General features: G+C 44.9%; 2 protein-coding genes across 11 annotated transcripts in view; one reads left to right on the plus strand and one right to left on the minus strand.

Annotated features, from left to right (window-relative positions):
• Positions 1 to 440: 440 nt before the first annotated feature.
• FAM118B (family with sequence similarity 118 member B) lies at positions 441 to 80,734 on the minus strand. 7 transcript variants are annotated; one of them, XR_004536804.1, is made up of 8 exons: positions 80,415 to 80,536; positions 51,038 to 51,120; positions 42,432 to 42,684; positions 39,170 to 39,397; positions 37,037 to 37,165; positions 27,198 to 27,529; positions 20,146 to 20,205; positions 441 to 2,395 (listed from the first exon to the last, which is right to left on the minus strand). XR_004536804.1 is itself a non-coding variant. In XM_033918508.1 (8 exons), the coding sequence occupies exons 1-8, from the start codon at positions 80,451 to 80,453 to the stop codon at positions 2,382 to 2,384; spliced, it is 1,110 nt and encodes a 369-aa protein (XP_033774399.1). In that variant the 5' UTR covers positions 80,454 to 80,536; the 3' UTR covers positions 441 to 2,381. The 7 variants fall into 7 exon arrangements, 6 of the variants coding, with proteins under 6 accessions (XP_033774399.1, XP_033774395.1, XP_033774396.1 ...); XM_033918508.1 differs by having other exon boundaries at positions 27,226 to 27,529; XM_033918504.1 differs by having other exon boundaries at positions 27,202 to 27,529.
• A 15,068-nt stretch (positions 80,735 to 95,802) lies between these two features.
• Positions 95,803 to 144,179, plus strand: part of DDX25 (DEAD-box helicase 25) — a 158,103-nt gene continuing 109,726 nt past the window's right edge. Inside the window, exons 1-6 of one of the 4 annotated variants that reach the window (XM_033919190.1) lie at positions 95,803 to 96,328; positions 125,457 to 125,511; positions 125,703 to 125,744; positions 130,853 to 130,985; positions 137,879 to 137,971; positions 138,067 to 138,169. In XM_033919190.1, the coding sequence (XP_033775081.1) occupies positions 96,251 to 96,328; positions 125,457 to 125,511; positions 125,703 to 125,744; positions 130,853 to 130,985; positions 137,879 to 137,971; positions 138,067 to 138,169 (504 nt within the window). In that variant the 5' untranslated portion in view covers positions 95,803 to 96,250. The remainder of the gene's footprint in view (positions 96,329 to 125,456; positions 125,512 to 125,702; positions 125,745 to 130,852; positions 130,986 to 137,878; positions 137,972 to 138,066; positions 138,170 to 144,179) is intronic. The other 3 variants (XM_033919191.1, XM_033919192.1, XM_033919194.1) reach the window with 3 other exon arrangements.

Below are 144,179 nucleotides of genomic sequence, written 5' to 3' on the forward strand. Positions count from 1 at the left end.
TGGTGGATGGCTTTTCTAGTGGCTAGTGCCATGATGTACTAAGTATCATTTCAGCTGCTGACATAGCAAAAGTACTACAGTAGAGGCTATGGCCACCTAGTTGGCAGATGTATTGGCCAAGTGTGGCATTTTGACAAAACTAGCACAAAATGTCTGATTTAACATGATAAGAGGTTGCATCAAGATTCTGGCTGGTAGTATTATACAATGTAAGTGAGCCATAGTGCAATAAATGGAATGCCGATTGCTAAAATAAATATTTATATAAGAAAATTAAAAAATACATTTCTTAAATAGTTTTGAAGCTCACTGCAGTTTTGTTTTTTGTACATCTTCATACCTTCTATGTAAATAAATTCTACTTCTCAGCTGAGCTACTGTTTTGTACTTTAAAAATAGGTTATATTCAATTTAGCAATTTGAAAAAGAGACGACAACAGTTGAAACAATCATCTTTTTAATGCTGCAATCCCAGCACCATGTGCAAAATTATACAAAGTTGTCAGATCACTAGAAAACTAGATCTTCAGTTTATAAAGAAAACAGCTTCTTAAATTCAGTTGCAATACAGTAAGATACAAAACTTACAATATCAAGGAATTCCAAGAGAAAACTAAGCAGGATCTACTTTGGGGTTCTTTTCATATAGAAAAACAATTGATACTTGGCACAAAGTTGCAATTCAATTATTTCACACCAGCTTTGATCACTGGGTTAGCCAGTAAGCCATCATTCTGGCCCAAGTTTCCCAACATTCCACTGCTAGCTAGAATTTCACAGCAAGGCCCTCGGAGCTTAAATTACTTCTATCTCCATTTCTCCAATGCTGATGTTTAACAGATGCTGAAACCACCACCAGAAATCACAACCATATGATATCAGAGCATTGTTGAGACTGCAGAATTGCTTTAGGGATGAGTACAGAGAAAGCACCTTGATTATTAAACGTACAGAAGGGTACTTTGTACAAGACTCATGTATAAAATCAGAAAGTGAGACAAACTGCTCTATATTCCAGCACATTACATATTGATGATATTAGTCAGTAGGACAAAGGAAAATCCTCAAAAAATGTATTTTGTTAGTTGCCCTTACCTGGCCAATCTGAGTTGAGTATTTCGTTAGTTGCCCTTACAAGGCCAGCTGACTAGAACAGGAGCAAACATGTTCTGATTCTTTAGTAGTTTGGCCAGAAGCTACCAATAGGGCCATTAACCTTAATACTGTTCTCTCTTTAATCAGCCTTCAAATTGGAACTCGACATATCACCTTTCACTATGGTATTAAATCAATTTACAAATATAGTAAATTAGGTGGGTGCATGTCAGATTACAAACCCTCTTCACCTTGAGCCCTAAATTCTATTGATATTGTGCAGAAGAAATCTTTACCATCAGTCATTATTATCAGCTCTCAACTGAGTTATCAACACAACTCTAACACCAAGTAATTCAGCAGTTTCAAACATATGCGACACTTATTTCTAAGAATCTAGCATGCAAACTACCATTACAATCAACTGAGTAATAATATTTATCATTAAATATAGAAAAAAATCTATGTTTTAATTATGTTCTGTCAGCCTTTTATTACTACTATTAATTATTTATATAGCGCTACTAGACATACGCAGCACTTGTTAACTAAACTTACTGTAGTTGGAAAAAAAATCCATGTTTTAGTTATGTTCTGTCAGCTTTTTATTAACCAAAATTGTTGTTGCTGTCTTCGCAAATCAAAAACTATTTCACCTAGTGGTTCTCACCCACAAGCTAGCATAAGAGATCTACTCAATGCCCAAAACCACTAGTTGCACAGCTCCATCTTGTTCTCTGTATCTTATGAATCCACAAGAGTTCATTCCCACGAGATGGCTGGGAATCACTAACCAAGAAACAATTCCTTCTATAGCTAACACTTAGACCCTCTGTGTGTGTGCATGCACACAAGTATTTAACAGACCAACTCAAACAACTTAAATTCAGTATAGCAGTGTTCCAATATATCAATTGCTTCAAATAATTATAAAAAGACAAAAAATACTATTCATAAACAGAAATAAGGGGAAGGAACCCTAAAATCACATAATTATGAAAGTATAAGATGCCAGTTCTGCTCCATTCAGAATCAGACCAAGTGCAAACTTTTCATGTATTTTATGTCTTTCATGTGAGACTAGTAGGTGCTCACTCAGTTTCATTCATTCATTAACAAAACAAGAACACTGATTTCAACTCCTTTGTGGACTTTGCCCTGTTCATCTTTTGGTCTGCCGGTTAGCGGCCACGTTTTCTTGGAAGTGTCTTTGTGAATAGATGTCATCATGTCTTAGACTAGCTGAGACAGCAGTTGGAATCTTCAGAGATCTTTCCCTACAGATCTCAAGTGCTCGAACCTGTAGGAAGAGAGGAGCAGTCACCAACAAAGCAGGATTTAAATGTTTCCTAATATAAAGAACAATTTTCCATTATTAGTTTTGTAGTTTTCTTACATTTACAACAGAATGAAGAAAACCACAATTTGAAATGCTAACAGTTAAAACTTTGCAAATGTATACAATCAACACTTCTATACCACCTGCACCATTTAGCACTAAGCAGCTTACAATAAAACTTTAAATGAACAAATCCTTTTACACACGTTATAAAGAACAAAAGTTAATACAGGACCCTCCCAAATATTTAATAAAATAACCAAGGACCTGACTCTACAGTTTTCCATGGCAGTAAGTCGTTAAAGCAAGCATTCTTACTGGCAAAGAAAACTGTCCTCCTGTTCTCTGTGGCTGTTACCAATCGACATAGAAGCCACCAAGAACACTATGCTAATGCATTACAAGGAGCTCAGTAATATTCTAATGAGCTCTCTGTATGATGCATTAAAGGGAACACCACTCTCCCCCTCCCCCCCCCCACCAAATCGGAAATGAGTGTGTGTGTTTTTTGAGCAAGCAACACACACACAGCGGCTGTGCCAAATAAAAGAAAAAATTAAAAGAAAAGCAGGGAATGATCATGTCCCCACTCCTGGTGAGCCCTCCTCCCCCAGTGGGATCTCCTGCACCTGGGTTCACTGGGAGCAAAGAGGTTAAAACAAGTACAACAACTTGAGAGAGAAAAAACCCGAGGTTTAATCCTTGCTTTGGTAATGGCCATAAAAAAACAGTGTGGAGATCAGGTGGCAAAGGGGCAGGGTGTTAGTCCCCTCTCTCCATTAAACAGGAGAAGCAAGAAAGGACCATCCATTGCTCACAATAATCTTTATCAAAGAAACTAAGCAGCTTTCATGGAGGGGGAAATGGCAGCAAAATTGGAAGAGGGACCTCCCCCATGTTTTTTTTTACATTTTAGGTAGGGTTACCAGATGTCTGGGTTTCCTCAGACAAGTCCTCTTTGAGGGCTCTGTTGGGCATCTGGGTGGCTTTTTTTTATTCTACTACTATTGTCTGGGGGAAACCCAGACATTTGGTAACCCTACTCTTGGACCTGCCCCTTAGCAGTCCTGCATGACCTCTGCATCAGTGTGCCCGTTGGGACCCCCACCACAGCTGGACCCCAGCCATGGCACAACAGCCTCCATCCAGTCATGGTCCATTCACATTTCCACCGCTGTTAACAGTGCTCCAGGAGCCCTCTGCTCCTCCCGGCCCTCTCCTAATCTTCGGTGAGCCCCCGCACATGCTAGGCCTCCTTTCTGGCCATGCATCAAAATAAGTGCGCCACTCCTCCCTTTCCCCAGCAGCCAGCATGCAGAATCAACAAGTGCTGCAGCCGCCCGGAGAAAGATCAGCTGATCTGCCTGCTTCCTGCTACTGCGATTCCGCCAGCCCACAACAGCAACACCACGCCCTCCCATGAGCACAGCAGGACTGCAGGAAAGCCTCCAGCCCCCAACAGCCAGAACACAGTTGGATTTAATATTTATTTCTGTACCGCCTGATAGACCGGTACAGTTATTCAGAACTGATGTGTTATATCTCACTATGACCAGCAGGTGGAGACTTGAGACCAAATTCTTTGTTGTAGTATATAGGATGAGGCTCTCCCTCCCAACTCAGTCTTCAAGCAGATGTGAATACAAACTTCGGGCTTCCCCCTTGTTGGAAGTTGTTTTAGGACTCCTGGTTCTCCTTTTTGGTGCCTGACGGAGCTTGGACAGATCCTGTTTGGGGATCTGTCTGACCTCGGGGGTGTCAAACCCGGCAGGTCTCATGCTGGGTCCCTCCCCCTATTTCCTTCACCTTCCGCTTTTGTAGAGGTGCCTCAGCTGACAGCCTGGCCACCGATACCGGTCAGGCCTCCGGCTTCGAGTACCAGTGGAGTCTGTTCTGAAAAGAAAACCCCCCAAATCCTGAGGCTGTGCCAGTCTAAAGGGCTGTTCCCCTTTAAATTTGCTGTATTTTACTGGATTTTTCACTAACCGGCACTTCTGTTTTAGCTAGGAAGCGTTTAAAGCACAATGAGCATTTTGCAGGGGAAAAAGTGCTCCCAACACAAGGCACTCGTGGCCGGCCTGTGCAAGCATTGTACAACAGGCCAGAGCGGTGGGGGATCCTCATCGGCATCGTGTGCCGGCAGCCAGGGAACCTCGCTACAAGTGCCTCGCAAGTCAGCAGCTGATCGCGGGGAAGCCCAGGCTTCCTCCAATGCCCATGAGGGAGGTTTCCCAGCCACCAATGGTCTGGGTAAAAAGGATTCCCTTACTGCCGAAGCGGCTGGGGACTCCCTTACAGCTGCTGCCGGCTTGCCTGCTTTAGCAGCTGGAACGGTTCAGGTTTACCAGATGCTACAGGCCTCTGCAGGATTTTGGCAGTTTCAACTCCAGTTTTGGCGGGAACCACCTCCATTTTTTCTTTAGTCTCAGGTGACCTCTCCCTGTATTAGAGAGACAGGGGCAGGTTTCTGCTGGGTTCCCTGCTGTGGCAAAGAGTCCCTTTGGGCCATCAGGGGTTTTTTCTCCTGATAAGGGTAGAGGTAAGGTTAGAGGGATAGGATTAGAGGCAATTTGTAAAATTAGTCAGAGACCACTGTTCAGGCAGTGGGCCTGATGGGCCGCCGAGGGAGCGGACCGCTGGGCGAGATGGACCTCTGGTCTGCCTCAGCGGAGGCAACTTCTTATGTTCTTATTTCATTTGTACGGAATCTATCCCCTTTCAACTTTAGAGTGCCCTCTCGTTCTCCCTACCTTGGAGAGGGTGAACAGTCTGTCTTTATCTATTCCCTTCAGTATTTTGAATGTTTTGATCATGTCTCCTCTCAGTCTCCTCTTTTCAAGGGAGAAGAGGCCCAGTTTCTCCAATTTCTTATTGTACAGCAACTCCTCCAGCCCCTTAACCATTTTAGTCGCTCTTCTCTGGACCCTTTCGAGTAGTACCGTGTCCTTCTTCATGTACGGCGACCAGTGTTGTCCGCAGTACTCCAGGTGAGGGAGCACCTTGGCCCAGTACAGGAGCATGATAACCCGCTCCGATCTGTTTGTGATCCCTTTTATAATTATTCCTAGCATTCTGTTCGCCCTTTTCGCCACTGCGCATTACCTGATCTCAAAGCAGTGATTCCTGTGCCCCCTCAGGAGTGTTGCACCAGCAGGTACTTCATTTACTTTGTGGTGCCCAAGAAAGAGGGGACCTTTCGGCCATCTTAGATTTGAAAGGGGTCAAACAAGGCACTCAAGATTTCAATTTTTTTCGCATGGAGACACTGCGATCTGTTATTCTGGCAGTTCAGCCAGGGGAGTATCTGACTTCTCTAGATCTGACGGAGGCCTACTGGCATGTTCCAATCCAGGCCTCCCATCAGCGCTTCCTTCACTTTGCGATCTTGGGTCGGCACTGTCAGTTTTGTAAGAACATAAGAACATAAGAACTGCCATCTCCGGATCAGACCTTCGGTCCATCAAGTCCGGCGATCCGCACACGCGGAGGCCCTGCCAGGTGTACACCTGGCGTAATTTATAGTCCACCATATCTTTATATGCCTCTCTTAAGGAGATATGCATCTAGTTTGCTCTTGAAGCCTAGGACGGTCGATTCCTCAATAATCTCCTCTGGGAGGGCATTCCAGGCGTCAACCACCCTCTGAGTGAAGCAGAACTTCCTGATATTAGTCCTGAACTTGCCCCCCCTTAGCTTCATTACATGTCCTCTAGTCCGTGTCAAATTGGACAGTGTAAATAATCTTCTCTGCTCTATTTTGTCGATTCCTTTCAGTATTTTGAAGGTCTCGATCATATCCCCACGCAGTCTCCTTTTCTCAAGGGAGAACAATCCTAGTGTTATAAGTCTATCCTCATATTCCAGTCTCTCCATACCCTTCACCAGTTTTGTCGCTCGTCTCTGCACCCTCTCCAGCAGTTTTATATCCTTCTTTAGGTAGGGAGACCAATGTTGGACGCAGTATTCCAAGTGTGGTCTGACCATTGCCCTATAAAGCGGCATTATAACTTTCTCCGATCTACTCGAGATTCCTTTCTTTATCATGCCCAACATTCTATTTGCCTTCTTTGCCGCTGCCGCGCATTGTGCCGACGGCTTCAGGGTCCTATCTATCAGTACACCCAGGTCCTTTTCTTGTTCACTCTTCCCCAGAGTTGCACCTGACATTGTATACTCGTATTCCTTATTCTTATTTCCTAAATGCATTACCTTGCATTTCTCCACATTGAACTTCATCTGCCATTTCTCCGCCCATGTTTCTAACCGACACAAGTCGCTCTGGAGTTTCTCTCTATCCTCCTGCGATCTGATCGCCCGGCATAGTTTTGTATCGTCTGCAAACTTGATGATCTCACTGGATGTTCCTTCCTCCAGGTCATTGATATAAATATTAAAAAGGATCGGCCCAAGTACCGAGCCCTGGGGTACTCCACTAGTCACTTTCTCCCAGTCGGAGAACTTCCCATTTATGCCCACTCTCTGCTTTCGGTTTTCCAGCCATTTGCCTATCCATCTTTGTATATCTCCCTCTATGCCATGGCTTTGTAGTTTCCTGAGAAGTCTTTCGTGTGGAACTTTGTCGAACGCTTTCTGGAAGTCCAAGTATATTATGTCCACAGGCTTCCCACTATCAATTTGCTCGTTCACGGTCTCAAAAAATTGGAGTAAATTCGTCAAACACGATTTCCCTTTCCTGAATCCATGTTGACTGGGTTTCATCAAGTCGTGTGCGTCCAAGTGCCGGACTATGCTATCCTTGATCAGTGCTTCAACCATCTTGCCGGGGACCGACGTAAGACTCACAGGCCTATAGTTGCCCGGTTCCCCTCTCGATCCTTTTTTGAAAATTGGCGTGACGTTCGCTATCCTCCAGTCGTCCGGTATCTGTCCAGTTCTGATTGTCAGGTTTGCAAGTTTTTGCAATAACTCTCCGATTTCAACCTTCAATTCCTTTAAGACTCTCGGGTGAATTCCATCCGGTCCAGGGGATTTGTCACTTTTAAGTTTGTCGATCTGATAGTATATCTGGTCTAAGTCCACTTCAACTGTGGTGAGGCTGTCTTCTATTTCTCCTGGAAACACTTTCTCTGCTTCAGGTATTGTTGAAGTGTCTTCCTTCGTAAAGACAGACGCAAAGAAGGAATTTAATTTGTCTGCGATTTGTTTATCTTCCTTGATGTACCCTTTTCTTCCCTGGTCGTCCAGGGGTCCCACTGCCTCTTTTGCAGGTTTTTTCCCTTTCACGTATCTAAAGAAGGGCTTGAAGTTTTTGGCCTCCTGGGCTATTTTTTCCTCATAATCCTGTTTGGCATCCCTCACCGCCTTGTGACATTTCTTCTGATCATCTTTATGTTTGTTCCAGGCTTCGGTTGTCTTTATGCATTTCCATTTTTTGAAAGAGTCCTTCTTTTCTTTTATGGCTTCCTTCACCTGTATGGTAAGCCATGCCGGTTCTCTTTTGCTCTTTGTTCTCTGATCTTTGGAAATCCTCGGAATGTAGAGATCTTGTGCTTCTGTGATAGTATTTTTCAGTAGGGACCATGCCTGATCTACCGTTTCAAGTTTGTCCACCATCTTCTCTAGTCGTTTTTCTACCATGGCCCTCATGCGATCGTATTTACCCTTTTTAAAGTTTAAGGTGGTGGTTAAGGTTTTGGCATGTTTCCCTTTCCCGATGTCAAGTTTAAAGTTGATTACATTGTGATCACTCGTTCCCAGTGGAACCACGACTTCCACTTCTGTTATCGGTCCCGTGAGGCCATTAAGGACCAAGTCCAAGGTGGCGTTGCCTCTTGTCGGCTCTTTTACCATTTGTTCCAGGAAGCAATCCCCTAGCACCTCCAGGAACTTGGCCTCCTTGCCGCAGTTGGAGGTTGCTAGTTTCCAGTCTATCCCTGGGAAATTGAAGTCTCCCAATATAATTACATTGCCCGTCTTGCATTCTTGTTTGATTTCCTCCATCATTTCTGAGTCAGTTTCCTCCGCCTGTCCTGGAGGACGATAGTAAAGGCCAATTTTCGTATCTGCGCCATATTGACCAGGAATTTTGATCCAGAGTGACTCAAGCTTCTCTTTCATTTCTGTTGTAACCATTTCAACAGAATCTATTCCCTCCTTAACATATAGAGCAATACCTCCACCTTTCTGCCCTACTCGATCTCTTCTATACAGTTTGTATCCCTGAAGTACTGTGTCCCATTTGTTTTCTTCATTCCACCATGTTTCTGTTATGCAAATGATATCCAATATGTCATGTCTCGCTATTGTCTCTAGTTCCCCCATTTTGTTACCTAGGCTTCTAGCATTCGTATACATACATCTAAATTCCCTTCGTGTTACCTTTTTGGACCTTCTACTCTTGGCCGTCCCTATAGTTTCAATTACGGTATCCTTTACTGCTCCTGTGTTATTACCCTTGTTTGCTGTGTGTTCGTCCTCTCCTGTGTCTGAGTTGTCCATTCCTGCTTTTTCTCCCTTATTGGCTGTGAGGTCGTCTTCTCTTGTGTAGGAGTAGTAGTCCTTGGCTTCTTCGCCAGGGCATCCTGCTATCCGTGCCATCGACCGGTGGTCGACTGTCGGCTTTCCCCTATCTTTCAGTTTAAAGCCTTCTCGATTGCCTTCTTCATGTTGCCTGCCAAAACTCGTGCTCCTTCCTTGTTGAGGTGTAGTCCATCCCTTCTGTAGTACTTGCTTTTTCCCCAGAACGCCGTCCAGTTGCACACGAAGTCGAAGCCTTCTTGTGCTCTTCCTTTTGGCCTGGCCAAGGCTCCAAGGATATTCACCAAGGTTATTGTGGTCATGGCGGCGGCTTTGTACAAGAAAGGCATTCTGGTTCACCCCTATCTGGATGACTGGTTGATTTGAGCGAAGTCTGTCCAGGAGAGAGTCTGGGTCACGGCTCAGGAGGTGGAATTCCTGCAGTCACTGGACCTTTGCAAGAGTCGGTTGGCCCCCTCTCAGCGCCTGGAGTATCTTGGGGTTCTGTTCGACACCTCCTTGGGGAAAGTCTTCCTCCCAGAGGTCAGGGTCATCAAATTGCAGTCTTAGATTGCCTCCTTATGGCGTCCCCGGTGTCCTCGGGCGCAGGATTTCCTCTAAGTCTTGAGGTCGACGGTGGCTTCCCTAGACATGGTAAGATGAGCGTGGGCCCACATGCGTCCTCTTCAGCATTCTCTGCTTCGGAGGTGGTCACCCCAAAGACACAGTCTGGATCATCCTGTTCCTCTGAGGGGCTTGGCTCACTGCAGTCTTCATTGGTGGCTCCAGACCTCTCATCTAGTCCAAAGGGTGAGTCTGGATCAGCCACAGTGGACAGTGCTTCTTACGGATGCCAGTCTCCTCGGTTGGGGAGCTCAGTGTCTGGGTCACTCAGCTCAGGGCACATGGTCACGGAGGAGGCATCCAGGTTGATCAATGTTCTGGAGACAAGAGTCATCTATCTGGCACTGTTAGCATTCAGAGTTCTTTCGGACAATGCCTCAGCGGTGGCCTATGTCAATCATCAGGGAAAGCACCAAGAGCACTCTGGTGGTGCAAAAGGTGGTTCTGCTCATGGTCTGGGCAGTCTCATCTTCGGGACATCTCGCAGGAGTGGAGAATGTTCAGGCGGACTTCCTAAGTCATTACGTGCTAGATCCTGGAGAGTGGCTTTTCAATTGATAGTGCAGTCTTGGGGTCAACCCCTCATGGACCTGACTGCCAGTAGTGTCAACGCCAAAATGCTCTGCTTCTTCAGTCGTCACAGAGACAATCGGGCTGAGGGGCTGGATGCTCTGATTCAACCATGGCCCATGGAGGGTCTATTGTATGTGTTCTCTCCGTGGCCATTAGTGGGCAGAGTTCTCCACATTGTTCGATATACAGGCCTCATGATTCTGGTGGCTCTGAAATGGCCCTGGCGTCCGTGGTATGTGGACCTGGTGAGGCATCTTGTGGCAGATCCTCTCTTCCTCTGCCTCTCTCGACTGACCTTCTGACTCAAGGCCCCATTCCAATGTTCGATCCGGGTCCCTTTTATCTTACAGCTTGGCTCTTGAAAGGGAACGCCTAGGAAAGAAGGGGTATTCGAATAAAGTGATCTCAACCCTCTTAGGGGTCCCAGAGACTTTCCACATCTCGGGCTTATGTGCGGGTTTGGCGTATATTTGAGCAATGGTGTGGAGCATGAGGAGCAATGTTACCTCTAAGCTGTGCACTTGTGTGCGCGCGCGCACAACTTGCCGAACCCACGCACACAAATTAAAATAGCGCGCACAAAAAAATAAATTTTTGCCTAAAATGATTTTCACTGCTAAAATGAAATGTTGTAGAAGACCAGCTGTTCCGATTTCCCATTTATCACATTTATTGAAGCGCTATAATATAAATTTTAAGTCATTCACGCGATTCCGTTATCTTTGGCAGTTGAACTTGACAAGTCACGTGCCCCATAGGGCCATAGCCTATGGCCCATAGGATATGAAACACTTCCAATTCTTTGACTTCCTGAAGTTCCGCCATATTGTTTATTTCATGGAATCGTAGTGTGCAGCGTGGTACTGCGGTTGTATAACTGTATTCATTTATTAAATTGCAACCAGATATAACTCTTAAAATGTCTAAACCGCGAATGGTGAAAAGTGTAAAACGCAAGAGAGCTGCAACAGCTTTTAGGTCTGAATGGCTTGAAGAAATTGTTGAAACGGAGACACCGGAATCTCGAAATACAATGCGTGTTCGACTGTGTGAAATATTTACCTATGACGAAGACAATGGAGTTGTGTGTTGTTATTGTCAAGATGCCAAAGCAACTGGAAAATTCTCTACTGGAAAAATATGGGATGATGTTTGGAAACTGGACTTTCTGAAACGCCATTTATCAAGTAAATCTCATACCGACAGTATTAGGAAACTCAGAAGTAAAAATCCGAATTTAAGAGGGGGACTGGTTAATATGTTGCTTGAAAGCCCAACCAAAAAAGAAAACAGGCAAATTAGTAATGAACGGAAACGTTCCAGTCCTGATGAAATTAAGGTTCTTGTCGACAGTGTTGTGCTGGCCATTAAGATGAATATCTCAATGCTCTCTGTTCAAGATATCAATGAGCACATGGCGAAGTATGTTAGTATACCTGATAGCTGGAGAAACAAAAACTATGTGTTTGAATTTCTTGGAATTATCAATGGCATTGTGCAAGATGATTGTATGGCAAACATTAAATTAGCAACAAATCATACGTTAACTGTTGATGAAAGCACAGACATTTCTGTCAACAAATACTTAATACTTTACTTTAAGTATCGGCCAGTCAATTCAAATGAGTATAGGGCATCATTTGGTGGTATGCTACAGTTGGAAGCATGTGATGCTACATCAATAGTAACAGCAATTAGGGAATTCTATAGGAAACATGAACTTGACCTGAATAAAATGGTTATGTTCACCTCTGATGGTGCCTCTGTTATGTTGGGCAAAAAAGATGGTGTTGCAGCACAGCTGAGAAAAGACATTCCACATTTAGTGCAGCAACATTGTGTTGCACATCGGGAAGATTTGGGACTTTCTGATTCATGGAAAGAAGTAAAATTGATGAAAGAAGTAGAAATTGTAATGAGAACTGTGTACACAGTGTTCTGTCGGTCTTCTACTAAACGATGCAAATTTCAAGAAATAGCAGATGCATCTGAATGTAAATCAATTGCTTTCAAACCTCTGAATGAAGTGCGGTGGTTATCTAGACACTTTGCACTTAAAGCAATTATTCAAAATTATGATCCCCTGTTAAAATATTTTGAAGAAGACAACGATAATGATCCTATTGCAAAGTACTGCTATAAGAAGCTGAACAGTGAACAATTTCATATTACACTTGAAGTTTTGAATGATGTCTTCTCAGAACTGGCTTCCTTAACCATGGCATTTCAAAAACGTGGTTTGACACCATTGGAAGCTTATCATCTTGCACAGGGTAAATTGAACAAACTTCGAATGCAATACTTAGGTGACAAGGTTAAGTGGAGTGATAAAGTCAATAGTCTTCTTGACAACAGGATGAGGTCTGGAGAAAAAGTTTCAGTGGATACTAATTCCATATTAACCTTCATCAACATCCTATGTTTGAAAGATTTCCTGAAAATGAAGTTGAGGAATGGTCTGCTTTTGACTGTACAGCAATATCACAATGCGACTTTGACTTCGGAAATGGACATATCAGATCTCTTTGTTTAAAGTATAAACAATTTCTTCCGGAGGAAAGTGTTATTATTCAGCAATACAATGACTTTAAATTCCTTGTTGCAGAAAAAATCAAAAGCAATCTGATAAACAGCTTTCCAGATATGACGAAATTTGCATTTCAGAATGATCAATTTGCAGATTTAGCAAAATTGATGGACATTGGTGTCACATTCTTAGCATCTAGTTCAGATTGTGAGTGTGGTTTTAGTCTAATGAACAATTTGAAGACTAAACAAAGGAATCGTTTACATTTAGAGCATTTGGGAAATGCTGATGCGTGTTAAGAGTCACCTTCAAAATGAAGGCTCAACAAATCTTGACAGAATTTATTCGGACTGGATAAATATGAAAGATCACAGGGAAAAAAACTTTGAAAACTAAATTGCTGTTATTTTCTAAATTTTAAGTATAAAGTACAATGATACCTTATTTATAGGTAGCGCTCAATGAAAAATTTCAATGAAACATAATTTATGTTTATTGAAATGAGACTTTATGTTACATAAAGTGTAACTAACATAAAGTATAACTAAAATTATATTGTGTTTTCGTTAATTCAGACTAAACTCAAAGACCTGCCCATAAATGCCCATAACGGGCCCTCTGGCAATCATTTTTATAGCGCACATAAATTTAGTTTTTCTTTAAAATGCACACAGATGAAATTTTTTGCACACACAGCCTATGAAAAATTAGAGGTTACATTGACGGGGAGTGGTGTCTTTTCGCACTTCCTTACCTAACATCTTAGAGTTCTTGCAGGATGGTCTAGACAGGGGTCTGGCTTGGTCTTCTCTGAGAGTTCAGCTTGCAACCTTGCCAGCCTTTCGTGGGTTGTTACGAGGTCAGTGTCTGACTGCCACTCCCGATATTCACTTTTTGTGAGCGGCCAAATTGCTTCGATCTCCTTTGCGTCCGTCTGTTCCATCTTGGGATCTTAATCTGGTCTTGTCCGTGCTGGTGCGCCCACTGTTTGAACCATTGGGCGCCTGCTCGTTGAAGGACCTTACTCTTAAGACGGTCTTTTGGTGGCTATTACATCTGCTAGACATGTTTCTGAGCTGCAGGCTCTCTCTTGTAGGTCTCCCTTCCTGGAGTTTTCTAGGTGTGGTGTTGCGGCCTGTTCCTTCTTTTCTGCCAAAAGTAGTTTCTCCTTTTCAGTGGTCCTCCTGGTGTTCGGTAGTCAGGAGGGATCTTCCGAGCAGAAACAGTTGTGCAAGTTGGATGTCTGTCGGGTCCTTCACTCTTATGTTCAGAGGACCCAGGAGTTCAGGAAATCAGATGATCTCTTTGTCCTTCTAGCGGGTTCTAGTATTTTTCTAAGGCTGGGGAGCTATAAGAACCGCGGTTCTGGCTCAGCTGGTGAGCTGTGGGGACATTTTCATTACAGAGTTCTAGTTCTATACTTTTTCCAAGTGTTCCTATGTTTGTTGTTTTTATACTCCTGTTTGGAGAGTTTTTACTGTTACATGTTAAGATTTTTTCTTAGTTCTGCTTGGCTATTTGGCAGACTGTGTTGGGAGGGGGGAACCTCAGCCTATATACTACAACCAAGAGTTTGGTCTCAGTCTCCACCTGCTGGTCATAGTGAGATATAACCCATCAGTTCTAAATAACTATACCGGTGTACAGGCTACCAGAGAGAAAATTAGCAGGTAAGAACCTAATTTCTCCTTTCTTTTTACTGGTTACAGATGGATGCGTGGAGAGAAAGGGGGTCATGCTAAATGGAAGGGACTGATAAAACTCAAGCTTGCACCCATCTCGCAGAATGTCCAGCACCCCAGCAATCTGTGGTGATGTCTGCCCACTCCTCCAGGAATGCCAACAGCCTTCCTCCAATCTACGGAGGGTTGAGAGAGGGCCTAGCATCATAACTGCTTTTTTGGGGCGGAAGGAAAGTGGGCTCCTGGAAATTGTGGGCGTTTAGCTCCACCAAACTGTTTGGTGCTCTAAAATCTCTGACCCGAGGAACCTCTGGAGTACTGACGATATTGCCTGGAGGAATGAAAACTAGAATGCTCAGGTTCTCTAGAACAGTTTCTCAACTCAGTCCTGGAGTACCCTCTTGCCATTCAGGTTTTCAGGATATCCACGTTGAATTTGAATAAACTTGATTTACATACACAGCCTCCATTATATCCAAATGTCTTTCATGCATATTCATTGTGGATATCTTGAAAACCTGACTGGCAAGGGGGTACTCCAGGACTGAGTTGAGAAACACTGCTCTAGAAGACCGAGGCCTGCTGTCTGGCAAGGACTTAGGTTTGCAATCCTGCAAGCTAGCCATAAGATCATCCAGACCCTTACCGAATAATAACTGCCCCTTAAAGGACAGTTTACTGAGGGTCACCTTGGAAGAAAAATCATTGCACCACTGTCTGATCCACAACATTTGGTGCACGGAGCTAGAGTAAGCCGACAGCTTGCTCACTCCTCTGAATAAATCATACAGGGCATTGGCCACATATTCCACTCCAGAAATTAAAAATGGAAAATCCTTAACCATGATGGTGTCAGGATTATGACACAGCTTGGAGTGACATGCTCTAGCGACAAAGCATGCTGGTGTGGCCACTGTCAAACTCGAGGCCGTGGAATCAAAAAGTCTTTTCAGCACAAAATTGATCCTGCGGTCTTGTGTGTCCTTCAATATCACACCACCTTCAATGGGAAGAGAAGTGCGCTGGGTGGCCTGCACCAAGGAGTTCACCTTTGGAGAAACAAAACATTGATTAAAAAGTATAGATCTTGAACATGGCCTTGGCCACTCTTAGACCTTCCAGTACCTCCCAGTGATCCTTGAGCATCTTCGCAATGTCCAGATGGTCAGGAAAAGAGGAAGGCTGTGGATTCATGCTACTCATATGAGAGCACTGCTCGGTCGAGGACTGATTAGTTTCCAATTTCAATTCCTGAAGGGATTCTGAAATTATCCCTATCAACACTGAAGGTCTGAATATAGTTTCTACACTGAAGGATTCTCCCCCAAATCCAGAGTATCTCTCAGATTTGGGTCCTGGAGATCCGTGACTGCCACCAAATCCTCAACTGTGGAAGTGCCTGTCTGAGGAAGCAAAGGCATGACCACATCATCTGGAGGCAGACTGTCCCCCGAATGTGCATGGCCCTGCTCCTGGGAACCCACATCCCCAACACCAACAGACCACAATAGATGGATTTGGCGAATTTTTATTAGCTAGATAAACCTGAAACAGCATATTAAATAAATTCCAGGGGAAAACCTTGTACCTGAGGGGCATCCGCCTCCTCGGAACTCTTCATGGAGCTTTTGCCACTGAATTGTGGCTGGGTTTCACCAGGAATGCACTTGCACTGCCCCGGCCCTAATTTGCATGGTGCTCAGATGGACTGATTGTTAGAAGCCCCCCGAAGGGGCAGTGGAGGCTAAAGCTATCGTCATCTCTCTCCTCACACGCCACGTGGCATGTGGAACACGGATGCTCACCTGATAGCAATCTGCTGCAAACAGGGTATAAATTTGAGGTATCCTGCTCTGAGGAGTTCAGAATAGTAGCTTCTCCACTGCAAAGACCGAAAAGTCTTTAATTTGGTGTCTATTTGGGAAGCTATTTCTACTTTGCAACTCTCTCTTGGTAACTAGATAAAAATACTTTCTTTGGTGCTCTCAGAGAACTTAGATATCAAAAACAAATTATCAACTTTGGAAAATAAATCTTTGGACTGCGAGACCAGGTAGAAATACATTGAAGGCTCAAGCTTTGACATGGATTAAAGACAGTGGGAGTTTACACTTTAAACAAGAGATGTTGGAGAATGCTGTCAGGATATAATCTCAGGATTATAAACTTCCCTAAATTTTTTTGGTTACTGCTCAAGATAAGTTTAGGAGATATTTAACTTGAGATATTGAACGTTTCAGAGGCCTCATATCCTCCCTCTCTCAAAAAATTATTTGCCTGAGAAGAAAAAGAAAGAATCCCAACCAGCAGAATTTGTCTGCAGATAGTTTGGACTTAATTTCCTCAAGAGATCAGATACTGATGCACAAGTTCCCGCTACCCTGTTGGTTCAATTTGCTGACAGAGAATGGCTGCTTAAATTGTTTATGCATAGGGATTCTTATTTTATATGTCAAAAACAAAGTAGGTATCCAGATGTATCTAGGTTAACCCAGAAGAGAAAAAACAATTGTTATTAAGACCTCAGGTAGTACAATTAGGAGCTACTTTTATTCTGAGATATCCTTGCAAATGTGTAGTCATTTGGAGAATAGATATGATTTTTTGAGCCACAACAGTTATCTAAATTTGTTTCTGCTAAAGGACAAATAAGTACTCCATGAGAATTGACCTCACTCTAAGGGAATTGTCTAGAACTACTTCAAGCTTCATCTTTATTTACCTGAAACTATTTTCAATTTTATAGGATCTGCCCTTTATTTAGCTCCTTTTCAGTTAGTGGGCTAACAAATACAATGTAGGATTGGAATATTGTTGTCCTTTATTGCTTAATCTGAAAGAACACGGTTGTCCTAATATTACTCTCTCTCTCTGTTCACATTGTAAAATTTCTTTTGACATTTTTTTGTCGTTGTAAAATGTAAACCTGTATAAATAAAACAGCCTGAAAAACGCACTAAAAAAATGGTGATTTTAGGATTTTTGAGGTGGAGGAACCTAGGATTAATCTCCAAACCACCCAAAATGTGAAGCTGGAGACCCTCCCAAAATCAATCTCACAGGCTGTCAAGCCTGTTACTGACTGTGCACTGGGAGCTGCAAGATGGAAGCTGAAACAGCTTACAGGTATATCCTCTGCCTGAACAAGCCTTGGAACTGGGGAACTTGCATGTAGAACAATCTTTGTCCCACTTTAGGAATCAATTGAAAGCCTATTTTTTCAGTTTAGTATTTGGAGTCCCTTTTCTGGAGGGTCAGCATATGGGGCATGGTGCGTGATGTGGTGTACAATAGAGAATGACACAGGGAAAAAATTTGTCATCACTTTCCGGTCGAGCTCAGTCCCCGTCACCCGTCCCATCCAAACGAGCTCAGTCCCCGACCCAACCCCATAAACCATCTGATCCCAGCCACACAAGCCTTGAATAGTTTTATACTGAACTTATTTTATTAAAGTATAAAAAGAAACAATATTCTGTACAATTGTCATTTTATAAAGTTCTGGCTGCTGCACTAGAGAAATAGAAGTTAAGCTGGCAGGGCTTTGTTTATAAATGTTTATCAACACAACTAACATACTACTTTATCCTAAAGCAAAAAAAAAAAAAAAGAAATAGAATTTTTTTTTCTGCCTTTGTCTGGTTTCTGCTTTCCTCAATCTATTCTGTTTACTTGGAAGAAAGAAATAACACTCATTAAACCTTTTTATCTTAATAACATTCAAATTAATTTGGTGCCCTCTGTTAAAATCCTTGGAATACTGATTGACGCGAATCTATCATACCATGATCATATTTCCCTCGTAGTTAAAAATTGTTTCTATAAACTTCGCCAAATTAGGTCAATCTCTAAATTCCTTACCACATCATCTTTGAAAATATTAATCCATTCTTTTATAATATCAAAAATCGACTATTGTAACGCTTTATTTTTAAATATTACCAATAAGGAGAAAAGGAGACTACAAATCATCCAGAATACAGCCGTAAAATTAATTTATAATGCAAAAAAGTTTGACCATGTTTCCCCTCTCTTGAAGGACGCGCACTGGTTACCTATAGGTCATAGGATCATGTTTAAAATAATGTTTCTTATTTTTAAAACATTAGCATCTAATGAACCTCAATTCATATCCAAACTATTAATTCCTTATAAGCCAAAACGCTCACTGCGATCATCAGAACAAAATTTACTTTCCGTACCCTCATTAAAGATTATTGGGACTAGAAGACTGGATATTTTTACAGTAATGGGCCCTCAATGGTGGAATACTTTACCACAGTATATTCGATCTGAACTAGATATTGTTAAATTTAAAACACTTTTAAAGACTTATTTATTTAAAGATGCCTACGATTTTTCTTAATTATTTTGAAATTTTTCTCTTACATGGTGCTCTGGTTTTATAATACCCTTCCCATCGTTCTTTCCTTTTTTTAACTTTACCCAAAAATTGTAACTTTTATCCCCATTCCTTAACCTCATGTGTGTGTTCTTTTAATTTTGTAATTTGTAATTTGAATTATTTTGTAAGTTTCTTCTATTTAAATTGTAATATGTACATCGCCTAGAATCTGTAATAGGCGATTCATCAAAAACTAAATAAACTTGAAACTTGAAACTTTACATTCAATTCATACCATCCATTGTCTGCATTCTCTCTCCCTTCATCCCCCACTTGGTCTGATACCCATCTTCTTTCCTCCGCTCCCTCCATAGTCTGGCATCTCTCTCTTGCCCATTTCCCATCAGTGTCTTCGCCCCACTCTCTCTTGCCCATTTCCCGTCAGTGTCTTCTCCCCACTCTCTCTTGCCCATTTCCCTTCAGTGTCTTCTCCCCACTTTCTACTTCTCTTTCCAATTTCCCTTCAGCATCTGTTCCTCTCACCTCCCTCTCTCTCCACTTCCCTTCAGCACACGTGGTCCAGCAGCCCCCCTCCCCTCGAATCGCCAGAGATCCTCCCTCCCGATCGCCGGAGATCATCTCCAAGTCATCTGAGGGCATCTCCCTCCCTTCCTTCCCTCCCCTTACCGTAGCAATTTTGTGGGGGGTTTCCATCTCCCAGCTGCCCGAGACGGCTTTCATCAAGTCACGTGTGGCTGCCGAAACTTCCCGTTTCCGGTTGCGTCAGAGGAGAAGTTTCAGCAGCCACACACGACTTGATGAAAGCCGGCTTGGGCACCTGGGAGACGGGTAAACCCCACAAAATCGCCACGGTAAGGGGAGGGAGGGAGATGCCCGATCGGTGACCGCGTGCTTTCCTGACCTTAACTGTGGAGACAAGGCCATTCACTGCTCCACAGGGCAGTGAATGGCCTTGTTCCCGTACCCGCAGCAATGACTTTTTCTCCCACCTTTTTGGTAGGCTAGCTGCGGGTAAAAGCCACTGTGTCATTCTCTAGTGTACAAGCTTCAAGGCTTTTTAAAATTTTTTGTTGACTGTGGGGTAGGTCCTGTTTGGGCTAACCCATCATGGAATGGAGTTCTTTTCCAATTTTAATGTATTTTATGTATTTTTAGATATACACCACTGGGGTTGCCTTGGCAGTTAGATGGTATATAACAAGTAATAAAACTAAACTGTACACTTAAACAGCAACGAAAAAGAGGCATGAGCCAAATTCCTAATAAATTCATAAATACTATTTTCTTCCATAACACACAGCCCAAGCTGACAGGAATTTATTAAATGTCTCTATCCTGTGGCTACTAAATCTGTTCACTATGAGATACCATTTTATTTTAATATTTGATAAGGTTCTAAAAGATGCAGATGTCTCGGTTAACTGAAAACTCAAGCATTAAAAAAAGTCATCTATTCCATTACCTGTATTCTGACTGTTGGCTGCAGTAGGGCCATTTTTTATCTGTCCACCTCTAGGCTCACCTGCAATGGGAGGAAGGATGGAGAGAAACCGATATTCATTACAAGAAAGTCCACCATAATATACATTCATTGATATATTTAGTTTTATATCTGGTGTGTCTACTTTAATGGTATAAAAACAGCAAACCAAATACAATCCCACAAGATGCAAAAGAAGAAGGTAAACTGGGAATGACCATAAGAACATAAGAATTGCCGCTGCTGGGTCAGACCAGTGGTCCATCGTGCCCAGCAATCCACCCGTGCAGCGGCACTTAGGTCGAAGAGTCTAGCCTTACTTACATATGGTCTGTTCCAGTAGGAACTTATCCAACCTTGTCTTGAATCCCTAAAGGGTGCTTTCTCATATAAACAGCCTCCGGAAGAGCATTCCAGATTTCTACCACTCTCCGGGTGAAGAAAAACTTCCTTACGTTTGTACGGAATCTTTTCCCTTCTAACTTCAGCGAAAGCCCTCTCCTTCCCTTCACCTTGGAGAGGGTGAACAGTCTCTCTTTCTCTACTAAGTCAATTCCCTTCAATATCTTGAATGTTTCGATCATGTCCCCTCTCAGTCTTCTCAAGGGAGAAGAGGCCCAGTTTCTCTAGCCTCTCATTGTATGGCAACTCCCCCAGTCCCTTAACCATTTTTGTCGCTCTTCTCTGGACCCTTTCCAGCAGTACTATGTTCTTTTTCATGTACGGCAACCAGTGTTGGACGCAGTGTTCCAGGTGGGGGCATACAAGGCATAATAACCTTTTCAGATCTGTTTGTGATCTCCTTCTTAATCATTCCTAGCATTCTGTTAGCCCTTTTCGCCACCACCGCCACACATTGCGCAGACGGTTTCATTGACTCCCAAGTCTCTTTCTTGGGGGCTCTCTCCGAATATAGCTCCGGCCATCCTGTATTCGTGCATATGATTTTTGTTACTGACATGCATCACCTTGCACTTATCCATGTTGAACCTCGTTTGCCATTTTGTGACCCAAACTGACAAGACTAGGTGATCTAATGTCTTTTAACATGAAAAATCCAAGTCTTAAAGATAAACCATTGTTAGAAATGTGGCTATGTTTAATGTGAATTTGTTATGGTATCTGGACTCGACATGAGCCGTGTTTTAGCACTATTGCCTTCATCAGGAGTCCATTGAAGCTAAAAACAAACAGCAATATAACCAGCTTAAAACACTTATTGATACAACTTGTAAGATAAGTTACTAAAAGTAGATTAGAAATTTTTTAAAAATACAATCATACCACATACAATGGGGGAATGGCACCCAATAAAATACATACAATGTGGTATGTGCAGATATACAAGCTACAAGGCACATGTTTTTTTATGGTTCTATCATAACACTTTCTACAACAGATGAATTTGGTTGGATAGAGACCCTTCCAGACTCAGATATCCTAGGTAGGAGGGAGCTGTAGGCTTGGGCATTTCTGCTATTGGGTTCCCAAGTGCAGATCTCTAATGTATAAACTCCACTTTGGTCACAGTGTCCCCAACCAGAGACTTGATGTGGGCAAGCTCAGGAGTCAGTTTTCCAAATGCCTCTTCAAGGAGTTTAATGCGATTGGTTAACTTGACAGCTATGTCAGTTAATTTAGTTTGCCCAGCTAGGATCTGAGTTGCACAGCTAGGGCATCCATGGGATCATCCTCAGCCGGTGGATCCGTTAGACCCTCAAAAATCTCGTCATTCGACAAGCTTTCCAGCCCTGTCTTTATGCTGTGGTTCATTAGTGTTCATGTGTCCAGACTGCTTACTGCTTTGCCAAGTTGCTCTATGTTCCTGCTCAGGATGTTCTTTGGCCACTTCCGATGAGGCGCGTGATCCTTCGCATTTGCTCCCTTCTTTTTTAACTTGGTCTTTCCCCTTGTCGCTCAACAGATGTCCTTCAGAATCTCCTCCTCCTCCTCCAGGGAGCTGTGTTGTGCCTGGATTGACATTGAGTCTTCTCATCAATTAAATAATGTATAGAAGCTTGCTCAGGTTCATCGAGTATGGTTTTCTAAATGTAGAACAAGGCACATGTTCAATATAAAAATACAACGAACATCAACTGGGACCCTTCTATACAGAATATACAATATAATTTGCACAACAAATATGTGAGCTTTAAGACAGGCATTGATGAGTCATTGAAAGGATCTAAAATTAAAACAAAATATAACTCCTACTACAAAAAGTTCCTAGCTGATAGGCTTTGGTTAACGAGGTCTTTATTTCATACTCCATTTTAGATGTATTTATATTTGCCAAATATCCTATACCCCACATATTTTGTGCACATTATATTGCATGTAATTTTATAGAAAGATTCCAATTGATGTTTTTTTCTTATATTTTTATTTTAGATCCTCTTCAATGATTCATATGTAGGCTAAGTCTTTAAGTTGGTTATTTTGCTGTTTGTTTTTAGCCTCCCTTCCATGAACTCCTGATGAAGGCAACAGCACCGATACACAACCTGTGTCGCATCTAACAAATGGTATCAAGACTCATTTTTTGAGACTTGTGTTTTTCATAATAAAGACCTTTGGATCACCCAGCCTCATCCATTCAGTCATTCCTACTATTTCCTTCTACTTTTGTTACATGTTGACTGTTCTTTGTAGTTTGTTATATGTAAGAAATGCCATACTGGGTCAAACCAAAAAGGTCCATCAAGCCCAGTACCTTATTTCCAAGGGTGGCTATCTAGGTCAAAAGGTAACCAGCAGGATCCCAAAGAATCAATAATTTCCTTCTTTATTACACCCAGAGATAAGCAATGGTTTTACCAACCTACCTGGCAAATAATGAGTTACTCACCTTTCTTCTAGGATCTAAACCCTTTCTAAACTCTAGTAAAATTTTCACATCTTTTGGCAACCATAGTCTGCAAATGATATTTCCTCCAACTAGTTTTAAAAGCTCTTCCTGTTTCATGGCGTGTCCCCCTAGTAGCACTGTTTTACCCTTTCCAACAGCTCTACCCCATGCCTCGAACTTTAGAGGCCTCTAGTATATTTCCTTTCAGCTGTCTTCTTCAAAATGAAAAGCCCTAGTCTCTTTACCCCTCTCTACATTGGGATAGGTGGCAAAGTTCAGTTGTGGATTAGGAATTGGTTATCGGATAGAAAACAGAGGGTAGGGTTAAATGGTCATTTTTCTCAATGGAGGAGAGTAAACAGTGGCGTGCCGCAGGGGTCTGTACTAGGACAGGTGCTATTTAACTTATTTATAAATGATCTGGAAATTGGAGCGATGAGCGAGGTGATTAAATCTGCAGATGAACTAAACTGTTCAAAGTTCCTAAAATGCATGCAGATTGTGAAAAATTGCAGGCGGACCTAGGAAATTGGAAGACCGGGCGTCCAAGTGGCAGATGAAATTTAATGTGGACAAATGCAAAGTGATGCACATTGGGAAGAATAACCTGAATCACAGTTACCAGATGACTCCCAAGAAAAAGATCCGAGTGTCGTCGTAGACAATACGATGAAAACTTCCGCCCAATGTGCGGTGGTGGTCAAAAAAGGAAACAGGATGCTTGGAATTATTAAAAAATGGATGGTTAACAAGACTAAGAATGTTATAATGCCCCTGTATCGTTCCATGGTGCGACCTCATCTAGAGTATTGCGTTCAATTCTGGTCTCCTTATCTCAAGAAAGATATAGCAGCGCTAGAAAAGGTTCAAAGAAAAGCGACCAAGATGATAAAGGGGATGCAACTCCTCTCACATGAGGAAAGACTAAAAAGGTTAGGGCTCTTCAGCTTGTAAAAGAGACTGAGTGGAGTAGAACGGGTACAAGTAGATCGATTTCTCACTCCATCAAAAATTACAAAGACTAGGGGACACTCAAAGTTACAGGGAAATACTTTTAAAACCAATAGGAGGAAATTTTTTTCACTCAGAGAATAGTTAAGCTCTAGAACGTGTTGCCAAAGGTTGTGGTATGAGCGGAAAGCACAGCTGGTTTTAAGAAAGGTTTGCACAATTTCCTAGATGAAAAGTCCATAGTCTGTTATTGAGAAAGACATGGGAGAAGCCACTGCTCGCCCTGGATCAGTAGCATGGAATATTGCTACTCCTTGGGTTTTGACCTGGATTGGCCACCATGAGAACAGGCTACTGGGCTTGATGGACCATTGGTCTGACCCAGTAAGGCTATTCTTTTGTAACACATTGGTGTATCGGGACATTTTCTGCCCTGAAAATCAATGATCAGTATACAGAACCATTTGAACTCTTTAGGGGGACTAGACAGGGCTGTGCTCTGTCACCTCTGCTATTTGCACTGATGGTAGAGCCTCTGGCAGTCAGGGTTCGCTCTTCTTTGGAGATAACAGGGATTTCTCTAGGAGCCAGAGCCACAGATCACCATCTATTACTCTTTAAAGATGATATCTTGCTGACACTCAGTAACCCTACGAACTCCTTACCTGCTCTGCTAGATATTCTTGATGGTTATGGTTTGGTATCAAGCTTTAAAGGTAAACATGAATAAATCTGAGATTTTGAATATCGCTCTCCTGGGGGTGGAAGTGCAACATTTTAGTTCAGTTTTTGTTCTCCTGGGCTGATAAATTTATTCGTAATTTGGTAAATCTTCCTAACTCCCTTTCTGATTTATACAAATATAATTTTACCATTAAACTTCGAGAATTATTCTCTGATCTAGGCAGATGGAAGGGTTTAAGTACTTCATGGTTGGGTCATATCAATGCAGTGAAAACGGTCATTTGTCTGAAACTGCTTTATCTGTTCATGGTGTTACAGATTACAAGCGATTTTTCTCTCTATTAAACAAGAAGGTGTTTCTCTATATTTGGAAAAAGAAACCTCTCAGGGTGAGCCAGCAATGCTTTACCAGACTAAACAGCAGGGTGGTATGGGTGCCCCTCACTTTGCTTTATAATCAGCAGGCAGCCCAAATACCAGTACTTGCTGAATAGATGGGGGGATCCTCGAAGCCATGGCTACATATTGAGCAACATTTAATACCAAGTATCCCTTTATTGGCCCTTCCTTTGCTATCTCTGAATAGAAGTTGCTTGTAGAGCTTACACTTATGAGACCACCTTTAGCCACTTGGGTTAGGTAACGCCATAGATTATTCCCTGATCACAACTACTTTCTCTCAATTCCAATGTCTTTTCTTCTGGACTTTACACCCAATTAATATTAGAGGATATGCCTAGCTTGGGCTCAAAACTCCTTGAGAACTCTAGGTCAGTTCTGGGTGGATGGTTGGCCCCTTCCCTTTGAGGATTTGGTTGAAAAATATGGTATTCCTTTTAGTGACCTTTTCATTATTATCAGCTATGTGCCTTTCTGAGAAGCAAAGGGGGGGGAGAAGGGAGAGGAGCTGAGAGAAACCTTCCTTAAAAAGGCTCTACGGATGGGCGGGGGGATAGACTTGGATGGCTCTATCGGGCCTTATTGGTTCAGAGATTCCTCCTTGTTTCAAATCTCATGTTATTCACTTCCCAATAGGCTCTTATCTTTAAGCATTTGTTTAAAGTTTCTATTGCAACCTCTCTTAATGAAAAGGGATACAAAATGTTATACCATTGGTATCTTACCCCTGCCTGACTGACTCATTTGTTCCCTGGCTCCCCAGCCTCTTGTTGGAAGTATTGCAGAGAAAGTGAACACACTTTCATATCTGGTGGACATGAGCTTATTGGACTTTATTGATGCAGATTTTTGTCAACTTCCATCTCAGACAGCCAGGAGTCCCCAGATAGCTCACAAATTGGCAGTAGCTTTTTTTTTTTTTTATAGCGGCAAAACCTGCACTGGCACAACGTTGGAAATGTTCAAAGATGCCTCTGAAATACACGATTTTAACAAAAGTAGACTACATTTGCTTGATGTCTAAACCAATGTCTTTTAAATATGGCCATTTTGTTTCCTTTTATAAGACTTGGGATCCTTATTAGGAATGGCAAACACAGTCACATTAACGGGTTTTAGCTAGTCTTTGAGCCAAGGGAATAGGGGGAGGGAGGTTGCTATACTGGATATGCCACATTGTGTTCTGTATATCTGCTGTTCTAGACTGCTATTGTATTCTTGGCCTAACTGTGGCTTTTGCTGCGCTTCTGTAAATATTTTTTTTTTAAATTTCTAATTAAAACTTTGGAAAAAAAAAAAAAAGCTGTGATTGACATCTTTCTGCAGAATGTGTGCAAGAATGGAGCGAATACCTAAGGTTCAGCATACCATTCGTATTACACTAGAAGTCATGTTATGCATCATATATCTACATGCAAATGAACAGTAAAGGATTTCCCTGTTACTTTTATGGCATGAACAAGTGGAACATACAGAACACGGCAATGGCAATGCTTGAGGGAGTCCAGAGAAGAGCAACTAAACTGATTAAGGGTATGGAAAACCTTACATACACTGACAGACTGAAGAAGCTGGGGTTGTTCTCCCTGGAAAAGCGGAGACTCAGAGGAGATATGATAGAGACCTTCAAGATCCTGAGGGGCATCGAAAAGGTTGACAAAGACAGATTTTTCAATTTGAAAGAAACCACAAGAACAAGGGGTCACTCGATGAAATTGAAGGGGGACAGGTTTAAAACAAACGCAAGGAAGTACTTTTTCACACAGAGGGTGGTGGACACATGGAACACCCTTCCGGAGGCCGTGATAGGAAATAGCACAGTACAGGGTTTCAAGGAAGACCTGGATAGGTTCCTGGAAGACAAAGGGATTGAGGGGTACAGATAAGAGCAGTGGAAGGTTTAGAGATAACTGTAGAGGTAGGCAATAAAATTAGTCAGGGACCGCTGACCAGGCAATATGCCTGATGGGCCGGGGCTGGATGGACCTCTGGTCTGCCCCGGCGGAGGCGACTACTTATGTACTTATGTACTACTTCATCAACCTGGATATTTTACTTTTGCTGCCTGTACCTCTCCGGCCATATACAGCCATCTTACATGAAACCTTGTGTACCTTGTGCACTGCATGAACAATCTACTCATTGTGCATACCTACATATTTCATGTCTGCTGCACGTACTTGTTCCACTATATGTGCCTGTTCTGCCATATGCCGAGATCTCATTTGCCAGCCTCTCCAAGTACTCAGGGAGATCAGAGTATTCACTACCATAGGAAATGACCTTAATCCCCTTATCCAACATGTTCTCACGCAGCTTCTTAAACTCCACTATATCTTCTCGGCGCACCAGCATGAAGTGCTCTAGGTCCGACTTGTGCTTCACTGCCTCCAGGAAAAGGGCCTGGAAGGTTGTGTCATCCACTGTCCGCCCACAGCCCAGAAAAAGGAAGGACTTTGTTTCATACAGTTTCTGAATCTCTCTCTGCAAAAAAACCACACAAAATGCTTTCAACATACAGTATATAAACAGTACTTGCCTTCTTATATTCTGGGCATTTACCAGCAAAAAATATGTTGCTTTCTCCCTTTTTTTTTTCTAATGATTTAAATTTCTTATAAGCTAAGCTGTTATGGATAAAAGAGAAGGGTAACATCCTATCTGCCAAGTTGATGCAGCACTCAGGACAATTCTGTCAGCTTATTTTAGAACAATATGCACTGATCAACTGTACGGATTGTCAATTTAATCACCGGTCTTAAATTACCTCCTTCCTCCTTTTAATTTAACAAAAAAAAAAAAAATGGAACTTAGCTTTGATCTTTGGAATTCTGACCCCAATGGGACCCATTTTGCCCTGAGCTTCTTCAGGGGATCAGATTCATATCCATGTCCCATTCAATCTGAATCAAAACAGGGACACATGCTTCTCAATGGTGCGCAGTCTCCAACATAATCACAAGCTGACCCATGCCACTGCAATGTGAAAGTATTCCACTGTTTAAAATGGCGCCCTTTAAACGGCACCATTTTAAATGGAGTTGCAGATCACAGATGGAGCCATAGGTAGGACTCTCTCTGAATACTAATGACGGTTGTATAGTACAGAGAGTAGGACTTTCTCTGAATACTAATGACGGTTGTATAGTACAGAGGGTGGGGTAGATCGAGAAGCAATCGAGAGATTCTTGGATGTCTTGTCCATACCTGACTTGGTACTGGCAGATAGAGAGATCCTTCATGAAATGATTTCTCTGAATGAAGTATTAGGGGTCATTAAAATAGCAAAGAATGGCAATCACCAGGCCTGGATGGGTATACCAGTAAATTTTATAAACATTTTAGTGATTTGTTGGGTCCCCTGTTGGTTAAAGTAGCGAACGGAATACAAGAAGGTGGCTTACTGCCAGGAATTGCGCTCCTTTTGAAGCCTGGCAGGGACCCACTGAACTGTGGGTCCTTCCGATCTATTCACTTTTGAATGTTGATGCCAAACTTATCGCCAAGGTTCTGGCTCTCCGACTGGATAGAGTGCTCCCAAATTTGATACATAAAGATCAGTCAGGATTCATAGAGGAGGCAGGTTTGTGACAACATCAGGCGTACTTTACATTTGATGTGGGAAGTTGGTAGGGGGCATGAGAAAGCTGTCTTGATGGCGGTAGATGCCGAGAAAGCTTTTGACAAGGTTTCAGGGGAGTTTTTGTGGAAGGTTATGGATAGAATGGGACTGGGGGGTCCGTTTGGTGCTTGAGTGAGGGTGTTTTTACACATCAGCCAGGGCGTACCTCCGGATTAATCGGGAGTATACAGATTTTTCTCCCCATTGCACAAGGGACCCGGCAAGGGTGCCCGCTATCCAGGGCCGGATTAAAGGATAGGCCCAAGAGGCACGTGCCTAGGGCCCGAAATAGACAGGGGGGCCCCAGGGCTGGCATTAGGAGGTGGCAAACAGATCGGCTGCCCTAGGCCCCATAGCTCAAGGGGGCTCCACGATCCAGGCAGCTCACTTAGCTGCCATCAGCCCTGCCTTCGGCTACGGTACAGCTAAAACGAAGACAGAAGCTGCGGGACTTTTCCTCTTGCCTGCATCGCTATAGGCTCTGCTGATCTTGATCCTGCCCCTCTCTGAAGTGACTCCCTGTTTTTGAGGGGCAGGATTGAGACCGGCGGAGCTTATAGGAAGAGCGATGCAGGCAAGAGGAAAGGTACCGCAGCTTCTCTTTTTGTTTTATTTGGTTAACTACCTCGCGCTCCTCGTCTCTCCGCAGCCGCTGGCCAATGTTAGGCCACCGAGACCCAACCTCGCTCGTGGCTCAGAAGGCGAGACAAACTTCAGTGGCAGGCTCGAGCCAGTGCATGCAATTGCCCTGCCCACCCTTCGGTGTAACTTCACATTTCCGGCAGGCAAGTCGGTCAGAGGAAGCCACCAATAGGTAGCCTGGGGGAGGGAGTGAGAGAGAGCGAGAAAGGGAAGGATGGCCTCCCTCGGGACATATGAAGGACAGGACAGCAGTGCTGCTGCTGATGTCCCCAACCAAGGACAAAAAGAGAGATGCTGAAGGCACCAGGAACACAGCCAGATACTATTTCCATGAAGATGATTAAAGCAGAAACAATAAAAGGAAGTAAAAATATTTTTTTGATGCTTTAGAATATAAGGTAATCTTTTTATTGGACTAATATTTATATATTTTTTACTAACTTTTAGAGACCAAAACCCCCTTTCTCAGGTCAGGACAGTATAATGTAACAGCAGTATACTATATTGACCTGAAGGAGGCTATGGCCTCTGACAGTTAATTGAAAAAGGGATTAGTCCAATAAAATGGTATATTCTTATTTTCAATTTTTGTTTTATTTCTATTTGTTAATTTGTAAACTGGTGATTGTCAGTTTCTTCAAATGTACATCTGCTATATGTATATTTTGCAGAGTATTAGGGGGCTATGTGACATTGTTTCTGTGGTGTTTCAATGTATGCAGTTTGGCTTCTTGGTGATTCAGTTTAACCTTTATCTACATATTTCTATTTTTAGTTTGTGATTACTTATTCTATACTGGGTGAGGGTGTATCTGTGTTCTGTGTTTATGAAAGACATGGTTTTCTGTTAGCGTTGACTAGCTTTGTTTGGCTAAATGCATCGGGCATATGGTTCTTGGGAGCACCTGATTTGAATCTTCTTTTGTCTGCCGATCTTCTTTTGTTCCACGTTGGAATCTTTGGTGGACTGCTTGCTTTGTTGTTTCGTTACAAGTTAACATACATGGAGTGGAACATACTAGAGGAGTTAGATTTGGTTGTTTATGCATACATATGGATTACAGTTGGTCGATACAGAGGCAGTTGAGAGGCGTTGTAAACTTGGTTATTAATATAGACATATTTCAGATAGTATTACTGCTTTACAAATATTTGAACACATTTATATATGCATGGAAAGGGTTGAGAGTTAAAGCCCTGGGTAAATGGGTGGGAAGGGAAGGAAGGGGGATTTGTTCAGAGATGTTTGGGGGTTGCATAGAAGAAAAACTGTGCACTGGTATGCTAATCTTTGTTTGTTTTGAATTTTAAAAAAAGAAATACAAGTGGAAATAAAGTAAATAAGAAAACAGATAAATGGTGGTGGGACATGGGCGGGGCAGGGCCAGGGGGGCCCAGTGTACTTGGGTGCCTAGGGGTTAGGTTTTCAGGATATCCACAATGAATATGTATGATATGGATTTGCATGCACTGCCTCCTTGCGATGCAAATCTATCTCATGCATATTTATTGTGGATATCCTGAAAACCTCAAGGACCAGAATTGCTAACCCCTGGTCTAGAATATGCACTGAGGTGAGTAAAGCTGCTACCTGCGCGTTAATACAAGAAAACGCATATAAGGACCTTTCCCATTGATGCTATGCCCCAGAGAGATTACATTTTCCCACAGGCAATGGATTGTTGTTGGCGTTGCCATTACAGCCTGGGATCCTTTTTGCATATATGGTGGGATTGCCCTATCTGGACGCCGTTTTGGAGAGATGTGGTTGAAGCTTTGACCCAGTTACTGGGCCAACCTGAGGGTGCTACTCCCCAGAGTTGTCTGCTGGGATTACATAATATTTGCCCTGCTAAATGGCAAACTAGACTGTTACAGCTAGGCTTCGTGGCAGCTAAATGTCTGATTGCTGTTTACTGGAAAAACACTAAAGCACCTGACTTGGCAGAATGGTGCCTGAGATTGACTAAGCTAGGGAAAATGGAAATTTGGTTGCTAAGAGGAAAGCTTATTATGCCCAATCAATGGGAACTTGGTCTATAATATCTGATAAATTGGATACCCTATGAGGTTGGCTGCTCATAGGTGCTTTATGTTTCTAAAATATGGTTCTGGTTTGGGCTTTAAGATCATTCCAAACCAATCCTGTGCAACAGATAGAGGAGGGGGGAGGGAAATCTTGGGTAGATGATGTGTGGCCAGCTATGCTAGCAGGCCTACTGTATGATGGATGTTTTGGGTGGTTGGATACAGGTTGCTTAGAGACGATTCAGGGGGTTTTGATTGCTTATATATTGCATTTCTAGATTAATTATTAGCCTCTATTTTCTGCTATTTTATTTGTTTGGTAGATATTTTCTTGCCTGTTTTACGTGAACTGTATATTTTGCAAAAAATTAATAAAAATTTAAAATATAAAAACAAAAATAAATGACACGGGAATGGCCATCAAGCCGTGGAAAACAGGGAAGCATGGCGAGGACTGGCCTTAGAGCAGACATGTCAAACCTTGGCCCGCCAGACATTTATAGTAAATCTGGCCCACTGGCATGAACCGCTGCTGCTGCTGCTGCTCTTCACTTGTGTATGCCTTCACCTGGTCTCTTCAAAGCAGCCTGCTGAGGATCGCCGGCCAGCTGTAGTGAACCTCGCAGGCCACTATCCACTTCGATAGCACGTTCCCTCTGACGTGATCTCGTACGTCAGAGGAGGGGCAGGATCGCGTCAGAGGGACAGCGGCCTGCAAGGTTCACTACAGCCAGCCAGCGATCCTCAGCAGGCTGCTTTGAAGAGAAGGCCTGGTAAAGGCAGACGTGAGTGAAGAGCAGCAGCGGTTCGTGCCGGCAGGCCAGAGTAGACCAGGAAGCCAGGATGGAGGGAGGGTAGGAACGGCAGGCCAAATCTGAAGGTGAGACCGGGAAGAAGAGGGGAAAACATACAGACCTTCGGGACAGGGGCGGGCCCTGGTGTAGAAGTACCCGGCGGGAAAGAAGGGGTCCAGATGTGCATATGTCGGACTGAGTGGAGGGTGGGGTGGGGAAGAAATAAAACAGAGGAGAAGGAACAGAAAGAGAGAGAAGTTGGACACAAGGGATGGTGTGGAGGGGGGATAAAGATACTGGATAGGAGGGTAGTTGGGAAGAGAAACGGAGAGATGGTGGGAAAGGAGGGAGAGATGCTGGATGAAAGGGTAGTTGAGAAAAGGACAGATGGTGGATCTGGGGATGGTGGGGGTCCATCGCTGCAGATATGAACACGAAAAAAAAAGAAAGATGCCAGACCTCCGGGGGAGGGAAGGGAAATGGAAGGGGAGGACAGAGATGGAAGATGGATAGTTAGAACAGAGAAAGAAGAAAACAACAAATGGGCAGGAGATCCCGGCAAGTGAGTTATCAGAGAACAACCAGAGCCTGAGAGATGTGATTTGTGATTACAATATTTATTTTGTTTACAACACAGAGCTGGTGTGGGTTGGAGACGTTGTAACCCTATACTTCTAGTAAGATTAAGCCTTAGTCACCTAGAAGTCCTTTTATTAAGGTGTGCATTTAGCGCGCGCTAAATCGGTTAGCGTACCTTAAAGGACCCCTAATGATCTTAATTTGGCCCGCAGCTTAGCCTTTTTTTAAGATTTTGGCCCCTTATGTGATTGAGTTTGACACCTCTGCCTTAAAGTATCCAAGGGTCAAACATGACTGAATGGATAATAGTAGTAATACGTTCAGCAGAAAAGTTATTTGAGTCCACCTTTGAATTTCTGGGTCCCAAACTGCGGAATAGCCTATCTTTATATTTATGTCAGCTTCCCACTCACTACAGTTTCAGAAAAAATGTTAAAAACATCTCTCTTTTCTTTATAAGTCACATGCTGTATCCCCACTTATGATTCTAGAAACCCTACTGGAACCTCAATGGATTGTTTTTTCTAATCTTATTGTAAACTGCAATGAATCTTGTCAAAACTTTACGGGATATAAAAAATTGTATGGTAAATGGAAGTGGCATTTCACAGCTCTTTTTCTAGAACCAATGGTATGAAAAGCCACCAACAACAGACAATAATAATAATAATCAGTTTATATACCGCAAAGCCATAAAGTTCAATGTGGTTTACAATAGTTTACAAAAAATAAAATAATTATAATAAAAGAAGTTGAATAGAACTAAAAAAGTTAAAAGCCAATACAGTGGAACCTCGGTTTGCGAATAACACGGTTTACGAGTGTTTTGCAAGTCGAGCAAAACACTCCCGCAAACCGAGCATGTCCCGATAAACGAGCACCTTCCCCCGCTCAACCTGCATCGCACCCTCCCTCCCCCACAAATGCCCCCCCCCCCACGAGAACCACATCGCACCCCCGTGCTGGAAGCGGTATCCGCTCGCCCGCCCTCCCTCCCAAACAAGCTCTTCGGAGAGAACGAGAGCCAGAAGGCCTTGAGCATGCGCAGATGGTCAAGGCCCAGCCCAGGCAAGAGGCGGGATCTTTCTGTCACTCGCACCAGCAAGCAGCAGATGGGGTAAGGAGCTTGTTTGGTTGGGAGGGTGGGCAGATGCCTCTTCCAGCACAGGGGTGCAATGCAGTTCTCGTAGAGGAGGGGCGTTCGCGGGGGGGGGGGGGGAAGGAGGAGGTAGAACGAATCAAAGTGAGTTTCCCTTACTTCCTATGGGGAAACTCACTTTGATATACGAGCAATTTGGTTTACGAGCATGCTTCTGGAACTAATTATGCTCGTAAACCAAAGGTTCCACTATTAGAAACACAGATGTTTGGCTCCTTTATGACCTATGTTTTTGAAATTTAAAATTAAACAAGGATAGCCTGGAGACTCTTTTTATATTGGTTTATGCTTTCAATAGCTGCTAGGAGTATTCAAGAGAAACAATCTGTTTCGAGATGATGTTTTGTTGGAACTAATTTTATGTAAATCCTTTAGTCTAAGGATGGTTACTTTTTAATGTGAGAAGGTGTCTCCTCTGATTTACATTTTGTAATCAGGAATATAACAGTAATGTCTCTCTCATTCCTATACCTGGTCCTGTGGGTAACTTTGACATTTTACCTTTTGGGCAGCAGCTTTTAGTAATATAGTTACAAAGGTAGGTATCTGTGGAGCAGCTACTGACCATATTTGTAAGCTGTTTTATTAAGTCATTTCTGTTTTTGAAAAAGTTTGGATTGTGTCTTCAAATAGTTTTTAAAAGAATCTTTTTGGATACCATATGTCCAATTTGAGAATGCCTTTTCAACAGGACCTCTTATTTTTTTTCCCCTCTTATCTTTTAGATTATATGGAACATGTTATCAGATAAAATCAACTGATTAGTATAAAAAGTAAGGTGATGTATTTTGTAAACAAAAAGAAGATTTTCAGATGAGAACATTTTTTAAGACATGACAAAAAACTTATACCAAGAGCCATATTTAAATACTAATTTGATCTTGCTGGTTCTTTTCAACAGAAAACAGTTTTCAGACATTTTTGTATGTATTACACATGCCTAAGTCATGTTGATAATTTATTTACAAAAAAAAAAAAAGAGCAAATTACAAGATGGCTGCTGAAGTACGAGGATGTGCAGTATTTCTCTCTTGTGCACTACTTTCAAATTTTACCTTTAGCGATGCCCAAGGATCCCTCAATTTTACCTTTAGCGATGTTGCCCAATGATCCCCCAATCAGCAGGCTGAGATTACTGCACTCTGCATCCCAAAGGACGTACCTGCTATGTGGTCAAAAAGGATAATCCTAGCTTTGGAAACGCAGGCCCTGTGTTGCTCCCCATCCCCGGAACAGAGCTGTCAGAGTCCATGTCAGAAGGCGGAACAAAAACCATAACAGGTGTCTTAAGTGGTGCTCTGACTACAGAAGCTGAGGGTTGAATTCCAGCATTTCTGGGCACAGTATTGACTGGAGCTCAGTCGGGAACTGCTGTGGAAGACCATGCTGTTGGCCCAACTCTTCAATTACAATCTTTGGTCGAATCAAACAAAGGTGACACTAGACTCCCTTTGGCAAGTTCTGCAATCACTTTACAAAGTCTGAGAACTATGCAAGAATTTTGAATTTGAGGCTGTTGAGCTTTCCATGTGTAATGACTAAATACCAAAATATTGTTTTTATAAATAAAGTCTTTAAATATGAAGATTCTGCCCTACCACCTTTGAAAAAGATATATTCCTTTATCAATTAAAAAGCGATGTAGCTCCCTGGTAAAGCTGGAGCACGTTGAGATATCCAACAATGTAAATTTAAACCACGCAGGAAAAGCGGTAAACAAGTCCCATTCCACCTTACCCTAATATTTGAATATGGGGAAAAAACTGTAAATTAACGGTTTCTATTACAGTTTTCCAAGTTCTCAATTTTTTTCAACATTAAAGACTTATCTTATACCAGTTTTAATTGCACTGATTAAGTCACCAACAGTCTTTTCCAGGTCTTGAATCTTGGAAATTTGTTGCAAGATTTTGCTTTCAACCTCCTGCAACTAACATTAGTGAAAGTTTATATAACAAACTGAGATCAGATCTTATATAAATTCTCCATCGCTGTCTATAAGAGTCCATTGTACCAATCTCTAGTCTCTTTGAGTGGCTGGAGAGAAATCGTGGATTAGCAGAGTCGGCAACTTCCTCCTATATTCCAGCCACAATATTTACATCATCCTCCATAGATGAGCCTCAATATCATTCAGACTTCTGAGCAGGTGCATTGTCTTGCAAAAAGAGAACTCCTTTCCACAACTTCCTTCTTTTTTTCTTTTTTCTTTCAATGCCTCCTTTACCTCAAGTTACAGTAGTAGTCTGTATTTACTGTTTGGCCCCTTGGAAGATAGTTAGTCATTACAACACAACACCTTTCTTATCCCAACTACTGTATCCTGTTAACTTTTGTGATGGGCAGACTGGATGGTCCACACATGTCTTTATCTGCTGTCATTTACTTATGTTACTATGTTTTACAAACTGTGAATAGGGAGACCCTAGTGTGCTAACCAGCAGCATGGGACAAGTCATCCATTTGATCCCTGAGAGGACATTAATTAACAAAGGCTGGCAAAACGATGGATGTTTTGACACTGGTAGGGTTTCAGTGCATAGACCATCCACCCTACTCACCAGATCTTGCTCAACCTGACTGCTTTTATTTCCAAATCTTAAAAAGAGTTTGAAAGGTTGATCATTTTTGGAGTGATTCAGGAGGTGACTGCAAGAGTGGAGCAGCATTTCAGTGACCAGAGAGTATTTTGGAAGGGTTACAGAAACTTCAGACATGATGTGCCAAGTGTGTTGAACTTAGGGGATGACTATGTGGAATAAAAAAATTTCATGGTTCCAGGTCATTCCTTTCTTGGCTGGGCTGAGAACTTTTCAGCACCCCCTTATATTATTGGCGATCCTTTTTATTTCAATTTATTTTATTCCTGAGCATGGTGTGAATGACAGGTGAAGCAGTTATTCTCAAAATGAAACAAACACTGTGTGCTCACAGAGAGCTCACTGGTGCATTTTCAAAAGGGAGACTGTGGCGTTACCTTTTGAAAATGAAGTAGTACTGAGGACTTAAAATTTGTACCAGACGTACTCTGGGAAAGGTGATCACTGTATTATAACTAGGAGGTAAATTCTATGCATATTGACGGTTATGCACAGACTTTGCTTCAGTGGAGCCCCACCATATTTGCAACAAAATGTTATCTGGACTACCGTGCAAAGTTCACTCACCATAACCTCTGTGTTACGAAGCACATTTTGATAACCTGCTGGATGTAGGACAATTCCACTAGGATTTGTATAAACTCCATGAATATGCAATACGCTGAGATGCTTTTTCTCCTGTGCCCATTCCAGAACCTGCATGAGAAAACCATGAAGGGGATTTTTATTCAGGATGTGTCACAAAGTAGATTATGAGGCGAGATCCATACACCATAAATAATTGTGAAGAGGCGATATTTGTCTTACATCAGGGGTCCCCAAAGTCCCTCCTTGAGGGCCGAATCCAGTCAGGTTTTCAGGATTTCTCCAATGAATATGCATGAGATCTATGTGCATGCACTGCTTTCAATGCATATTCATTGGGGAAATCTTGAAAACCCGACAGGATTCGGCCCTCAAGGAGGGACTTTGGGGACCCCTGTCTTACATTGTGGATTCTTAACAACAGAATCATTACACAGCTTATCCTCCACTCCATATGGACATGGGATCAGAGACAGAGAGTAGAGATCACTGCTCAGCCTCTCCCCTCAATCCATGCTCTCCCCCACCTAAAGAACTGCCAATACTTCTGTATGATCTCTGCTACGCAGCTTTCTACAAAAATAAATTTAGTTGTTATTCATCCAGATTTATTTTTTCTAAACAATGATTGTCACTTGCTAAGTTAGATCTGGATACTCAATGCCAGGCCGTGACCAAGCACCAACATTGAATATCAGGGTCAGAGCAGTGCCTGAAATTATGCCAAGTACAGCAGATATTCACTCCCACCCCCACATAGTTAACTGGGCAAAGTTAGGACTGCTGGTCTGGTTAAACAAGCAGGCACTGGCATTGAATATCACCAATGCCTGCATAAAGTTCTAGATCTGCCCTTGCACTGCCCACTGAATATCCCCTCAGCATGATTTAACCAGCCAGGAGCCTCTCCTGCCAGGTTAAACCATTTTGAATATTAGGCCCTATGTTACTTTGTGTGGTAAACATATTTGAGAAACTTTTCATCCTTTCATAAAAACTTCCCCATTACATAGTGAGGCAACCCACACCAAGTATCAAGCTCACTTCACTGAAAGGCTGCTTTATTACAAAAATACACTTTAGGAAGACCAACAGGACAAAGTTGGGGAACATCCTCCAAATGATGTAGCAAATAGTGCAGAAGGGGGAAATTGTAAAATACAATTTTATTTTTGTCATTTTCTGACATTTCTTTGGTCTTTTTGGAAAGACCAAAAAAAATATGGATATACAAGAAATGCAAGAGGGCAGAGGTATGAGGGAGGGGGCAATCTACAAACCCGTAACCCTTCCAATTTTTTCTCACCTCTTAATTACCTCAGTTTCTTGCCCCTCCCCATCCCTTCACTCATGCTCCCATTGTACTTGCCAGGACAGCAGCAGTGGCAGTGAAGTACCCCTAAATCCAGCCTTCTCTATTGCTAGGGCTATTTCAAGCCTTGAATCAGGTGGAACACCAAGTCCTTTCTGCTGTTCAAAACAGGATGCTCTAGAGTCTAGATCTAGCAGCAAAGGAGGACAATGTAGCATGGGCTGTTTGCCAGTCTCAATAAAAAATATATTAAAAAAAAAAAAAGATGTTGCATTGCCACTATTGTCCATCTAACAAATAAGATTAGCATGGGGAAAAGGCAGGGGCATAGAGAGAGAAAAGAAGACTGCAATATTTCTGTCACTGCTGATAATTCAGGCCTAGAGGTGGTGCACATCTGAACAAAGGCACTATTGCCTTCTTTAACTAAGATTACAGTTTGGGGAGTTGGAGGATCCAAAAGCCACTGCCACTCCAGAAAAGAAGTCAAATGTCCTATATGCAGAGGCAACAGACTAAAAGGGTTCAGCTGAAAAGAAATGACCCACACACTGCATTTTACATCCTGGATCTATACATTCTCTTCTGCTCTGTGGTAATTTAAGTACAACAGTTAATAATTGGGCTTCAAGTGCCTAAAAAAACAAACCATTTGAGGTGATCAGAATGACAGGTATAAGGCTTCTGCTCCTCCTTACCAGCCACTGTACCAAAATAATTTTGCAAAATGTCCTAGTCAAGAAATTGCTTCTACCCAAGCACTACTCTGTCTCTGTTCTCCATATTTTGGGGGTTGATCTAACCTTTTTCTCATCAGTGAGGTCCAGTGATTCCATTTTCTTGCCTTGGTGAGCTGCATAGATCTCAAGCAGGTTGTCGAAGTTCGTGGTCAGTACCAAGGCACCATGCTCCATCAGCTGTAGCACAGACTGCAGTAACTGCTTTCCGCCATCCTCCATTTTTGATTCTAGGTCATTAAACACCTCATACAAACAGTCCTTGAAGAAAGTGGAACGAACGTTGCTAGTGCGCTGCAAAGCAATAAAATCAGGCTCCAGCTATAACTAACAAGTTAACAGGTACAGTGCTGTGAACCCCTTGGGATTTTCAGATTTCTTTTTGGTAGGATGACCACTCCTGGGTGGTGTCAGGTCAAAAGCGCACCGGGACAAAGGCGCGCGCAGACAATTGAGCGCAGTGCAGAGGCGCGCGCCGCAGAAAATTACTGTTTTTACGGCTCTGACGGGGGTGGGGTGGGGGAGAACCCCCCCACTTTACTTAATAGAGATCGCGCCGTGTTGTGGGGGGGGGTTGTAACCCCCCATTTTACTGAAAACTTCACTTTTTCCCTGTTTTTAGGGAAAAAGTTAAGTTTACAGTAAAATGTGGAGGGTTACAACCCCCCAAACCCCCCACAATGCCGGCGCGATCTCTATTAAGTAAACTGGGGGGGGCTCCCCAACAAAACCCCCCGTCGGAACCCCTAAAAACTGTAATTTTCTTCGGCGCGCACCTCCGTCTTGCACTCAGTTGTCGGCGCGCGCCTTTGTCTTTCGCCGGGTTGTCTATGAACCCTCCTGGGTAAGCTAACTTTTGCTCAGGCACTAAGTGGAAGAGGCCAAACACAAGGGGTCCTTTGGAGAATGGGAAATTCTATGGTTTATTAGAATTTTATAAACCGTCTTTCAGTGCACATTGCAAATAGCATTGCACTGTTTGGGACTCAACTCCGTTTACAATGTGGACACTGAATTTCATAAGAGGACGGAGGGCATTCAACAACATTAAACATGCTTCATTGAGAGGAGAGCGCCATTTTCAGATAGTCAATTGCATCACTTCTTATTGTTGCACATTTGTGGACTTTTTTTACAAGGTGTACATTAAGGACTCCTTTTACAAAGGTGCGTTAGGGCCTTAACGCGCGTAATAACACGCGCTAAATTGCCCCGTGCGCTAGATCTTAATGGCAGCATTGAGCTGGCATTATTCTAGAAGCGTACAGCGCACGCTAAAAATGCTAGCGCACCTTAGTAAAAGGAGCCCTAAGGATTTTAAAAAGGCCAGTGCAATTATGGAGAGTTATAGTCCTTGACACTGATATAATTTCTGAGCATACCATTTATAAAGTTACAAAACTATAAAAATATATTTAAGAAAATGTAAAATTATGTTTGGTAATTAGGCCATTATTGTATTGTGTAGGCTATTTGGATATGAGTGTTGAAAAAAAAATCAAAACAAGGTATAATATTAATAGGATAGCACAGACCAGGACCAACAGACAAGAAAGAACTATGAGTTAATTGATAACATTATGAGATTTATAATTGTTGCTATTCTAATGTTTACGTTACATGCTTCTATTACTCTCAAAATAAAAATCAAAGAGAACACACTATTTCCACTTTAAGAAGGCCGTGAAAATTTACCTAATTTAGGCAGGTTTTTGGAGAACTGGAGAAGTGAAGGTTGGTTAGGTAGTTCAGTTGAGACTTGTACAGAATCAAAAGAGAACAGTAGGGTTAACTGTCAGTATTCTCAATGGAAAAGTGTAGATATGGGGTTTTCCAGAGATCTGATCTAGAGACATGAAAAACCAGCGAGGTAATTACATTTGCTGATGACACAAAGTTATTCAAAGTTGTTAAGTCAGAAGAGGACTGTGGAAAATTGCAAGAGGACCTTACAAGACTGGAAATTAAATACCATCTGCATTTGGCTGCTCAATGTGAGCAAGTGCAAAGTGATGCATGTAGGAAAGAAGAACCCAAACTACAGCTACATGATGCAACATTCCACATTAGAAGTCACCACTCAGGAAAAGATCTAAGTGTCATCGTTGATGATACCTTGAAACCCTCTGTTTAGTGTGCGGCGGCAGCTAAGAAAGCAAATAGAATGCTAAGAATTATTAGGAAAGGAATGGAAAACTAAAAGAATATAATGCCTTTGTATCGATCCATGGTGCGACCACACCTCTCAAATAATGTGTGCAATTCTGGTCATCAGATCTCAAATCTGCAATGGAGCCAAGTAGTAAAATTAACAGAAAACACAAAAATTCAGAGAAAATATTTATTCATTTGACAAACTCTGCATTTCGTTGCCAGAGAATGTGGTTAAAGCAGCTTAGCAGGGTTTAAAAAAGGTTTCAGTAAATTCCTAAAAGAAAAAGTCTATAAATTATTATTTATTATTATTAATTTTTATTTATATTCCGCATATTCTACAATTCTATGCAGATTACAAATTATTCAGGTACTCAAGCATTTTCCCTATCTGTCCTGGCAGGCTCACGCTATCTAATGTACCTGGGGAAATGGGGATTAAGTGACTTGCCCAGGGTCACAAGGAGCAGTGCAGGATTTGAACCAACAACCCCAGGGTGCTGGGGCTATAGCTCTACCACTGCACCACACACTTCCCACCACTGCCATCACACACTTGAGAAAATCCACTGTTTATTCTAGGATAAGCAACATAAAATCTGCTTTACTCTTTTGAGATCTTGCCAGGTTATTTCTGTCCTGGATTGGTCACTGTTGGAAACAGGATACCGGGCTTCATGGACTTTCAGGGCTCCTTTTACTAAGCTGCGCTAGCGTTTTTAGCGCACGCAGAATATTAGCGCGTGCTAACCCCACGCTACGCGGCTAGAACTAACGCTAGCTCAATGGTGGCATTAGTGTCTAGCGTGCACTAAGCGCACACTAAAACCGCTAGCACAGCTTAGTAAAAGGAGCCCTAAGTCTGTCCCAGTATAACAATGTTTAAATTACTTTTACCCCCTTTTATCAAACTGCGATAGCAGTTTTTAACGCAGGGAGCTGTGCTGCTCCCAACACTCAAAGGAACTCTATAAGCATCAGGAGCAGCGTGGGCCATTCAGCGCAGCTCAACGTACCACACACTGCTATCGCAGTTTCGTATAGGGAGGCCTTTGTGTCTAGGTATTAAGAGGCAAACAAATGTCAATCAAAGAGTTAAAATCCATCTCTCCTGTCTTCAGTAATCTCCACCTACTGCTGCCTAAGTGCTATGTCCTGCTGGATTTTCACTCACCGGAGATAGTTTCTGAATGAGGTCATGTGCTACATGAATGAGGTTTTTATCTTCATGGAGACTTTTCTGAAACGATTTGCTTTCTTCTTGCTCAAGTAGGTCAAAGTCATTAGCAGCATCCAGCAGGGCCTGAATTAACCCTTTCCAGGACTTCAGAGCTGGAACCTGAGGGGCTACAGCTGCACTGATCCCTGTCCCAATCACCAGCACAAGCTCCTGAGGAAGCTTTGTTTTCAGGGTTGGTAATAACTTCCTAAGGAAAGAAAAACAAGCATTTATTGTTATATATGAAATACACTATTACAGGAAAAAAGGAAAAGCAAACTCTAGAAAAAGAAAAGGTGCAATCTGTTAGCATTAAAGGAAGATGAGACAATGAATGCTATAAGATGTCATGAGTTACATACAAATTCAACTTAAGATTGGTTCTAACGCGGATCATGTGAGAATCTGTGTGTATTTATGTTATTCTGTACAGTACACAGTCTATAATAACATTAAATAAAGTCCTCAAAATAAAATTTATGTAGTTTATGTTTAAGTATTTTTTTTTATTAAAGATTTCAATACAGTGCAAGAAAAGCAAACACAGACATAAACCAAATTCTTTCACATGTGCACAAATCAATCCCCCCCAACCCCACCTCCCCCCCCATGTGTCCAGGATTAAAGTCCAACAACTACTCAGGTAGTATGTGTTCGACTTCATAAGTTCAGTAGTCTGCCACGAGCTTGAGGAGTAAGGTCCATCCAGAAATGCTCCCTAATCTGACAAAAGCGACAACCTGGGCCTCGTTTCAAGATCCCCAACCTGTCTCCGCTCCAAAGATGCATGGACGATCATCAAGGATCTCCATTGACTGTAAGATGGTGGGTCCTGGGACAGCCAGTTGGCCAATATCGCTTTTTTGCCCATAAGCAACACTCTAGTCACAAAGGTTTCGGCGTTGCAATAGTATGATATCCAAAGAGTGCTCTTGGCGTGGGAGACCATCGTTTGCCCCAGAGCGATGTAATATAATGTCCAAGTCCATGCCAAAACTGTAGAATGCGGGGACATGTCCAAAGCATATGTCCCAAAGAAGCGTGGGCCTGAGCACACTTTGGGCAATTATAGTTAGGAGTAATACCCATCCGGGATGCTTGCTCAGGGGAGATGTAAAGTTAAAGTACTGTAGTTTAAATAGAAAGAAATTAAGAGGTTTACACTTACTTTTGTACTTTTTTCCCTCCCAAAGTGTAATTCTAGTATTCTTTCCACCTTCTCCACCTCCTTGAGGCCCCTCTTGCATCCCTTTCCATCCATCCCACCATAGCCAGAAGAACACTTTTTTTTTTTTTGGGTGGGGGGCAAAAGCTCTTCCCCAGACCCCACCCCATAATAATAATAGCGCTGTAATACCATTTTTCCATTCATTTTTCATATGCACACAAAATATAAAATTGTATTAACACCACTTAATGGTTAACCACAAAATTAAACTACACAAAACACACTGTATGCTTCTCAACATTCATTCCTACCAGAACACCTGGCCTTGGTCACACATGCAGAATACAGAAAACCCCTATGCAAACACAGGACCACAAACTGAAAGTACTAATATACACAAATTAAACCCTAAGAAGCCAGACTCTACATGCATTATAATACCAGAGAAATAGAAAGAAATTAATTTCTTCCTGAACAGTGCAAAATATAGGCAGAAGATATAAATTCTCAAAACTGACATTTTAATCACTACTAAATTGAAATAAAATCACATTCCCTACCTTTGTTGTCTGGTGATTTTATTTTTTTTACACTTCTCCCTCCATATTCATGGTTTCTACACTCGCGTTTTCGATTATACGCGGTTTTTGTTTGATGGTTTCTCCCCTGATTTTGTTTTGATGGCTTTCCCCCACCACGATCCCGCGCCCATAGCAATAAACTTACTTTTCCCTGGCCTGGCTGTTGGACGTCACATTGTTACTCTTGCCTTTGGCTTGCAGAAAGCTCCGATTGTCAAGTACCTCTTCTGATTGGCCAGCAGCCGTCCCTGGCATCACCCCCTTCGGCGTGGTAACCCCGCTTGATGGACAGGTTTCTCCTGGAACAGGGCTGAGGCACGTGCAACAAACAGCGAAGCTTCCTCCCTCCCTTTCCATGGCACAAGGGGAATTAGAAACAGTCCTTGAATTTTTAAACAGCTGCTGGCAGGCGCCGCCGAGATGAGACAAAGAGAAAGTGCGGCACAGATCAGTGGGGCGGGTGCAAAGAGTGCAAAGCTGAGCTGAGTCTGGGCAAGTACATAGAACTAGTTATTTGCGATTTCTCTGTATTCGTGGGCCGATTCTGCCCCTAACCCCCACAAATATGGAGGGAGAAGTGTAATCATTTTTCCCCAGTCTCTGGCTGCACTCCTTCTGTCTGTGCTCTTAACTGTGTTTACAGGGCTTTCTTATCCATTTGCTGTTTTTCTCTCCTTCATTTTCTGCCCTACACCCATCTTTATTTCAAAACAAACAAGGGCAGTGTTCTCCCTAGGGCCTTTTAGCTGGGCGGTCCGCCCAGCTAATTTAGACAAGCGCCCGGCTATCATCTGCTGCTGCCGCCGCTGCTGAACATTAAAAAAAAAACCAAAAAATCCCGGCTTGGAGATTTCAGCCCGTAGCAAACTTATGCTCCGGGGCTCTATTGGGGGAAATGCTGCCGGGTCCTGCCTTCGTGGAAACAGAAAGTAGGCAGGACCCGGCAGCAAGAAGAGCAAATGCTTCACTAACCTGTCTCCCGCCTTAGCCTGTAGCGAACGCTTGCTTCAGGGCTCTCAACATGTGCGTGCCGGCTTCCCTTCTCCCCCCCCCCCCGACATAACTTCCGGTTTCGGAGGGAAGAGAAGGGAAGCCGGCACGCACATGTTGAGAGCCCTAAAGCAAGCGTTCGCTATGGGCTAAGGCGGGAGACAGGTTAATGAAGCATTTGCTCTTCTTGCTGCCGGGTCCTGCCTACTTTCTGTTCCCGTGAAGGCAGGACCCGACAGCATTTCCCCCAACAGGTCGATCGCGATCTTGGGCCGTTCAGCCTTCCTCTCCCCGACAGCAGAATTGACGTCGGGGAGAGGAATGCTGGTCGGCCGAAGCAGGGAGAGCCTGGGGCAGCGTCGGCTTTCGGGCCTGTTATTGGTGGCGGTTTGGGTCCTGGTCCCCGATGGCAGTGGCAGTGGCTTGGGGGAGGGCAGGGAGAAAGAAAGAAAAAGGGCAGGCAGGAGACAGAAGGAAAGAAGAGAAACATTAAAAAAAAAGAAAGGGAGGCAGCGAGAAAGAAAGGGCAGGGAGAGAGGAAGGAAAAGTTGGGCGAGGGAATGAGGTCTAGAGAGGAAGCATACAGGCTAAAAGAAGGGAAGAAAGATTGGATGCACAGTCAGAAGAAGAAAGTGCAACCAGAGACTCATGAAATCACCAGACAAGGTAGGAAAAATGATTTTATTTTAAATTTAGTGATCAAAATGTGTCTGAATTTATATCTGTTATCTATATTTTACACTAAGGTCCCCTTTTACTAAACCGCAATAGAGGTTTTTAGCGCAGGGAGCCTATGAGCGTCGAGAGCAGCGCTGGGCATTCAGCGCAGCTCCCTGCGCTAAAAACTGCTATCATGGTTTAGTAAAAAGGGAGGGGGGGTATTTGTCTATTTTTGTATGGTTGTTACTGAGGTGACAGTGCATAGAGTCATCTGCTTTGACCTCTTTGAAAAAACCCCAGAATAGGAATGATTATTAACTTTTTCTCTGCATACAGTGTGCTTTGTGGGGTTTTTTTTTTTTTTTTTAATCTTATTGTTGGTAGATCATTTTGATTTGGTCATTTTAAAAGTAGCTCGCAAGCCCAAAAAGTGTGGGCACCCCTGCTCTAGAACATCGCTCCTTAGTTTTATCAAGTGGTGCAGTGAGGGGCCAGCACTTTACATCTTATCACCTCATTCTTTTTTTTTTCTCCTCATGTACAGAATGGTTCTTTATTCTAAGCAGCTCTGGCACTAACAGTACTACGGGTGCCTTATGCTACTTTCACTACCACTTACAGTCAGGTTCTGCATTTTATCATGGTTTTGGTTTTTTATTTAGTTTTTCACCAGTATTTTCATTTATTTATTAAAGCAGCCTTTTTTAACAGCCCGATGCCCCTCCCCTATCAGTGTGCATTCAATCCACTGCCGACACTGTTTTGGCGCCTCTTTCAACAGATCAAATATCATAGCCCCATTGTCACATGTTCACATTTATTCTGCGTACGAGTTTATCTCATCAGTGCAGAGACCTTTTCGTTAAGTCCATTTTACTCTCCCTTTTTTACTTTCCCGAGTGCTGTGGTTTTATTCTTTGGTTTTAATAGAAGCTCATTTGAAGAATAATTTAGATCTTTCCCAGGTTTCACTTTTCATCTACCCGGTCTTTTCTGGTTTCCTTTCTATAGTCTGCTTTTCATCTGGAGTCTTTTGAGTTTAGAATTACATTTTATGACATATTTTTATGGTTATAATTGTATGACATGTCTAAATCCCCCACTTACCTCGGGTTCAGAAAATCACTTAAAACTTACCTATTCCGCAAACAAGACCCGAATTGTTCCCCCCCCTGACAATATCTCCCCCCCTCCCCAATCTGGCCCCCTTATGAGGCCTTCCCCCTTTTTTCCCCTCTTTCCTCATCCTCTGTCTAGTTCAAATAAAGCTGATAAATAATTGAAACTCTGTTACTCTGTAATTCTAATAACAAATCTGTAATTCTGACAAATAATTGTAAATCTGCCTGTCTATGCAGACCCTAATGTAACTCAATGTAAACCGCCTTGAACTCGCATGGGTATGGCGGTATATAAAAATAAACTATTATTATTATTATTAAATCGGTCAAGTTATCCATTCTTTTTATTATTTTTTGTCCCCTCATACAGTGGCAGACCGCCCCGGGTGCCAGCTTTAGGGGGGTACATAGCCGGCTGGATCCAGAACCTTCCGAGCTGCTCTAAATGGCACCTGCCGTACTTATTCCGAAGCAGAGTCGGCAGCCACACTGAAGTGCAGGAAGGTCCTGCTATGACTGCATTTGCCGCCTCTGCCTCCAGAAGACGTAAGTGGCGTCGGAAGGGGTGGACTGGCAGCTGCAGTCATTGCGGAACCTTGCCACAACTCCCTGCGTCTGCCGGCCCACCCCCTCCAACATCACTTACATCTTCCAGAGGCAGAGGCAACAGAAGTCATCATGGGAACTTGCTGGTTTGGAGGGAGAGAGGAGCATAGAAGGGTGGTAGAGGGAGAAAAAGGGGGTCAAGGTGGTATGGAATGGTGGTGGAGGGAGAGAAAGGGGGCAGATGCTGATGGAATTGGTGTGCAGGGAAAGGAGAGAGAGACATAAGGGGGAAGGATACTGGATGGAATTGGGTTGGAGGGAAAGAAAGGGGGCAGATGCTGATGGAAGTGGGGGGAAGGGAGAGGAGAGAGTAAAATGCCAGACCATGGGCATGTGGGAGAAGGAAGGGAAGAACAGGAGAGAGATGCCAGACCATTGGAGGAGGGAAGGGAAGAAGATGGATGCAGAATAATAGGGTGAAGGGAGAAATGGAAGGGGAATACAAGGAGAGAAGATGCCATATAGAAGGGGCAGAGAGAGGGTAGACAGTGGATGAAAGGAAGAGAGTGACAAGACTATGAGGAAAGCAGAAACCAGAGAAGACAATGTAGAAAAAAATTCTATTTATTTTTTTGCTTTAGGAGAGATGCATCGCTGTTTCTGTGGTGTTGTATTGTATACAGAGTCCAGCTTCTTGGTGGTTCAATTTAACCTTTGTCTACGTTTTTATATTTTATCCCCCCTTTTACAAAACTGTAGAGGGTTTTTTATAGCACCGGCCATGGTGGTAATTGCTCAGAATTCTATGAGAGTCTGAGTTGTTACCACCATGGCTAAAAACCACATTATAGTTTTATAAAAGGGAGAGGGGTTAGTTTGTGATTACATATTCCATACTAGGCGAAGGTGTTTTCTGTGTTCTGTGTGTTTGAAAGACATGGTTTTCAGTTAGGATTGACTGTGTAGGATTGATCTGTACTAGTCTGGCTTGTTTAGTTTTACAATGGGTGTATTGATGTACTGCTCACTGCAATATGTAAGATGCTGCCTTTTCCTAGGTACACTCTTGTGTGATGTGTGGATTATTACTAAAAATCATGTTTTTCATACAGATGGGGGGGGGTGTAAAAAAATGATGGGTGTCACATATGCTAGGTACACCACTGCCTTCATAGTTTATATCTAATCCACAAGCCTGCTTTTAGGACCTACAGGGTATGTATCCCTCTGATTCATGACAATTTCACTTCTCATGTTATCTTATCCATTCTTTTTATTATACAACTGCCCAGATAAGCATCAGTCTTTGACGTGATTGGACCTTGAAAACTAACGGCAACAGTGTTCTCCCCAGAAATTTTTTCCAGCCATGAAAATTATTTGCTGCATTTAGTGTGCCACAAAAAACATTTGCTCTGTTTAGTGTGCCGGAGTTAAAAAAGTTTGAGAGACGCTGCTCTATACTATTTGAAAGAGGGCAAATATCTAATTGTTCATGTCTAGAATTGGATACTTCTTAAATTTAATAAAAAATTATGGAACAAGTGTCAAATCTTAAGAAAGGCTGCCATATTGAGCACTGGAAAATAACTAATAATAATTGTACACATTTAGGGCTCCTTTTACTAAGCTGCGCTAGCGGTTTTACCACACGCTTAGCTCGCGCAGAATTGCCGCACGTGCTAGACACAAATGCCAGCATTGAGCTGGCATTAGTTCTAGCCGTGTAGCGCGGCAATTCTGTACGCGCTAAAAATGCTATTGCAGCTTAGTAAAAGGAGCCCTTAATTTTCCCTACCACCAAATTTCCCCGTCCCACCCCACCCGGCCACTTTTTCATGCCACCCGGCTGGAAAAAATTTCTGGGGAGAACACTGAAGGGGTATAGTAGAGAATATATTTCTGGGGGTAATATGATATAGATTAACTCCAAAAACCAGCACCAATTGAGAATCACTTCAAATCACTTTATAAATCCCAACTATGAAGCTTGCGTGTGCTCATAAATCAATGATTCATAGGCGCCATGCGGTAAAAGAAAACTTTCACCAGTGGTGCAATTCATACAAACTTAAATATAAATGGCAACATTGTTACTTTTGAAAGGTTACTCTGTGATAAAGTTTCAAAAAAGGTACAGACAGTCCCCAGTTTAAGAATGCTCAACTTATGTCGAACTCGTACTTACGAACCAGGGTACTGCCTCTCCCTTCCTGTGCCAACACGCCCCTTCTTCCTCCCTGTCCAAACACAACCCTCCTCCTCCCTTCTGTGTCCCAAATTCGAGCCTCCCGCGGATGTTTTCCTCCTCTGGCCGGCTCTCTCCCCCCAGCCTCACTTCTCTTGGCAAAGCCATGAGCAGCAGCTCCTGCATGTGGTTCCCTGGTCTTCGCAAAGCCACGATATCCTGGTCATGATAAGAAAAAGACGGCATTTATATATATGTTTAAGTTCTTTCTATACTCTGGAATGTATACCTTCCAGTCCAGGAGATTTTTCATTCTTTAATTTAGCTCAATATGGCTTCCAAGTTCACCAAGATTTTTCAGTTCCTCCACATCACCACTCAACTACCTGAACTGGAAATGGTTTACATCTCTTATATCTTCTTCCATAAAAGACCTAAAAAAATAATTCATTCAGTCTCTCTACTATGGCCTTAAACTCCCCGAGTGCCTCTTTTGCCCCTTCGTGATCTAATGGTCCCTTGGATTCTCTCATATGTTTTCTGCTTCTGATGTACCTGAAAAAGTTGTTACTATGAGTTCTTGCCTCATATTCCTTCTTACCCTTCTTTATTAGTGTTTTGCATTTAACTTGGCTACCTATAGAAGAAAGCTTCAAATTTAAAATTCTACCATTTAGCCATCATGTATTATAGGGTTATTCTGCTCATTATTAATCTTTAAAAACTTTACAGATTTATAGAGTGCAGTGATCAGAGAGGGCACAAGTCCTTATGAATGGAAACAACTCCTATCTGAGATAAAACCAGCTGTTGCATCAGTAAATGCTTTTAAGAAAAGGTTTAAGAATCACTTGTTTTGTTTGGCACAATAAAATGCATGATTTATATTGACTGGGGCATACTGTATGATATCCGATTTGTTATCCATTTTATTTTCTGTGTTTGTAAATTAAGTTCAAACAATTTTTACTGAAATTTTCTTAAACTCATTTACATACAAAGTATGCAAATTCCAAAAGTAATCCTTACAATAGCCAATCTCGCCTCTTCCCCCTTTATCTCAACCCTCATCTCTCCCCCCAATGAACCAAATTCTAACAAGTAGCTCCAGATGGCCTCATCTCTTAGTCCTTAGATTTTAAAGACAAACAGTTGTGTTTGTAGATTTTAGAGTATATTATTTCTGTTATGTATTGTAATTTTAGATTATTAGTGTTCTTATCCATTTGCTGTTTGCGTGTTTTGTACTCTACTTTGAATTTAAGGTGAATATAAATGAATAAACCACATCCATTCCCTTGCCTTACCTAGGCTTTTTGGCAGGTTGTACACCATCATCCCATAACATCTGCTTCTCAGATTCTGGGTTTAGCGCAGAAGCCATTCGTTTCTAAAAAAATAATAATAAATATGAATATCCAAGGAAACCTTAAACAAAAGTTATGCCCCCTTCCTTCTGGTATCCGAAAGGAAAGTAAAAGTGGAAAAAAAAGGAGATGATCTTATTTGTGGACAAGGAAAGATTAGGTTCTAACCTTGATAATATTTTTGGTAACAAGGCATACGAGTCCTGACAAATGGGTTTACTTCCCCTAACCGTGAGCTGTGCAGAAAGAAATCTTACACTTTTCTTTCAGCTCTGCCTCCTTCCCCAGTGAGCTGCACTGCATCTCTTCAGTTTCTACCAAAACAACTGATACTAGTGCTGCCCAATTCAGAGAAAAAATTTTTCAATTCAATTTAGCCTACTGAATTGATTTTTCAATTCGATTCACTTTTCCCGCCCAATCAGACATTTATTTCAAATGACATGGCAGGTTTATTTTTGTAGCCTTTTCACCCCCCCCCCCCCTTTGCCCTCTCCAATCCCATGCCAGTGCTATAGTGTAAACAAAAAGCACAGTTACTTACCGTAACAGGGGTTATCCAGGGACAGCAGGCAGCTATTCTCACATATGGGTGACGTCATCCACGGAGCCCGGATGCGGACAGCTTCGCAAGCAGACTTGCTTGTAGAACTTTAGAAAGTTTGTTTGACTGCCGCACAGCACATGTGCGAGTGCTTTCCCGCCCAGTGCAGGGTACCATGTCTCCTCAGTTCATATAGCTAGCAGAGAAGCCAACCAGGGGAGGTGGGTGGGTTGTGAGAATAGCTGCCTGCTGTCCCTGGATAACATCTGTTACGGTAAGTAACTGTGTATCCCAGGACAAGCAGGCAGCCTATTCTTACATATAGGTGACCTCCAAGTTAACCAAAAAGGGATGGTGGGAGTGTTGGCAATTTAGGAGAATAAATTTTGTAAAACTGTCTGGCCAAAATGGCCATCCCGTCTGAAGTATCTAGACAATAATGAGAAGTGAATGTATGAACTGAGGACCAAGTGGCAGCTTTGCAGATTTCCTCAATGGGAGTAGATCTGAGGAAAGCCACTGATGTCGCTATGACTTTGTGGGCTGTGACTCCACTCTATAGATGCAGTCCAGCCTGAGCATAGCAGAAAGAGATGCAAGCCACTAACCAGTTGGAGATGGTGCGCTTGGAAATCGGATGTCCCAACTTGTTTGGATCGAAGGAGACAAAAAGTTGAGGAGCAGATCTTTGTGGTTGAGTGTGTTGCAAGTAGAAAGCCAAAGCACGCTTACAGTTCAGAGTATGAAGAGCTGTTTCTCCAGGATGAGAATGAGGCTTTGGAAAAAAACACTGGAAGTACAATGGATTGATTGAGATGAAATTCTGAAACCACTTTAGGTAAGAATAACGGAAGGCTGTAAGATAATAATGGTCTGCAGAGAAAATAAAAGAGAAGAAGGAATTGCCATCATAGCCAGAAACACCTTAGACCTAAAAATACAACTTTCAAGCACATCACTCAAAGGAACACTAACATGTATGCTCTGCTACATAACTCCAGGAAACTGAAACACAGCAAAACCAAACTTTGAAGATTTTATATACCGAAATTCACTAACGACAACCTACAACTTAATCCTAGGAGACCTCAACCTCCACTTCGAAAACTAATCCTGCAAACAAGTAGGAACCTTACTATTATACCTCGAGGCCTTAACATACAAGATATTAGTCCCTCAAGCCACACATGAAAAAGGACACCAACTCGACATTGCAGCCTACATGACCCAACAGCCAATACAACCAGAAATCTGCACATCAAATGGAAACTGGTACCATTCCCTCTGGTCAGATCGAGGAATCTGTTGTGAGGACCTTCTGATGAGGGGGTGTTTGAAACAGTAAACCTCTGGAGAGACTGGAAGAGAGCATCTACCAGTGGGTAGACTGTCTCAACGAAGGAGTTACTGTAATATGTTGAGAGAGTGGGTCGCAAGCCTGCGTCCACTGAGATGTCAGGATCCACTGAGGAATTTTGAGGTGAAGTATGGCAAAAGGAGACACGTGAACTATAGAGGCCATGTGACCTAGAACCACCATCATGTGTCTTGCTGAAATTGTAGCAAAGGAAGACACTTTGTGGCAGAGATGAATGAGAGCATCCTGAAGTTGTTGAGGAAGGAATGCTCCGAGTCGGTCAGTGTCCAGGACAGCTCTGATGAACTGTAAAGTCTGAGAGGGCTATAGCTGGGATTTGGGAAAGTTCATTTTGAACCCCAAATTTTGTAGGAACCACGAAGTCTGTAGGGTTGCTACAATAACCCCTTGAGATGTTGAATCCTTGATGAGCCATTCGTCCAGGTACAGAAACACCTGTAGACCATGGTTCCACAGATGAAGCCAGGCCGAAAATGCAGATTTCCCACCCGAAATCTGAGGAACTGTCGAGAGACTGAATGAATGGGAATGTGAGTCTAAGCCTCTTTGAGATCTAGAGAACATAACCTGGTATGGATAACCAATGAAGTGAAGAAAACAATAGGAGACAAGAAAAAATCGTTCCGAAAATGGAAAAAGAACCAAACCGGGGAAAACTGGAAGGAACACAGGAAACGCTAAAAAGAATGTCACCGAGTGGTTAGAAGAGCAAAAAGAGAATACGAAGAGAGACTGGCCGGGGAAGCAAGAAATTTCAAATCGTTCTTCAGATACGTTAAAGGGAAGCAACCGGCGAGGGAGGAAGTAGGACCGTTGGATGATGGAGAAAGAAAGGGAGTGGTAAAGGAGGAAAAAGATGTAGCTGATAGGTTAAACAAGTTCTTCTCGTCAGTCTTCACAAGCAAAGACACATCCAATGTACCAGAACCCGAAGAGATCTTAAATGGAGACCAAGAAGAAAAACTGTCGACAATAGAGGTAAGCCATGAGGATGTCCTCCTACAGATAGATAGATTAAAAAGCGACAAATCACCAGGTCTGGACAGAATCCACCCAAGGGTATTAAAAGAACTAAGAAACGAAATAGCGGAAATACTCCGAGTTTGCAACCTATCCTTGAAAACTGGGGAGATCCCGGAAGACTGGAAAATAGCAAATGTTACACCTATCTTTAAGAAGGGATCGAGAGGTGACCCGGGGGATTAAAGGCTGGTAAGCTTGACTTCAGTTCCGGGCAAGATGGTAGAAGCACTGATAAAAAACAGCATCTGTGAGCACATAGAAAAAAATGGACTAATGAAAGCGAGACAACATGGCTTCTGCAAAGGAAGATCGTGCCAAACGAACTTACTGCACTTCTTTGAAGGGATAAACAGCCAGATGGAAAAAGGGGAACCCATAGACATCATTTATCTTGACTTTCAAAAAACCTGACAAGGTACCCCATGAGCGGCTACTTAGGAAGCTGTGGAACCACGGGGTGGAAGGGGACGTATACAGATAGGTTAAACACTGGTTGGCAGGCAGAAAGCAAAAGGTTGGAGTGAAGGGCCACTACTTGGACTGGAGGAGGGTCACTAGCGGTGTTCCGCAGGGGTCGGTACTCGGACTGCTGCTGTTCAATGTATTTATTAATAACCTAGAAACAGGGACAAAGTGTGAAGTTATAAAATTTGCGGATGACACTAAACTCTGTAGCAGGGTTAGAACTGCGGAGGAATGTGAAGACCTACAAAGGGACCTGAACAAACTGGAGGAGTGGGCAAATAAATGGCAAATGAACTTCAATGTAAAGAAATGCAAGGTCATGCATATAGGGAAAAATAACCCAATGTTCAGCTACAAAATGGGGGGATTAGTACTAGGGGAAAGTAACCTTCAAAAAGACTTGGGTGTGCTGGTGGATACAACAATGAAGTCAACGGCACAATGCGCATCAGCCTCAAAGAAAGCAAACAGAATGTTGGGTATTATTAAGAAGGGCATTACATCCAGAACAAAGGAAGTCATCATGCCGCTGTATCGTGCGATGGTGCGCCCGCATCTGGAGTATTGTGTCCAATATTGATCACCGTACCTTAAGAAGGACATGAACTTGAGATGGTTCAGAAAAGAGTGACAAGAATGATAAAAGATATGGAAAACCTTTCATACGCAGACAGGTTAGAAAGGCTGGGGCTCTTCTCCCTGGAGAAGCGGAGACTTGGAGGAGACATGATAGAGACTTCCAAGATCATGAAGGGCATAGAGAAGGTGGAGAGGGACAGATTCTTCAGCCTATTGGGAACCACAAGAACAAGGGGGCACTCAGAGAAATTGAAAGGGGACAGGTTTAGAACCAATGCTAGGAAATTCTTTTTCACTCAGAGGGTGGTGGGCACCTGGAATGCGCTTCCAGAGGTTGTGATAGGACAGAGTACATTATGGGGTTTCAAAGAAGGATTGGATAAATTCCTTAAGGATGCGGGGACTGAGGGATACAGATAGAGGTAGTGATAGGATTATGAAAGGGTATAGATAGAATGATAAAGGGGATTGAAGGGTTTTAGACAAAGGATCACCTTGCAGGTCATAGACCTGATGGGCCACCGTGGGAGCGGACTGCTGGGCGTGATGGACCTCTGGTCTGACCCAGCAGAGACAACTTCTTATGTTCTTATAATCAATCATTCTGATCTAGAAGGGGGTATAATGATGCCAGACACAGCATCCAAAATTTCTCTCTGACAAGAAATTTGTTGAGGGCTCTGAGATACAAAATGGGTCACAGATCCCCCGTCTTCTTTGGAACTATGAAGTAACAGGATTAAAAACCCCTGCTCTGCTGTCCGGGGGAACCTCCTCGATGGCACAGAAATGGAGCAGAGCTTGAGCTTCCTGAAGAAGGGCGGTCTGGTATGGATTGGAAGGATACTCTCTTGGAGGCAGATCTAGATGAACTTAGATGAAATGAAGAGAGTGTCCTTCCCTGATGATGGACAGCACCCAGAGGTCTGATGTAATGATCTCCCAGCATTGGTAAAAATGATGGAGACGACCTCCAATGGGAAGGGGAGAGGACAGAGGCAGAACGATGGAGGTTATGCTCTGTATTAGATGGTCAAAAAAGCTGAGAGGCCTTAGGCGCAGCAGGACTCTGAGGTTTCTGCTGCCTCTGTTGCTGTTGTGGTTGTTTCTTGTATAAGGAGCTGCTGTTGTGGTTGTTTCTTGTATAAGGAGCTGCTCTCTATGGAAAATGCCTCTGGTAAGATGGAAGAGGTCTGAAGCCTTTAGAGGTAGAAGGCTTAGGATGAGTGATGGAAGTAAATGATTTCTCATGTTCAGACAATCGTTTAGTAGCTGCCTCAATAGAGTCATCAAACAATTCACTGCCTTGACAAGGGATGTTGGCCAGACGAGCTTGAAGATTGGGGTCCATGTCTATAGTGTGGAGCTAGGCAAACCTGTGCATTGCCACTGAAAAGGCAGCAACCCTCGAGGAAAGTTCAAATAGGAAGACTGAAGGAGATGCATGCGGAATTGAGTCAGAGTGGTGATTGTCTGCTGAAACCCTGGAAGACGGTGTTGAGGAATATATTTGAAATATTCAGGCAGTGTATCAACCAAATGCTTGAAATAAGAAATGAAAACAAAATTGTAATTCAAAACTCTAGTTGCCATCAGAGAATTTTGATACAAACGGCGACCAAATTGTCCATGGTCCTGCCCTCTCTTCCAGGAGGGACAGTGGCATAAACTTAGGCAGGATTGGTCTTTTTCAGAGAAAACTCCACAAGAAGGGACTGATGGGATGACTGAGATTTCTCTAAGCCCTTGCAGTGGACCATCCTGTAACGAGACTCTAGTTTTCCTGGGACAGCAGGAATGGAATAAGGTGTCTCAAGATTTCTCTTAAAGGTTTGAGAAAGAAGTCTATTAATGAGCAATTTGAGAGACTCCACAAGAGGATGAGACATACCCATTTCTTCTAAATATTCCTGAGAGTATTTGGAATCAGAGTCCAAAGTAATACAGTGGTACCTCGGTTTACGAGTGCACCGGTTTGCGAGTGTTTTGCAAGACGAGCAAAACATTTGCAAAATCGGTGCCTCGGAAACCGAGCACGACTCGATTTACGAGCACCCCCCCCCCCGCAATCCGGCACCCCCCCTGCCTCGAACCAGCACCACCCCCCCGCCACGATCTGACCCCCCCCCCGCCACGATTGGGCACCCCCCTGCCACGATCCAACCCCCCCCGACACGATTGGGCACCCCTCCCGCCACGATCAGACATCCCCCCCGACACAATTGGGCACCCCCCCGCCGCTTCTTACCCTCATCTGGGCACTCTTGAAGCAGTGCCCAGATGAGGGTAAGAAGCGGCGGGGGGGTGCCCAATTGTGTCGGGGGGATGTCGGATCGTGTCGGGGGGGGGGTCGGATCATGTCGGGGGGGTGCCCAATCGTGTCAGGGGGTCTGATCGTATCGGGGGGGGGTGCCTGATCGCAGGGGGGGGCCTTTGAGGGGAGCAATGCCGGTTCTCGGGGGGGGGTGGGGGGGAACGCATCAAAGCGAGTTTCCATTATTTTCTATGGGGAAACTCGCTTTGATAAACGAGCATTTTGGATTACGAGCATGCTCCTGGAACGGATTATACTCGTAATCCAAGGTACTACTGTACTGAGGTCCTTACTCATTTGACATAGGAAATAAGAAAAAGATATCTGCTCCAAGGAAGGTTAACCTCAAGGAGAAGAAGGTGACCTCGAGGTGTCTCGCAAGGCAGAGAATGAAGGTGAAGCTTCTCTGGAGTACTGATACCTGAGGCCTGAATATGCAGGTATAGACGACTCACTGAAAGAATGGATAGAATCCCTCGCAGGAGAAGAAGCAGAGGTATCTGGAGGTAGTGTCCTTGACTTTGGAGTTGGAGGCCTCGAAGAGACTCGAGGTATGGAGAGACGAGACTTGTCTTGAGAAGAGGATCTGTGCCTCAATGGATGCCTCAACTGTTGCAGAGAACTGTGCCTCAAACCAGGCAGGTCTCGTTGATAAGAAAGTCAAGGAGTCTTTGCCCTATGCCTCGAGAAGGGCAATGCCTTATATGAGGAAAGAGGGCTGAAGATCGAGATCGAGACACCAAAAGGGATTGAACGCCTGGTGTCGAGGTATCTCGAGGCACTGATAAGGACTCGACTCCTTGCATAGAGTGTGTAGAATCCTCTCGAGGTACTTCCAAGGACTCAACTCCTTGTATAGAGTGAAGAGGATCAGCTCGGGGCACAGCCAAGTACTCAACTCCTTGTGATACTGCTAAGTGCTCAGGCTGGACTGCAGGAAGCAGAGTCAAGGCAGGAGTATGTTTGGCAAGCATATTACCAAATTGGCGATCCAAAATGGTCTGGATCATAGCCTCCAAATGCGATACCGAGACTTGAGGATCTGGTACATTTGGTGTGGTTAAAGTCTCCGAGGAAGAATGACTCTTGGAGACATGTTTCTTGGGCAGCTTGATAATCGCTGCTGGTACCTGACCTGAGGGAGGCAACGAGGCAAGTGTCTCATCAGGAGAAGACAGCAGATTTGCTCGAGGATGAGGACCCGCCGAACAAGGATGGCTTGATTAAGGTTGAAGCCGAGGTTGAGGCAGAAAGTGGAACTCCTGTGAGCTTGACCAGATTCAAGGTCAAGGTCGAGACCGGGGCAAGTGGATCCATACCTCCAAAGAGTTTTTCCACCTGAACACAATGACCTTTGCGGGTACGAGGTTGAAGGGTAGCACATTGGGCACACAACTCCGGATGATGGTTAGGTCCCAAACACTGAATACACCACCGATGTGGGACAGATCGCACGCTGGCAACAGCTACACTTCTTGAAGCCTGTGACCGGTCGGGACATAAACAGGAAAATAGCCACAGCTAGGTCGAAGCCCGCTGTGATCAAAAGAAAAAGCAAAGTAAGTCTTTTTTTATTTTATTTTTTTAAATGCACAAGAAAAACACAGCGACCCTGAAAAGAAATAAAACACAAGCCACAGTGAGAGAAGGCACAAAGTAGAACTGAGTCTAGCGCAGAGCGTCGAAATAGGACTTCTTGGCTCCACGGAAAACTGAGGAGACGCGAGCCCTGCACTGGGTGGGAAGGCACTCATGCATGCACGGTGCAGCAGTCGCGAACTTTCTAAAGTTCGACAAGCAAGTCTGCTTGCAAAGCTGTCCGCATCCGGGCACCGAGGATGAAGTCACCCATATGTGAGAATAGGCTGCCTGCTTGTCCTGGGATAAAATACTTTTCCTCTATGTTAGTTCCTAGCTCATACTGGCAGGATACACATTTCAAATCTAACATATTGTAATCAGAAAACAGAAAAAATTATTTTTTCTACCTTTTGTTGTCTGGTCATTTTTATTATTCAAATCATGTTGGTCACAGGTTCTGGTTTCTATTTGTCTTCTGTTAACTCACTGACAATTTCTTCTTTCTTCATGCTCATCACTCTATCTTCCATCTCTGTTCCTTCCCTTCCACTGCTATATCCAACATTTCTGTTTCTTTCCCATTCTCTCTGCCTTGTGTCCTGGGTCAAACTTCTCTATTCCTCTCCATTCAGTCCCTCTCCCTTCCTCCCTTCCATTATCATGTGCAACATTTTCTCTCCCCATGCACCATATCTCCCTGTCCTTTACCCTATGTCCAACATTTTTCTCTCTTCTCCATACATGTCTCCCTCCCCTGCACTATATGCATAATTTCTCCCTATCTACCTCTTTTTTTGCAAATGTATCTTCATCTCCTCCACCCCATGTCCAACAATTCTTACTTTCTCCTCTCCCCCACTGTTCAGCAGTCTTCCGTCCCTCCTATTCCCCTGTGCAGCACTTCCCAATCAACTCCCCCAACGCGAGACCAGACATACTTTCAGGCCTCCTAAAGCAGCAGCGGCAGGTCAGCAAAGGCAGTACGATGAACAGGCTGCTCATGCTCTGCCCCGCCCGGGCTTCCTTCTGCCGTGTCATCAGTGATGCAGCAGAGGGAAGGACCCAGTTGGGCAAGCCAGGAGCAGCTTGTTCACCACGCTGCCTCTGCTGCTGCTTTAAGAAACCTGCAATTGTCAGGAGTCATCGAATCTGATTTTTTTAGAAAATGAATCGATTCGCTGAAGTCATTCGGGCAGCACTACTCGATACTCACTACAGTATGAAACATAAGGAGGGATAAGGGGAACTTCACCCAAAAAGACACTTCTGCTCTGTTCTGTAACTAGTACAATGAACAATGTTAATCAGAACATATCAAATAAAACAAAGAGGAACAATCAGGCCACCTATCAGAGTGCAACCAGCATTAACATGTATGGCGTTTGTATACTCTCAGTTACATTTATAAAGATAACAAGGTTTTTTTACTAATAATACCTGACCAGCATTAGGAGCTTAATTCCTGGACTGACATACTTATCAGAGACAATGAGCAGGCAAATCATTAACTGACAGGACGGGGTGTCAGGACTCGTATGCCCTGTTACTAGAAAGACGATGATTTTATTTATTTAAATTTGTTTTATATCTCGTTCTCCCCAATGAGGTCAGAACAGGTTACAGGTTAACATACATAATACATGGTCAAACTGGTTACATTTTGCTATACTTATAATACAATGAGTTCATCCTAACTTGACATATATAGAGGATCTGGTTCAACATATATTCAGTATATATTTCTTTTTTAATCATACGGGCACTGGGCTAAGGGGCTACGTGAAGAGGTAAGTTTTTATTGCTTTTCTAAAGTTCAGAAGCCCTTTGAGAGATCTGATCTGTGGGGACAGTTGATTCCAGTGGCTTGGCATGAAATGGGAGTAGGATCGCCATCTGGCATTCTGGAGTTGAAGGGCACAAACAGGGGGTATTTCCTACTGAGAGCACAGCGGCCTGCTTGGGACATATGGGGGAAGCTTAGCTGAGATATAATCAGGCGCCATGTTATGCAAGGACTTGTATGCCAGCAAAAAGCACTTAAAAGATGCATTGTTTGGCTATGGATAACCAGTTGGTTGATGACAAAGCCTGGAGACGGGGTCGTGGAAATTAAGGCTCTTTAGAAGTATGATTGCTGTTGAAGTATGATTACATGTTGAAGATGCTTTATATTCTTTGCTACGAGTCCAGTGAATGGAGCATTGCATATCGAGGTAAGAACCTAATCTTCGTTTCTGGTACACACACAGTCCCTTGAATCTAGGGTGGGACAGTGAGCCTGCCCTTAACACTGAGGACCCAAAAGTAGTGTCCATTTGCACTGCTATGTCCATTCTATAAAACTTTGTACATGTATAAAGTGTGGATTAGTGCTGCCCGATTTCCAATTCAAATCGATTCACCAATTCACTTTGGGTGAATCAATTCAAATCAATGTGTATTTTTTAAAAATTAGCCTCTCCGATTCGGGGCCCAACCCTCCTCCCTGTGCCCAGCTGTCATCGCGATCACGAATCATGCTGTGCCGATGCCGCCACTCAAAACTTTTTTTTTTTTTAAACTCTCTCACCGGCTTGTGGATTCCCCGGCCTGACTCAGCACAGCCTGACGTTCTGTGTTTGACTCCGGCTAAAGAAAGTAAAAAAGAAAAAAAAACCCTGAAAAACTAGGCGATTTTTCAAACCCTCCCCGTAACACTAGCCTGGATTAGCAGCTGCATAAAAACATAAGCAGTGCCTCCGCTGGGTCAGACCAGAGGTCCATCATGCCCAGCAGTCTGCTCACGCGGTGGCCCAACAGGTCCAGGACCTGTGTAGTAATCCTCTATCTATACCCCTCTATCCCCTTTTCGTTCAGAAAATTGTCCAATCCCTTCTTGAAAACCAATACCGTACTCTGTCCTATCACACTCTCTCCTTCTGTAGCTTTAGCAAGTCAAGTCCCTTCTGCAGCCTCAGGGCCTCTGCTAGGCCGTCCCGCCTCCGATGATGCAACTTCCTTCTTCCTCGGAGGCGGGACGGCCTAGCAGAGCCCCTGAGGCTGCAGAAGGGAATTGACTCACTAAAGCTACAGAAGGAGAGAACGGTGCAGCTGCTAATCCAGGCTAGTTTTACTGGGTGGGTTTGAAAAATCGCCTGGTTTTTTGGGGGGGTCTTTTTTACTTTCTTTAGCCGGAGTCAAACACAGAACATCAGGCTGTGCCGAGTCAGACTGGGGAATTCACAAGCTGATGAGAACCTGTTAATCGGGAGGGGAGTGTGGTGCCGATGGACCTGGGAGACAAGAGAGAGGGGTGCTGATAGGAGGCGAGGAGGGAGTGGTGCTGCTAGACCTGGGAGGCGAGTGGGTAAGGTACTGCTTCTAGTCAGAGGGAAAGGGAAGGGAGAGGAGCCCTGCTAGTCGAAGAGGAGAGGTGCTGCAGCTAGTTGGTGGGGGAAACGGAAGTAGAGAGGAGGGGAGAGAGAGGTACTGTTGGAGCTGAGTGGTGGAGGGAGGTGAGAGAGAGAGGTGCTGCTGGATTGGGAACAGAGGAGAGTGCTGCTGGACTTAAAATGGAAGAGGGAAAGATGCAGCAGGACTGATGGGAGAGCAGTGGAGGAGGAGAGGGGAAGGGGGAAGAGCAGTGGAGGAGAGTGAGAGGGGAAGGGGGAAGAGAAATGCTGCTGCTGCACCCAATTGGGGAGAGAGGGAGAAGGAAGACCAAGAAGGGAAAGAGAGATGCCAAGACCATGAGAGGGAGGGAAAGGAAAGACGATACTAGACAATGGAGGGAGAGATGTCAGGGCATAGGGGGGGAAGGAGACAGATGCCAGACTAGGGGAATGGAAATGGAAGGGGAGGACACAGATGGAAGATGGATGGTTAGCACGGAGAAAGAAGCGAGTTATCAGAAGACAACCAGAGCCTGGGACCAACATGATTTGAATAATGATCAGACAGCAAAAGGTAGAAATAATCATTTTATTTTCTGTTTTGTGATTATAATATGTCAGATTTGAAATGTGTATCCTGCCAGAACTGGTGTTAGACCGCAAATGTGAGCTAGGATTTAACAGAGAGAGGAAAAGTCTTTTTTGTTTGTTTATTTTGTTTACACTTCAGCGCCAGTATGGGTAGGTGAGGGCAAAGGGGGTGAAGAAGCTATAAAATAAACCCACTAGGATATCAAAGAAAAAAAAATAAAACACCCAATTGGGCAGGAAAATTGAATCGAATCGAAAATTCCATTCAATAGGCTGAATCGAATTGAAAAATTTTCCTGAATCGGGCAGCACTAGTGTGGATCATGTATGTAGCATGAGTAAATCAAGTAAAAGTTTTGTTGTTTACCTGCAATTACATCGCTTTTTTTTCCAGAGATAAATAATAAAAAAAAAAATTTGACAGCAATATGTGAACATTTCTTAAGAATGAACTGATTATTTCATGGGGTGTCCTAATTTTTTCACATAACTGTAGGGGTTCATTCAACTGTGCTCCTTGCAATTTCCTTCACCAATTTATTTCTGACTACCAACTCAAAACATCTTGCCTGGCCTGCACTCTTTTTCAAGAGTCTTACCTGTTCTGTCATGCTTACAACCTGCATTCTACACGTCACTGGAAAAATATTCTCTTGCTCCATCCATGTGATCAAATATTCCCAGATGTCATCATATATTACTACTATTTCCTCTTCATGCTTTATGGCTAGATCTTATTTCTCATTTCCTTTTTTTCTGCATTTACATTTTTTTGTAAAACAAAAAGAGTCAACTGATCATTTTCTTCTGTTCCGAGCCCTTTCTTTAATTGCTCATGCTATGTGCAAAGTTCACATTATCTTTTGTGATGTCAGTAGTGAAACAGCACAGCAATGGCCTGAACTGCATAGATTTCTAACTGAGGAAGTTAATTATACAGTGTTCTCCCCAGAAATTTTTTCCAGCCGGGTGGCATGAAAAAGTAGCTGGGTGGGATGAGGAAATTTGGTGGTGGGGAAAAGCACAGTTACTTACCGTAAGAGGTGTTATCCAGGGACAGCAGGCAGATATTCTCTACATGTGGGTAACGTCATCCACGGAGCCTCGTCGCGGAAAGCTTTTCAAGCAAATTTGATTGAAGATCTCAAGTTTGCTAGCACTGCCCATGCATGCATGCCTGCTCCACTAGAGGGCGCATCCCCTCCTCGTGGTCTTCAGTTCAGATAGCAAGCAAAGAAGCCAACCTCGGGGAGGTGGGTGGGTTGCGAGAATATCTGCCTGCTGTCCTTGGATAACACCTGTTACGGTAAGTAACTGTGCTTTATCCCAGGACAAGCAGGCAGCATATTCTCTACATGTGGGTGACCTCCAAGCTAACCAAAAAGGGACGGAGGGAAAGTTGGCAAATCAGAAAAACAGATTACGTAAAACCGACTGGCCAAACTGGCCGTCGCGCCTGGAAAAGGCATCCAAACAGTAGCGAGAGGTGAAGGTATGAACTAGAGAATGACACGGTGGCAGTTACCCACGGCTAGCCGCGTTTAGCCGCGGGTAACCCGCCGAAACGGGGAAAGAAAAGTAGCAGTCGCTGCGGGGACGGGGACAAGGCCATTCACCGCCCCGTGGAGCGGTGAATGGTCTTGTCTCCGCAGTGAGGCATCAAGGATCGCGTGGTCCCCGCAGCCCCTATTAGAGGAGACTTATTTGCCTTGGATAGCAGTGCTCATTTTACAGCTAGAGCCAGGAGACATCGGGAGCTGAGTTCCTACGGGCATCCGAGGAGACAGCTACATCGACGTCATCCGGGTCCTTCACTCGTGAGTGAAAAGGACGCCGAGACTGCGGCGCTCGGCCGCAGGGCGTGGCCAAGGGGCGTGCCCTAAGGGGCAGGTCATGCCCCTTGGGAGCCCCTTGGAGACACTGGGAGACAGTGGGAAACAGTGAGTTATATAACTGTTTGTATTATTATTTATCATGGGCAAAAGAAAGGGGAAAGCCAAGGTCTCTACACCTATTATAACGGGTCCCATAGATAAGCATTTCATGCCAACCAATGTCTCGGGCCATAGCCGAGGTGCCGACTCTCTATCAGGAGCATCTTTGAGTCCCCTAGAAAGAACTCCGCCTCCTCCACCTATAAGTACTGTTGGTTTGGAATCTAAGAAGGGTTCCAGTTCTCAACTTGTGGGAGTACCTGACCAACAAGTATCTTCTCCATTAGTTTATGGAGAGATACCTAAAGCCTTATCCTTTCAGGATGAGGCTATGTCTGTCAGAAAAACCCAGAAAGAGCCACAGGAAGTTTCCTTGAAAGATCTATGGCATATTAATACAAGAGTGGAGGGTTTATTGAGGTCAGTAATGGATCAGAATGTTAAATTTTCACAGGATGTTGTTAGTAAGATGGAAAATGTTGATTCCAATTTGAAGATTATTGAAAAACGGGTTAAAATAACAGAGTCTCAAGTGGCTACACTCCAAGCCGTATCTTCAACAGCTGTTAAAGATTTTCACATTACTCACTTAAAATTTTAGAAAATGGAAAATAGTTTAAGGGCAAAAAATCTACATTTGGTCAATTTTCCCAAAACACAAATTGTCTCCAGAAATATTAATTCGGAAATATTTTAAAGAAGTATTGGGATTGGCAAACGCAGAGGAATTGCCCTTAACAAATTTATATTATATTCCACAGAGAAAAAAAGAGTCCTTTGGCTATGGGAGTAGAACAGTTGGAGCAAATGGAGTTTGATTTAACGGGTTTTCTAGAAGACTCTCAAGATTTAATCCAAACTAGATCTACTCTTTTAATAACTTGTGTTACAGAGATAGATAAATCCTTAATAATGAAAGCTTATTTTCAGAATAAGCTAATGAAATTTTGTGGAGATAATGTGTTGATTTTCCCAGATGTGGCCCATACCACACAATTGAGAAGAAAAGCTTTTTTAGCTTTGAAACCAAGGGTGTTGGCTTTAGGAGCCACATTTTATTTGAAGTTTCCATGTAAATGCTTAGTTAAATTTAAAGAATGTGAATATGTGTATTGGGACTCCACTCATTTGGAATAATTTTTACAACTTCATGAAACTAGTAAGGCTGATATCTGACTTAGTATTGGAGTTTAGTATGTAAGCACCATAATTTGTTTGATCTTTTTGATCTAGATTATATAATAGATGTATCTGTTTAACTAAGATATATTCTCCCATTAATGTGGGCTTGAGGAAATAGCACAGTTACTTACCGTAACAGGTGTTATCCAGGGACAGCAGGCAGATATTCTCACATGTGGGTGACGTCATCTACGGAGCCCCGGCACAGACAGCTTTTCAAGCAAACTTGAAAGAAGTTTCAAGTTTGCTATGCTGCACCACGCATGTGCATGCCTTCTTGCCCACTAGAGGGCGCATCCCCACCTCATGGTCCTCAGTTCCATAGCCAGCAAAGAAGCCATCCCCGGGGAGGAGGGCGGGTTGTGAGAATATCTGCCTGCTGTCCCTGGATAACACCTGTTACGGTAAGTAACTGTGCTTTATCCCAGGACAAGCAGGCAGCATATTCTCACATGTGGGTGACCTCCAAGCCAACCAAAAAAGGGCAGGTGGGAGGATGGCAAATTAGGAAAACAGATTACGCAAAACCGACTGGCCAAACCGGCCGTCGCTTCTGGACAACGTATCCAGACAGTAGTGGGAGGTGAAAGTATGAACCGAAGACCAAGTGGCAGCCTTGCAGATGTCCTCCACTGGAGTAGACCAGAGGAAAGCAACAGAAGCTGCCGTCGCTCGGACCTTATGTCCCGTGACCCGACCATGCAGCGCGAGACCAGCCTGAGCGTAGCAAAAAGAAATACAAGCAGCCAACCAGTTGGACAAGGTGCGCTTGGAAACAGGATGTCCCAACTGATTAGGGTTGAAGGACAAAAATAATTGAGGAACCTTCCGATGAGACTGAGTGCGTTGAAGATAAAAAGCCAACGCCCTCTTACAGTCCAGCGTGTGAAGCGCCATCTCGCCCGGATGCGAGTGGGGCTTCGGGAAGAACACCGGAAGAACAATGGACTGATTGAGGTGGAAATCAGACACCACCTTTGGCAAAAATTTAGGATGGGTGCGAAGAACCACCTTGTCATGATGGAGCACAGTAAAAGGTGGGTCCGCAACCAAAGCCTGCAACTCACTAACCCGCCTAGCTGAGGTGAGTGCAATCAGAAAGACCACCTTCCAAGTGAGAAACTTAAGATGAGATTTGTCAATAGGCTCAAAAGGAGGCTTCATCAGCTGAGCCAAAACCACATTAAGATCCCAAACCACAGGAGGAGGTTTCAGAGGGGGATGAACATTCACAAGACCCCGCATGAAACGAGTCACCAGAGAATGAAGAGAGAGAGACCGACCCTCAAGATGCCGATGGAAAGCAGCAATAGCACTAAGATGCACTCGAATGGAAGTCGTCTTCAGCCCAGACTTGGACAAATGCAACAAATATTCCAGAACCGAAGACACCGGAACCGAACTCGGATCTAGATGGTGCGAGGAACACCAGGATGAAAACCTGGTCCACTTCTGGGAATAACAAAGCCGAGTTGAGACCTTGCGCGAGGCTTCCAAAACCTCCCTGACAGACTGAGAAACAGAAACCGAAGTCAAGGGGAAAGGAACCAAGCCGTCAGATGTAAGGACTGAAGATTGGGATGCAACAGCGAACCCCGACTCTGAGACAGCAGAGAGGGAAAAACAGGCAGAAGCAGAGGCTCCCTGACACTGAGTTGAAGGAGCAGGGAGAACCAGTGTTGACGAGGCCAACGAGGCGCAATGAGAATCATAGTGGCTCTGGACGATTTGAGATGAACCAACATCCTCAAGATCAGAGGGAAAGGAGGAAACGCGTAAAGGAACCTCCCTCCCCAATCGAGAAGAAAGGCATCGGCCTCAAGACGGTCCTGGGAGTACATCCGAGAACAATAGAGGGGCAGTTTGTGATTCTCAGGGGAGGCAAACAGATCCACCTGAGGCGTCCCCCAGCGGTCGAAGACCTCGTGCAGAACTCGGGAGTTCAGCGACCACTCGTGCGGCTGGAGAAGACGACTCAGTTTGTCGGCCAGACAATTCTTCTCTCCCTGAATGTAAACCACCTGAAGGAAGATGTTCTGGGAGACCGCCCATTCCCAAAGGCGCAGAGCTTCCCAGCACAGGGACCAAGAGCCCGTCCCCCCTTGCTTGTTCACATAGTACATTGCCACTTGGTTGTCGGTCCGCACGAGGACTACCTGATCGTGCAGCAAGTGGCAGAACGCTCGAGCTGCCAGAAAAATGGCACGAAGCTCCAGCACATTGATGTGACAAAGACGGTCCTCCGCTGACCATAGACCTTGAGTCCGCAGCCCGTCGAGATGAGCCCCCCACGCGTACTCCGAAGAGTCCGTGGTCAGGACCTTGCGATGCGGAGGGACGAGAAAGAGCAAACCCCCGGAAAGATTGGAAGAGTTGGTCCACCAACGGAGCGAGCGTCTCAAGGAAGGAGTCACTGCTACAGGCAAGGAGAGCGGGTCCCGATCCTGACGCCACTGGGAGGCCAGAGTCCACTGAGGAAGCCTCAGGTGCAAGCGGGCGAACGGTGTGACATGCACCGTCGACGCCATATGGCCGAGTAGAACCATAAAACGCTGTGCCGACACCGAAGTCTGCAGCGAAATTTGGGAACTCAGGCGAAGCAGGGCCTCCAACCGTGGAGACGGGAGGAACGCCCGTAGGCAAACCGTGTCCAGCACGGCCCCGATAAACTGAAGGGATTGAGCCGGGCACAACTGAGACTTGGGAAAGTTCACTTCGAACCCCAGACGTTGAAGGAAGATGATAGTCTGTCGGGTCGCTGAGATAACCCCCTCCCTGGAAGGAGCCTTGATCAGCCAATCGTCCAGGTAGGGAAAGACCTGTAGACCCTGAGATCGCAGGGCCGCCGCGACCACCACCATACACTTCGTGAAGACTCGAGGGGACGAAGCCAGCCCAAAGGGGAGGACCCGATACTGAAGGTGCAACTCTCCCACCTGGAATCGAAGAAACTTGCGGAAGGCGGGATACACCGGAACATGGGTGTAAGCCTCCTTCAGGTGCAGGGAGCACATCCAATCCCCTGCTTCCAACAGAGGGTACAAAACCGGAAGTGACAACATAAGGAACTTCTCTCGGACCAGGAACTTGTTGAGCTTCCGGAGGTCCAAAATGGGGCGCAAGTCCCCGGTCTTTTTTGGGACCAAAAAATAACGGGAGTAAACCCCCCGTCCCCGTTGTGAGGGGGGCACCGGCTCCACCGCCCGAAGTCTCAACAAGGCCCTGGCTTCCGAAAGGAGAAGAGGAAGCTGGTTCCGATTGGAAGGAGCCGCGTCCGGCGGGCTTTCCGGCGTCGGCGTCAAGAAGTTGAGAGAGTAACCTTCAGAGATAACACGGAGCACCCAAGCGTCCGAAGTAATCTGAACCCAGGCTGAATGAAAGGCCCGTAATCAGCCCCCGATGGGAAGTGGGTTCGGCGTCAGTGCGGAGGGGGCCTGCCCCCTTCCGCGCAGCACGTCAAAAAGACGGCGCGGGCTTAGACGCCCCTTGCGCCTGAGGCTTCTGGTTGGGCGCTCTGCCCTGCTGAGGGGGACACCGAGGTGGAGGCCTGGAAAACGCCGGCGTCGACTTTTGTGGGTAGCGGCGCGGTGGCGGTCTGAACGGCTTCGGAGTCGCCACCCGGGGTTTGGGACGGACCAAAGAGGCGATGGAGCGCTCGTGTTCCGACAGGCGTTTGGTCGCCGCCTCAAGAGATTCATCAAACAATTCAGAGCCTACACATGGCAAATTGGCCATGCGCTCCTGCAAATTCGGGTCCATATCAACCGTGCGGAGCCACGCGAGACGGCGCATGGCCACTGCAAATGCAGCGACCCGGGAGGACAACTCAAAAGCATCGTAAATAGCATGGAAAAGGTACAGACGCAGTTGAGACAAGGAGTCCATAAACTTGCCAAAGTCCCTCTTATGGGAATCCAGCATGACCCCGTGATAACGGGGCATCGCCTTCACCATGTGCCGCAAATAGGATGAAAAGGTGAAGGCATAATTAAGGACCCTGTTTGCCATTATCGAGTTGTGGTAGAGGCGACGACCAAACTTGTCCAGGGTCCGCCCCTCCCGCCCAGGCGGGACCGCAGCAGAGACCCGAGAAGGCTGCAATTTTTTCAACGCCGACTCGACCAACAAAGATTGGTGGGACAACTGCGCCTTCTCGAACCCCTTACAGGGGATCGTACGGTATTTCGACTCCATTTTAGAAGGAACCGCCGTGACGGTCAGAGGGGAGTCCAAGTTCCTCAGAAACATCTGGTGAAGCACCTTGTTCAAAGGCAGATGCGGAGACTCTCGCAGAGGAGATGGCAGATCTTGCTCCTCCAAAAATTCTTTAGTGTATTGAGATCCCGACAAAAGGTCGAGATCCAATGCCCTCCCCATGTCCAAAACAAATCTCGAAAAGGATGAGGGCCTGGAAGACGGGGAGGGAGAACGAGAGGCCCGCTCCGCCAAAAAGGAAGCCTCATGGGAATACCGGGGTCTACCAGTGCCAGACTCCGAGCCCCAGGAAGCCACACCCAAGGACTTCGTTGGGGTCGGAGACCTCCGTTGCCCCGAGGACCCCCTGAGGGAAGTCCCCGGGGTACGAGGCACCGAGGCAAGCTCCCTCCCCTTCGGCGAGGGGTCCCTCGATAACCCACCCTCGGAAGAACGGAAAAGCCTCGGATTATCGAGGTGGAGCTCCGAGACGCGAAGGGTCTCCTTCCAGGTCGGCGAGGAGCGACCGCGTCGCTGAGGAGAGCCCCGAAGGCGTTTGGGCTTTCTCGCCCGACGCTTCGCCCGAGGCGGACCCGAGGGCGATGAGCCCCGGGAGGACCTCGACGAGGAAGAGGTGGAGGAAATCCGACGTACCTTGTCCCGAGGCCGCACACTCCGCTCAGGCTGGTCTACAACCGAGGTCGAGGGCAAGGACGGGTTCGAGGCCGGGACTACCCCGGGGGTCGAGGCCGGGGCCGAGACTGAGGCCACCGAGACCGAGCCGCCGAGGCCGAAGCCGTCGAGGCGGAAGCCGGCTGCAGATGCGCGAGGGCGCCGGACAGCTCCGAGGCAATAAGCGCCCGGAGCAAGTCCTGAAACACAGGCACGGCAAACATGGACGGTAAGTCCGGGGCCGGGTGTTGCTCCCTCGAGGGCGACCTCGGTCTCGAGTATTCCCGCGGGGCACCCGCCTTCGACGCTCGGGGTGGAGCCAAAGACGACCCACCCGCCCCCGTCGAAGAGCCTGAGGATGGCTTCTTGGATGACCCTGGAACAGAAGAAGGAAGTGAGGACTTCGGGGTCGAGGACGCCGGCTTCGACGAGGAAGGCTGACGCGGCGAGGTCGAGGGAGTCGAGGCCGAGGTCAAGGCCGGGGCCGAAGCCGAGGCTGACGTTGAGGCCTTCCCCGCCGCGGGGTCCACAGCAAAGAGCTCCGCCATTCAAGCGCGACGGCGGCGGAGAGCTCTCGGCTGAAAAGTAGAGCACCGAGTGCAGGAGTCAGTCGGATGCTCGGGACCCAGGCAAAGCAAGCACCACCGGTGGGGATCGGTTATGGAAAGCAACCGATCACACCGGGTTCATTTTTTAAAGCCCGTCAAGGGACGGGACATGAATCAAAAAACGGGCCGGGAACGAACAAGGTCCCGCTGCCGCCACTCCCGGGAGCCCCCGGAGCTGAACGAAAAAACTTTTTTTTTTTTGTACAATACGCACACGCAAATGAAGAAAATAAAAACACAAGCACAGCGACCGAGAAAAAACGATCAGTCGCGGTGACAGAAGGCCAAAATGCACGGAGCACAAAACGAACAGGGCTTCTGGCTCCGCAGAAAAAACAGAACTGAGGACCACGAGGTGGGGATGCGCCCTCTAGTGGGCAAGAAGGCATGCATATGCGTGGTGCAGCATAGCAAACTTGAAACTTCTTTCAAGTTTGCTTGAAAAGCTGTCCGCGCCGGGGCTCCGTAGATGACGTCACCCACATGTGAGAATATGCTGCCTGCTTGACCTGGGATAAGATTTGGTTATCTCATGTTTAAACTTTAATTTCTATGTGAAAATCATTTCTTTCTTATTGTTGTAAAATGATACATGATGAAAACTTTGAATAAAAAAAAAAACCATCATTTCCCCCCACTCTCTACTTCCTAGCACTGATTTCTCATGCCTAGTCTTGCCAGCGCAGAAGGAAGGGGCCAAAAGCCTCACCTTGAATTGGACTAGAGAGCAAGGAAGCGGGGTGAGGCTGCTCCTTGGCCAACCTGCCCTCTTTCTTCTCAGTTGCACTTTGCTGCCCTCCTCTTCGTTTGCGCAACTGAACACAACTCTGCTGCCCGAAGCGTCGATGACGATGAGCAGCCCGGCTTTCCTCGACTCGTCCTCTCCTCTCCTTTTGGCAGGCGCAGGGCCTTTGCTGGGGGCCGCGTCCGGCTCCTCCTTCGGGGCGCCCTCGTGCAGGTCCATTATGTCGGCGAAGGATTCAAGAAGAACCTGAAGCGGGGGCTGTGGTGCTGCTGCACGAGCCGGGCGTAGGCATTCTTCTGGGGAGGGGGCGGCGGATCCATGGGGGTAGGGGGGGCCCGTCACTCTCACACCAACGAGGCCATTTTCCTTGGGGCGCTTGACCTGATTCCGTCGGCCTCCCTGGCCGGAACCTGCCTGTCACTGGCTGCTCACTGTTCAATCTTCTGCTCTGCTGCAACTTCCTGTTTCCGGTTACGTCAGAGCAGAAGATTGAACACTGAGCAGCCGCATGTGCACGTCTCTTTGAAAGCATGCAGGTCGCTGAAAAGAAAAACCTGCAAACTAAGGTGAGGTGAAGGGAGGAAGCTGGCTAAGATCCATCGGGCGGGCAGGGGCTGCAGGGACCGCGCAATCCTTGATGTCTCACTGCAGAGACAAGACCATTTACCGTTCCACGGGGCAGTGAATGGCCTTGTCCCCGTCCCCGCAGCGACTGCTACTTTTCTTTCCCCGTTTCGGCGGGTTACCTGCGGCTAAACGCGGCTAGCCGCGGGTAACCGCCACCGTGTCATTCTCTAACTGAAATCTTCATTTGGTATGTACTAACTTCATATCATTAATTCTAAATATTTCAACAAAAAAATGCACAACTTAAGACTCATAAACATACGAGAAAATAGGGGAAACTGAGAAATCTACCTTTTGAGATGAAAAGTGTAATGAAACAGCAAGTTATGGACAAAGCTTTAAGTCTAAGAAAAACTGAAAATTTAGAAAAGACGCTAACGCCACTATTGAGCTGGCGTTAGTTCTAGCCGCATAGAGCGGGTTTAGCACGCGCTAATATTCTGCGCGCGCTAAAAACGCTATCGCTGCTTAGTAAAAAGAGCCCTAAAAGATATGAAGGAAATTGGTGAAGAAATAGAAGTATCAGCTTTACTGGAATAATCAGACATAGAACTGGCGGGTTGAGCTACATTATTGGTGTCTTTTTGATGTTTAAATATATTTATTAAGTATTTCCAAAAAAGGTGCCAGAAATATTATACAGAAATGCAAACCAAATTCTCTTATATGTGCATGAACTAATCCCCTCCCTCTCCCCCCCCCCCCACTTCCATCATGTAGCATGCAACCATCCTTACAAATTCAATAATCTGCTGCATTATTGGTTTCTTTTGTATTTCATCAAGATAAAGAGATGTCTTGAAGTTGTATTATAATCTGAAGCAAATCTCCTATTTAGGAGAAAGAGTATATATTTTTCCAGATGTCTCAAAATGGACTCAAGCCAGGAGACTAGAGTTTCTATCATATATTTGGGTGCTTTGTTTCAATTAAGATTTCTGGATAAATGTTTTATTTCCTATCAGGATAACAGATATATTTTTAATGATCCAGCTCAACTGTGTTTCTTTCTGGAAGGGAAGGGGATTTCATTTGCATCTCAGGAAAATGTAATGTAATGCAGGTCTGTAATTAGCGCTGAATTGATCTGCTCTGTTTCTCCTTTAACTGATCGTATTTTCTCCTTTTCCTGGAAGAGTTTTCTTTCTTGCCTCTCTTTATAGAGGACTAAATAAAGAGGAGGATTTAACTTTATTTTTTGCTTTTAAGTTTAATGTCCAATGTATAATTAGCTGTAATGTTACTTTATTTTTCTGTCAAAGTTTATGCGTTGATGTAATTGAAATTGAAATTTTAAAAAAGCTGAATTCCCAAACATGTCTGCTAAAGAGGATGATGCAAAGGAAGTGACTTTGAAGGATAATTGGGATCAAAATAATTAACTGGAAGGGATGTTACAATCGGTCATTTCTCAAATTGCTTTTCTCTCTAAAGAAGTTGTTGACAAATTTAGTAATGTTGTCAAATTTTAAAGTGTTGGATAAAAAGGTTTCAGATATACATGTACAAGTTGCAACCCTAAAGGCTACTTCAGTATCTGCTATAAACATTCACTGTTCTTTATTCCAAATTGTAAAATGTTTGAAAATGCACGTAGGATATGTAATTTACTTTTTTAAATTTCTCTTCCATTTATTTAACATCTAAGATCTTAAGAAAGTACTGTATCTCAGAGGTTTTAAATGTGTCAAATGCTGGAACCATTATGTTTATCAACTATTATTATTTGTCTTAAAAAAAAATAAATCTCAAGTTAAAATCAATTATAGGTGAACCAGTTGGTGACTTCAGAAACTGACCCAACAGCTTTCTTGGAAGATTCTCGGTTACCTCTAGATCCACTCTATCAGTTACTTTAACTAATGAGAATGATAAATCTTTGGAGATAAATAACTTCTTTATTTAAAAAAAGATGAATGTTTCTGTGGTGCTAAAATAAATGTTTTTCCTGATGTCTCCAGGGCTATTTAGCCCAGACAAAAATACTTTTTTAGCTTTGAAATCTGGAGCTACTTTTTTCTTAATATATCCCTGTGTCTAGTAACCTTTCAGGGAAAATATTTTGTTTTTTGGGATGCTTTATAATTATTTATTTATTTTTAAAATTTCTATACCGTTTTATTCCAAAACGGTTTACAATAAAGTTACGGTAAATACATAAAATATTGAAACAGGTCAGAACAGATAAAAGCAAAAGCATAATGATTCAATCCTTACAATAGGTCAAATGCTCAAAGAAATGCATCAACAAATAATTGTGTTTTCAGCAGTTTCCTGAATGAACTCCTATCACCACATTTCCAAATCTGGCCAACAAGACCATTCCACAGTTTTACTCCTGCACATGAAAAGAGAATTTTCTTAAGTCATGAAAAAATAATGTGAAAGGAGAATGAAATGTAATTGTGCTGTTTATAACTAGGATTAATCATCCTTAGATTTCTTGAAGATATTTCATATTTTATGTTTTAGAGATTTTCTCTTTCCTCAAGACATGGCTCAGATCCAAGATGGCTGCTGCATAGATGTGCTGAGAAGTACGTATCTGAACCACTCTACTCTGGGTTCTTTTTTCTTCTTTGCTAGCAGCTTTTGTAGCCTGAAATCTTCTTCAATGTCAAAAAGGAGAGGCAGGAGTGCTGCTGGCACCTCGCGGCACTCCGGTATGCCGACTTTTGGCAATATCGAGGAGTTAGTGCGGCAGATGCAAAGAGTTGCAGCGTTGACGTCAGAAGATAGCCCGCTGAGGGCGCCTGGGCCTGGCGAGACTGGAGTTGCTCCTCTTGGGCCGGATACTACCCTCAGCCCCGACGTATGAGCACCACCCCCGCACCCTCAGATCACCAGTTCTCCAAGGGGTGAGGATACCCTGGAGTTGGGGGGAGGTCCTTTCTCCTGAGGCAGCCAGCATGACAATGGAGAGCATGGAGGCAGAACTCCCTGTTCAGGGAATAAGAACATAAGAATTGCCGCTACTGGGTCAGACCAGCGGTCCATAATGCCCAGCAGTCTACTCCCGCGGCGGCCCCTAGATCAAAGACCAGAGCCCTAATTGAGACCAGCCCTACCTGCATATGTTCCGGCTCAGCAGGAACTTGTCTAACTTTGTTTTGAATCCCTGGAGGGTGTTTTCCCCTATAACAGCCTCCGGAAGAGCATTCTAGTTTTCCACTACTCTCTGGGTGAATAAGAACTTCCTTACGTTTGTACAAAATCTATCCCCTTTTAACTTTAGAGAGAGTGCCCTCTCGTTCTCCCTACCTTGGAGAGGGTGAACAACCTGTCGTTATCTACTAAGTCTATTTCCTTCAGTATCTTGAATGTTTCGATCATGTCCCCTCTCAGTCTCCTCTTTTCAAGGGAGAAGAGGCCCAGTTTCTCTAATCTCTCGCTGTACGGCAACTCCTCCAGCCCCTTAACCATTTTAGTCACTCTTCTCTGGACCCTTTCGAGTAATATCGTGTCCTACTTCATGTACAGCGACCAGTGCTGGACACAGTATTCCAGGTGAGGGCGTACCATGGCCCGGTACAGCAGCATGATAACCTTCTCCGATCTGTTTGTGATCCCTTTCTTAATCATTCATAGCATTCTGTTCACCCTTTTCGCTGCCACCGCACATTGTGCGGACAGCTTCATCGACTTGTCAACCAGTACTCCCAAGTCGGTTAGAAACATGGGCGGAGAAATGGCAGATGAAGTTCAATGTGGAGAAATGCAAGGTAATGCATTTAGGCAATAAAAATAAGGAATACGAGTATACAATGTCAGGTGCAACTCTGGGGAAGAGTGAACAAGAAAAGGACCTGGGTGTACTGATAGATAGGACCCTGAAGCCGTCGGCACAATGCGCGGCAGCGGCAAAGAAGGCAAATAGAATGTTGGGCATGATAAAGAAAGGAATCTCGAGTAGATCGGAGAAAGTTATAATGCCACTTTATAGGGCAATGGTCAGACCACACTTGGAATACTGCGTCCAACATTGGTCTCCCTACCTAAAGAAGGATATAAAACTGCTGGAGAGGGTGCAGAGACGAGCAACAAAACTGGTGAAGGGTATGGAGAAACTGGAATACGAGGACAGACTTATAACACTAGGATTGTTCTCCCTTGAGAAAAGGAGACTGCGTGGGGATATGATCGAGACCTTCAAAATACTGAAAGGAATCGACAAAATAGAGCAGAGAAGATTATTTACATTGTCCAATTTGACACGGACTAGAGGACATGTAATGAAGCTAAGGGGGGACAGGTTCAGGACTAATGTCAGGAGGTTCTGCTTCACTCAGAGAGTGGTTGACACCTGGAATGCCCTCCCAGAGGAGATTATGACGGAATCGACCGTCCTAGGCTTCAAGAGCAAACTAGATGCATATCTCCTTAAGAGAGGCATATAAGGATATGGTGGACTATAAATTAAGCCAGGTGTACACCTGGCAGGGCCTCCGCGTGTGCGGATCGCCGGACTTGATGGACCGAAGGTCTGATCCGGAGAAGGCAGTTCTTATGTTCTTATGTCTCTTTCCTGGGGGGTCTCTCCAAGTACCGCCCCGGACATTCTGTATTCGTGTATAAGATTTCTGTTACCGACATGCTTCACCTTACACTTATCCACTTTGAACCTCATTTGCCATGTTGCTGCCCATTTCTCAAGCGTGTTTATGTCACATTGCAGATCTTCGCAATCCTCCTGCGTCTTCACTACTCTGAATAACTTAGTATCGTCTGCAAATTTAATCACTTCACTTGTCGTGCCAATTTCCAGATCGTTTATAATCAGGGTCTTCTTCAGAAACGGGAGGTGGAATAAACCAGACGGAGCAAAGCCAAGAACTGTCTTCAGAGGGGGAGCATTTCTACACCCAACAAAAGTTTCCGATTTGGGAAAAGCCCGCACAAGTGACCCTGGAGTCTTTATGGGACTTAGTGACAAACTTTGCTAAGACTATCAGCCCCAATTTCCAGTATATAGAGGGTAAATTGATTCAACATACTAAGGAGCTTAAGGGTTTAAGAGAAGATCTGACTATTTCAAAATCCTCAATTCAAAAGCTTGACCAAGACTTATTGTTGTCTAAACAACTGCAAGAGGCCCTAATTAAGGATAATGTGAATCTTAGAAGGAAATTAGAAATGCTTGAGAATAATTCATGAAATAATCATCTGAGACTTATTAATTTTCCTAGATTAACAACGGTAACTCCTAGGGAGATGCTTAGGAGATACTTGGTAGAAATTCTGCAAGTCCCGTAGGAAACTTTACCCCCCATTCTCTCAAGTGTATTAATTACCAAATAAGAATGGGACTCAATTACAGTCAAATACCTGATCAAGCACCATTGAATGTATCGGAAATTCTGGAAAGGCAGATAAAGATACAGAAACACCTTCCACAATGATATTAACTGTAGCTCTCTCAATTGATAAAGTATGGCTTTTCTTTAAAAGTAAACAGACAGAGTTTCTTGGATGTAAAATTCAAATATTTTCTGATCTCTCAAGAGAAAATCAAAAACGTTGTCGAGAATTTCTTCATTTGAGACCATGGGTCATTTCATTGGAGGCTACATTCTATTTGAGACACCCTTGCAAGTGTATTATTTGCCAACACTCAGTTAAATATGTTTTCTTTGAACCTCAACAGTTAACTGCTTTTTTGGCCTTGTCCCGACTGGATAGGGGGAAAATTAAGTGCTCCATAGTTTTAATATGTTACTCCTACCTCAGCTCTATGTATAGCACATCCTAAATATATATATTTATATTCTTTTTTGTCTCACTTATGTGAAATCTTAGATTCAAAGATTGAGGACTTGAGTTGAGTTAGCCAAAAAATGTATATTTCTTCTGTTCTTAGGAGTGTTAAGGTGTAATGTACTTTTAAGAAAGCAATATCTTGACTAACCCACTTTCTGTACAAGTGTATACTTGGTATGTAATTTGAAAATTCATAAATAAATAAATAAAAGATGGACTAGAAAGCAATAAAGTCATGAGTTTATTTATATAATGTATATTGAAGGAATTAGCTTTATTCTTTTTTCTATTTGTTGTAAAAACAAATTCATCATATTTTTTATTGATATTTTCTCCATTAGGTATTTCCATGGAACTTTATTGAGTGTGCCCTAGTCTTCATAAAAATTTTAAAGAGCAAAAAAATCAAACAAACAAGATTTACTTTTACTCATTCTACACCACTCAGGATTTTGTAGACCTCAGTCGTATATATAGCCCCTCAGCCATCTCTTTTCCAAGCTGAAGAGCCCTAACCTCTTTAGTCTTTCCTCATACATACAAAAGAAGCTCCACTTCCATCCACTTTATCATTTTGGTCATTCAATACTTTAAGGTGAGAATTCATCATGATGCAATAAGAAGTATTATAATAGTCTTATTTACTTCCTTTCCTAATGATTCCCAGCATCTTCTTGTGGGGTTTTTTTTTGGCAATCCTTGCACATTGTATGGAAGGTTTCAAGCATATTGCTTACGACTTATACCTAGATCTTTTTCTTGAGTGCTGCTGGCTAGAGAATGACATGGGGACAAATTTTTCCCCATCCCCACAGGAACTCAATTTCCTGTCCCATTCCCACAAGTTTTATTGTTGTCCCTATCCCTACTCCATTCCTGTAAGCTCTGCCTTAACCGCACAGGCCTCAAACACATATGATTTTAAAGTGTTTGGGGCTTGTGTAGATGAGGACAGAGTTTGCAGGAATGGGACAGGAAAAGGGTTCCGGCAGGGAAAAATAGGTTCCCGTGTCGTTCTCTACTACTGACCCCTAAAGTTCCCTGCAGTTCATTGCTCAAGATGCCGATGTACACACACACATATATATATATATATATATATATATATATATATTTGGAACACACTCCCTAAACAAGTCTGACAGGATAGTCTCCAAGGTGCCCAGAGTTCCCTATTAAATTTATAGGATCCCTGATTTTCCAGGGGAGTGAGCCAAGTTTTTTTTCCCCCCAAGAACAAAGAACATAACCTAAAGGAAAAGCGTTTTCCTAAGCCAATTTTTCTTCGTGTATGTTTTTACCTTTTTAAAAATTAAAAGGACTCATGTGTTTGTGCTTGTGAGTTTATCAATTACTAATGATCAGATTACAAAAGTGGGCTACTGCCTTAATTAGTATCATTATTAGTACAGGAATTAAATCTAACTGCATAAAATAGGACCTATAGTATATAATGAACATTAATACCATGTCAGCGTAAGTAAAGCGGTAACACTTCTCATTAAATCTAGCCCCCACTCAGCTATATAAAAATTATTCGTTATTCATTAGCCACTAAGATCTTCGGGACATTATCAACCCTGCGAGATATGGGGCGATACCACCCATCTCTTTCAAATTTACATTTATAACCCTACTATATAGAAAAGAAAACATGCAACTTTGCGGCACATTTTCATCTATATTCTTCAGTGAATTATTTCAAGATATAGGTGCTTACAGTTACTAAAAAGAAAAAAAAAATCAAAATACCTGACTCGCCAAACACGAAAAATAGGTATGAAAAAACATCTCCTTAACTCAAGACGAGACGCTGCCTTCGTTTACTGCCACCTAAACACTTTCCTACCCGCTTCTTCTCACCTCGTCCGGGGCTCGGTTTATAGCTGGTAAAGCTGGAACCCGACCACCTCCCCTCCAGCTGGTTCTGCACTCGAGACTCTGACTGTGCCGGTCTCACTCACGCTTTGCTCAGCGCGGACGGCAAGCGTCGAGGAACATGCGAAAGTCGATCGTGCAACGGACCAATGAGGAGGGAAAGGCAGGCAGAACAGTCTCCAGCGCCACTTAGCGAAAGAGACGCATAAAGCTATGGGGAAATAAAAATAAAACAATTGCCTTTAACAGAGGTTCTTCTCGTGGACAGCAGGATAAGTCAGCCACACTGCGCTGTGGTAAAAAAAAAAAAAACAACAACCCAACCATAATGCGGCTTGATAAAATGGGGGTCTATACTGCTAATCCCCACGGCTAGAGGGATACTCAGCCCAGGGATGATAGTAAATCTCTCAAAAATCAAATGCCTGCTGCATACAGATAAGAGATAACCTACTGAACAGTCACTGCTTTCCACTTGGATTCTTTTATTTACAGACTGTGGCACTATCTACAACTTGGCACCCAGGAAAATTCTATTTGTCCCCCCTTGCAACAGCCAAGGCAAGCAGCTGTCAAAGCAAATAATAGGTTCTGTCAAACCATACAAATTCAAGGAAACAGGAAGCTCTTTTACCAGTAGGAAGGGTAGACAATTTTCCAGTAACCTATGGGGCTCATGATCAAAATACAAACAAGTCTAAAAACCCACCCGAGTTGGCGCTTGGATGACCTAAAAAACAGGTCGTCCAACTGCTGATGATCAAACCTATTTTTGGACGTATCCAGGGACTTTTTAGGCCTCTGAATGCCTTTTTAGGCCTCTGACTTACAGTGCATTCCGAAAATCGATCAAAACCGCCCTTTTTGCCAAATTCATTGACTAAAACAGTCCCCTCCCTCACTAGAACTTCCCCCCTGTAATCACCTTTCTTTCTCTCAAGAAGTTCCTTTCACGTATTGGGTATTCTCTACCCATAGAACTCCAATTAATATGTTAGTACTAAAGTATTCAGGTATTCTTAACCCATAGAACTCTAATTAGAACGTAAGTTTCCCATTTAGATTATTGTAAAATATTTAGACTCATTGTATGGTATTGTATTTAGACTCATTGTATTGTACTATATTGTACTGTATTCAGACTCATTGTATTGTATTGTATGCAGAATTATTGTATTGCATTAAGACCTCTTGTAATTCGCTGAATGTCCAGCCTTCTTACTATGTTAACCGCCTAGAAGTCGCCTGACTATGGCGGTATAGAAAAATAAAGTTATTATTATTATTATTAAAACTAAAAGGGGTGTATCTGGAAGAGTGCTTAGGCCTCCTTTTATTAAACTGCGCAAGCAGTTTTTGGCACCGGAGCCACGCTGAATGCCTTACGCTGCTCCCCGCGCTAAAAACTGTTATCATAGTTTAATAAAAGGGGGTATTAGTCATCCTGCAGGGATAATTGAAGGTTTTACAAGACTTCCTGGACAGCGCTTTTATATGTTGTGACTTAGATGATGTAAAAACAGGTATAAGTGCCTAAAAGGTATCCAAAGTGACCAGATAATCACTGCAGAAACACTCTCCTAGTGTTCACTGATCGCCTCACCCCCCCCCCCCCCCCCCCCGCAAAGATAGGAAAAAAAGTGTGCATACCTGGGGTTCCAGAACATCTGCATCTAGTATAGGAAAGCCTAGTAGAGCTGCACACAGTCCTCTTAAATAGCTTAGGGATGAGCTAGTGAACCATATAAAGCAGGTCCCAGGCCCATAAGCCACTCTAACCACTACATTTATGGTGGAACATGTGCGCCCACCAAAACCCCCCCAAACCTTACTCTACTGCCATATAGGTGTCACCTGCAGCCATAACAGCTATTGGGGGGCTCACCATAATCTATAAGTGAGTTCTGGTGAGATGTTTATCTGGTACCCTTTTTGTGAAATTCATAGCATTGCCCTATAAGGTGCCCCACTTCTCTGTTGCCATGTCTGAGTGACCAATCCATCACAATGCTGGCCCTTCCCATGTCCAAAAGGTCTTGTTCATGGCATTTGGGACTTGGATAAATTTCTGCTACTCAATGGCCACGGATTTGGACTTGGAGAATGAGATCTACAGCATCAGCATCTATGAGACAAACCTGGTTCTTTTTGTTAAATATAATTTTTTAGACCCCAGTTCATTTACAAAAGTTGGACAGTTCAAAAGTCTAATAGATACTGGCACTGTTTTCTTGAAATAGTGACACTGGATCATCTGTTGTTCTATTGTCCCTTGATAATCAATTTTTGGAAATCAATATGGGGACAAATTAATTTGATACTGGAATCTTCGATTCCGTTGTCCTATGAGGTGGTAATCTGTGAGACATTGTTATCAACTAAACCTCAATTAGAAAGGTATAAAAGCAGACTCTTTATCATTATGACTGGGATAGCCATGCAAATGATTACCAAGAACTGGAAAAATTGAGACAGACTTAATTTTTCCTTTTGGTGGGAAAATTTATGTTTATGTTATAAATATGAAAAAATGAATTCAGAAATATCATGTCATAATAAACTATTTAAATTAACTTGGGGTCCATTGATGAATTTTATTAACTGTGATTAGTTGGATTATGCCTTTATTTCCTATTTGATTTGCACATCCAGAGAGGGAGGGAGGGGGGGGGGTTAATATATTTTGTTGTATTCATTGATCGATTGTAAATGCTGTCTATGATGTTAATTGTAAGAATATATTTAATGCACTGTTCTCAAATTGAAAATTAATAAAGATTTATAAAAAATATATATATTATATCAAATCATGGCCCTCTTATACTAAACCACAGTAGAGGTTTCTACTATGGCCCAAAATGCTAAATGCTCTGACGCTCATAGGAATTCTATGAGCATCGGAGCATTTAGCGCTGTGGGTCACAGTAAAAAAAACTCTACTGCAGTTCAGATTAGTAAAAGGGTGGTATATTAGTTTTAAGAGTACTGTTATATAACAAGGTTATTTAGAAAATATTCTTAATTCAATTTAGCCATTTTTATTTTTTATAATTAATGTTTGTTTGTTTTTCTGTATACTGTTTATATTTATTTATTTAAAACACTTATATCCCACATATCCAAACAATCTAAGCGGGTTACTAAAATACACACATAAATTAATAAACAATACAGAAACATTAGAATATACAGTCTCTTGCATTGTATCTTGTTCTTAAGTCGCTTGCACTGTATAAATATCTCCGCTGTAAATGTTCAGGCTCATGCATTGTAAATCTGCATTGTATCTTTGCTGTATAAACACCCATGCTGAATATGTACAGTCCCCTGCATTGTAAACTGCGCTCAACTGCATTGTATCTTCGCTGTGTATTACATTACATTACATTAATGGCTTATATTCTTCCGCCTGTACCTTGCAGTTCTAAGCGGATTACATCAAAAAGATAACTGGACATTTCCAGGAAGAGGAATACAATTAAAGACGTTGGACCTAGTACATCAAAAAGATAGCTGGACTTTTCCAGGAAGAGGAATACAATTAAAGGCGTAAGGTCTAAAACAATTTTGAAGTGAGGATGCTAAGAGACTCTTGCATTGTACAGACTCTTGCATTATAAACCGCTCTGAACTGTTTGTGGTATTGCGGTAAACAAAAATAAAGTTATTATTATTATTATTATTATTAATATTCTTAGTCTTATTTACCATCCCTTTCCTAATAATTCCCAGCATCTTGTTTTTTTGGCCACCGTTGTACATTGGGTGGAAGGTTTCAGCATATTGCTTATGATTACACCTAGATCTTTTTCTTAAGTGCGTGAGCCAATCAGTGCCTTAGGCCCCTCCCACTGCTCATTCTGAGCACACAGCCTTATAGGGAGTATGTTTGTTGTTTTCTTTTGGGGGGGAGGACTCAGAAGCTCTGCCCTAGATCCCACCCCATAAGAGTAAGACCATTTTTTCCATTCATTTTTCATATATACACACACAATATATTCTTATTAACAACACATAATGGTTAACCACAAATTAAAGCACACTGTATGCTTCTCAACATTCATTCCTACCAGAACACAGATAACCCCTATGCAAATACAAGACCACAAACTAAAAGTACTAATATATACAAACGAAACCATAAGATGCAAGACTGCATGCAGTACAACGCCAGAGAAACAGAAACACAGTGGCATACCAAGGTGGGGCGGGGGGGCGGTCTGCCCCGCGTGCATGCCCCAAGGGGGTGCACAACTGGCCACCACCGGGGAATAGTCTGCCACTGCCGCCATCGGGAACAAGCTGGCACCGAGTTCTCCTTGCTTTTCTTCCCCGCGGGGCCGACCAACTCTCGCCACCCGACGTCAATTCTGATGTCAGAGAAGACGTTCTGGGCCAGCCAATCGCTGCCTGGCTGGCCCAGAACGTCCTCTCCGACATTAGAATTGACGTCGAGTGGCGAGAGTTGGTTGGCCCCGCGGGGAAGAAAAGCAGGGAGGGAGAACTCGGCATCGGCCTGTTCCCGATGGCTGCAGTGGCAGCCTTTCCCTGGGGGCGGTGGCAGCAGCATGTTTCCCAATGGCGGTGGTATGGGGGAGGGCAGGGAGAAAGAAAGAAAGAAAGGGGGCAGGATGAATCAAAGAAAGAAAGAAAAAAATGGGGCACGGAGAGAGAAAAAGACAGACATAGAGACAGAAAAGGGGCATGGAGAGAGAAAGAAAGAAGGAAGCAGGGTGAAAGAAAGAAAGAAATGGGGCACGGAGAGAAAGAAAGACAGACATAGAGAAAGAAAGGGGGCATGGAGAGAGAAAGAAAGAAGGGAGCAGGGTGAAAGAAAGAAAGAAATGGGCACAGAAAGAAAGACAGACATAGAGAAAGAAAGGGGGCATGGAGAAAGAAAGAAGGGAGCAGGGTGAAAGAAAGAAAGAAATGGGATACGGAGAGAAAGAAAGACAGACATAGAAAAAGAAAGGGGGCATGGAGAGAGAAAGAAAGAAGGGAGCAGGGTGAAAGAAAGAAAGAAAGAAATGGGGCACAGACAGAGAGAGAAAGACATACATACAGAAAGAAAGGGGGAATAGAGAGAGAAAGAAGGAAGGGGGCAGGATGAAACAAATAAAACATTGGGGGAGGGAATGAGGTCTGGAGGTGAGGAAGCAAACAGGAGGCTGAAAGAAGGGAAGAAATATTGGATGCACAGTCAGAAGAATAAAGTGCAACCAGAGACTGATGAAATTACCAAAGGTAGGAAAAATGATTTTATTTTCAATTTAGTGATCAAAGTGTATCCGTTTTGAGAATTTATATATGCTGTCTATATTTTGCACTAAGGCCCCCTTTTACTAAATAGCAATAGCGGTTTTTAGCGCAGGGAGCCTATGAGCGTCGAGAGCAGCATGGGGCATTCAGCGCAGCTCCCTGCGCTAAAAACCACTATCGCAGTTTAGTAAAAAGGGAGGGGGTATATTTGTCTATTTTTGTATAGTTGTTACTGAGGTGACATTGCATAAAGTCATCTGCCTTGACCTCTTTGAAAACCCGCGGAATATAAATGATAATTAACATTTTCTCTGCTTACAGTGTGCTTTGTGTTTTTAAAATTTTATTGTTGGTAGATCATTTTGACTTGGCCACAAAGGTAAGGGGGAGGGAGAGAGGGGAGCTGCTGAAAGATATCTAGTAATCCTTGCAGGCTTGACTGTGAGGGAATTATTTTTGTAAAATCATGTTTTGTTATGTGACTGGCATTATTTAGACTCTAATTTCTATGAATGAATAGAATGAAAATGATATAAAATTACTTGCTTGTTTATATGTGTGTGCGCTGAAGGAAAGTGGAGAGAGAATGGGCTAAGAATGCTGAAGGAAAATGGGGAAGAGAGAGTGGGAAGAAGATGCTGATTTATAAATTGACAATTGTACAGAATATTGTTTCTTTTTATACTTTAATATAATAAGTTCAATATAAAACAATTCAAGGCTTGTGTGGATGGAATCAGGTGGTTTGCGGGGATGGGGACCGAGCATACGGGGATTAATCCAATATAATGGTATTTTCTTATTTCTTATTATTTGTTTTATTTTTATTTGTTAATTTGTAAAGTGATGATTGTTATGTATCAGTTTTTTCAAATTTACATCTACTGTCTTTATATTTTGCACAGTATTAGATGACATGTGTTACTGTTTTTGTGGTGTTGTGGTGTTGCATTGTATGCAGAGTCTGGTTTCTTGGCGGTTCAGTTTAACTTTTGTCTACATATTTCTATTTTTAGTTTGTGATTATTCCATATTGGGCGAGGGTGTATATCTATTCTGTGTATATGAAAAGAACGTGGAGGGGCATAATCAAAAGAAAAAAACGTCTAAAAAGTGTCCTAAATGGCTACTTGGACAATCAAAATGCCTGATCATCCAAGTATCCATAACCAAAGCTGGTTTTTAGACATATGTAAAACCAACTTAGGCCTTTCCCCTGCCTCTAGACGCACAGAGAGAAAAGAGGCGTGCTTAGAGGAGGGGAAAGGGTGGGCGGTGGGCGGGAGGGGGCCGACCTACAACAACAGGCATAACCAAAACCTTAGGCAGGTTGCCTAGTTGGCACTTATACGTTTTTGACTTAGACCAAGTCAAAATACGTCTAAGTGCAGAAAACGCAACCTGCCTACCCCTCCACCGCAAGCATCGCGGCAGGAGAGATGCCTCATCTCCCCTACCGCGATGCCATCACTCCTCTACCCGAACTGCCCGGGTTGGACCCATGTGCCTAAGGCCCCGCCCACAGGAGGGGCCTAAGGCTCCTGGGCCTATTCTGATTGGCCCAGGCGCCTTGGCCTCACCTGTGGGTGGGGCTTTGGGATGGCTGGCCCAATCCGGGCCCATTCTGGAATCGGCTGCCTGCCGGACGGGCGGGTTTGGCACCCGTCCGTCCGGCCAACTGTAAGAGGTACGGGGAAGGGTGGTGGGGGTGGGGGTGGGGGGTCATGGAGGTCAGCCATGTGGGTCGTGGGTCGGTGGGAGGGCCGATCGGGGATTCTGGGGGGGCAATCATTGAGGGGAGGGGGGTTGTGTCAAGGGCAGGAGGGCCTGGGACTGGGATCCCTCCTGCCCGTAATGTAGTGGGGGTGGGGGGGTAGGGGGGTCGCCGGGCCAGAAGGGCTTGGCCTCCCTCCTGGCCCATTCCAGTTGTGGGGGGGGGTCACCGGGGCCAGGAGGGTTTGGGCTCCCTCCTGGCCCGATCGTACTCGGGGGGGGGGGGTCGCTGGGGCCAGGAGGGTTTGGGCTCCCTCCTGGCCCAATCGTACTTGGGGGGGGTTGCCGGGGCGAGGAGGGTTTGGGCTCCCTCCTGGCCTGATCGTACTCGGCGGGGGGGGGGGGGGGGACGATCGCTGGGAATCATCGGGGGTGCCGCGGCTGCCGCAGGGCAAGAGGGCTTGGGCTCCCTCTTGCCCTGATATCATTGGGGAGTCGGCGGGGCAAGAGGGCTTGGGCTCCCTCTTGCCCCGATGTTGTCGGGGGGGGTCGCGGTTCGACATGGCAGGAGGGCTTGGGCACCTTCCTGCCTAGATCGTTGTGAGGGGGGGTTTTCTGTAACCGGTGTTGTTTTTGATAGACACCGGTTACAGAATCCAGCTTATAGGCGAAGGACTGGCTCCTCCTTCGCCTAAAAGCCCTTCTGTTGGACATTTGGGGCTTAGGTGTTTTTTTGGTTCATTATGGCCAAAAAGTGTAGACGTCGTGGGGGTGTACTTTTAGACATAGTGGTGATCTGGGCATTTAGTAGAGGCAGGCCATAATCAAAACAAGGACATTTGTTTTGGTTATGGACACTTTCCCTGCTTCTGCTTTGAACATTTAAGGACTTAGGCCAAAAGGGGACTTAGATGCTTGTTTTGATTATTAACCCCATAGTTTTCAGTTGGCATTGACTGCAGGATCAATTGACTGTGCGGGATCTGGCTTGTTTAGTTTTACAATGTATGTGTTGGTGTTCACTGCAGTGTTTAAAGTGCTGCTTTTTCCTAGGTACACTCTTGTTGTGGATTTTCATATAGATGGTGGGGGGGGGGGGTCATAAAATGATGGTCCCCGGGTGTCACATATGCTAGGTACGCCACTTCAGAAACAAATGCATTTCTTCCTGAACAATGCAAAATATAGACAGCAGATATAAATTCTCAAAACTAACATTTTTTTTTGTTGTTGTTGAAATATTTTTATTGAAAGCTCTTCAGGGATCGAAACAATGCAACAAGCTCCACAATATCAAACACACAAAGAATGCAGGAGACCTTGTGTAGGCCTATCCAACCACAAGTATAAGTGGTGTGATCAAGGTAGAGCACAGTGAGAAAACCAAAATGAAAAAAACCCCACCCCTGTCAAACCCCCTCCCCACCCCTCGATGCCCCCCCCATGGCTAACTCACCCTCCCAAGCGTAAGCTCTGAGATCCCCAAATACTGAGGAGCCCCTGCAAAGGTATCTTTAGACCATCAGGATGGACAGTCTTTCCACAACTTCCAGTAGGCACCCCTGAGCCCCCTACAAGCTGTCATAGAACCCTTGAATTCCCAGCGTGCCATTTCCTTCATGCCATTTTGCTAAACCATCAGCGGGGGAGGGGAGTTGAGCCCCAGCTGTTCCAGGAGCCATGTCTCCACAAAAGGCCACAGGGCTGCGTCCGTGACAGTTTCAGGAACCCCTACAATCCATAAGTTGTTGCGCCTACCTGTTTTCCTGGTCCTCCAACTTAGTTTCTAGTTGCTGACATTTGGTTTCTAACACTGAGTTGCGTTGCCATCACTCCTGTGGCATCCTCCTGAGTGGACACTTGGCTCTCCACCTGTTGAATTCGCTGAGAATGACTTTCCAACCCATCTTTTATATCGTCAATCGAGACCTGAAGTTTGGCCAGCTTGTTATATAGCACAGCCGATAAGTTTTTAGCTAGTTCTCGGATTGCTTCTTCATGCAGGGTAAACACTGGAGGCAGCGGTGGCCTGGGAGATGCCATCTTGGGTGTCTGTTCTCTCTTATCCTTTACCAGCCGCTGTGTTTTTGTGGGCATAACTCACCAGCCTGAAAGAGAAACGCTACCAAAATGTGCTATGTGCATGCACTTCAGTGAGCCAAAAGGAAAGAGCTATTTAGTTCCAACTCTCACAGATATTTTCATGGGATTAATAGAAAATGTCTTACAGTATGGAACGGAGCTGAGGCTGTGAGCCACCGCTCAGCCCTGCATCATCACGTGATGCCCTTGTATTCAACTGACATTTCAAACACTACATTGAAAATAAAATCATTTCCCCTACCTTTTGTTGTCTGGTGATTTTATTTTTCTAACCATCTTCCCAGTCTCTGGCTGCACTTTTCTGTCTATGCTCTTAACTGTGACCCGGGGCCTTCTTAACCATTTGCTGTTTTTCTCTTCTTCATTTTCTGCCCTACATCCAGTTTAGCATTAACTTTTAACATTCAACTTTCTTCCATTTTTCTGCTTTCTTCTCAAAATCTATTTCCTTTTCCATGTCTTCCCTTCATATCTATCCATGTGTACCATCTGCTCCCTCTTTCTTCTCCTATATTCTCGTCTATCCATAAGAAGCATTTATTCTTGTCTCTTCCTTGCCACACCCATTGCTGTGCACCCTCTGTCTCCCCTTCCCCTCCATCCCTGTGCACCATCTCATCACTCTGTCTTCCTCATGCCTATCACTTCCATCATATGCAAATCTCTCTCATGCATATTCATTAGGGCTAGCCTGAAAACCCGATTGGCCTGGTGTTCCTCCAGGACAGGGTTGGGAATCACTGCATTAATCATTCAGCCAGACTGGAAGATAGGCTGCTTGAATGGGACAAAGAAGCCAGAGACTAATCCCATCTACCATGCCTGCAAGTATCACACCCTCCTTATCAATTAAATTAACCATTGTTTCAAACAGTTTATAAATTTTAAACAGAAAGATACTGGGACATACAATAGTTTCTTACACAGAATAAGATTCCAAGCTATAAAAGCCTCCTTTCTGCAACACATCAGAAGCTCTCTCTTTCTCTATCTCTCTGTCTATCCTTCTCTTTATCTATGGAACACGAAGCATCACCCCATCCCCCTTTTCTCTCTCTCTGCCTTTCCCTGGAACTTCACGCTTCCTTCTGGACTCTGTAAGGCAGGGGAACTGCTTTGCTCTCTCATTAATTGTAATGCTTATAAATATTGCTTTTCTGTAAGACTATTTCTATAATATATTCTTTATGCAATCACCTTTGGCTGTGTTTCTTATTTGATTCTACTCCTGGTGAATCTTCAGTGAGGGAACTGAACCTGGGACCTGGCATGTGTAAGGGCGCCTCTCAAGTGACCCCACCAACCATATATTGTGGGGGGCCACACTAACAATCCTTACAATAGGGATGAGAGAGATGCTGGCTTGGGTGGGGGTGGGGGTACAGGGATGAGATGCTGACTGGGGAGTTTGTACTGCTTGCTGGGGTGTACAGGGATGAGAGAGATTCTGGTTGGAGGTGGGGATACAGGGTTGAGATGCTTCCTGGGGGGTACAGGGATGAGATGCTGACTAGGGGTGTACAGCTTGCTGGATTGTACAGGGATGAGATGCTGGCTCAGGAGTGGAAGATCCACCACACCAAGAACATAACATACAGAAGAAATTCTAGATGGGGACTGAGTGTAAATAGAGGGACACTGAAGTAATGTTGGGCACAGGGGCAGACATGGAGAAGAATGCTTGATGTGGAGAGAGAATTGAGACAGGGGCATAAAACGACAGCTAGACACAGGGACATTGCTTGAAAAGGGGTGATTCTGACAGAGGGATGATGTAAGCAGGGGAATGAAGAGGAACATAGGAGAGAAGCTCAGGATAGAGATGGGAGGGGGAGGGAACAGATGCTGGACAGATGGGGACAAAATGTAAAATAGGTGATCCTGGGAAGACAGTTAAAAAAAACCCCCAACAAAGAAGAGCAGAAAAGTGAATCTGGGACCTAAGTGAATGGATTGGGCATCCTTCCTGCCAGGAGATGTCTTGGGGGGGGGGGGGGGGGGGAGTGGTGGTAGGAGGAATGACACTCCTGCCATGGACATTGGGAGGGGGGCTTTGGGGGTTCCGGCAGGAGGGACTGGCTTCCCTCCTGCTAGTCATCTTTGCGGGGGGGGGGGGGGGGTGTCCCTGCTGTGGCTGCTAAACTATTGCGGCAGGGAAATTCCCTTGCTATGATCAGCTCAGCGGCAACCCGATTCTCTAACCAGTGCCTGTGATATGGACACCGGTTAGAGAATTGTGGTGGTTAGGCAGGCTTAGGGATCTGTCTGTGAGGAAAGGCATAATTCTATGTAAGACTCCCGTGTGCGATTCTCTAAAGCTGCTTAGGCGTTTTCTGAGACTGAGCATCCTATACAGAATCCAGCCTGTTATGTCCAGAAGTTTGAAGAGCTTTTAATTTTGGGAAGGACTTTTACGTTAAGTGCTTGTTTTTATTGTTTTTCCTGAATGTTTTGTATTTGAGTTTTGGTCTTTTGTACACCATTATGGACTGTTTGGAATATGTGCAATGTATAAATAAACAGTTTGTATTTGTATGACGTTTTGTTTGATAAATTAGAGGCGTTTCAAGCGGTAATTGTCTAGGTCAGTGGCGTACCAAGGGGGGGCATGGGGGGGCGGTCTGCCCCGGGTGCAAGCCCTGAGAGGGTGCTCCCGGTCCGGTTCCCCCACCCTGCACTGGGTGTCGCGTCTGGAAACAACCTGCAGCAAGATCACGATGCCAGCGATCTTTGCCTGCTTCGGCTGTTTCCTCCGCAACGGTCCCGCCCCTCCTCTGATGTCAGGCCTTCAAGGGGAACAGGCAGGCAGGCCTTCAAGGGGAGGACAGGCCTTCGTGGAGGGATGCAGGCCTTCGGGGGGGTGCAGGCCTTCAAGGGGGGGGGACAGGCATTCAGGGGTGGGATGCAGACCTTTAAGGGGTGGAAAGGCCTTCAGGGGAGGGGGGCCCTGGTGTAGAAGTACACGGAGGGAAGGGGGAGGGGTCAAAGAGAGATGCATATGCCGGACTTTGGGTGGGAAGAAATAATGGGTCTGAAAATAGAGGAGAGGGAGAGAGATGATGGACATGGGTTTTAGGGAGGGAAGGAACAGAAAGGGACAGAAGTTGGGCATAAGGGATGGTGTGGAGGGGGGGGATAGAGATACTGGTTAGGAGGGTAGTTGGGAAAAGAAAGGGAGAGATGGTGGACCCTGGGGTGGTGGGGAAGGAGGGAGAGCTGCTGGATGAAAGGGTAGTTAAGAAAAGGTGGATCTGTGGAGGGAGACGAAAAAAAGGAAAGATGCCAGACATCCAGGGGAGGGAAGGGAAACGGAAGGGGAGGACAGAGATGGCAGATGGATGGTTAACATGGAGAAAGAAGAAAGAAGGAGACCCTGGCAAGCAAGTTATCAGAAGACAACCAGAGCCTTGTACCAACAAGATTTGAAAAATAACCAGACAACAAAAGGTAGAAAAACTAATTTTATTTTCTGTTTTGTGATTACAATATGTCAGATTTGAAATGTGTATCCTGCCAGAGCTGGTGTTAGACCGCAAACGTGAGCTAGGATTTAACAGAGAGAGGAAAAGTCCTTTTTGTTTCTTTATTTTATTTACACCACAGCACCAGTGTGGTTAGGAGAAGCCAAAGGGGGGTGAAAAAGCTATAAAATAAACCCACCAGGATGTTTGAAAAAAACACCCAGTTGGGCAGGAAAATCGAATCGATAAACCAATTCAATAGGCTGAATTGAATCAAAATTTTTTTTCCTGAATCTGGCAGCACTAGTTTGCGCTACTGTCTTAGATTTTAGGACCTGGGATTGGGGAGAGATGGCATCCTCAGTACTTTATAATGCAAGTGAAACGAGGATTTGGTCAGACTTTTAAAGGGTCTGCAGAAGAAAAATATTGTATAGACATGAGACAGCCGGAAATGGGAACTTTTCTTCCTTCTATTTTTGTGAATGGAAAGGCTGAGGATGTCAGAGAGTTCAGTTAAAATATGTGCTTTATAAGAAAATATAATAATGTGTTTTATAAAGTTTATAGCATTGCTGGCCTACCCGGTGAGGTGTTCCTAGTGGTGGTGGTGGCAGCTTGTCAATGTGTTGAGAGGAAGAGGTGGTCTGGGAAATTCTGCTGAGCAAACTCTGGGCCCATTTCCATCCCCCAGTTAGTCCACTCCAGTCAACTGATTCACACACTGAGTGAGTCTTTGGGTGTTGTTCCTGAGTAGTTGTTTTGGGATCTCTTCCAGTGGTTTGTCAGTATCTCCTTTGTTAACCTTAGCATTGACCTTCAGAATATATTTGTAACAGTGCTGCTTGTGTGGCATTAGTCTATGTAGTGATCGAAAGAAAAAAAACAGACCTTTGCACATTTTTGCACTATATGGTGGGTGTATGAGGAGATTCACATTTCCTGCACAGCTAAGTCCGTGTGAAGTTCCCTTGTGCTGTATTTGACATCTAGCAAGGTCTCTGTTTGGAAGGAAAGATCTCAGCTTAAAAATGAACTGGCCAGAAGTTATGGTAAAAGCAGATAGCGTAGCTGGTTTTAAGAAAGGTTTGGACAAATTCCTGGAGGAAAAGTCCATAGTCTATTATAAGACATGGGGGAAGTGTCTGCTTGCCCTGGATCGGTAGCATGGAATGTTGCTACTCTTTGGGTTTTGACCAGGTATTAGTGTCCTGGATTGGCAACCATGAGAATGGGCTACTGGGCATGATGGACCATTGGTCTGACCCAGTTAGGCTATTCTTATGTTATGTTTTCATCTGTAGGGGCCTTTGTTTTCACTTCTTATTTTAATGTATTTTTTTTCTGGGAACTTATCAGTGTTTTTTATAATGGGAACAAAAATGGAAGAAAATTAATGTGTGTGGAATGGGGGGGGGGGGTAACTAATTTCTTCAGCTAAATAATTAAATCCACCTCAACCAGACATAGGAGAACTCACGCACCATTCACACACCCTCCAACCAAAAACGTCAAAAGAAAAAAACAGTTCGACAACCTCCTAGCCATTCGAGCTGCAACACTTGACCCCCAACTCTACAACCTATTGACCTTGACCACAGACTACAAAACTTTCAAAAAAGAAATAAAAACCCTTCTATTCAAAAAACACATAAAACCGAACTAACACAATCAGAACTGTCCCAAGCATCACCTGCAATTACTCCATATATACTTCTGATGTCATGACAATTCAAACATAATTTATGTTATGGTATGTTTGGAATAATGGTTACATATATGAGGTTCAATAAAAGAAAATTTTCATTGCCTGTTTCTATTATGACCATTTATTCAGTTTCATGGTTATTACAAAAAATATTTTTTTACATGGTGGTGGGGTGTGTGTGTGTGTCAAAAAATGATGGGCCCCGGGTGCCACATACCGTAGGTACTAGCAGTGACCAACACAGATATATTGAAAACCAATGTATATGAATAAAACTCTTTCAATTGGAGACTTATAGTAGAAAGATGTTACAGTTGTGCAATTATGCAGAGAAGCCAGTGGACCTCAATGTTTGCTCAAAAGGAAAGAAAAAGCCTTAGAACGGCCCCCCCCCACCACCACAAAGGTGGATATAAAGGTGGCTGAGCGGTAACCTCACAGGCAAAACCTTCGTTTGAAAATGAGCACTAAAACACTTGGGCAAAAACTGTGCTTCACATGCAAGAAATTTTTGACAGAGGAAGGAATCCCACTTATCTTAATGCTGATCGGTACACCCTACCGATCAGTCTGCAAAACAAAAAGAAGAAAAACAGGAGAACTTGTAGTTCCTCCTATGGAACTAATTGAGGAACTACAAGTTCTCCTGTTTTTCTTCTTTTTGTTTTGCAGACTGATCGGTAGGGTGTGCCGATCAACATTAAGATAAGTGGGATTCCTTCCTCTGTCAAAAATTTCTTGCACGTGAAGCACAGTTTTTGCCCAAGTGTTTTAGTGCTCATTTTCAAACGAAGGTTTTGCCTGTGAGGTTACCGCTCAACCACCTTTATATCCACCTTTGTGGTGGGGGGCCCGTTCTGAGGCTTTTTCCTTCCTTTTGAGCAAACATTGAGGTCCACTGGCTTCACATTATCTCTGCATAATTGCACAACTGTAACATCTTTCTACTATAACAGTCTCCAATTGAGTTTTATTCACATACCCTAGGTACGCGACTGGTCTGGGTTACTTTTTGCCATGAGTTGGGTTGGAAATTTTTTTGCTATCTGGCAACCCTGTTTCTGATTGCCAGTTTTGGGGGAGGCCATGGTCCCTGTGGCCACCTCCATTCCGACGCCTATGACTCTATGGATACATATTGTCTCGTTTGGACAAACGAGCTCTAAAATATATTATTAAGTACCTGATTTCTAACCCGTTTTGAGCGCCTTTGGAAGGAAAGGCTAAACAAAAAAAACCAAACCCCTGGATACATAAATTAGTAATAATACTCCATATGCTTGTTAAATATAAACTCAGCAAAACCACCGCCAGACATTAGCCTCGTTCTTCACACAAACCGCGTGACTTCCGAGTGCTGCTGACGTCATCCTTTATTGAATCCCTACGAAGGCGTTTTCCAGCAGCTAACCGCTTGGCTCGTGACCGGTGTTTCTGTATGAACCGCGGGGGAGAGCTGAGAAGTGATGTCTACGGTGAGTTGGAGGAGCGGCGCGGGTAGAGGCCTGGCAAGACACGAGGTAGCAGATGCTCAACATCCTAAGGTAACGAGGCCTTTTCTTGGTTTTAGCGTGGTCTTTGATGCTGTATGGATAGAGTTGGCCTGGTTGAGCCTTAAGGAAGTGGTGGTGTGGGGGAGTCGCAGAAGGCCTGTAATTCTGTTGCGTCGGGTTAGTTAAGTTAGGTGTGGCTGCTTTTGGACTTCACTAGACAGATGTGTAATGGTCTTGGTTTTTCCAGGATGGGAATAAACAATTGATGGCATTTCCACTGATTTCAGGACACGATGGGCACAAGAAGTTTGTGGGAATGGAGATGGAAAGGAATCTAGGAAAAGGGATAGACAAATTGAAACTTGCATGAGTAGTGATGGTCGTTTGTTCTTAAATGTTTCTAGCTGACAAGGACACATTACGATTGTCTTTTCAATCTAGCTGAATATAGGAAAAAAATAGCTTAAACTAAGCTTTAAATGGGCTGATCTAGGTTTTCTATAGCATTCTTCACCGTATACAGTTCCACATTTACTATGAAGTACATAAAAGTTGCAGTAAACTATATACAACTTTTCTGCCCTCCTTGGCATTAAATTAAACTAAAGCTTAAGTTTGTAGACCGAATCATCTCCATGAAATGGATCTCGACTGGGCTAACAATCATTGGAAAAGACAAAAAAAAAAAAATCAGTGACCACTAATATTGATGCAAAGAAAGACAACACGAGGGCAGAAAAAATTATGATCTGTCCAGTCTGGATGGAAGATAGGGGAGGAAATAAGATAGCAAGAAATGAAGACAAAAGGCATTTAAAAGGTAAGAAGGTGGAATGCAGGGGAAGATAAATGAGGTAAAGGAACCTGAAATGAGCAGAAAAATATAATTAGTGGGACATGAAGATGATGGTGCACCTGATTTATACTCAGTTTTAAAATTCTGGATCTGCCCATGTGTGTAATTCATAGACTTACTGTACTTTGTCTTGTGTTGTGTGCAGCCACACAACTGTGGTTTGCTTTCTATGTTAACTATTTACTATCAGGAGTTCAAAACATTAAATTCCAGTGTATAAATTATACCTATTAATACAAACCACTGGTTTGTTATGTTGTACAAATAATTCTTATATTCTTCAAATGTGAAAGTGAATATAAATAAATAAATAAAAATAATGATTTTTTTTCTTACGTATTTATAAGTGTTCAGTGTCCAATCTCCTGCACTGGAGAGAGATTTGTCATGAGAGTTATACAGTATACACATATTAACAGAGGTGGAGGATTCATGTGGAGTCACATTGTACAATCACCATGGCTGGAATGAAAAAGATAAGTGTTATTTAAAACAGAGATTACAAGAGAGAGTTAAGTATCAGCTTTAGTGTTCATAGTAAGATTGACAGATATAAGTACAGATGTACCAGCTAAAGCAGTGGTCTCAAACTCGCAGCCCAGGGCCACACGTGGCCCGCCAGGTACTATTTTAAGGCCCTCGGTATGTTTATCATAATCACAAAAGTAAAATTAAACAGTTTCTTGATCATATGTCTCTTTAGCAATAAATGACAATATTATTATTAAGACTTAGCCAAAGGGAAAGATTTATAAACTATAAAGAGTTTTACCTCATGCAAAATTGTTATTTCTTTAATAAGACATTAGCTATTTTTTTCTGAGGCCCTCCAAGTACCTACAAATCCAAAATGTGGCCCTGTAAAGGGTTTGAGTTTGAGACCATTGAGCTAAAGGGGCTCATAAGTGTTATGATGGTCCTGAAATGATCTCGCTGTGGCTCCAGTGCAGGAGATTGGGCACTGAACATTTATAAATACATAAGAAAAAAATTTTCAATATTATTTTTATTTATTTATATTCACTTTCACATTTGAAGAATAGAAAAATTATTTGTATTAATAGATATAATTGCTTTCTATGTAGACAGAAAGTGGTTTATTTATCTGGCTGCCATACTTGAATATAGTATGGCCTCGGCTTCTTAGAGAAAAGAGTGTAGATGGCGGGCAGATATGGGGCAGATGCAAGTAGGACTCAAGATGAGGAGAGAGGGGTGGTGTGGGAGTTGTGTAGCAATGCTTGGATTGAAGGGAGGTAATCAGAAAACAGGCGTGATCCCAGAGGATTGGAAGATAGCAAATGTTATGCCCATCTTTAAAAAAGGATCGAGAAGTGACCCGGGGAACTACAAACCAGTAAGTTTGACTTTGATTCCGGGGAAGATGGCGGAAGTGCTGATAAAAGATAGCATCGATGAGCATCTAGAAAGGAATAAACTGATGAAAATAAGCCAACATGGCTTCTGCAAGGGAAGGTCATGCTTAACAAACTTATTGTACTTCTTCGAAGGAATTAACAAACAGATGGACAAAGGGGACCCCATGGACATCATATAGTTATAATTCTAAAAAGCCTTTGACAAGGTACCCCATGAACGCCTACTATGGAAACTCAAGAGCCATGGGAAGGAGATGTACATAGATGGATTCTTATATTCATAGATGGATCAAAAATTGGTTGGCGGGTAGGAAGCAAAAGGTAGGAGTTAAGGGCCACAACTCTGACTGGAGTTGAGTCACGAGTGGTGTTCCGCAGGGGTTGGTACTCGGTCCGCTGCTGTTCAATGTATTTATAAATGATCTAGAAACAGGAACGAAGTGTGACGTAATAAAATTCGCAGACGACACCAAACTATGAAGTGGAGTTATGACTAAAGAGGACAGTGAAGATTTACAAAGGGACATGAACAAACTAGGAGAGTGGGTGACGAGATGGCAGATGAAGTTTAATGTAGAGAAAGGTAAAATTTGAATTTAGGAAATAGAAACCCAAAGTACAGCTATACGATGGGGGGGGGTTGGTTATGGGTGAAAGTACCCTAGAAAGGGACCTGGGGGTAATAGTGGACAAGACAATTAAGCCGTCGGCACAGTGCGCAGCGGCCTGAAAGAGGTTATCCTGCCGTTGTATTGGGTGATGGTGTACCCGCATCTGGAGTACTGCATCCAATATTGGTTGCCGTATCTTAAGAAGGATATGGCGATACTTGAGAGGGTCCAGAAAAGAGCGACACGATTGATAAAAGGTATGGAAAACCTTTCATATGCTGAAAGATTAGAGAAACTGGGGCTCTTTTCCCTGGAAAAGCAGAGACTTGGAGGGGACATGATAGAGACTTACAAGATCATGAAGAGCATAGAGAAAGTGGAAAGGGACAGAGTCTTCAAACTTTCAAAAACTACAAGAACGAGAGGGCATTCTGAAAAATTAAGAGGGGATAGATTCAGAACCAATGCTAGGAAGTTCTTCTTCACCCAAAGGGTGGTGGACACCTGGATTACGCTTCCAGAGGGTGTGATAGGACAGAGTACAATATTGGGGTTCAAGAAAGGATTAGATAATTTTCTGAAGGAAAAGGGGGTAGAAGGGTGGATTAGATAATTTTCTGAAGGAAAAGGGGGTAGAAGGGTATAGATAGAGGATTACTATACAGGTCCTGGACCTGATGGGTCGCCGCGTGAGCGGACTGCTGGGCATGATGGACCTCTAGTCTGACCCAGCAGAGGCACTGCTTATGTTCTTACCTGAAAATGGTCTGCAATGCAGGTCTCATGTATTAGTGTAGTGCTTCCTAAACCTTTATCCAGTATAGATAGGATTGCCAACTTGCTCTGGATTTACTCACCATTAATCCTATCTAATGTTTACTACTATTGCATGCAGAGATTTGTAGTTCTTCTTTCCCAAACTGTATTACAAATCCCCTTATGCAGTGGAGTAAATCTAGGGTTGGACTAATCCTCTTGGGCAAATTTGGAACCCTTATCCAGAGCGACCCCATATTATCACTTAAAAATCCCTTGACCCTAGATTAGAAGAGTAGGGGAGTGTGTGTGTGTGGGGGGGTTTCATCTTCTTTCTCTTTTCCCTGCGTATCCATAGAATGAAGGCAGCAGCAGATAGAACAGAGCCCTGTGTGTCAGTGTGCATTTACAGACCCTGCGGCTGTGCATGTAGTCTAGCAGGAAGCCCACGCAAGGTTAGGGGCAGGGCCTGTGCATATTGTGAAAAACCTAGTTCCAGCCTTGGCTCTGTCTCAGGGAAGAGCAGGAATAAAACATAGTCCCTGATCAGAAGAGCTGATCAGGTTAGCAGCACAGATTTGGAAGTGGCTGACTACCTCTATGTTAGTGAGGCAGAACAAGACACTTATGAGACTAGTATCATTAGGCAGGATGTCTCTTGTCAGAGTAAAACTTGTGCTAAACCAGCTAAGGTTCCAGTTGTTAAAATGGAGCCTGTTCCTTTAAGGAGAGGTCAGTGCAGGGAGCCCAGGTTGAGCCCTGCTCTGCTTCCAAGGGAGCTACAGCCCACCCCCTTCCTAGGAGAAGAGGGTGAGGCAATGAATTACAAAAGGAGAAAGCTTTGACGCAACAAGGGAGTCAGGATAGGAGGAGCCAAAGGAAACTGAGGAAGCACTTCCCTCAGGAACCATGGAATGAGCAGGATTGTGAAATGGCTGAAGAGGAACCGCTGTTGGGACCAGCTATACAGAACCGATGGACACAGGTGAACTCTCATTACAACTGCCATTGCCATAGGACTGCATGGAAATTTAGTCCTGAACCAAGAACAGGAAGAAACATTGAATGGTTGCAAGTAAGCTCTGTGGGAGTTGTTTTGTTTTTTTGTTTTTTTTTTCTTTTGAAAGAAAAAGCTGTGCTTTCCTTCCAAGGAAAAGAAGAAGGCATGTTTGGTTGTATCTGACTTTCTTTTGCTGGATCTTTTCTTTCTCCATGGACAAGCAGTATAAGTCAGCCCCACTTTTGGTGACGTCAACTACGTTCCCAATTCGGAATTGCTCTCCCAGAGCCCAGGTGATGCTTTTGGGAGCCTCATCTGAGCATGTGCAGGTAGCCCTATATATACCTGTGCTGGCCCTCACTAATCTAGTTTAATCTATCCGCCCTTCCCAACGACCGGATCACAGCTCTCCCAAAAAATAAGAAAGAAAAGGAAACAGTAAGACAAGAAGAAAAGAATGACTGAAGAAAAGAAAACTGAAAAGACGGCAGAAAAATCCGATTTCAAAAAATGCCCAGACTGCAACAGAAAGATGAGTTCCACGGACCACCACGAGGTGTGTGTCCGTTGTCTAGGGGAGGCTCACCTCATGGCTGCCTGCCCTCAATGCCTGAAGATGTCCCTGAGAGCCCGCAAGAACCGGCTTCACACCCTAAGGAACCCGGGAGAAGATCGCCGAAAGAACAAGAACCCCACAACAACGGGACCGGAAAATGCAGCCAACAAACAGGCATCTGCACATCCGATGCCGGTAAGACTCTCCCCGGGCTCCCAACCTGCTGCCGTGGCGTTTTCAGCTCACCTCGGGACTCCAAATGAGCAGGAAACTCGGAGCAGACTGCTTCTAAAACTGTCCAGCATCCTCAATGCCTCCCTGTTGGCCGCTCAGCGGACCGGACCGACCATGAGGGCTGAAACAACTGCGGCAGCGGCCGAGTGTTTCCTATCCCCTCCGCCTGCTCCCCTGACTGTGCTGACGCTGGACTCCTCTGTTACAGCACGGCGCCATGCTGCTTGCAGCCCAAAGCCAATGGCTGCCTCGACATCATCTCCCGATAATGTCAGTCCGCTGGGATCCGCCCCCTTAAAGAAACAGCAGTACCAAAAGGCAATACAGCCAGAAGACAGTTCTGCTTCAAGCATGGCCTCTGAATCCACCCACTTAAAGGGCCAGGACACCAGAACTAAAAGGCACCACCACAATCAGACCTGCATGGAGGGGAAAAGAAGGAAGCGATACCGGGCAACTTCCTCCTCCTCCTCCCCCTTCTCCTCTGCCTCCTCAACCCCACCAAGAAGGCGAATACACAGCCACGGGGCCAGAAACAGGGGCAAATCTCGACAAACGGAGGATCGCCCTCCTCCTCCTCCCCCTTCTCCTCTGCCTCCTCAACCCCACCAAGAAGGAGAATACACAGCAACGGGGCCAGAAACAGGGGCAGATCTCGACAAACGGAGGATCGCCCTCACACAACCAACAGGGCTCCCATCACTCAGCTGCACCAACCTGCCTCCACCACTACAGAACACCAACAACTGTTCAACCTCCTCAACAGGTTCATTTCACAGCATCTGGCAGAGCAAAGGACGCAAAGTCAAAGCCTGGCGCAAACCGCAGAACAACGACTGCCAACACCATCGGTGAGGAGACAGGTGGCAGTCAGCTGCATTGCATTTACCAGCGACGGACGGATATACCTCCGACCGTAGTGAGCGCTACCAGCACAGCTATGCTTTAACATGGAGCAGCCCCCATACATCGGCCACACGTGAGATGGAGCCCGAAGCTGGGACAACCCAGCCAGACACTCCTGCAGAAGACCTCACTTATCCAAAGTTCCTCCAGAAGTGGAGGCCAAACTAGCACTCGCCCCAACACAGGGGCCAGAGGCGGAAAATGAAGCACCAGAACTGCTAAAATGTCTAAAAGTACAAAAAACCACGGCAGCACTACCAGTACACAAAATACTTCTGGACTGCCGAGACACGATCTGGAAAACCCCACTGTCAGGCCCCGCCATGTCCAGGAGGCTAGACCAAAAATACCAGATCAGTAAGACACCAGGTTTTGACAAACCGCAGCTCCCCCACCACTCCATCATAGTGGAATCGGCGCTTAAGAAGGCTAAGAGCAACCGAACTCATGCCAATGAGTCCGGGCAAGGAGCACAGAACCCTGGACACCATGGCCAAAAAGGTCTACCATGGCGCCATGCTGAATGCAAAAATCAATACTCGCCTGTTCCACCTTATCCTATACAGCGATGCGCTCCAGAGGAAAATAGAGGAAACGCTCGACACTCTACACCCGGAAGCCAAGGCCGGCATAGCCCCCATACTACAGGACATGGAGGAATGCGGAAAACACATGATAAAAGCAACGTTTGACGCTTTTGAAACATCTGCCCGCACGGCTGAAGTGGCCATAGCAACCAAACGCCTGGCCTGGCTATGGGCCTAGGGCCTACACGAGGACACCCACGAGCGTATCGCAGACACACCCTGCTCAGGGGAAAACCTATTTGGGGGACAAAGTCACGGAAACAGTAGACACAATGAAAGCCAATTGCACAACTCTTCAAATCCTTTCATCAGATGGTTTTGTAAAAACCCCGGCACCAAGGCGGCATAGCACCAACCACTATCGCCGATAAAATAACAAAGTAAGGCGCTCCGACAACCAGACAAGATGGCCGTTCCACAGACAGAAAACACAACCCAACAGCGCCCCTTACCAGCAAAAGCAGCGCCAGAGGGAGCGAAAACAGCAGAAGCCAGCTACTTCCACTACCACAAAAGCCGGGCCTAGCTTTTGACTCATCACCAAGGCCCGCCACCCCCATTGGGGGCCGCCTCACTGCATTCTACAAAGCCTGGGAGAAGATAAAAGAAAAATGGGTGCTACAAATCATGAAAAAAGGATACCGCATCAGATTCCACACACACCTGCCAGCCAATCCACCAAAAAGAAACTCCAAGGAACTGCAGCCAGAACTTATCCTCAGAGAGATAAAAGCTCTCCTTCAAGTGAGCAATAGAACTAGTACCCAAAGCACAGCACAACCAAGGGTTCTACTCACACTACTTTCTCATCCCCAAAAAGACAGGAGGGTTCAGACTCATCCTAGACCTACGAGACCTAAATAAGTACGTAACCAAGGAGAAATTTCCTATGCACTCCTTAGGAACAATCCTACCACTAATCCAAAAGGCTGGCCTCACTGGACCTTCAAAATGCATACTCACACATCCCTATGCATCCCTCCCAAAGAAAGTTTCTGCGGTTCAGGACCTTAACCAATACAAGGTCCTGCCCTTTGGATTCTCCTCTGCACCGAGGGTCTTCACAAAATGTGTCGCGGTGGCAGTGGTGCACCTCTGCAAGAACGCCATATGCATATTCCTTTACCTGGGCGATTGGCTGCTGGTGGGTCTATCAGCCTGGGAAATAACAACAGCAGTCAAAACAACGATGTCGCTCCTACAATCCCCGGGGTTTCTCGTGAGCACCAAAAAATCCATGCTACAACCAACACAATCAATAGAATTCATCGGGGCAAAGATCTGCAAACCCCTGAATGCAGCTTTTCTGCCCCACTCAAGGGGACAAGCAATACAAAAACTGGTTCTGCAAATATCAGAGACACACACAGTCACAGCCTCCTCCATCAAGCAGCCTCCATACATGTTATCCCACTCGCCAAACTCCACATGCGACCCTTTCAGTGGTTTTTCAGAAAGAATTGGAACCAACACACACAACCTCTGTCTCAGAGTCACAATGGACCAAAAAATCTACAACAACCTCAAGTGGTTGGCTCAACCACAGAATTTGTACATGGGCAAGCTCTTCTATCAGCCACAGCACCAACTGATTCTCACCACAGACGCCTCAAAACAAGGGTGGGGAGCCCACCTCCTCCATTTGAGAACCAAGGGCCCCTGGTTACCATCCGAGGCCAAACACATCAACCTGCTGGAACTCAGGACAATAGGGAATGCCCTATAAGCCTTTGCCCCCTGGATCTCCACCAAGACCTTACTGATCCAGACAGACAATCAGGTGGCATTGTTCTAAATCAACAAACAGGGAGGCACGGGCTCAATCACCCTCTGCAGGGAAGCCCAGAAAATCTGGACATTTGCTTTATCGATCAATACTCTCATCCATGCCACCTACCTCCTGGGCCTAAATAACACCCTGGTGGACAGCCTCAGCAGAAAGTTGGACCCCTACAAATGGTCCCTCCACCCGGAGGTAGCCCAGGATCTCTTCCACAAGTGGGGCCTCCCAACAAGGGACCTCTGCCGCAGAGGACAACAGGAAGTGCCCTCAATTCTGCTCCAAAAGACCGGCACATTATGGCCAAACCATGGACGCTTTCTCCATACACTGGAGGAAACACCTGCTTTACGCTTTTCTCCCCACACCACTCATCCACAGAACACTACAGAAGATCAGGCAGGAGGCAGCCACAGTGATCTTCATTGCACCTTACTGGCCGAGACAAGCGTGGTTCCCCTTCCTATACCAGCTATCGACCACAGCCGCCAATCAGCCTACCGCTGCGACCGGACCTCATTACCCAAGACCAGAGACAAACTCTACATCCCAGATTGAAAACACTAGCACTGACAGCATGAATGTTGAAAGGATAATCCTGGACCCCTTCCACATGTCAGCAGGGGTGACTGAGGTACTGCTAGTAGCCAGGCGCCCGGCAACTAGAAAATCATACAGACTCGAGTGGAAAAGATTCCACATATGGTGTGTCTCAAAAGAAGAAGACCCACTCATCTGCCAGGTCCCAGCAGTACTCCAATACTTACATGACTTATCCACGGCAGGCCTCAAAACATCCTCCATAAGGGTCCACCTGAGCGCTATATCAGCGTTCCACAACCGCATCAAGGACAGGATCCTAGCCACACACCCACTAGTGTCCAGGTTCATGAAAGGGCTCATAAACCTGCACCCTCCGATACGCTGCGTGGGACCTGGGCCTCATCCTCCGCAGGTTAACAGCGCACCCCTTCGAACCATTGGAGGACGCACCAATAAAATTCCTCACCTGGAAAGTAGTCTTTCTCATTGCCATCACATCAGCAAGACGCATTAGTGAGCTACAGGCTCTGGTGACATACCCTCCATACACACAGATCCTTCATGATCACGCAGTGCTGAGAACTCACCCGAAGTTCCTACCAAAGGTAGTCTCACCTTTTCATGTAAACCAATCGATAGTGCTCCCCTCCTTCTGCCCGGGACCACATACCAACAGCACGGAACAACTCCTACACACCTTGGACTGTACCCGTGCACTTCGCCTATACATTCAATGAACACAACCCTGGCGAAAGGCAGTACAACTATTCGTCTCCTTTGACCTCAACAAACCAGGAACACCAGTGGGGAAACGCACTATATCCAACTGGATCTCAAACTGCATTGCCTTCTGCTACGAGCAGGAGGGAGTGTCCCTTGAGGAAAAGGCCACAGCACACCAACTAAGAGCCATGGCCGCAACATTGGCAAATCTCAGCAACACGTCACTTCAGGACATTTGCAGAGCAGCCACATGGTCTACCCCACACACCTTCACCAGACACTATTGTCTAGATTGCACGCTCCAGACCTCCAATGACTTTGGTCTCAACATACTACGAATGGTGATCAAAACAGACACAGCAAAGGACACCAATACCTGGACTAGCTGAATAGGACTACTATTAGTCTGAATCAGATAGAAGAGATTGTTGGCTTATATTCTGCCATGTTGCCACAGTTTGAACAGTTTGTTTTTGCACAATCCAAAAAAAAAAAAAAAAAGGGGTTACTCATACACCACGTTGATGATATAGATTTGTTATAATCGCTATCTGTTATTGAGATACATACTCTATACCATGTTGGTAGATTAAAAAAAAAGAAAGGGAGTGTTGGTCCAGTTCTATGGACCAAAATAAAGTTCCTATTGTTTACAAAGCATAACCTCTGATTGGTCTCAGTATTTGGGGTTTTGTCTCTGTCCCTCACCTGACATTTATGCAGCCTCACCCTACCGCAGCGAGGTAGCGGAGACACAGTGGGGACCATCCCCGACGGGGACCCCGTCCTGTATACCCTCTGCACCCTGCAGCTGGAGAGTCACCAAAAGTGGGGTTGACTTACACTGCTTGTCCATGGAGAAAGTGAAGTTACTTACCTGTAACGGGAGTTCTCCGTGGACAGCAGGATAAGTCAGCTACACAGACCCTCCCTCCTCCCCTATGGGTGACACTGCAATAAGATTCAAGCTAGGGAAATCTCTGGATTAGTGAAGGCCAGCACAGGTATATATAGGTCTATCTGCACATGCTCAGATGAAGCTCCCAAAAGCCTCACCTGAGCTCTGGGAGAGCAATTCCAAATTTGGAATGTAGATGACATCACCAAAAGTGTGGCTGACTTATCCTGCTGTCCACGGAGAACTCCTGTTACAGGTAAGTAACTTCGCTTTCTCCTTTCCCAAGGCTGGGTAGAGCCTAATGAAATTAAATGTTTGCACTGTGTTATCTGCTTGTTTGTCATTATTTACCTGTCTCAAATAATCTCATTAAGCACTGCTGGAGCTAACTCTGAAACCTCAAGTTGGAAAGGGTTTGAAACTTAGGGCTAGATTTACTAATCAAACCGATTGTGTACCGCTCAGTTTATACTCACTTTCTGACTCCAGCTCGATTCACTAACCTTCCTTCAGACCCCATCCACTACCGATCCGATCTTCGCATGTAAATGAGTAAAAAGGCATGTAAATTTCTTAACGCATCGATTCATAAAACCATTTCGTCCAAACGACTGGCCTTTCCTGTCCAAAAAGTTACAACTGCTGAGGACCAGTCATTTACATCCTCGCCGACTATTTCTGCCTAGCAACTGACGTGTGCATGTTAAGAACCCCATTAAAAATATATATCTGGGGATCACATGATGACGCAGAGCTAAGCAGCGGCTCCTTGCTACAGCTCCCCTCGTGTCTATTTTTCGCTCCATTCTCTTTTATATTGCCTGCCCCCACTTCCTTCTTATACCTGGACGGAGCGTAACGAGACCACCGGCGCTCTGATCCATGCGGGTTTGGGTGAATTATGCCCATAAAAACCCCGCGACCTGCCAGGGCTCAGAAAGCGCACGGGGCACTCAAGATGGCGTCTGCACTTTCCTCCCCGCCAAAAGTTTTACTGCAGGAAGATGCGGTTCAGGAGCTAACGAAGAACATTTCAGCAGCCATTGATGAGCACCTTGCCAAGCTCCAGGCCACGGTCGATAACATCTGCGATAGCCAGGAGCGACAGGGTCAGCGCTTACAGACAGCGGAGAGTCGAATCGCCGCGCAGGAGGACCACTCCATTGTCATGGAGGCCCAGCTCCGTGCAGTGGAGGCATGCTGTTCCACCTTGCATGCTCGCCTCAAGGATCAAGAAAACCAAGGCCGCCAAAATAACAGGCTGGTGGTGGTGGGGATGCGGGGGTTTGTTCTGGGGCTTGGGGGTCGGCTGGGGTGGGGGGTAGTGGGGGGTTGCTGACTGTACTTCTGGTATGTAAGTGGGGATGTATAGTTGATGAACGGTGTGAATGGGGAGGGGTGAGGGTTGGGGGTGTTCTGAGTGATTGGGGTTCTTGGGAATGTCCTTGGGGTCCAGCTGGGAGGCCCTTGGGGATACTGTGACAATAGTTATGGTTGATCTTACTTGTGTTACTCTGAATGTGGCTGGTATTAACTCTCCTGTGAAACGGACTAAGGTTCTGTCCTTCTTGAAGAAAGAGAAGGTTCAGGTGGCCTTTCTGCGGGAAACCCATCTCACTGCCAGTGAGCTTCAGAAACTAGCGCGGGACTGGGTGGGTGAGGTAGCTGCTTCCTCCTGTAATTCCAGGCAGAGGGGGGTAGCCATTGTTATTCATAAGGGAGTGGCTACGGTCACGCACAAAGTTGTACGGGATCCGCAGGGCTGCTTTGTTGTCTGGGCAGGCACACTATGACGAACCTGTGGTGCTGTGCAACCTTTATGCACCCAATGTTTATTCTCATTCCTTCTTCTCTATTCTCTTAGCTCACTTGGTAGCGCTACTGAACTACGAGCTCTTTGTGGGGGGGCGATTTCAATGTCAACAGTGATCCTTCGATTGATTGTAAACCTCCTAGGATAGTTCCGAAGGATAACAAACGCAGGGGGGTTAATTTTTTGTTGGGAGAACTGGATCTCCTGGCGAGGTGGATTTCACTTTCTTCTCTGGGGTGCACCACAGTCATTATCCCAGGACAAGCAGGCAGCATATTCTTGACTGATGGGTGACGGCACCGACGGAGCCCCGGTACGGACACTTTTAGAGTGATTGCACTCTAAGAACTTGGAAAGTTCTAGAGGCCGCACCGCGCATGCGCGAGTGCCTTCCCGCCCGACACAGGTGCGCGGTCCCCAGTTTCTTAGTTTCCGCGGAGCTAAGAAGACGCGTTTTTCAACGGCCGTTGAAAATTTTTCTCCACGCCTTCCCGCTCGCGAAAACCCCTTTGGCTCTATTGCCTCTTTTCTTTTCTTTTCTTTTATTTTTGTAAAAAAAAAAAAAAAAAAAACTTTGTATTTTTTCTTCATTTTGGTTTTTTCCCCGGCGGGGCCTTCTGCCACCATCGAGGCCTCGGCCTTCGATTTGGCAGAAGCCGTTTTTCCTTTCATGCCCCCTCAGCCAGGGTTCAAGAAGTGCCAGCGGTGTGCACGGCCTATCTCCCTTACGGACCCGCACAACTGGTGCCTACAGTGCCTGGGTCCGGAGCATCAGGCGTCCACCTGCACCCGCTGTGCCACGTTGAAAAAACGTACTTTGAAAAATCGTGAAATTCAACAACGATTACTTTTTGGTACCGAGATGTCCGATCCCGCGACATCGACTCCGGTATCGGCTCCTGTACAGTCGGCACCGACCTCATCGACACCGCGTGACACTGCGCCGGCGTCGCAACACCCAGGTAAGCCAGCTAAGAAGCCTTCCCCGCTGGAGCGTTCCGGTCTTGATTGCAGCGAGTCCAGTCCTGCCAGCGGAAGCGCTCCGCCCCTATTGAGGTGAGTCCCTCGACATCGGGCTCCTCATCTCCGGGGTGTAGAGCGGCACCGCAGGTACCGCAAAAGAAAAAGGCGGTACCGGTGCCTTCATTAGATGATCGCATAGCGGCCATCCTCCAAGTGCAGCTTAAGGAGCAATTGCAACAACTCCTTCCAGCTATCTTGGCTCCGAATCTCCCGGTGCCGGTCCGTACTGAGCCGCCGGTACCGGCAGTGGAACAGCCTGTATTGTCTGCATCCACTGTTTCAGTACCGGTATACTCGGCCTCATCGGTATCGATGCCACTCCTCGCACCGGAGCCGACATCCCACCACCAGTCGGTACAAACTTCGGCACCGATGCGACCGGTGACTTCTCCCGGTACCGCATCGATGAGGTCTGGTAAGTCACTGCGCAAGTCCCGACACTTGGAACCATCCACCCCTGAGTCTCGGGACCGTAGTTCCCATATTAGGGACCCTGATCTGTGGGGTGATTCCGAAGAGCCTTTTCTATCAGAGGGTGAGTGTTCTTCGGATGAGGATGATCCTGTTATTCCTGACCCATTCTCCAAGCATGACTCTTTGTCTTTTTCTTCCTTTTTAAAAGACATGTGTGAGTCTCTTTCCATTCCTTTGGAGGCTGAGTCTAAAAAGTCTAAAGCCTTTCTTGATGCCCCTTGACTTTGACCAGCCTCCAAAGGAATTTTTGAAACTCCCTCTTCATGACATCCTGAGGGAAACTTTTTACAAAAATCTAGAGACTCCTCTTACTATCCCGGGAGCTCCCCGCAAATTGGACTCTCTATACAAAGTCATCCCTATTCCAGGGTTTGACAAACCCCAGCTTCCACATGAGTCCCTTCTTGTGGAATCTACACTTAAAAAGTCTTCAGGAGCTAGTGTTTATACTTCTGTCCCTCCTGGCAGAGAAGGTAAAGCCATGGACAAATTTGGTAAGCGTCTTTACCAGAATGCGATGCTCGCCAATAGATCTGGCAACTATGCTTTTCATTTTTCATTCTATTTAAAGCATCTCCTTACCACCATGGCTTCTTTTGAGCAGTACCTTCCTGAGCGAAAACGACTGGCTTTTCGCCAATGTTCTTCTTCACTTTTCCAGCTGAGAAAGTTTATGGTAAGATCTATTTACGATACTTTTGAACTTACCTCCAGAGCAACAGCTATGTCTGTGGCCATGCGCCGTCTTGCCTGGCTGAGAGTATCCGAGCTTGATGTCAACCATCAAGACCGGTTGGCTAATGCACCGTGCTTAGGGGATGAGCTGTTTGGAGAGTCTATGGACTCAACTACCCAAAAGCTCTCCGCCCATGAGACACGCTGGGATACTCTCCTCAAGACAAAAAAGAAACCTCTACCGGCACGGCCTTTCAGACAACAATCGGCCTACCAACGCCGTTATGTGGCTCGTCCTCTGCAGTCAGCTCCACAACAACCTAGACGGCAGCGTCAGCAGCAACGGCAGACACCTAGACCACAACAGCAACAGCCTGCCAAGCCGCCTCCTCAACAGAAATCCACGCAGCCCTTTTGACTTACTTCTCCAGGGCATAGCCAGCATCCAACCATCTTCCCTGCAACCTCAACCTATCGGAGGTCGTCTTTCTTTTTTCCTCAGCCGGTGGGAAGTTATCACTTCGGACCAGTGGGTCCTCAACATCATCCACCACGGCTACTCTCTCAACTTTCAGAACCTCCCGGTCCCAAGTCTACCAAAAGAGTCTGCTTTGAACTCTCCTCAGTCTTCCCTCCTTCTTCAGGAGGTTCAATCCCTCCTCCTTCTGAACGCTATAGAGGAAGTTCCTCCAGAACAAAAGGGGCAGGGATTCTACTCCCGTTACTTTCTGGTTCCCAAAAAGACAGGAGACCTCAGACCGATTCTAGATCTTCGCGATCTCAACAAATGCTTGGTCAAAGAGAAATTCAAGATGCTATCTTTAGCCACGCTTTATCCTCTTCTCAATCAAAACGAATGGCTATGCTCCCTCGATCTCAAAGAGGCATACACTCACATACCGGTCAATCTAACCTCCAGACAGTACCTTCGCTTCATGATCAACCGTTGTCATTACCAATACAAGGTACTACCCTTCGGTCTTGCCTCCTCTCCAAGAGTGTTCACCAAATGTCTGATTGTGGTAGCTGCCTTTCTACGCTCTCACCACCTTCAAGTCTTTCCTTACTTGGACGATTGGTTAATCAAGGCCGATTCATCTCAGACAGTGCTCCTAGCCACCAACCAAACCATCCTGTTTCTACAACTTCTGGGGTTCGAGATCAATCTTCCCAAATCTCATCTCATCCCCACTCAGAGACTTCAATTCATTGGAGCAGTGCTAGACACAGTCCTCATGAGAGCATTTCTACCGGCCAACCGTCTTCAGACTATCCAATTTCTCTGTCAGCAGGTACTTCTTCAGAGTTCCATCTCTGCCAAACAGATGATGATACTCTTAGGTCACATGGCTTCCACAGTTCATGTAACACCTTTAGCACATCTTCACCTGCGCACTCCTCAATGGACCCTTGCTACCCAGTGGTCCCAAGCGACTGATCCTTGCTCACGACACATATCTGTGACATCATCTCTTCGTCAGTCTCTACAATGGTGGTTGATATCCTCAAATTTCTCCAGAGGTCTTCTGCTCCATCTACCGCCTCATCAACTACCCTGTTTCCCCGATGGTAAGACACTGTCTTATTTTTTTTGGAAGGCCAAAATATGCTCTAGGGCTTATTTTCGGGGGGATGCCTTATTTACCCATGAAGAAGACTACAGTACACAGTTATTGTTGAAAAAAAAACAGAATTTTATTACGTTCGCGATAGGTACGTTTGCAATGCGTTCGTTGGAGGAAGAAAACGGTCGGCTGAAGAATCGGTCGGCCGAAAAATCGTAGCGTGTATGGCCAGCTTTATCCATCATACCATATATTGTACCATTTAATGTCCCCAATGTTCTCCAATAGGGAAACACAGTAAAGAGATTATTCTGTAGTGCAGCATCAGAGGGGACTTGACAATGTGAAACCATTGTTTATATACTTTATGCATTTTAAACAGGCTTTATATACAGTAAGTGGTATTGCTCACAGCAAAAGAAACCTGTCTGCGTGTCTCATTTTTGGATGTTCTGGCCGTGAACAAACTCCTGCAGTCTCCGTTAGGGAGGGATGAGGGAAGCTGCCTGTGTTTCCTTGAGCGGAGTCACGTGCGCGCGCTGCAGTCCTGTCACTTCCTCCTCTTCACTTCATGACGAGGCGTGGCACGCAGCCATGGAGGCAAATACGGTAGACGGAGGGACCACACGGAGTCACCTAGAGAGTTGCGCGGGGACAGAAATCCCACCCGTCCCCGCCAAAGTCCCACCCGTCCCCGTGAGGAATCCCACCCGTCCCCACCCGTCCCCGTGAGGAATCCCTCCGTCCCCACCCGTCCCCGCGAGGAATCCCCTCCGTCCCCACCTACCCGCGAGGAATCCCCTCCGTCCCCGCCCGTCCATATAAACTTCAGAAATAGTTATTTCATTTAATTATGCTACTGAATTAAAGGCTCTGGTAGAAACCCATTTACAAATAAGCAAAAAGACTTTATTAATTTGAAAATATTAATTGGGAAGAATACATACTTTGCAAATGGGTTTCTACCAGAGCCTCTAATGTTTATAAATTTTTATCAACACAACTAATATACTACTTTATCCTGAAGCAAAATAAAAAAAAAGAAATATAATTCTTTTCCTACCTTTGTTGCCTGGTTTCTGCTCTCCTCATGTTCTCATTCAATTCCTTCCATCCACTGTCTCTCTTCCTTCTGCATCTTCCATTTGCTCTGTTACTGTGCCTCTCCCTTTCTTCCCCCTTCCAAATTGGTCTGGCACCCATCTTCTTCTCTCCGCTCCCCCCATAGTCTGGCATCTGTCTTCTTCCCTGCCAGCGTCTTCTCCCTACTCTCTCTTCCCCATTTCCTTTCAGCGTCCTTCTCCCCCCATCTTCCCCATGTCCTGTCAGCGTCCTTATCCCCCCTCTGTCTCCCCATGGCCTTTCAGCGTCCTTCTCCCTCTCTGTCTTCCCCATGGCCTTTCAGCGTCCTTCTCCACCCCCCCCCCGTCTTCCCCATGGCCTTTCAGCGTCCTTCTCCACCCCCCCCGTCTTCCCCATGTCCTTTCAGCGTCCTTCTCCACCCCTTTGTCTTCCCCATGTGCTTTCAGCATCCTTCTCCCCCCTCTGTCTTCCACAAGTGCTTTCAGAGTCCTTCCCCCCCCGCCCTTCCCATGGCCTTTCAGCGTCCTTCTCCACCCCTTTGTATTCCCCATGTGCTTTCAGCGTCCTTCTCCCTCCTCTGTCTTCAAGTGCTTTCAGAGTCCTTCCCCCCCCCTCCTCCCGTCTTCCCCATGGCCTTTCAGCATCCTTCTCCCCACTCCTTCTCTACCGCCCCGGGTGCAGCACAGCCGGCCAGGTCCCCTTACTTTTGTGGCACTTCCCCGACCGACTGACAACAGCCCGGTCCGACAAACCTCCCTGCCCTTAACTGCGAATCTAAATTACCTTATTACAGCTGCTGTAAGAAGATAATTTAGATTCGCGGCTACAGGGCAGGGAGGATTGTCGTACCGGGGCTGTTGTCGGTCGGTCGGGGAAGTGCCACAAAAGTAAGGGGACCTGGCCGGCTGTGCTGCACCCGGGGCGGGGTGTGGCGGGGCGGACCGCCCCCTCCCTTGGTAGCCACTCGAACCGCGAGGCTACTCTCCTCCTTACCTGCACTGCCTGCAGCACAGAGCCAAACGGAAGTCTTCCCGACGTCAGTGCTGACGTCGGAGGGAGGGAGGGCTTTGTTTAAGCCCTCCCTCCCCTCCGACGTCAGCGCTGACGTCGGGAAGACTTCCGTTCGGCTCTGTGCTGAAAGCAGAGAAGGTAGGGAGAAGAGCTGCGCGACTGAGTACATCCAGCCCCGCAGGAACCCCGCGACCCTAAGGGCGTCCCCACGGGATCCCCGTGACCCAAAGGGTAAGCGCAGGTATCGGTGGGTGGCTTATTTGCGGGGGGGGGTGCCTTATTTTACATTTTTTTCTAAAAAGGGGGGGCTGTCTTATTTGATGGCCCTGCCTTATCATCGGGGAAACACGGTAGTCATCACCACCGACGCATCCCCTTATGCCTAGGGAGCTCATTTGAACGAATTCCAAACTCAAGGCCTTTGGACAGCCCAGGAAAAGAAGCATCACATCAATTTCCTGGAACTCAGAGCGATGTTTTACGCCCTCAAGGCCTTCCAACACCTTCTCTTTCCTCAAGTCCTCCTGCTGTGCACAGACAATCAGGTTGCGATGTACTACATCAACAAACAGGGTGGAACAGGCTCTCGCCTCTTGTGTCAGGAATCCCAGAAAATCTGGATTTGGGCCACAGCTCGCAGCCTATTCCTGAAGGCAATCTACATCCAAGGAGAGCAGAATTCATTAGCGGACAAGCTCAGCAGAATTCTCCAACCTCACGAATGGACTCTCGATCCTTCAACCCTATAGTCCATCTTCGATCAATGGGACACTCCTCAAGTGGACCTCTTTGCAGCTCCTCACAATCACCAACTGTCCCAATTCTGCTCCAGAATCTATACTCCTTACCATCTGGCAGCGGATGCATTCCTTCTGGATTGGTCCAATCGGTTCCTGTATGCTTTTCCTCCTCTGCCACTCATGCTGCAGACCTTGTTCAAACTCAAGAAGGAACGAGCCACCATGATTCTGATTGCTCCACGATGGCCCAGACAACATTGGTTCTCCCTTCTTCTTCAACTCAGTTCCAGAGAGCCTTTGCTACTTCCTCTGTTTCCTTCTCTGCTTTCGCAGCATCAGGAGACCCTCCTGCATCCCAACCTTCAGTCTCTACACCTGACAGCTTGGTATCTCTCGGGCTGACTTCAAACAACTCTCTTCTCTCTCAGCCCGTTCGGTCTATTCTGGATGCTTCCAGGAAGCCCGCCACTCTGCAGTATTATCATCAGAAGTGGACAAGGTTTCCTTCTTGGTGTCTTCTTCATCATCATGATCCTACGTCTCTTCCAGTGGAGACCTTGTTGGATTATCTGCTTTCTCCTTCTGACTCTGGCCTCAAATCTACCTCCATCAGAGTCCATCTCAGTGCTATTGCTGCGTTTCATGAGCCAGTCCATGGGAAACTCCTTACAGCTTATCCCCTGGTCTCCAGATTCATGCGAGGTCTTTTCAATGTTAAACCACCCCTTAAAGCACCTCCTGTTATCTGGGATCTGAATGTGGTTCTCTCCGCTTTGATGAAGCCCCCGTTTGAACCTTTGGCGACAGCCACTTTCAAGTTTCTCACTTGGAAGGTACTTTTCCTTATCGCTCTTACCTCTGCCAGGAGGGTCAGTGAGCTACATGCACTAGTTGCAGATCCACCTTTTACGGTCTTTCATCATGACAAGGTGGTTCTGCGTACACATCCAAAGTTTCTCCCTAAGGTTGTCTCTGAATCTCAACCAATCCATTGTTCTGCCTGTCTTCTTTCCGAAACCTCATTCTCATTCTGGGGAACAGGCTTTACATACTTTGGATTGTAAGCGGGCTTTAGCTTACTATTTGGATCGTACTAAGCCCCACAGATCATCGCCACAACTCTTTTTGTCCTTTGATCCTAATAAATTGGGTCATCCTGTTTCTAAGCGTACGCTGTCGAATTGGTTGGCAGCATGCATTTCTTTCTGCTCTGCTCAGTCCGGACTGACACTGGGAGGTTCCGTCACGGCCCATAGAGTTAGAGCTATGGCAGCATCTGTAGCTTTCCTCCGTTCTACGCCTATTGAGGAAATCTGCAAGGCTGCCACTTGGTCCTCAGTTCATACTTTTACATCACATTATTGTCTGGATACATTTTCCAGACGGGATGGTCACTTCGGCCAATCTGTTTTGCAAAATTTGTTTTCATAATGGCCAACCTTCCCTCCATCCCTCTTTTTGTTAGCTTGGAGGTCACCCATCAGTCAAGAATATGCTGCCTGCTTGTCCTGGGATAAAGCACAGTTACTTACCGTAACAGGTGTTATCCAGGGACAGCAGGCAGATATTCTTGCGTCCCACCCACCTCCCCGGGTTGGCTTCTTAGCTGGCTTATCATAACTGGGGACCGCGCGCCTGTGTCGGGCGGGAAGGCACTCGCGCATGCGCGGTGCGGCCTCTAGAACTTTCCAAGTTCTTAGAGTGAAATCACTCTAAAAGTGTCCGTACCGGGGCTCCGTCGGTGCCGTCACCCATCAGTCAAGAATATCTGCCTGCTGTCCCTGGATAACACCTGTTACGGTAAGTAACTGTGCTTTCTCATCTAGACTATCTCTTGATCCCCTCCCGCACCATTGGGCAGGTGGTGTGCACCCACATCCTGGATGTCCTTTTTAGTGATCACGCTGCTGTCTCCATGACGTTAAAGTGGGGTGGGTCCACCCCGGAATGTATCTGGCGCTTCAACCCCTCCTTGTATCTGGACGAAACTTTTAATACTTACCTCATTGAGGAATGGACCTCATATAAACAGACCAATGAGGGGGATGACGTCTCCGATACAGTGTTTTGGGAGGCGGCAAAGGCTTACCTTCGGGGTAGCATCATAGCCTACACAATCCGCAAACGCAAATAGTGCAATGCCTAGCTTACATCGCTAGCGAAACAGCTGAGGGAAAGTAAGTCCTACCATTTGCAGCATAGTTCGGAGGAGGCCCGTCAGTCCTTTCTTAGCCTGCACAAGCGACTCGATTCTCTCCTCACTGAGAGAGCTCTCACTCACATAGATATCTACAAGTTTAAGCTTTACAAATGGGGAAACCGGGCAGGGAAACTCTTAGTGAACTTAGTTTGGCTTTCTTGGCGGGCTGTGCGGGTGTCCCACATTCGGGAGAGCCCCACCATGCTGCACACTGATGATAAAGCTATTCAGACCCAATTTTTGCGTTTTTATAGTGAGCTGTATGGTCCAGTCACCTATGATACTGCAGCTTAGGATCAATTTTTCCGGGACTTGGATCTCCCTCAGCTTGCTGAGATTCACAGGGACTTGCTGAATGCCCCTAGCTCCTGCACAGAGGTTTCCACTGCTATCGGTAAATTGAAACTCGCTAAAGTCACAGAACCCGACGGTATGGGGCCTGAGTTTTACAAGATCCTCCACTCCACGTTGGGCCTGCTTTGTGTGCTATGTACGTGGATATGCAATCCACCGACCGGTTGCTTCCTGAGCAGAACCATGCCCATGTGATGGTGCTTCCTAAACCGGGTAAGGAGTAAGGACCCTGAGCTGGTGGGCTCTTATCGGCCTATTCGTTACTTAATCAGGACATGAAGCTTCTCACGGCTATTTTAGCTCAACGGTTGGCGCAGGTGGTCCCATCTCTTATCCATCCCAATCAAGTGGGGTTCGTCCCTGGCTGCATTTCCTCCACTAACATTCTCAAGGCTCTGGTGGCGCTGCGAGAGGGTAGGGGGCGAGCAGGTGATGATTTGCTGGCCAGCCTGGATGCCAAGAAGGCTTTTGACAGGGTTGTGTGGCCTTATCTTTTTTGAATTTTGCAGCGGTTCGGCATTACCGGCTCGTTTCATGACTGGGTAGTTCGCCTGTATACTGCCCTGACTGCTCAGCTGCTTATAAATTGGTGTCGTATGGACTCTTTTCCGTTATGCGACAGGGCTACCCTCTATTCCCCCTTGTTGTTTATTCTTTCGCTCGAGCCTTTGGCAGCTAAGATTCGGGCCTCTCCTGACATTACGGATATTCGAATTGGGGGAAGGAGAGCAAGATCACCATGTTTGCGGATGACATGTTGTTGTTTGTAGGCAATGCCCGGGTGTCTCTCCCTTTTATTACCTGTCTTGTAGCCCTGTATGGGTCTTTTTCGGGCCTTTGTATTAATTGTAGTAAATCTGAGGAAATGCCTGTGTCCTCGCCTTTTGCATCCCACTCTTTGCCTAATTTCCCCTTTCGTTGGGCCGCTGGGGAGATTAAATATTTAGGTATCTTTCTCAGTGTGGATTGGACCCATGTGTATCAGTGCAATATTGTGACTAAGCTTGCACAACTCGTGACACCTGTGTTCGCTGGGGGGACCTTCCCTGATCCCTTTCGGGGTGGGTTGTGCTGGTCAAAATGGTCATGCTCCCCAAGATCTTGTACCCCTTGCAAATGATCCTGATCTGGCTCAAGGGGCTGGATGAATGGGCCTATAAGTCTTTTATCAGCTCCTTCATTTGGTGACAACGGCGGGTGCGAATTGGCTACTGTTGCCTCACCCAGAGCCGATCTCGGGGAGGTCTGGCGCTTCTGGACCTCAGGTTATACAATGTGGCCGCCTTGATGCAGTGGGTACACGAGCTATCCACCTCCGGTTCTCGGTTTGCCCCACCAGGTCTTTTTACTCGTGGGTGGCCCTTTATCGTGCCATGGCGTGTTTGGATCTCCCTTGGTGGCAGAGACCCAGGGTGGGTTGTAACTCGGTGCGGCTGGACCAGCTGCGCTGCTCTTGTGGTGGCGGCGGATTGGGGGGGGCTGAATAACTGGGCCCTTCAGTACATCTGTGGCAACCCTGAATTGTTGTAAACCGCTTTGAACTTATGGTATAGCGGTATATAAGAAATAAAATTATTATTATTATTACTTCTTCGCAGTTTACAGAAGGCTTCATTTCAACCTTGTCTTTTGAGACTCTCTAAAAAGCTGTGATGTTGAACACGGTGTTTCTTGTAGCCATGGCTTCAGCTCGGTGGTTTTCTGAGTTCCAGGCCTTGTAAGGCGAGGATTCTTATTTATGATTTACAAATTCTGGGGTGTCAGTTCGGACAGTACCACAATTTCTTTCTAAGGTGGTGTCATCCTTTCTTTTATGCACTCTGACTTTTCCTTCCTTTTTCCTGGGAGGAAAAATGGGAAGGCGAGCTTTTCTTCACTGCATTTTTTAAAAGTGCGTAGCATTCTCCGCAATCTGTAGGTTTCTAATGACTTTTAGTCATTTAGATCACCTCTTTGTATTCTTCAAGGGATGCAATAAACGTATGGCAGCGTCCAAAGCCTCCATCGCTCGAAGGGTCCAGGAGGACATTCTTTATGCTTACTTGATGGCAGGGAAGCAGTTTCTGGAAGAACTTCATGACCATTCAGCCAGAGCAATGGTGGCTATTTGGACAAAGTCCAGAGGTTTTTTTCCTTGGAGCTTTGTCATGCGACTACTTGGTCTTCCAAGAATACTTTATCTCAGCATTACCGGTTGGATGTGGGGGCGCATGTGGAGGCAGCGTTTAATGCTTCGGTTGTTGCAGAGGCGGCGTTTGCTTCCCACCCAGATTGAGGATTGCTTTGCTACATCCCATTGGTCTCTGGATTTATCTGCTGCTGTTGCTAAGGAAGGAAAAATTATTATGTTCTTACCTGTTAATTTTCTTTCCTTTAGACGCAGCAGATGAATCCAGAGCCCCACCCTTTCTGGATATTGCTGTGTCGTTTTTTTCTTTTGCAACTTTCGAAGTCTGTTATTGATAGTTGTATTCTGTATCTGATGGCATCGGCAGCCAGCAAGAAGGCAGCTCGGTACTTCAGTTGAAAAAATGATCCAGGAATTGAGGGACTGGATGCCCTGGTGCAACTCAGGCCAAAGGCATGTCGTCTTTACGCTTTCCCTCCATAGTGCATAATAAGACTTCTGCACAGGAGAATGGTGTACCAGGAGCTCGTGTTTCTAGTACCACCAGACCGGTCGAGATGACTGTGGTAAGCAAACCTGGTCCTTCTGCAAAGAGTCTTCGAAAAAATGAAGTGGCAGCTGGTCACTTGATGAATCAAGAAAGTTACTGCCTCAGCATATGCTCTGAAGGGTTGGTCTTTTCAGAAGGTCTTAGGTTGAAGTCAAGGTTTATTTCAGTGTTGATATATTATTGTCCATTCAGTAGGCTTTCTGGGCAGGTCACAATACACTAATTATGAAAAGAGGGGAGAAATGGAACTGCAATGGCAGATAAGTAAAATGGGGGTGGGAGTCATGACCTATATGTCTGCACTGGTCTAGCAGGACTCAAGAAAAGGAAATGACCAGGAAAGAATCAAATTTTTCTAAAGCTCTTGGCATCTCATTTTGATAGAGTATTTTTATCCCCTCTCCAACATTGCCTCTGTTTAGTAGAAAAACTATTGCCATGTAGATACATTAGGATTCTTAGTATACTGATTATTTCCAGAAAAAGATTTGTTTTGCTGAATATCAGTAGAAAATGTCTTGCGTTCCTAACGGTATTAGTGTGATGAACTCTTTAATTGTAAGTACCGTATATACTCAAATATAAACTGAGGTAACCTTTCTCTCCACCCCCACCCCAAAAAAAAAAAAGGTTGACTCGAATATAAACTGATGGTTTAGATTCAAGTACCGGTATAGGGCAGAAGTGACCCAAGTTTATTAAAATTTTCTATCCCACACCAAGGGTCATATCCTTCTGGGCAGCTTACAATCTAAAAACCAATTAGCGGCAGTCACTTTTTCACTACGGAGACTGCTGGGCAGTACTGTATAGGGATTAGAGAATGACACGGGGAGCGATCCCCGCGGGGAACCGCGGCGTGGCTGTGGTTTGGCTGCGGGCTATGGAGACTCCATAGCCAAATCACTGCAGACACGGGGACAAAAGTTTTCACCGCCCGCAAAAACAGTGAAAAGATTTGTCCCCGCAGGCAAATGTATCCCCTTCTACATACCGCGATTTACCGGGTCTTCACCATGTGTTTGGTTCAATTCGGGACAGGTGTCTGATTTTTTTCCGGCGGCCATGCTTGTCGGCCATGTGGTCTCCTCCAACTCGTCTCTCTCCACCCGACTTGCACGTTGCCTGTCTCCGCCCCCTTCAATATTCTGGCTCCTCATTAGTCAGTTCTTTCCTGCTCAAGAAGGGGACCAATCGCTACTGCCACACGTGATATTTAATGGATTGCAGTAGCGATTGGAAATCGGGGGATTTCGGAGCTGAGAGGCAAGCCCAGGATTTTTTTTTGGAGTCGCTGCCTGGATTGGAGAGGAGTCACTGCTTCAGACTTGGAGGAGCTGAAATTTCATTGAAAATTTTGGTGCTACAAGTAGAGGTAAGGTGCACACTTTCCTACTACTTGCCTGCCCAGGGTTGGCGGCAGGGGTGGGGGGGGGATTCTTTGCCCGGTTGGAGACAGGAGTCTGGCAGAGCTGGGAGCTGGTTCTTTTTTTTTTTTTAATCTGAGTGGGATTCTTTGACCGGTTGGAGACGGGAGTCTGGCTGAGCTGGGAGCTGGTCTTTTTTTTTTTTTTTTTTTTTAATCTGAGTACTAGTGTAGTAGTGTGCTGTGTCCATTCCCATGGGTTACTGAATCCTATTCCTGAACATGTGCTGCAAGAATGGAGGAATCCAGCACATGTTCAGTATGTAACCTATGGGAATACGTTAATAAAGATAAGTATATAAAATCATACCTGTTTGAGGCTTTTATGCATGCTGCGGTGACGGGGCGGTGAATGGGATGGCAGTGGCGATGACGGGGCGGTGAAAGGGATGGCGGTGACGGTGACGGGACGGTGAAGGGAACGGCGGTGACGGGGCGGTGCAGAGGATGGTGGGATGGGGATGGGGCGGTGACGGGGATAGATTTTTTCCCCGTGTCATTCTCAACCAAAAGAAAAAACTCACCCAAAGATAAAAATAAAAGAACATCTCACAAGGGGCCACATCAACCCAGAGGAATACTGGGCACACTACGAATCACGCGAGGAGATAAATGAAGGGGATGAGTTCTGGGAACAGTGGACAAAAACAAGCACATCCATCTTAGACAAAATAGCCCCTAAACGAAACAGAACAAAACACTCAAATAAATATAATAAATGGTTCGACTCAGAACTATTAAAAATGAAACAATCAGTAAGACGACTAGAAAGGATCTGGAATAAAACGGGAGAAATACCAGACCGGAACAACTGGAGATCCAACATAAAGGACTACAAACAACTGATAAAAGAAAAACGAAAAACATTCTACTCGTCCAAAATACACACATCCAACACGAGTTCAAAAGGAATCAACACTAAAGAACTGTTTAACCTGGTCACAAATTTATTTGATACCACACGCCACAATCAATCCATGCACGACACAAAACTCCCATCAGCAGACGATCTAGCACAACACTTTGACTCAAAAATTGTGAACCTAAGGAACATGTGCCCAACAAACAACACACATGCACATCAAATAGCCAACACACATGAAAATGAAATACCAGTGGATATGTTTTGGAACTCATTTCAAGATATAGAATGGAATAACTTCATAAAACTCTATAACAAATATACTAAATCACAATGCATTCTAGATCCCTGTCCCCCCAACATTATGAAAGCAGCTCCTTTAGACTTTAAACTAACACTATGGAGCTGTATGACCAATAAGTTCAAAAACGGAAAATTCCTAACGAATAACGGTCACATTATAATCACCCCAATTCCAAAAAATCGCAAACATTCCCTAACATCAGTAACCAACTACAGACCGGTAGCGTCCATTCCATTCTTCGTAAAAATAATGGAAGGTTTAGTACATACCCAATTGATGGACTACCTTGATCAGTTTTCTCTACTACACGAAACCCAGTCCGGCTTCAGACCTCTGTTTAGCACTGAGACGGTGATAGCAGCGATCCTAGAACACTTACGCAACCTATTCACCAAGGGCCATAACGCCTTAATCATGCAATTTGACATGAGCTCGGCCTTCGACTTGGTGGACCACAAAAAATTACTACAATGTTTAGACGCAATCGGCATTGGAGGTGAGGTACTTGACTGGTTCCGAGGATTCCTTACGGCCCGCACCTATCAGGTACGCTTCAACGGCAACCTCTCTAAAACATGGAGAAACCCATCAGGCGTTCCACAGGGGTCCCCATTATCCCCTCTACTCTTCAACGTCTATATATCATCACTAGGCATGCAGCTGGCCCAGCGAGGTATAAAAGTATTCAGTTACGCGGATGACTTTACAATCATTATCCCGTTTATTACGTCACCCTCCGAAATCACCCCCACAGCAACAGAAGCGCTAAACCTGATGGAACAATGGACCACAGAATTCAAACTCAAGCTCAATTCAGATAAAACTAAGTTCTTTATAGCCTCGCCACACCCACATATCACGACTAAATCACTACGCATTAACAAACTCAACTACCCTATTCAACCAACAATGAAGGTTCTGGGGGTAATACTGGACCAAGGTCTAACTATGAAAGACCATGTAGACTCCCTAGTCAGAAAAGGATTTTTTACTCTCTGGAAATTTAGGTCTATTAGAGCATACTTCGACACCTCAGCATTCAGAATTCTGGTACAATCCCTAATACTAAGCCACCTTGATTATTGCAACATTACCCATCTGGCAATCTCTAGGAAGCAAATGCAGAGACTACAACTTATACAAAATGCAGCAGTCAGGTTGATCTTCGGGTTGAAGAAGTCCGATCACATAACCCCTTCCTACCGACTCCTGCACTGGCTGCCAATGGAGGCTCGCACGAAGTTCAAGCTAGGATGTCTCTGTTTTAAGGTATTATCAGGCCTAGCCCCTAAATATATAATAGACCTCTTCTCATTCCCAACTAACAGACATGAGAGAAGCACACACCTGAAATTCGTTTCCCCACCGGCTAGAGGATGCAGATATAAGAGACATCATCAACAACTTCTATCGTACCAAGCAGCCTTATGGGGCAAAGACCTAGGAAAACTAATCACACACTCAAACAACTATAGCGAATTTAGGAAACACCTAAAAACATACCTGTTCTTGAATTACATAGGTAACGAATAAGGTCAATAGCCCCCTTCGTAATTCCACCCACATCTGATCTTGCAAACTGTTAACCTCTAATCTCTAAACTATGAATGTTCCAATCAATTTATGAAACTTTTCTAACTCATTGTAAATAGCACGGAACTTCCCGTTCCGGCAGTATATAAACTGTTGTTAATATCAGATGTTCACTGTTATACTCTGTAATTCGCTGTCTGTACAGTTTCACCTCATTGTAAACCGCCTAGAAGTCGCAAGATTATTGGCGGTATATAAGAATAAAGTTATTATTATTATTATTATTAATAGGGATCACTTCTGCCCTGCCTGATTGCTGGGCCACCAGGGAGCTAAAGTAGACCTGCAGGGGAACTGGGAGAGGAGGGAAGGGGAGAGGTGGGCTAGTTGCACAAAGTCACTGATGGAGGGATTGATGGCAGTTTCAGCTCCCCACATCATTGGACCACCAGGACTGTATTAGAGGCCCACGGTGGGTGTGGGATGTGATTAGCTGTAATATAAATGAGACCCCCATTTTTTGGGGCCAAAAAATCTTTTTATATTAGAGTATATACGGTACTTCAGTAAGAAAAGATACAAATAACACAATTCATTTTATTTAAACAGTTCTATAATCATCCTTCTCAGAAAAGCTTCAGGAGTAAATCTTCAGGAAAGGCAGGTATGAATTTTGTTTCGCTACTTTTGTAAATTTTTTTTTCCTGCCATAAAGCTGACACAGCTATAGCTGTTCTTAATCACAGGAATTATAGTACTTTATATGGAAAAGAAAAAAAATTGATAAGATAACTGTGTGCTTAATCTGTGAATTCCTTTATTTATTTTCTTCTTCTTCTTTCTTCAATGATACAGATATTAACTATTATGATGATGAAGATAATGAAGAGGAGACAGGTAACTCTAAACTTTTTATATGTAAATGTCATATTTTTATAACTGAGGCCTAAATGTCATATTTTTATTACTGAGGCCTAAACTTTAATGCTGTCGCTTAACTAGTTTCTGATGGTTTAACTAACCTGAACCCATTTTAGCGGCGGATTATCAAAGACATATATCGGCCTTTAGTGACCTTTCTAGCAGTCTCCGACACTGTCATGCAAATGGGCTCTTCAACATTGAAACGAGCACTGCAGTGGATTCTTCAAAATCACTGAGCTATTCTTCAAGAGCGGTGTCTGCTTTTGGCGACAAAAATCAGTGACTGGTCCAGGGGTGCTGGTAAAGTGACAGCACTGTTAAAAACTGCATCTTGTGGCATGCGTTTTGACTGCATTATGGCCCCCTTTGGCAGCGGGAGCGATGCTATCTCAACAGCCACCAACTAACCCCTCCTCCCCCACACCCGGCAGCAGGAGAGATGCACAATGTTTCCCACTGCCAAACACCCCACCCATCTCCTTTTGGCAGTGGGAGAGATGCCCAATCGCTCCTGCCCATCCGACCCCCTCCCCAACTCCCTTCACAGCAGGAGAGTTGTCCAAGCTCTCCCACTGCCACGCAAAACCCTCTCCATGCCACCTGCCCCTTACCTTATTTTCAGATGGCTGGTCAGAGGGATGCATCTGGATGCATCCGGGGTGGGGCCTGAGGCTCTGATTGGCCCAGGCTATTTAAGACCCCACTCATAGGAGGGGCCTTAAAAAGCTTGGGCCAATCAGAGACTCAGGCCCCTCCCTGAATCATCCCAGGATGCACCGGGGAGGGGAAGGCCCACCATTTTGGAGAGGCGGGCCAGTTGGCTGGAGGGAGTAGGCATTCCTCTGGTCAGCCATCTGAAAATAAGGTAAAGGTTGGGCAAGTCTTCCGCTGCTGAGTGGAGTTAGGCATCTCTCCCGCTGCGGGGGGAGGGGGGTGTTGGTTGGACGGGAGACATTGGGCATCTCTCCCGCTGTTGTGTGGTTTGGGGATTTTTTTTTTTTCATTCTGCGCATATGCCCATCACTGTAACCAGCAATGGGCACATACAAATTTAGCAAGTCTTCCCGACTCTCTGCCAACCTCATTTGCATGAGCATTTTTTGGGAGAATGACTCGTTTTTTAACAATCACTACTATAATGGCTGCGATTAGCAACCCATCAGTTTTTTAGCAGTTTTTAAAGCCTTGAGTGTGCTGGAACATGATTATGGGTCATTCCATGTCACATGACCAATACTGAAAACCGCCCACGCTTGACCCTCCCCCCTTGAACTCCAACCAAATTTTACAGGGGTGTTGTCTAGGGTCTCAAATGAAACTCTGCAAAATTTTTGGGATCTATTTCAATTTGGTCAGGAGCTAGGGTGGTTGATCAAAAGCAATCGATCCACTCCCATGTCTAATGTGACCTAAAACGCCAACTTCCTCAGCAACAGCAGCAGATGAATCCAGAGACTAGTGGGATAGTACACATCTACCAGCAGGTGGAGATAGAGAACTGATTAACAGGTGGTTCTCTTGGTTGGCACCCTCCCTGTATCCTCAGTATTCTCTATCTCCCAGCAGGTGATGGTCGCTGTACTGCTGCAGAAGGAAACTACCTAGGAATCTGAAATTTTGCAGTTTCATACAACACCTTGGGGCAATTTCTGTGCCAAGTTTGAACTCTTTTGCAAACATGCTTCCATTTCTACAGGTCAGCAAAGTAGGCAAAAAATTCACGAATGAAAATTTTTGGCACAGTTTGTCTCCATACTGCTGCTGGTAGGTAAGTCAGCTGAGGGTACAACTTTACCAATAAGGTACTTCCAAGATTTGCAGTATGAGCTTTTACAGCCAAGTGAAGCTGAAGATATAACCATCCAAAAATATGGCTTTATGCATTTATGCAAATTTCACTTTTTCAGATTCAAATATCTCTAATGTGTAAGGTTTTAAAAAAATTTTGTATATCATTTGAAAGAGCATGTTTTATGCTACAGAAGCTATGCTGTTTTATCTTGGACCCGATCTTTCTTTGATGAGAATTGATGGTTTAAAGATAAGCATTACTTGCTTGTGTAAACTTGTTATGTTGAAGGTCATTGGCACTTTATTGTGAATGTGCAGTGGAACTATATTGATCTGAAAACTCACAACCAAGCTTTGCCAGCCACAAGTACTCATCTCATCTCATACTATGCTCAGCGTTTCACAAACTTACTGTGCACTTTTGCAAGATGACAGTCAAAACATGTATTGGCTTGTACAAACTACTTACTGTGTGCAAGCCCAAACACATAATCATATGATTCACAAGAATGTACACATAGCTGTAGTAGTATGTCTGATACATGCAGCTTTTCTGAACATGTTCTGATTTGCAACTATCATAGCACAGTGGCTGTATGAACAAGTCTGGCTTTAAGGTTCATCATGATCTTATAACACCCTATGACTTCATTATTTAACAAAGCTTGCCTTTGGCATATTGCTTTCCTATTATTACTAGTAATAGTTTTGGAATTATGGGGTGGGGGGGAAGACTAGCAGCGAAGCAAGGTGACCTGGTGACACTGCGACTCTTCCAGTGAGAAGGGCTGTTTTTTCTTTATTTTTAGTGTGCTGCTGGGTCTTCCTGTTTTGCAGACGGTCGAACAGGTTTCTGCAACTTTCAACTATCTCATGGTGGGTGCTAGTAAGCCCCCCAAATTCTTACTGATACACAAGGCCATGCAGGCACTTATTTGGGCTTTGGGCCATGCCGGAGGCAGGTATCTGGATGTCAAAGACTAGATGGCTGTTGTATATGATAGTTCTGGATGGGCTGGACAGATTGGCGCTTATGGAGATAGTCACTTTCGTGGCGGTAGTATCCAAGATGACCACCTTACCGGTTGATGGAGGTGGGGTACTCACAGATTGCTATGAGGTTTTAATGAGGAAATCTGCTTGAACAATGGCCTGTCCTGTAACGTGAGCCCCCAACAGAAGCAGAAGACAAATCTCGGCCCAAAAGAGAAGAATCCACTCCACCTGAGCGAAGTGAGAGCTCTTCATGTCTTCTAGGCTTTCGACTCATGCCACCTCCTTGACCCTGACCAAGAGAATCTGGGTTAGGCCCAAAATTGGATCATCTTCCTTCCACTGGATTCTGGAGCCTTCCTATAAATTGAGTTCTTCTCTAAGATTTTGGAAATACTTTTTGATTCTTCTCTTACTTTTAAGAATCAAATAAACTCTCTGGTTAAGAAATGTTTTTTCTGCTTACGAATGTTGAAGAAGGTCAGATCTCTTTTCCATCAACACCATTTTTCTGTTTTGGTCTAATCTATTATTTATCCCAGTTAGATTATTGTAACGCCATTTATCTTGGCATCACTAAGAACTGCCTTCAAAGACTACAATTGATTCAGAATACCTCCGCGAAGTTGATCTATGGAAAGAGCAAATTCGACCATGTGAGTCCTTTGCTTTTCTCTCTCCATTGGCTCCCAGTTTATTTTAGAATTCAGTTTAAGTGTTTTATGTATGGTTTTTAAGATTTTACATAGTATCTTTGCTCCTATTGTTCCTCTGCTATGGAATGTTTACAGATTTTCATATGTGAGAGGCATTCATCGATTTTAACTTTCTCTTCTCTCTAGGAAAGGAATTCAAGGAGTTAAGAATTTTAGCAGCTCTCTGGCGTTTAAATTTCCCCAATTATGGAATGAACTTCCCCTAATTTTGAGATGTTCCAGTTCCTTCCAACTCTTCCATAAACTAAACTTAAACTTTTTATTCGCTAAACATTTTGAAAACTAACTCTCTTGTATTTCAGTTTACTTTATTTTTTTAAAATTTATTGTTAACTGCTTCCTTTCGAGCTTCCTTTGGTTGAAGACCTGGTATTTAAGGTTAAGTTTTAGTTTAGATTAGAACTGCCCCTGATTAATGCCCGAAACTCTGACAGAGCCCACCGGAGCGTCCAGAAGGCCAGAAGAGAGATAGCAAGCTTTCCGCGTTCCTTTCCTGCACAGAGTCCCTTTTGGTTTTATTTTGTACCTATATGTAGCACTTCAGAACACTTTTGCCTTGTTTCCCTAAAAATAAGACAGTGTCTTCTATTAATTTGGGGCCCAAAGAATACACTAGGACTTATTTTCGGGGTAGGTCTTATTTTTTTTTCATGTACATGATCATCTCTCCTTTCCTCTCCTTCATCCCAATTCTTTCTCTTTCCTTTCTCTCCTCCACATGTGCAGCATCTTTCCTTCCCTCTCACCCATCCCCTTGTGCTTTCCCTCTGCAGCATCTTTCTATCTCTCCCTCCCTCCCATCCCTCGTGCAGCAGAACCCTTGCACAGCTTCTATCCCTGCCTTCCGTACAGCATCTTTCTGTCCCTCCCTTACTTCCATCCCTCATGCAGCAGAACCCTTGCACAGCTTCTATCCCTGCCTTCCGTACAGCATCTTTCTGTCCCTCCCTTACTTCCATCCCTCGTGCAGCAGAACCCTTGCACAGCTTCTATCCCTGCCTTCCGTACAGCATCTTTCTGTCCCTCCCTCACTTCCATCCCTCGTGCAGCAAAACCCTTGCACAGCTTCTATCCCTCCCTTTCAAGCAGCAGAACCCTTGAGCAGCCCTGCCGTGCAGCTGACCCTCCCATCCTTCCATCTCTCCCATCCAAACCCTTCTTACCGCGAGACCTACAAAGAGCAGGGTCGGCAGCACTCTAAACAGGCTGCTTCACGGCCTTCTCCCATCGGGCCTTCCGTGTACTGCATAACTGATGACATTGATGAGGCAGAGGCAATGCCCCAGTGGGAGAAGGCCGCGAAGCAGCTTATTTAGAGTGCTGCTGATGCTGCTTTTTGTAGGTCTCGTGGTCAAAGGGTTGGCGGGATTCAGATGAGAGGGAGAGATGGTACTATGGGAGGGTCAGTGGGGATTTGGCTGTGCGGCGGTTGGAAGTGCTGCTGCCGGCAAATCCAGGGTTAGGTTTCCGGGGGACTAGGGCTTATTATGCTAGGGCTTATTTTCTGGGTAGGTCTTATTTTCAGGGAAACATGATAACTTATAGGATAAGTAATTCTTTCTTGTTATGCTTTTTTACTAGATTTGGCTACCAATTCGCTCTTGAATAAACTGATTCGGAAGTCCCTGGTAAAATCAAGTTACAATGTTGAAGTTTTGCAGAAGGACCCTACCTCTCCACTCTATTCAGTGAAATCTTTTGAAGAGCTTCGTCTGTGAGTACAGTACTTGGAACATGGTTATGTATTCTTAGCAAGTATAGCACAGATTATTGCTAGTCCTGTAGGTTTTTATTATATTGTATAGTGAGTTAAAAAGGGTCTGTGAGTACACCTTTCTAGGGGAAAAAGTGAGGTCCTGTTTTTTTTTTCACTAGAAGTACTGGTTGTTTCAATAGCTTTCACTAGTGTTGCCCGATTCACAATTGAACTCACCGATTCGTCGGCCTCCTTGCTAAAGACCCATTCGGGCTTTCCCTCTGCCACCAGCGTCCTTCCATCTAATGTAACTTCCGATTTTGCGAAACCGGAAGTTACATCAGAAGCAAGGACTCCAATGGCAGAAAGAAAGCCGAGCGGACCTCTGCGTGCAGATCAGCGGCAGCAAGGTGATTTTTCATTGGTTGACTGGCTGGCTCTCTCCTTCCAGGCAAAAGCGGCGGTAGTGAATGCGATTCACTACCTTGCCACTGCTCTGGATGTCTTCTTTCCATTCGGCCGCCAAAGCAGTAACAGGAAGTTTTTACTGAGGTGTGCCGCAGTGGAGAGAAGACGCAAGGAGCAGCAGGAATGGATCGTTAAATCACTACTACCACTGGCAACATGTTGTAACATCAAAATAAAGGTAGATGGGGGAAAAGTTGAGATGGACTTTGGGGGGTTGGTAGATTGGAGAAGGAGAGATGGGGAGAAGATGGATTGGAGAGATGACCTTGGTGGAGGGGGAAGATGGATGGTGGAGAGGAAGTTATGGACTTGGGGGAGTTCGTGGAGAGGATAGATGGACTTGGGGGAGGGAGAGATAGACTGGAGATGGGGAGAACATGGATGGGAGAGATTAACTTTGTGGTGGTGGTGGGGATTTTGGACTTGGGGGAGATCATGGAGAGGGAAGATGGACTTGGGGGAGTTGGTGGACTTAGAAGGGGCAGTTGGACTGGAGAGGGAGAGATGGGGAGAAGATGGATGGGAGAGATTAACTTGGTGGAGGGGGAAAATAGATGGTGGCGTGGGAGATGGACTTGGGGGAGATCATGGAGAGGGTAGATGGACTTGGGGGAGGGAGAGATGAAATTGGGGGAGATCATGGAGAAGGGGGGAGGGATAGATGAAAATCTCTCTTATCATGAACACATAAGTAGCATAGTTAAATCCTGCTTTTATCGCATACGCCAAATTCGTTCTATTTCCAAGTTCCTGGAACCAAAATCCCTAAATATACTCATACACTCACTCATCATCTCAAAGCTAGACTACTGTAACTCATTATTACTAAATATTACCCAAAAAGAAAAGAAACGCCTGCAGATAATTCAAAATCTTGCCGTTAAATTAATTCACAACGGGAAAAAATATGACCATGTATCCCCCTTTCTGATTGCCTCACATTGGCTTCCCATCAATCATCGCATCATCTTCAAAATTTTACTTTTGGTATTTAAAACTTTATCTACAAAAGAACTGCAATTTATAAACAGGATACTCATCCCATACAACTCTTCTCGTTCCCTTCGCTCATCAAGCCAAGATCTTTTGGTAGTCCCTTCTTTGAAAGTGATTGGCACAAAATGATATGATATATTCTCAGTAGTTGCACCTCAAACCTGGAATTCTCTCCCCAAATATATTAGAGATGAAAAAGATATTAGTCATTTCAAAACTAACTTAAAAACCCTTCTGTTTAAAGATGCGTTCACCTCATATATGGAATAATTGCAGAGCACCAGTCTTTTTAAAAAAAAGTAACCCTCCTATTGTTTTCTCCTTTTATGTTTCTCTCTTTTTAAAATGATTACCGTATTTTCACGTAGATAACGCGCACCCGTGTAAAACGCGCACACGGGTATAGCGCGCGAAAAACACAAATTTATGTACAGAAATTTTTATATACCGCGCACACCCGTATACCGCGCATGCTGCCCGACTCTCCTTTCGCCCGCCCCGACTCTCCTCTGGCCATCCGACTCTCCTTTCGCCCGCCCCGACTCTCCTCTCCCCCTTGAAGTCTTGTCCCCACCCTGAAAGCCTGATGCCCCCCCCCGACGTCCGATTCACCCCCCCCCCCCCCGCAGGACCGCTCGCACCCCCACCGCGAAGGACCGCTCGCACGCACCCGCACCCGGAAGGACTGCTCGCATGCACTCCCACCCGCACCCCCACCCTGAAGGACCGCTCGCACCCCCACAGGCTCCCGACCCCCCCCATCACGTAGAAGCTCCTACCGGTGTCCTGCTGCTTTCTCTTGGCGGTCCCGACTCCCCGACACGATCGGGGCAAGAGGGAGCTCAAGCCCTCTTGCCCCAGCCAACCGCGGCACCCCCGACATGATCGGGGTAAGAGGGAGCTCAAGCCCTCTTGCCCCAGCCAACAGCGGCACCCCCGACACGATCGGAGCAAGAGGGAGCTCAAGCCCTCTTGCCCCAGCCAACCGCGGCACCCCCCGACACGATCGGGGCAAAAGGGAGCCCAAGCCCTCTTGCCCCGCCGACTCCCCAACTCCCCGACAATATTGGGCCAGGAGGGAGCCCAAGTCTTCTTGGCCCTGGCGACCCCCCCCCCCTCGCTAGTTGTTCGGGCCAGGAGGGAGCCCAAATCCTCCTGGCCACGCGACCCCCTACCCCCACCCCACACTACATTACGGGCAGGAGGGATCCCAGGCCCTCCTGCCCTCAATGCAAACCCCCCCCCCAACGACCGCCCCCCCCCAAGAACTTCCGACCGTCCCCCCAGCCGACCCGCGACCCCCCTGGCAGACCCCCACGACACCCCCACCCCCCTCCCTGTACCTTTGTGTAGTTGGCCGGACAGACGGGAGCCAAACCCGCCTGTCCGGCAGGCAGCCAACAACGGAATGAGGCCGGATTGGCCCATCCGTCCCAAAGCTCCGCCTACTGGTGGGGCCTAAGGCGCCGGGGCCAATCAGAATAGGCCCGGGAGCCTTAGGTCCCTCCTGGGGGCGGGGCCTTGGGCACATGGTCGGATTAGGCCCATGTGCCTCAGGCCCCGCCCCCAGGTGGCACCTTAGGCCCCACCAGTAGGCGGAGCTTTGGGACGGATGGGCCAATCCGGCCTCATTCCATTGTTGGCTGCCTGCCGGACAGGCGAGTTTGACTCCTGTCTGTCCGGCCAACTACACAAAGGTACGGGGAAGGGGGGTGGGGGTGTCGTGGGGGTCGGCCAGGGGGGTCGCGGGTCGGCTGGGGGGGGGCGGTCGGAGGTTCTTGGGGGGGCGGTCATTGGGGGGAGGGGGGTTTGCGTCGAGGGCAGGAGGGCCTGGGATCCCTCCTGCCCGTAATGTAGTGCGGGGTGGGGGTAGGGGGTCGCTGTGGCCAGGAGGGTTTGAGCTCCCTCCTGGCCCGAACAACTAGGGGGCGGGTTCGCCAGGGCCAGGAGGACTTGGGCTCCCTCCTGGCCCGATATTGTCGGTGAGTTGGGGAGTCGGCGGGGCAAGAGGGCTTGGGCTCCCTTTTGCCCCGATCGTGTCGGGGAGTCGGGGGGGGCAAGAGGGCTTGAGTTCCCTCTTGCCCCGATCGTGTCGGGGGTGCCGCGGTTGGCTGGGGCAAGAGGGCTTGAGCTCCCTCTTGCCCCGATCGTGTCGGGTGTGCCGCGGTTGGCTGGGGCAAGAGGGCTTGAGCTCCCTCTTGCCCCGATCGTGTCGGGGAGTCGGGACCGCCAAGAGAAAGCAGCAGGACACCGGTAGGAGCTTCTACGTGATGGGGGGGGTCGGGAGCCTGTGGGGGTGCAGGTGCGGGTGGGAGTGCGTGCGAGCGGTCCTTCGGGGTGGGGGTGCGTGCGAGCGGTCCTTCGGGGTGGGGGTGCGAACGGTCCTGCGGGGGGGTGAATCGGACGTCGGGGGGGGGGGAACTATGTAAAAAAAATTTTGTACAACGCGCTCACGCGTATAACGTGCGAGGGTATGCGCGGTACGTAAAAACCACGTATAACGCGTGCGTTATATGCGAGAAAATACGGTAATATTGTAACCTGATTACCTCTTCCCTTCCTTCCAGTTGAGTTTGTTGGTCTGTAGGTCAAACCCCCTTTTTATTTTGATTTATTGTTATTATTATTACCTTGTATTTTAATATATGTTCAAATTTGGATTTTATAGTAATTCGCTTAGTGTTTTACTTGTTATCATTATTCTGTATTTTATTTTACATTCAAATTTGGATTTTATTGTACATCGCTTAGTATTTTATGTATAAGCGATTCATCAAATTTCAAATAAACTTGAAACTTGAAACTTGATAGAAAAAATAATGGATCTAAAAACAGGAGAGGGTGGACAATGGGATTTAGGGAGGGAAGGAACAAAAAGGGAGAGAAGTTCGACACAAGGGATGGTGGGATAGAGATACTGGATAGGTGGGTAATTAGAATGAGAGAGAGAGAGCTGGTGGACCCTGGGGTAGTGGGGAAGGAGGGAGAGCTGCTGGATGAAAGGGTAGTTGAGAAAAGGAGAGATGGTGGATCTGGGGATAGTGGGGTCCATTGCTTCAGCTACGGGAATAGAGACAAAAAAAAGGAAAGATGCCAGATCTCTGGGGGAGGACAGAGATGGAGGTTGGTTACCACAGAGAAATAAGAAAATGACAAATGGGCAAGAGACCCTTGCAAGTGAGTTATCGGAAGACGTTTGTCGCAGAGCCTTGGACCAACATGATTTGAATAATGACCAGACAACAAAAGGTAGAAAAAAATTTTATTTTCTGTTTTGTGATTACAATGTGTCAGATTTGAAATTTGTATCCGCGAATGTGATTTAACAGAGAGAGGAAAAGTCTTCTTTGTTTACACCACAGCGCCAGTATGGGTAGGTGAGGGCAAAGGGGGTGAAGAAGCTATAAAATAAACCCACCAGGATGTTTGAAAAAAACACCCAATAGGGCAGGAAAATCAAATTGAAAAATCAATTAATATAATATTAATGAATATTAATTTTGATAGGTCTTATGTTATGACGGAGCCTTCATTCATGCCTTAGTCATCGAGTTTAATTTGGCTGAGGCGGTGTTCCCGTTGATGTCACGCCCACTGACGGGATTTAAAAAGTGCGGTCGGTATTCTTGCACTATATCTTTAATGAACCCTCATAGCTTGTGCCTGCAGTGTTTGTGTCCTAAACACTGTATACAATCTTGTAAACGCTGCTCTTTGCTTCAGAAGCATACCATAAAAAATCACATCCTTCAGCAAGAGAAACTTTTCGGTGTCAGCATGGAGGGAGATGCACCGATGACACTGTCTGCATCGAAGTCCCCGATATCAAAGACATCGACACCGCCAGAGGCATCAGCATCGATACCGGTGTTGTAGCTCATCGTACCCTCGGGTAAACCGGCTAAGAAGCCACCACCTTCCCAGTCATGGACACAGGTCACAAAGGCATTGAGTCAATTCATGCTGACCAAGTGTAAGTTTCTGCAGCGACTTGATTCCATTGTTGAAGGGTGCTTCATCCTCGGAGTCATCCTTTCCGGGAACATGTCACAGCAACTGTGGTACTGGTGACAAAGCCTCATGTACCGGTGCTTACATTGAGGCAGAAGCGTGATGCTTTGCTTTAAGAGGAGTTTGGGGACCAATTTCAATTGCTTCTCGCGACATTGACTCATCTGGTACTGGTCCAGCCTGAATCTTACATTGCCAGGACCTCCAGTGCTGTCGATGCTCCATTGGTGCATTCCAAGGACTCTCGCCATCGATCCAGTCCTGCCACTTATGCATCGAAGCATCGCTTCTCCAAGCACAGGTCCCCGTCTACTCAACATCATTCGTCATCTTCCAGACACTCTTGACAGGAGTTTTGATGAAGTCCATGAAAGTGCCTCAAAACCAAAAACATTCGAAGACTCTGACACTGGACCGGCACCAGTCAAAACACTGTTCTTCTTCTCTTCTGTGAGACTCTGATCTACAGGACGACTCCGATCCCAATTCCCTTCCTCTTTTGTCTTTTGTTCCAGTGGAGCTCAATTGCTTTGGGACTAAACTGATCTGTGGACTGGGGCTCTGCCTCTTTAGAGGAGGTGCTCAAAATTGTAAGTATTTCCTCTCTGAAAGCCAGTTTGGTAGAAGGGGTTAAATCACCTCGCATACGAAATGTGTAGTAGGTTAACTGAAAGAAGATTATCCAGGTAGGAACCTTTCGTTCCCCCCCCCCCACCCAAACAGTTATTCACAGAAGCTGTGATGATCATGGGCTCTATCTGACAAGTTCAGAAAGCTAATAGTAAGTTTGTGGTTGCTCACTCTGAAGGTAGTTGACATAGTCATACTCTTGGTGTATGATATCTCATTCCTGAGTTAATGACCATGAAGACTGTATCAAGTCTTGTTTTGGTGATTAATTGGAATCCCAAAACATAGCAATTGCCTTTGGTTGTCTTAGCTTTGACATAGATATGGAAAGCAACATCAGCTCTTATAAGGTGAATAAAGTCAGCTCTGAGCGTTTTTCTTTTGTCTCTTATCTGTTGGCAGGGGTACATAACCTATTAATCTACAATGGTCTATAACAGGGGTAGGCAATTCCGGTCCTCGAGAGCCACAGGCAGTTCAGGTTTTCAGGATATCCACAAAAATATGCATGAGATAGATTTGCATCTCAAGGAGGCAGTGCGTGCAAATCCATCTCGTATATATTCATTATGGATATCCTGAAATTCTGACCTGCCCATGGCTCTCGAGGACCGGAATTGCCTACCCCTGGTCTATAAGAACAGAAGGAAAGGAAATCAACAGAATTAAGTGCTTTATTCACATGATCTAATTTCGTTGCGCCAACAGCTTAAAAACTTTTATTCAAAACAGCATAGAATGCACAACTGTTTAGTCTTCTTCCTTAATAAAATTACTATTGTGACTTGTATTTTTTTATTGAATAGACAGCCCAAATTATTGCAAGGAATCTACCAAATGGGTTTCAACAGACCATCGAAGATTCAGGAGAAAGCCCTTCCAATGATGCTTGCAGATCCGTAAGTAGAAATGTGTAGCTGAAACAATTTGACTTTTAAACCAAATTGAACTGATAGTGACTCATGCTTCTCACTCCAAACTTCTTATTATTCAGGCCCCAAGATCTTATTGCTCAGAGCCAGTCGGGGACAGGAAAAACAGCGGCATTTGTTTTGGCAATGTTGAGTCGTGTGAAAGCAGACCAAACATTTCCACAGGTAAAGAGTGTGTTGGAGGTGCTTCTATCATTGGTTTTGTTTCTTTGAGGCTTTTTGTTTTCCTCAAGTATATTTGTGTGTGTTCTTATTTTTTATTTTTAAAACCTCCTCTGAGTCTCTAGTTGGGCTTTAATCAATAGGCTTTGCTCCTCAGAAACCAAATGGATTGATGGCTCAGATTGGTAGCTCTCCAAGAACAGGTTCAATTAAGAGAGACACATGCATACAGAAAAGACTCTGATAATGCAGACACCCCACCCAACCCTTTTTTTTTTTTTTTTTTTTTTACAAAAGCGTGGAAGAGGTTTTTAGTGCTGGCCAGCATGCTGAGTGCTCTATGAACTGTATAACTGTCGGAGCATTGCAGAACATTCAGTGTGCCAGCCGGCGCTAAAAACCTCTTCTGCGCTTTTGTAAAAGGAGAGAGTTAATGAGATGATATCGACTTTGAACCACATAAGCACCTTTTCTTTTTAGTTCTTCCTTTTAAAGAAAGACCTCTCAATGAGTCCACTATACACAAAGTAATTATATATTGTTATTGAAGATGTGTTATCAGTAGCTGTAGTTGAAGCCTTCATGATTGCTATTTGTGAGCAGTACTGCAAACTTGTATTAAAAAAAACAGGCAGGCAACTGATCTGCAAAATATGTAAGATCCAGTCTGAACAAAAACACAGCAGATCACAGTGATGAAAATATAGATAATCTTATTAAAACACTCATTAGCCCGACATGGCCATGTTTCACTCTTTTTGGGGCTGCATCACACTGCAAAATAATTAAATAAATACATAAATTACTATATGGATAACAAAATCACAAAAGCTCTACTTAAAATATAAATTATGATGTGAACCGTTTAGTTCTTTAAATGGCATAGAAACATTTTAATTTAAATAAATACCGAATTTTTCGCTCCATAAGATGCACTTTTTTCCGCCAAAAAAGTGGGTGCGTCTTATGGAGCGAATCCAATTTTTTTAAACACCTCCCCCCTGCCCCCCAGTCTCCCAGTCCCTTTTTTTTAAAATGCCGGTTGTCCAGCTTTTCGCTTCCTGCCTGGTTCTCCATTGCTCACTGAATGGCTGCCGGCAGTTCTCGCGAATCGCAAGAACTGACGGAAGCCATTCAGTGAGCGGCATGTGACCAGTGAGGGATCCAGCGAGAGAGGGGCAAGGAGTGCACAAGTCTCCTGCTGAGACTGCGTTAGACCACCGGCATTTAAAAAAGGTACCGGGGTGCTGCCTACTACCAGATGCACACATAATCCATTGCTGCTCAGTATAAAAGCTTTTATCCCAGGACAAGCAGGCAGCCCAGATGTGGACAGCTTAGCAAGCAAACTTGCTTGTAGACCTTTAGAAAGTTTGCGACTGCTGCACCGCGCATGTCTTCCTGCCCAGTGCAGGGCGCATGTTTCTCAGTTTTCCACGGAGCCGAGAAGTCCTGTTTTGACGATCTGCGCTAGACTCAGTATCTACTTTGTGCCTTCTCTCACGTTTTATTTCTTATCAGGGTCGCTATGTTTTTCTTGCATGTTTTATTTTTTAAAAAAAACTTTGATTTTTCTTTTCTGTCATGGCTGGGCCTGCCGAGGCTATTTTTCCATTTTATGTCTTTGCCGGTCACAGGCTTCAAGAAGTGTAGTCGTTGCCAGCGCGCGATTTCCCTCACTGACCCACATAGGTGGTGCATTCAGTTTTTGGGACCTGACCATCGTCTGGAGTCGTGTGCCCGCTGTGCTACCCTTCAATCTCGTGCCCACAAATGTCGTCGAGTTCAGGTGGAAAAATTCTTTGGAGGTATGGATCCACTTGCCCCGGTCTCGACCTCGACCTCGAATCTGGTCAAGCTCATAGGGGTTCTGCCTAGAGAGCTGCACGGGGACGACGGGAATCCCACGGGGATCCTGTGGGGTTGGAGGCAGCTCGAGCTGAGAGGCTTATCTTCTTTATTTCCTGCCTGCAGCACGCCACACGTAGCTGACCCGGAAGTCTTCCTCTGAAGTTGGAAGAAAGGGATCGCATCAGTCACGTGCCGGGTCGAATGTGAACACTGCTAAGCTCTGCGACTTGCCGACCTGCACAGCTTTTGTCTTTTAATGTAGCAGTTTGAAAGTTCTGGCAGTAGGTAGAAAGGGCAGGGACTGGGAGTAGAACCCCGAACATCCCCCTCCCCCCCATATAGAATGCATCGATCAGAGTAGCATGTGATGCGGTGGGAGGTTCTCTGTGAATGAAAACACATGAAAAGCCTTCTGCCGTGCAGGTTTTAATGTTACTTCCTTTATGGAGTCGGCTGATGTTACTACTAGAAAAGGGGGCATAGACATTGAGAGAGCCTTCAAATGTATATTTTACGATTTCACAAGGTTTGGACATAGGGGCGTAGCTATAACAGAGCAAACCCGGCTAATTGCCCAGGGCCGCCTACCTTTCAATTCTATTGCTATGGTCGTTGCCATTAGAAACTGTATTGAGTGGGCGGAGTTTTATGCTCGAGGAGAGGGCAAAGTGCTAGTACAGAGAAGGAGCGCTCCGCCTCCTCAAATCTACCTCTCTGCTCTCTCCTTCAATATGAAACTCTTCCCACTCAATGCTTCTCCATATGGGGTTGGGTAGAATTTCTATACATCAAGATCCAAAGAAATAAATTACTGATATCTGTGCTGTGCATTGATTGCACAGTTTTAGAATATAGTCTGACCCAGAAAAAGTTTTTGAAGTTTCATCTTTGGTGATCCCAAGTTTCACTGCACGTGACTGACGTGAAGCCTTTTCTCAGATGTCGGGGGAAGACTTCTGGGTCAGCTACATGTGGCATGCTGCAGGCAGGAAAAGAAGACGAGACTCAGCTCGAGCTGCCTCCAACCCCTGCTGTTATCTGGACTCGAATGTGGGAGGCCAATATGGGACACAGAAGGGAGGGGGTGAAGAGGAAGTGTGTTTTTGGACACAGAAGGCATGAACTTGGGAGAGAGGAAGGGAGGGAAAGAGTTGCTGAGGTGGGGGAGGAAATAGAAAGGGAGAATTGGGCGAGGGTGTGTCAGTGAGAGGGAAAGAGATGGTCGTGTACACAAGGAATGGAAGAAAAAGGAGAATTTTGGGTCATAGGGAGGGAGTGAGGTACAGATGAAAGATGAGAGAGAAATGTGGTGGTGGAAAGGGAACAGTGGGACAGATTGAAAGGGATGCAAGAGGGAGGAATGTTGGATATAGTGGTGAAGCGAATGGAAGGAAAGATGTAGCATGGTGCTGGAGAGGGGTAATACAATAGAAGAAGAAATGTCAGGCATGGGGCTGGTGGGCAGGGGCGAAAGATGAGAAAGGGATAAATGCTGAACCATTGTAGGAGGAACCAATGGACAGTTACAGAAGATGGGATAGCGGGGGAAAAAAAAACTGGGACCAACTTAATGGAGAAATAAGTTTCCAGACAATAAAGATAAATTCTTTATTCATTTTTAAACTTTCATCAAGTGTACAAAAATTCATAATAAACACTATTAATTAGACCACTTGAACATCTTATCATTATATCCTATAAATATAAATGTAACCCTCCCCCACCCTCCCTCAAAGCCCATTATTCATTATAAGATCATAAACCCTACACTTGAAACCCTCCCCCCACCCAACCTTAAGTGGTGTGTAATTAATAGAAAAATGGCATCTAATCATGACAAAAAGATGTTAATGGCTCCCATATTTTAATAAAATTTTTATACTTTCCATTCTGTACCGCCAATGATCTTTCCATTCTATATATGTGACATAACGAATTCCACCAGAAATTAAAATTAAGCCTACTATGGTCTTTCCAGTTATTAGTAATATGTTGGATGGCAACTCCAGTCAAGATCAATAAAAGTTTATTATTACACGATGATATCTGACAATTTTTTCTCATTGACATTCCAAATATCACAGTATCATAAGATAACGCAACATGGTTTCCCAATAAACAATTTATTTGATCCCTGATTGAATTCCAAAAGGCTAAGATATGGGGACAGTAATACAAAAGATGATCCAAAGTCCCTACATCCAAATTACAATGCCAGCATCTATTAGACAAGGAACTATTTAATTTTTGTAATCTAACTGGATAAAAGATAAAAAAAACTTAATTTATTGACTAAAATATATTTTAGCTTTGGGAAATGTATATAGCAGATGTTCAAAAGAAAAGGAAATGCATTTCTGGTTTTATTTCTACAGCAGTGTTTTTTCAACCTTTTTACACCCGTGGACTGGCAGAAATAAAAGAATTATTTTGTGGACAGGCAAACTACTAAGACCAAAAAAAACCAACACATTTCTGCCCCGTCTCCGCAAGCTCGGTCCCCACAAACCATCTGATCCCATCCGCACAAGCCTCAGTTATGATTTTATATTGAACGTATTTTATTAAAGTATAAAAAGAAACAATATTCTGTACAATTGCCATTTTATATATATATATATATATATATATAAATATAAATATACAGAGCAAGGACCAACAAAACCCCTGTCTCCCCTCCCCTTCACATATATCCCCTCTACTATCAAGAAAACTGAACAAGCCAAATTATTACAGAATGCTACACAGAAATATCATGCTAACAGAATACTGCAGTCACACATGACAGGAATAGTGTTAGGGGAGTGCCCCCTGGTCAGTGAGAGCCCTAAGCCAGCTGGAAGCTAAAGAAGCACTGCCTGGGCTTTGCATTCCCCAGTCTCTAGCAGGATATATATTTCAAATCTGATATATTCTAATGACAAAATAGAAATAAAATTATTTTTTTCTACCTTTTGTGGTCTCTGCTTTCATCTTCTTTTCACTCTTTTCTTTCCAGCGTCTGCCCTGTCTCTTCAATCCAGCATCTGTCCGTTCCATCCACTGTCTTCCCTCTCCCCCTTCCATATGTATCTGACTTCTTTCTATGCTCCTCTCCCCTTTCCATCCAGCCTGTGCCTCCTCTCCTTTTTATATCATTCATTCCAGCTTCACTGCTTTCTTCATTTTTATCTCTCCTACACCAGATCTAGCATCTTTATCCCTCTCTCATTTCTCTGCTGACCCCCTTTCCAGCATCAATCTCTCTCTACTTTCTCATTCCTCTTTCTCTCCCCTTTCCCTCATCTGATCTCTCCATTCCACCCTGACCCCCTTCCCCTCCTGTAATCTCCCTGCCAGCTATTTTCTTCCTTTTTTCCTTCTCCCTTCCCTCCTCCCCACCCAGTAGCATCTCTTCTTATACCTCCCTCCAGGTCCAGTAGCAGCTCTCCCTTTATCCAGCAGCTTCCCAACAGTGGCTTCCTCCCCTTCCAGCAGCTCTCAGTACTTGCCTGCAGCAGTGATTTCCTTAGGCAGCCTTGGGTGTGTTGCCGCCTCTGAGGAAAGGGTAAGGTGCCGAAGTGAATCACTGCCCTGGTAAGTAGGAGAGCTGCTGGGAGACAGCCACTGTCGAAGGCTCCCCATGATCTTGATCCTGCGTGCCCTGCACATTCGCAGCCTCCCCCAAGCCAGCAAAAACAGCGTTGCACCGCAGGCTCTGCTGCCCAAGACGATCTGGAGGCCCCTACCCGCCGCATCCCGCAGTCTGCTGGTGACGCATGCAGCGAAACTGGACCGCACTATCTCCAACCTGCTGATAACAACAAACGACTACAAATATTTTTGCAAAGAAATCAAAACCCACCTATTCAAAAAATTTATACAGATGGCTTAACCCCAAACAGACCCCCCTCAACGCAACTCCCCCTCCTCCCCCCTTCACCAGTTCCCTTCTCTTTAGCTTCAAGCATGTCAACTGCTTCCCTAACGGTATATATACTGGATCTGCACTATTTCCTATTTGTACAGCATCTTGTAGCTCTTGAAATATACAGTTCCATTATTCTTGTAACTTCTCCTGGAAATGACCAGAATTCTCTCTGTAATTATCCTGGAAATGTCCAGTTGTCTTTTTTGTAATCTGCCCAGAACTGCAAGGTTGAGGCGGAATAGAAATCAGTAA

Source organism: Geotrypetes seraphini, chromosome 13 (assembly GCF_902459505.1).
Source record: "Geotrypetes seraphini chromosome 13, aGeoSer1.1, whole genome shotgun sequence".
Classification (NCBI taxonomy): domain Eukaryota; kingdom Metazoa; phylum Chordata; class Amphibia; order Gymnophiona; family Dermophiidae; genus Geotrypetes; species Geotrypetes seraphini.

What these genes read in the sequence shown, in the direction of transcription:
- FAM118B (XM_033918502.1), bottom strand. Translation starts at nt 80,453, where the DNA reads ATGTTTTTTCATACCTATTTTTCGTGTTTGGCGAGTCAG. An exon ending in TCATTCAGAAACTATCTCCG is followed by an intron (nt 39,398 to 42,431) that starts GTGAGTGAAAAT and finishes ATTGCTTTGCAG; the next exon opens with CGCACTAGCAACGTTCGTTC. An exon ending in AGCCAACAGTCAGAATACAG is followed by an intron (nt 15,367 to 20,145) that starts GTAATGGAATAG and finishes GTTTCTCCAAAG; the next exon opens with GTGAACTCCTTGGTGCAGGC.